This window comes from Muntiacus reevesi, chromosome 2, assembly GCF_963930625.1.
Source record: "Muntiacus reevesi chromosome 2, mMunRee1.1, whole genome shotgun sequence".
Classification (NCBI taxonomy): Eukaryota; Metazoa; Chordata; class Mammalia; order Artiodactyla; family Cervidae; genus Muntiacus; species Muntiacus reevesi.
In genome coordinates, this window is record NC_089250.1 from 137,633,192 (window position 1) to 137,777,370 (window position 144,179).

A 144,179-nucleotide genomic window follows, 5' to 3' on the forward strand; every position below is an offset into this window, starting at 1 on the left:
TTACAAGTGGTTGACCAGTTTTCCCAGCACCACTTGTTAAAGAGATTGTCTTTTTTCCATTGTATATCCTTGCCTCCTTTGTCAAAGATGAGGTGTCCATAGGTTCGTGGATTTATCTCTGGGCTTTCTATTCTATTCCATTGATCTATATTTCTGTCTTTGTGCCAGTACCATACTGTCTTGATGACTGTGGCTTTGTAGTAGAGTCTGAAGTCAGGCAGGTTGATTCCTCCAGTTCCATTCTTCTTTCTCAAGATTACTTTGGTTATTCGAGGTTTTTTGTATTTCCATACAAATTGTGAAATTATTTGTTCTAGTTCTGTGAAAAATACCGTTGGTAACTTGATAGGGATTGCATTGAATCTATAGATTGCTTTGGGTAGAATAGCCATTTTGATAATATTGATTCTTCCAATCCATGAGCACGGTATGTTTCTCCATCTGTTTGTGTCCTCTTTGATTTCTTTCATCAGTGTTTTATAGTTTTCTATGTATAGGTCTTTTGTTTCTTTAGGTAGATATACTCCTAAGTATTTTATTCTTTTTGTTGCAATGGTGAATGGTATTGTTTCCTTAATTCCTCTTTCTGTTTTTTCATTGTTAGTGTATAGGAATGCAAGGAATTTCTGTGTGTTAATTTTATATCCTGCAACTTTACTATATTCATTGATTAGCTCTAGTAATTTTCTGGAAGAGTCTTTAGGGTTTTCTATGTAGAGGATCATGTCATCTGCAAACAGCGAGAGTTTCACTTCTTCTTTTCCTATCTGGATTCCTTTTATGTCTTTTTCTGCTCTGATTGCTGTGGCCAAAACTTCCAACACTATGTTGAATAGTAGTGGTGAGAGTGGGCATCCTTGTCTTGTTCCTGATTTCAGAGGAAATGCTTTCAATTTTTCACCATTGAGGGTGATGCTTGCTGTGGGTTTGTCATATATAGCTTTTATTATGTTGAGGTATGTTCCTTCTATTCCTGCTTTCTGGAGAGTTTTAATCATAAATGAGTGTTGAATTTTGTCAAAGGCTTTCTCTGCATCTATTGAGATAATCATATGGTTTTTATCTTTCAATTTGTTAATGTGGTGTATTACGTTGATTGATTTGCGGATATTAAAGAATCCTTGCATTCCTGGGATAAAGCCCACTTGGTCATGGTGTATGATTTTTTTAATATGAACAACCTACTTTTTTAAAAGAAAACACCTAAGGAAGCTATGGGCTCAGACCTACAATTCTGAAATCTAAATCACACAGATGAGTCTGAAAGGTTGAGTCAAGTCTTGAGAAACAAATGAAAAATTCAACCCATGGCAATTTGGGCAGAATCAAATAACATGTTAACTTGCCCAATCTCTCTTTCCATAATCCACGAGTCATTTTGAGGCAAAAACAAAACAAACAAAAACACCTCAGGACTACATTCACTTAGAATATTTGTCAGAAAACTTCCTGTACACGTAAGAGAGGCAGAGCAGTTCCTAGACTCTTCTCAAATGCTTCAGCTAAAAAGTAAAGTAGGCACCAGTGCCAATAATTGGGAATGAGGAGAAAAATTGTGCCAAATACTTGGCACCAGCTGCAGCAATTAAGAAAGCACCTGCTTTATGCTTCATCTGCTGTCACTCCCTCCCTGCTTTATTTAGGCTGGATTCTGGATTTTTTTTTAGAATAAATGCACCTCATTGCACAAGCACATAAACCTCTTTTTTTCCTTCTTATTTTTCTTTCTTTTTGACTGTCACTAACTGGGGCAAACTGGAAGGAAGATCCCAACAAGGACAGGGTAGTAAAGACACTTAAATTTCTAAAATCTAGGGGGCAGATGTAACCAGGGCAATCAGCTCTGGTAGGTGAGGACCAATGTGCATTGCTGTACCGATCACACCCTCCCAGGGAGACCCTGTAAATGAAAATGTGGATTCGATTTCTGAAAGCAAGATTTCTATTGGTTTCATCCTGAACCTTAGCTATGGCAACCAAAGCAAGCTGCTCTGCAGAGATTTAGGCTAAAAAAAAAAAAGATGCCATCAAATAGTTCTCGACCATTATCAGTACAGGATAGCATGAGCATCAGATGACATGTGAACGAGATGACAGTGCTTTGAAAAGTTGAAAGGATTATGCAAATGTGAAGTAGGTATTAATATTAAAAAATTTTATTGAACGCCATCAAATAGAAACCAGACAGTAAGTGTATTCATCCCCTGGAAGTGATTTAGCACTTTCAGAGCCCTGAGTGAACATTTCCTTGTTCCCTTTTATCTTGTCTGAAAACGCTGGCTAATGATGCTACATCAGAGGCAACTGAGAGGCTTACATGAGACTAAATGAGATAATGCATGTGAAGCACCTTGTTCCATGCCACTTTCATAAAAGACACTTAATAAGCATGAATTGATCTCAAGGGGGAAAATCAAGCACATTATCCTGAGAAGTCTTTGTACTATCAGCCCACCAATAGAGGCTTCACATTAAATTACAGTTTTCTGAGACCGAAAAATGGAAAGGGCATCCTCAACAGTACATAATCAGTGAAGTTGACTGCTTCTCACATGTGAAAAATAGATGTGAAACAAAGATAGCCATCCTTCCATTTGTAGGTTTCAAAGTAGCAATTTCCTTCTTTCCCTACTGATTTCTGCTGTTCTGTTCAGGGAGAAATGTTAAACTGCTTTTGAATTCCCTCTAACACAGCCAGATACCCACAAAGGAGAGATTCTGAGACCGGAATAAGAAGAACAAGAGCTCCAGGAGAACAGAATCCAAAGTGCTTAACCTATTAACTGTTAATTAGTTAATGTTGCCTGACAGAAGAAGAAACCAGAAAGTCAGGTCAGCGTACCAAGGGGCTCTGCTGTCTGCACTGCTTTACATTAATGCAGAGGAAGTAAAGGTCAGTTGTCTAGAGCGAGCATCTGTTCCTTTTGGATATTGATACAACACCAAAACAGACAACTACTGACATCCCTAAGAGACGCTTAGGGAGCGTCGAGAGATGGTGCGTCTTTCTCTGGGTCCATGCCCACCCTTGCAACCTCTGCACCAAACAGACCTGTGCTTCTGGTGTTACAGCACGAGTGTGGTACAGAGCTTTCAGTTTACACACACTCATACATACAGAGCAACCTTGTCCCTAAGGCATGTCCACAGTACCTGGTGATTGGATCAGCAGGACCAGCATCAGCTTTATACTTTTTCCAGAATGCTTTCCTGAGTCTCTTCTCCCTGGAGAGCCTAAAATCTCCAAGCTTGAGTTCAAGGAGATAACACTTGAACAGAACCCCAAGGATGGGGAGAAGGAAGTGGAGATGGACATACTAGGAAAACAAATAGTATCACTAAAGATAGACTAGGTTTTTGTCCCCAGGTTTCTGGCATGTTGAATGCACAGGTCTCAAAAAAACAACAGCAAGGGAAAAGTGAATAAAATAAAAATGGGATCAGGGAAGAGGGTTATGGGTACACACAGGGAGGGGCTGATGGATGGTCAGAACCTGGGGCAGGGGTGTGTTCTTCCTTGGGCATCACATCTTATCCAACCCATAGTCCTCCACAGGGAAGTCTCCTTCTGTCATAATGAATGGCTTGACAAAGACGCCATACTTGGCCTGCCATTCAAAGTATTATTTCCCATTCTGTTATCATTTTCCTCTAGTGGCTCCTCATGGTGGACACCAATCCAGCAGCCAGCCCTGAAATCTGTGAGTCCAACATATATGATGATTCCCCAATGAGGGGGCTGCCCAGGCATCTACCCCTCACATTGCTGCCCATTAGCACATCACCAGCCTGAGCCTTCTCCTCTGTGAGATACTGGGTAATCTTGGCCTCAAGAAACCATCATTCAGCTGGACATTTCATGAAGCAAACTTCATTCAACTAAGAAATTTCCATTGAATTTATTCAGGAGCAGGCAGCTGGGGATGTCATAGAAAGGTAAGGCCATTTTGGGTGGGTCTAAAATTGATGAACATAGGGGAATACAGAGGGGTCAACATTTTCAAAAGTAGCCATTCTTTCTTTGGGATATAAAGATACCCTGGAAAGATGATATTTGTACCACGTTTTAGACTTGGGGCAAGAAATCAAAACTTATCACCACCACTTCTGTGGTCTTGCAGAGCAGCAGTCATGTTCTTGGGATCTACCACGAATGTATCATACCCAGAACTTATCCAGGTTCTACCACTCACTTGCTATGTGCTCTTAGGCAAGTTACTTCACTTGTCCAAAACTCAGTTTCATCTATAAAATGGGAGCAATGAATTGTTACAGAAGAGACTATGTGTTCACCAAGCCTTGTTTCCTTTTCCTCTTGGTTGGATGCCTAGGGGACATTTCCTAGCCTCCCTTGCAGTTAGGTAGGGCCATCTGACTGAGCTCTGGTTGATGGAATGCAGACAGAAGTGATACATTCTATATCCAGGCCTTGACCGTAAGAACCTTCCCATGGGATCCTCCCCTTGTACACCCTCTCCCTCTCTCCTCACCTGCTGGAGGATATAGAAGTCCACGTGCAAGTGAGCACGTGATGCAACAAAGTGATGGCAGCACATATACTAACATGGGAATGATACAGAGAAGATTAGCGTGGCCCTGCACAATGATGGTATGCAAATCCAGGAAAAATTCCAAATTTTTAAGAATACAATTTGCTTTCTTGAAGACTGTTCTTTCCTTTTTTTCTTATATAAAAACTGATTTTAAAAAACCCCATCTTGATCGAAATGTGTCTGTCTAAAGAGATCTGCTAATATTTGCTTTTTAAAAGCTGTCCTCTATTTATTTAGGGGGAAAGTGAAGCCAGTAACTGAATTATAAGTAAAAATAAAATTTTAGACCTACGGATTGGGAATTATTTTCAAAAATTAGCTATCAATCTGGTATCAGAAAATGGTGGTTTTTCTCTCAGTATGTTGTTGCTGTTCAGTTGCCAGGTTGTGTCCGACTTTTTGTGATTCCATGGAATGCAGCACACCAGGCTTCTTTGTCCTTCACCATCTCTCTGAGTTTGTTCAAATTCAGGTCCATGGAGTCAGCCATGCTATCTAACCATCTCATCCTCGGCTGCCCTCTTCTCCTTTTGCCGTCTCTTAGTACATAAGTAAATAAAATGCAAAGTAAGAATGTAAGCAGTTGTGATTCATTACAAGCAGTTGGAGATAACTAAATCCTAGGGATAATCATTTGTATCCTATTCCAAAGTCTTATTTTATAGTTTGAAAAGCACTTTGCACACAGTTCTTGTATATACAAGTAAAGATGTAATTATAGGATGTAGTGTTACTGCTTTGTTTAACAAGAACCTCATTTAAAATTGAAGATCGACAGCTATGGTATTTTTTTAATGATTTATTTCTTTTCTGTTTCTTTACTATAAAGCTAAGTTAAAAATAAGAGGTTAACGAGGAAAAAAAAGGACTCCAAGGTCTTGGGGAGGATGAGGACAAGAGTTACCAATTTGCCTTTACCTTATTAAGTCACTGAGATTTGGAGACTATTTGCTGTGGCAGTTAGCCTACCCTGACTAATAGGGCAATTGTGAGGATCAAACTAGATAATTTATTTATAAGCACAGTGTCAGGAACATAGTAATGTTTAGCAAGTAACAGCTATTTATTTTTGTGTGATATCAGTCCCACTTTAGGTACATAGACTTTTCCTTTCCCATCTTTCTGATGGTACTTTTTCCCTTTCATCCAGTGACCAAGGCATCTCTAGATGTCCATCTCTGCTTTTTTTGTCTTTAAGCCTGATCACAGTATTAATGGGCTGCTTCTCTCTGGACCTTGCTCTACTAATAGCATTCCCTTATAAAAAATATGGGGATAAAGGGGATGCTTCTATTGACATGATAATGGTTCTGAAATGAGTCAGAAGTACAAGGCAGTCCAGTTGGCACCATTCATCACAGCTCCATTTTTGCTTTCCCTGTCTTCCTGTACGAAGGCTACAGGGCTGAGAGTTGTTTGTTTGAGAACTGACTCGGATGAGCAGCACAATCTGCTCCACTGGAGGAAACATTTCATAAAAACTGCTCCTGTCGAGTTTTCATGAAACTTCCAAATTTCAATTAGAAACTGGAGAATCAGATGGGTGCAAAAGAAATTTAAGGTAATGAAGAAGAAAGTGCTCATACACTAAAGTTAAAATCAATAACCATATGACTAAGCGGCCACCTATTATAATTAGCATGATTTGAGGAGTTCTAGGCGCTCCTCCTGTGATCCCCAAACATTTCTGTTGCATGTTGGCAATGCTTGAAAAGCTGTTCATAGCAACCCTTCACAATCACACATCACTTTATGTGATCTCTCTTATCACACAATTCTCTTGCAAGGTAGGTTTATAAAAATGAACCTCAAGACTGTGAAATCATCTGTACAAGATTATACAGGTGGTAAAGGGCAAAGCAAAGACTTATCATGTGTCCTGGCTTCAGGACTCTTTCCACAACACCATGATTGCCTCCGCCATTATTAACACTTCATTTCTTTGGATTAAATACATCTCCTAAGAAATTGACCATTCAAACGAAACCTTACCTGAATCTCAGTGTATAAATGGAGTTGTTCTGGCTGAAGGGTGTTTATGGGGAGGAGAAGCAGGGAGAGGCAGGGTTTAGAGAAGTCCATGATAAGCCTAAGAACTACAGTCCAAAATCTACTAGGTTAAAGCTCTATCGCCTATTTCAAAACAATTGGTCTTGGAAGAATCTCTTGCTATCATTCATACTTTGTATCCTATCAGACATTTCCTACCATCTGAAACAAAGAGCTGGAATAATAAATTCAGATTAAAGGGCTCTGTCAGTCAGTTATGACAAGGCGGGAAGGTGAGAAGGAGTAAATAAAAGGTGAAAACCAACCTGACATTTGGCTTCAGGTTTGCTCTGCCCAATGAGGGAATCAAATTCTTCTGTAACCAACAGATTAGTGTGCTTCTTGAACCTTTGTGCTTTAAAACTGCTAATATGGAAACAGATAAAACCTATAAATAAAAAAGCAAATGACAATCCAAGAAGGCCTTATATACCTTAAAGTATGATCTTTATATTCTAGAAATACTAGAATTCTTTGTACTTGTCAAAGTATAGTCTTCTATAAGTGAAAAATATGACTCAAACATAGGATGAACACATGTTGGAGATTTACTAAATTCATTAGTGAAGGGTAGTAAAACTGATTCCAAAAACAATGAGAGGAATTGCAATTATATAGCACTGAGGAAAGACTGCTGACATAAGATGGTTGGATTAGACACAAAATTGCTTGTCCTACAAGCAATAGAATCATAATTTGAGGATTATCCTTTCTACCTTTCAGAATTCATTTATATCTCTGCTGGGTACAACTTTATAGGTCTGTTGTAACTTCAAAGTGGCCTTTGGCTAGTAGTAAACAGAAACTCAAGCAAAGTTCCACTCTTCAGCCTAGATCATTCAATAATTCTTGGTAGGCCTGGCAGAGTGTTTCATTCTGACACTGAGAAGACAGACTGCCCTCCCTTTGCCTTCTTTCCAAGTTTTGAGTCCTAGTGACTCAAGTTGGGCTCAAGTAGGTCAAGCAGGGATGGGAAGAATTAGGAGATTGGGGTTGACACATATACACTATTGATACTCAGTATAAAATAGATGGTATCTATAGGGCTTCCTGGGTAGCTCAAATGGTAAACAATCTGTGGGTCATGCAGGAGATCCTGGTTCGATCCCTGGGTCAGGAAGATCCCCTGGAGAAATGCACGGCAACCCACTCCAGTATTCTTACCTGGAGAATGCTATGGACAGAGGAGCCTGGTGGTCTACAGTCCATGGGGTCACAAAGAGTCAGACATCACTGAGCAACTAACACACACACATAAAATAGATGTCTAATATGAACCTACTGTGTAGTCCAGGAAACTCTACTCAATGTACTGTGATGGCTTGAAGGGGAAGGGAGCCCCAAATGGAGGGGAAGTATGTATATGTGTGGCTGATTCATTTTGCTGTAGAGCAGAAACTAACACAACAGTGTAAAGCAACTATACTCCAATAAAAATTAATTAAAAAAAAACAAACAAAAAACAAAGAGTTCCGTCATTCCCTTCTCATTTTCTGGGGTCAAATTCCAACCTTCTTGGGTCATCATTTCTACTGAAACAAATGAGTATAATATAGGCCACAAGTCACAGGCAGCAATGTAAAGCTCTTAGTTCTTCCAGAATGAGAGTATAAAGCCAAGTAAAACTGAGCCTTTCAAAAGGGATAAGACAAAACCAATAAGCCTGAAACCCAACATCATGAAGTTTAAGTTTCCAGCATGAGCAGCTGAGTTACATGCTTTTTCTCTTAATTTCAGAATCATAAAGCAAAACAAACAAAAAAAGCAGTCAATAGTCTTGAAAGAATGAAAGAGTATCTCTTTTAAGAAAAAAATAACTACTAATAAGTATTTGGGGAATAATTCAGGTATAAAGTAGAAGAAGAAGGAAGAAGAATAATCATATTTTCAACTTTACATTCTAATAAACAAGTCCCTCTTTGGGCAACACCTCTCAGACTCACTGCCTTCTGGCCCAATTATATTCACCTTGCCTGAAACATATAATTAGGCTTGTTTCATGTCCTAACATCCTTTTTTTTTTTTTTTTCATCCTTTTTTTTTTTAAAGCCAGTAGGAAGGGTGCCCTATCACGGTTTTGTATGCACTTTTGTTGTTTGGTTCTGAAAAATTCAAATATATCTCCAGAGAACATGCTAAATAGTTAAAATCATACTTTATCAAAAATCTTCTGGGATCATTTGCTTCTATATACTTTTTTTAATTGAGAAATAATTGACTTATAAAGTTGTATGGTTTCAGGTGTATAACATGATTCCATATTTGTATATACCGCAAAATGACCACCACAAGAAGCCTAGTTAACATCTGTCACTGTACATAGTTACAAAAATGTTTTTCCTGTGATAAGAACTTAAAAGATCTAAACTCTTGGAACCTTCCAAATGCACAACACAGTGTTATTAACTATAGTTGGTACAGTCAATAAAGTATGCAACGGCATATTTCATATTTAAACTTTGCCATATGCATTTCGGTTAATCGCAGTATGGTATCTACCATACACAAAATGAGAAAAACAAAGGTTTTCCAAATCTTGATTTTTACAAGGTGTTTCTCCTTTCTGATGAGAGGAATTAGGAAGTTATAGAAAGTTAGTGCTATAAGGATGGAGAAAATGAGAACCGAGGAAATGAAATGCCTTGTCCAAGGCCAAGCAGCCTCTCCAGAATTCTTACCAGAGGCTATCTATCTGTCAGTTTGTTCTGGATTCTGTGTGAAGAGCATTCAGCTTCCCTGAGTTAATGGATTATTGATTAAGGTTCAGAAAAATGCACAAAGAAGTTTTTTATGTTCCCCACTCTGAGAACTTCTTTTATTCTTCCTCAGTGGGAACGCTCCAAGCATTCTGGCCTGGACAATTCTTCCTTGTGTGTGTGGTGGAGGTCCCAAGAGTTTCAGGATGTTAGTGTTTCCAGTCCAACAACCGCAGCCAGGGTGAGAGCAGAAATGCCCTTCTCCATTTCCAAACACTCCCTAAGAGGGCAGTACCCTCTTTAGTCGATATCCACTGTCGTATTCTGAGACCAAAACAATGGAAAGTCCTCCCTCTTTACCCTGCCCTCCCCAGTGTCTCCTGTAATATTTTTCTCATTAAATACTTATTCCTTTCTTCTTTTCAGGTTTTCTGAGCATCTACGAATAACTGTGAGTGATGTTATCCATTCGCCAGCTTGCAGGCATATGGCGCAACATAAAGCAGGAGGCAACTAAGCACTAGGTTCCTCAGAGCACCCAACTAGGGCTTCCCAAGTGGCCCAGTGTAAAGAATATGCCTGCCAATCCAGGAGACGCAGGAGATGCAGGTTTGATCCTTGGGTCAGGGAGATCCCCTGGCAATCCACTCCAGTATTCTTGCCGGGGAAATCCCATGGACAGAGGAGCCTGGTAGGCTACAGCCCATGTGGTCACAAAGAATCGGACATGACTGAGCCACTGAGCAGGCACGCAGGGCACCCCAACAGCTATTATCTACTCATGTTTGGATGTTCAAGAACCTGCTCAACACTCTCCTTGCCTTTCCAAAAATCTACCCTCCAATAGCATTTCTGGCAGAGGCAGTTGACATGGACGGGATCCTTAAAGATCACCATACCCAAAAGCTTCCTTTGAAAACAAGAAGATGTCAAGAGCTGTGCCCAAGGACACACAACTCACCCATGGCAGACCAGATCTTAGCCCATTTTTCTTCCTTCCATGCCCCAGAGACAAACTTTCCATATGCCACAGTTCTTCCAAGGATCAACCCTGGTTACACACCCAGGCTAGCACAAAGGCTCAATACACATCACCCCACTGGGATTTTGTACTTATGCAGCTCTTGCCTGCAATGGTGTGAATAAGCTGAGATCATCTTTGTTTGAAGAAACCACTCTGAAGGAAGGAGACAGTGCTGTGGAGTTATTAAGAGCATGGAATGCCTCAGTTTAGAGTCAGATTAATCTCTTAATCTTGGAGGTTGGCTGCCTAGCCTCTGTGCTTTAGGTAACTCATTTATAAACTGGGAGTCAATAATAGCCAAACTATGCATGTTAAGATTAAATGGAGTAATGGTTCTAAAGCACCTACAACAGAGACTGGCACATTATAAATGTGTTAAGTCATCATCAATGTTAACTAACATCATCATCATCACCTTCATCATCAATTACACCTTTTTGCCTCCCTTGAAAATTTAACCAGGGAAAGAAAGCATGGCTGGTTCAATTTCTTCCACCAGCATGAGCCAGAAGGGGCTCTTCCTTTGGGGACATAAGCAATGGTCTCCAATCCACAGCTAATTCTGTTTCTACTAAAAACTGAAGACTATTATGAAAATGTGTAAATTCAGTATACTTAACTTTGGGAATAAAAATTAAGCAAAATAAAGTTGTTGTTGTTTTTTTTAAGAAGTAAAGAAAAGTACCAGTCCACAGTTCTCTTTTCTCTTTCATAAGGCCATTTTAGCTGCTTTTCCTTTTGAATGATTATTCAACCAAGGAAATAAAAAAATAAATCGTGGGTCCTGCCTTCAAGGAGGTTTTCATAAGCAGTATAGTTTGCTGCCTTTCATCCTGTTTACTTAGGTTTCACTCTGTGATGGGCTTGAAATCTTGGTAAACTAGGAAGTGCCTGGGCTGAAATTCCACTGGGTTCACTGACCGTCCTCTCTTCCTTGCAGACCACCACTCCTAATGGGGTGGTTACCCAGCAGTTTCCATGCTGCTCCCGGTTCTCTTAGAGCCCAGTCAGTTGCTTCCTATTGAGGAGTGGCTAGAAAGAGGGTATTAAGTATGTCTTTTTATTTTCTTTATTCTGATAGTTTGACATTTGGGCCCTTGATGACTTTGGAGAGACTGTCCCTCCCAGGGTTAGCCAATTCCTAGAGATAGTAAATGACTCACCTGTGAACAAATCTTTCACATGCAAACCAATCAATGCAGAGTCCATATTTCCAACAACCTCCTCTACTGGGCTCTCACATCCCGGCCCACTAATCAACTCAGGGGCAGGTGCCAGATTATTAGAGACAGCTCTGATGCCCCAAAGCCCACTGAGATTATTCAAACTAGTGCAGTAAAGCTCTTGTCCACATTTTTCTTCACCTCCTCTGCCTCCTGACCGACCCGAGTGCTTCCCCATCCAGCCCCTCTGCATGGTGCGCCGTGCCTCCTGTTTTATACTTCAGGAAACTGAGTATCACAACTTCCTTTATGATGGTCATTTCCATGTCTGCATATCTTTTTCTTTTAATTGGAGAATAATTGCTTTCAGTCATAGTTATATATATATATATATCCTTCCATCTTGAGCTTGCCTCCCTCTCCCATGTGCCTGCATGTCTTACCACACCTAATTAAAACAAATTTTGGTTATCCTTACAACAAAGGGAAAGAAAACAGGGAGGAAGAATCAGAGACGAGAGCCAGCTGGGGAGGGAAGGTAGAATTCAACTCAGTAAATAAGATCACAACCCCTCATACTTATTTGATAACTTACTCATCTCAAATGCTTTCATTGACAGAATTTCACCCAGCCTTTGACAAAAGCCTGTGAGGTCAGCATTATTAATCTCATTTTACATAGAAAAAAATTGAGACCCAGAGAAAGTAAGTGATTTGACCAAGACCCACAGCCAGGAGTGGCAATGTTGGGGTTGGAACTCAGATCTATCAGATTCCACAATCCTATGGCAGCCTGCCAAATAAACAGAGAAAGAATAAGAAGGGACTATGGCTGTCTGCGGAGAAGGCAATGGCACCCCACTCCAGTACTCTTGCCTGGAAAATCCCATGGACGGAGGAGCCTGGTAGGCTGCAGTCCATGGGGTCGCTAAGAGTCGGACACGACTGAGCGACTTCACTTTCACTTTTCACTTTCATGTATTGGAGAAGGAAATGGCAATCCACTCCAGTGTTCTTGCCTGGAGAATCCCAGAGACGGGGGAGCCTGGTGGGCTGCCGTCTATGGGGTCGCACAGAGTCAGACACGACTGAAGTGACAGCAGCAGCAGCATCAGTGGCTGTCCGTGATCTTTAATAATTTTTTTAATAACATTTATTTATTTATTTGGCTGCACCAGGTTTTAGTTGTGGCATGCAGAATCTTTGTTGCAGCATGTGGGATCGAGTTCCCTGATCAGGGATCCAATCCAGGCGCCCCACATTGGGAGCACAGAATCTTAGTAAGTCGCTCAGTCGTGTCTGACTCTTCTCGACCCCATGGACTATAGCTTATCAAGCTCCTCTGTCCATGGGATTCTCCAGGCAAGAATACTGGAGTGGGTTGCCATGCCCCACTCCAGGGGATCTTCCTGACCCAGAGATACAACCTGGGTCTCTTATGTCTCCTGCAACGGCAGGCAGATTCTTTACCACTAGTGCCACCTGGGAGGTTCCATAGACAGTGGACCATCAGGGAAGTTCCTGTCTGCGATCTTGTAATCCAAGTATTGATTCCATTTGCTTCTAGTTCATGGGTTTATGGAACTCTCTGAAGACAGAGACTTTGTCTTGTGTTACCTGGCCTTCCCCACTGCATGGTGCATAGTACTGTATTCACAAGTACATGCTGAACTAAGGAATGAATGAAGAGAAATCAAAAGGGGGCAGGTAAATAATTCCAAGCCCCCCACTGACTTCCCCTCCCTTGTACTTGGCTCTGCACCAAGGAAGCATTGGCACATTGAATTGATAAATGAAATTGTGAGATGCTTCCTACACAAGACACTGAAGTTTATGTCAGAACAATTTTAGAAGAAGTGGTCAAAAAAAACCTTTCTGTAGTCTTGAAGAGCTTCAGGCCAGAAAAGCTCTTCTGGTCTGGCTTGCATCTGGCCTGTCTTTTCTTAACTCTGCTTAAGTAGCACACTTCTGGGATTGAGAATTTGGGGCTAAGTTTCTCAGAATGCCTAAGTATCTAACTACTCTTCATTACAGATGGCTAGGCCTAAGATTAACTACTAGTTTCATTTGTTATACCAAGTAGATGTGATCTACCATCACATCTACATTTAGCTGTAATATGCAGTCTATTTTTCCATTGACCTCTATCCTAAAATTGAAGATGCATTCCTGTGCTAAAAAGAGCACATTTTATTTGCAATCAATGGCAGGTAGTAACTCTTCTCTGTTATCACCTTTCAAAACTGAGCTACTCACAGCCTTTCTGAATAGGTTGACCCTACTGTGGGCTTAAAAGCTTAAATTTGGGAATCAGACAAATATGGGTTGAGTCAGAATTAATAGTAGCTATATGACTTTCATTTCCTAATCTGTAAAATGGGATGATAATAATACTTACCATAGAAACTTGTTAAGAAGAAGCAAAATATTATTCAAATACATAATTACATAATACAATATTATATATGTCATTTATATATAACATATATTATTGTTATATATATTAATATGTATTATATATAATATTGTTATATTATATATAATATTGTTAGTGAACACTAAGATAGGGAAAATGCTTTGTCTATATGCCTGGCACATAATCAGTGTTCAATATATGGTAGCTAGAGTTAACAGCTTTGGGAAACCTCTTACATTGTTGGTGGGATTGGTGCAGCACTATAGAGGTTCCTCAAAAAACTAAAAATAGAGTTGCCATATGATCCTGCAATCCCTCTCCTGAGCATATATCCAGAGAAAACTGTAATTTGAAAAGATACATGCATCCCAGTGATCATAGTGGCATTATTCACAACAGCCAAGACGTGGAAACCACCTGAATGTCCGCTGACAGATAAACAGATAAAGAAGACGTGGTTCATACATACGATGTGATATTACTCAGTCATAGAAAGAATGAATGAAATTATGCCATTTATAGCAACATGGATGGACCTAGAGATTATCGTACTAAGTGAAGAAAAGAAAGAAAAGAAAGAGAAAAGCAAACACCATTTGATATCACCTACATATGGAATCTAAAATATGGTGCAAATGAATTTATCTATGAAACAGAAACATACTTACAGACCTAGAGAACAGATTCGTGGTTGCCAGTGGGGAAGAGGCTTGGGGGAATGGATGGATTGGGAGTTTAGGATTAGAAGATCCAAACCATTACATATAGGATGGATAAACAACAAGGTCCTTCTGTATAGCAGAGGGAACTCTATTCAGTATCTTGTGGTAACATAAAATGGCAAAGAATCTGAAAAAGAATATATATTTTTTAAAATTTATGTACGTGGTAACTGAATCACTTTGTTTTACACCTGAAGCTAACACAATATTGTAAATTAATGATACCTCAATAAAATACAATTTTTAAAAGAGAGTGAGTACCTGTAATTGTTCTATTCTTGGCTGGGCATTGTGAACGTTTGCTGTCTGGTCGTGAGGACAGCATCATCGGCATCTGGTCAAAACTCCCTTCTTAGCCACCCTCTTCATCAGCTGGATAGTATATTCCTTCTTTCTCTCCAGCTCCTGTTTTTCCTCCTTTGATAAAGGAGAGCTATGTTCCAGCTCCATCTCCCTATAGCACTTTCACACATTAGTTCAGCAACTATTTACTGAGCAGTGTTTCATTTTTTTTTTTCTGTTGCGGCATTAACAAACCACCCCAGACTTACTGGTTTCAAACAGCAATTATTTTATTTGCTCACAGTTCTTCAATCCGGTCTGAGCTCAGTTGGAAATTTCTTCTGGTCTTGCCAGCGGTCACTCACTCTGTGGCTGCATTCACCTGGTGGATCTATTTGGGGCTGAACTCAGCCCGGAGGCTAAGGAGACAGGATCTCTCTTTACAGACACAGGATTTCTAACTCTATATATGGCCTTTTCACAAGGAGCCCGACATCTTACATCGCACCTCAGGGTTCCTAAAACCCCCCAAAGCAGGAGCTGTTGTGTCTTCTTAGAACTCTGGCCTGGCACTGGAACAGTGTCACTTCTGCCACATTTCGTTGGTTGAGGAGAACCAGCCTGGCTTCCAGGGGAGGGGGCACAGCGCATGAACACTGGGAGGTGTAGTTCATTGAGCGCCATTAACCTAACAGACTGGAAAAGCGCATCCTAACACTTTGCTAGACTTGCTGGTGAGCATGTCAAACCAGGTTCCGGCCTGGAGTCTACCTAAGGCAGGGGTTCTCAAAACTTGAAAGTGTATCAGAATCACCCAGAAGCCTTGTGAAAACACAGATTGCTGGGCCCCACCCCAGAAACCCAAGAATTTGTATCTCTAACCAGTTTCTGGGTGATGCTGGTGCTGCCGATCTGAGAACATACTTTGAGAACCACTGTTCTGGGGCTGCTTCAGCACTACAATAAATCCCCAGAGATTTTAATTCAATTGGTCTGGGGTTAGATATCTGTATTAAAAAACAAAAAACAACCATTTCCTAAGTGATCCTAATATACAGCCAGGGCTGAGAACCACCGCTTTTAGAGTCTAGTCTGTCTCCTTCATTTTTCTTAAAGCTTCCTTGAGCTAGTCACAATTTGATTCATCTTTATGACCACATCTGAATATTTCCCTTTGAAAACAGTTCTCAAACTTTGCTGTACTTTAGAATTTAATGCGATTTTTAAGGTCCAGGCTACACTTCAGACTAATCATATCAGAACCTCTAGGAATGTAACCTAAGCCTTAAGTATCTTTTTTAACTCTCTAGGTGATTCCAAAGTGCAGCCGAGTTTGAGAATGGGTGCTTTAAACACCCTTATTGCCATTTTCCCGGTACACATTTCTAAATTAAAAACAGCTCTTCCCATGATAATCTCCAATGTTTTCCTTCAAACACTAAAAACTGTAGAGGATATTTTAACCTAGAATCTTACCCTCTCCTCTATCAACTCCCACTGATTTCTGCATTCATGCTTCCATTGCATAATCATGATTTAGGGAAACCTGATTTCACCACATTTGCCATTAAAAAACTTTTTACCCAAGACTGTGAGGAACTTTCAGTGAGGAAAGGGTTAAGAAGGTAGACCTGTTGCATGCTGGGAACTGTAGTTCAATAGCACTGCCCATCAGTGAGGCAGCTGTGGGCTCAAGTGCTTAGTCCCTTCAGTGGTGTCCGACTCTTTGCGACCCCATGGACTGTTGACCACCAGGCTCCTCTGTCCATGGGATTCTCCAGGCAAGAATATTGGAGTGGGTTGCCATGCCTTTCTCCAGGTGATCTTCCTGACCCAGGGATCGAATCCGTGTCTCTTATGTCTCCTGCATGGGCAGGCAGGTTCTTTACCACTGGCGCCACCAGTGAGGTGCTAGAATTTGCTAAAGCAACACCCAGTAACCCACATGTCCTTTAGAGAGGCAGTGTCCAGAAGTGACCAATACCTTGGGCATCAGAGTCAGAAGGCCTGGGTTAGATTCTATTGCCACTCCTCACCACCGCTAGTGGTAAAGAACTCACCTGCCAATGCAGGAAATGTAAACGAAGTGGTTTCGATCCCTGGGTTGGGAAGATCCCCTGGAGGAGAGCATGGAAACCCGCACCAGTCTTCTTGCCTGGAGAATCCCATGGACAGAGGAGCCTGGTGGGTTATAGTCCAGAGTCGAAAAGAGTTCGACACAACTGAAGTGGCTTAGCACACATGCACGCAGAGGAAATAGATCCCACAGGACTTGTGGCATGGACAAAAAAATAAAATAAAACAGATAAGCAACACAAATTTACTGCAAAAAAAAAAAAGTCTTACTTCCATTTTACCAGTGTGGAAAATGAGGCACAGAGAAGTTAAACAACTTGCCCAAGGTCACACAGCTAGTAAATAACAGAGATGATGATGCAATAGGCCTGATTGCTGCCCTCAGTAAGTGAAATTTACTGGAATTGAGATCAACCTTTCTCTGCCATTTCACAGACTCCTGGAATGGGTGAAGATCTTTAACATCCTGTATGGTAGTATTTTCTTTTTATCTCTTCTGTTTTTTTAGACAGGGAGGTCATAAACCAAGTGTAAGAAATATCTTTTACATTACAGCCTTATACACACACACACACACACACACACACACACACACACACATCCATACCCAAAGAATGGAAACTAAAACTTCACAAGGTAATAGCTACTCTTTTTTTTTTTTTTTTTTAATTGATGTGCGCCAGGTCTTAGTTGCAGAATGGGGATCTAGTTCCCTAACCAGGGATCGAATCCAGGCCCCCTGCATTGGAAGCACAGACTCTCAGCCCACTGAACCACCAGCGAAATCCCAACAGCTACTCTTATAGGTGTAATAAAGTCTAATTTTAGATTCAAAACTATTTTATTCTTTAAAGTTCTGTTTTCACCTACTCGACTGATTTTGCAACCCACTAATGCAGCTGATTGCAGCTTCAAAAACCCTGCTCTATTGAGAAAGCCGCTTAAACTGACACCAGTTTGCAAGTCTGAGTGTAAAAGGAAGCAGGGCCAAGCTGGATCTTTTAAGGCTCATAATAATGATTTGTTTACTTGCACAATGTGTGTTTCCTAGGTCACACCAGCCTGAGGGGAAAACTGGGATCAGAACCACGGCACAGGCTGTTCTCGCTCTCTCTGCTTTCATCAGCTCTCTCAGAATTGCCAGCCCCTCCTCAAAGACCCTTTCCAGTTTCTGAGGATGCCAGGGAACATTGCACATGCGCTCTCAAACATCCTCATTTCCCTTTCTTTTGCTGAGGCTCCTTGCTGGGACCATTTGCCACTTCCTATGTCTGTGGGCCTCTCAGTACTGTGGGACGCTACGTAGGAGTTGCTCCTGGTGGAAAATCCAATGATTTGGGTGATGTCTGAGCCATGGGCCTGGATGGGGACACGGTTGGTCTCATTTCTCTATAGCAGCTCTGGGTGCCAGAACACAGTGTTTAGTCTCATAGCGCCCATAAGCAATGCCATGATACCCACCAAACTAGAGAAAACGCCCTCTGTTACAGGGATCCCAGGGTAGGTTCTTCTTGTACATGTATGCTCAGGCGTGTCTGACTCTTTGTGACCCCATGGACTGTAGTCCATGGAATTTTCCAGGCAAGAATACTGGAGTGGGTTGCTATTTCCTACTCCAGGGGATCTTCCTCGAACACATATCTCTTGTGCCTCCTGCACTGGCAGGTGAATTCTTTACCACTGCTCCACCTGGGAAGCCCAGATTCTTCTTACACCCTCAAAATTACACATGTTCAAGGGCAATGGGTTAAAGAAAAAAAAAAAACAAACTCCATCCAATGTTCATTCATAACCACCTTCTTTTTGTCCAGCCCTGGCTCTTACCCTTGGACCAAGCTTGATGCTCCCTAGATGGAAGAGAGTTCTTTCTTCCCAAGGAGGCTTCTTGGTTCTCTCATGTGTAGAAGCTCTTGGCAAGACCACAGTCTGTCATCCTGCCCGGAAGTGCCTGCTTCCTAGAGTGAACATATACTTAAGATAAACTCATTTCATTTGAGAGCTTGGCTTTCCACATATCGGAAGTCACAGGTTCAGAATTCAAGTCCCACTGCAACGATGACAGTGATGATGGCGATGACAGATCATCCCCATGTATCAGACCCCATGCTGAGCACTTTAAATACATTATTGTCTCTCATTCTCTCCACAACTTTACCTGTGGGACTTCCCTGGTGGTCTAGAGGCTCTACGCTCCCAGTGCAGAGGACCTGGGTTCCATCACTGGTCAGGCAACTAGATCCTGCATGCTACAACTAAAGATCCCGAGGGCCACAACTAAGACCTGGTGCAGCCAAATAAATAAATTAAACATATAATTTAAAAAACCAACTTTATATGATATGTAGTATTAAATATACCCCCCCTCATTTTGCCGGGGAGTAAAACTGGCCTAGAAAGCTGAAATAGCTAGCCCACGTGGCTGGCCAAGTGCAGAGCCAGCCCTGGAGTCCCTCAGCTACTGCTCCCGAGCTGGGACTGGGCAGGGAGCCGGCCTTGGCCAGGCCTCCCCCACCTTCCTGGGCCTCCTTCCAGCTCTGCTTTCATCCTTTCTAGGCACCTCTCCCAAGGCGCCCCCGTCATGCACAGGTGGGCTGCCAAAACTTATATAAACTTCCAAGCTGGAGGAAACCCCTCTTGGGGAGGGAGGCATCTACCCTCCCACTTCCCATCCCCTGTGAGTGTCCTACCAAGGCTTCCCGGAGGAGGGCAGGGAAGCTTGGTCAGCATTAGGAGCTCCCCCCCAGGCCCCTCAAGAAATCACTCTTGCAACAACCTCCCCTCCTCTCACTAGTTCCCTCTAAGGCGGGAACCAATTCTGGCGCCTGGAATGGTTCCTCCTCCCTAAAAGAATACCAGTTATCTGTATTACAGAGTTCAATTGGTTCCTCATCTCGGTGGGTGTTTTAATTGAATGGGGAATTCAAGTCTGAGCTTTAAATGCCATACAAAAAGAAAAAGTTACTGTCTTTTCAGAATGCCCATTGTCATTTGTCCTTAGAACACCCCCCTCACCCCCCGCTATGGTCTTTTTTCCACTTGAATTGACAAACTGAACTGCCAGATAAATACAGCTGTGAAGTGAAGTTATGGCAATGCCTTCTTTCCCTCATTCATTTGCCCTCCCAGCTTAACCAAGTCAGACATGAAAGACTGCTCATCCTTTCACATCTACAGAGTACAGAGCCAGGGACTGATCAAGCCATCTTGATAGTTTGATACATTTGAAAGTGAAACGGAGGGAGGGAAGGATCCTGTTTCGCCACAAAAAAAAGAAAAAGTGTAGTCGTTCAATCGTGTCTGACTCTTTGTGACCCTATGGACTTAGCCTGCCAGGCTCCTTTATCCATGGAATTCTCCAGGCAAGAATACTGGAGTGGTTTCCCATTTCCTTCTCCAGGGGATTTCTCCCAACCCAGGGATTGAACCTGGGTCTCCCGCATTGCAGGCAGATTCTTTACCATCTGAGCCATGCCTCCAGGGATCAGTTTAACTAAATATCTGCCAGAGGGTCACCCCACACAGAGTGGTGGCCCTGCCACTCATCGTCCTTGTGACCCCTCAGGACCTCAGTCTCCCCAGGCAGGGATTGGAGCTGAGAACTCTGAGGTCCCGGAAAGTTCTCAGGGTCTTTACTTTATTGCTACCAAATGCATCACTTACAAGTCAGAGAACTTAGGGTGTAGGTGATTGTTTGACTAAAAACCATCTTCTCTAACAATTGTTGCCACATAATTATTCCACGGAGCAAGTTTCCACTGTGCACTTGAAGCAGGATTCAGTCTACAAAAATCTGACTTGCAGCCAACTTTTCAGTGACACTTTTACTGTTTCAAGTGGGGCTTGTCCCCTGGGTCACCGTTTTTAAAATTACTGTGATAAACTCCCCCTCTCCATGGAGCCTGGATAGGGAAGCAAGAGTAAGATGCATTCCAAAATCATTACTTCTAATTGACTTGGTTCTTTCTTTTTTTGTTTTGTGGAAAGAAAAAAACCAAAAAACCATATTTACATGTGCCCCTCCACCACCCCCACCCCCCATCCCAAACTGGTTTAATGAAAGCAACCTACAGGTCCTTTAGAAACACAAACCAGATTCTATCCCTTGTCTGCCTAGAACTCTGCAGAGGCATCCGGGGTCCTCTGGGTGGTGGCCAGGCCTTCACAGATGCTGCCTGCTCACCTGGGATGCTCCTGCCAACCCTCTCCATTATCCCCCTTACCCTGCAACTCAGCTACATCATTGCCTTGGGAATTGTCCCTGACCTCCTTCATGATATCTCTGAGGAGCCGTTTGGAATTTCTTGGAATGAGCATGTCTCAACCATGGGGAACCTCCATGCTCTCTGGCTGTTCATGAGGGAACGCTGGTTGTACATGGCGGTGTGCACGGATTCCCTCCTGAATCTCTCCCTTCATGGAGCCTGCAGTCTTCTGGGTAAACAGACAGCAGTCAAATAGGGGAATGACCATGACTGCCACCACCCTCCCTTCACAGAGCTTACAGAGAAGTAAATGAGGGATTTGTGCTCTCTACGATGAGAAGGAAAGGATGGACTGTCAATGACTCAAGCTCTGTGGAGGATGAGTTGAGGTCATGATTGCACCTTAGCTTACACAGTCCATGTACTCCTTTCGGTCTGAAAAGCTGAGAAAAAAATGATGGTGGACCGACATCCCTGACCAGCTATGCCAGCTTAAGGGATGATTGCCCACCATGTGGAAAGAGGCCCAAGCATCTATTCCTTACCCTAAGCGCCTCCCCGGGCACATAGATAATACCTCCCTGCCCTAGAGCCTTGGCTCTTGTTTAAATGAATTTTCTTCTCCAAGGGTGCATCCTCTTTCCCATTACGTGGGACAGTGGCATCCTATCATTTGGATTTAATGTTTGCAATATATATGGAACATCTGTACTGTCACGCCCATTGTACAGATCCAGAGACACCATCAGCTAGTTCACAGCAGAATTGGACCCTCAAAAGCCGGGTCTTTGACTGGTCGGCTGGCATTTTCCCCACCCTGTCTCAGCCTCCCAGGCTCAGTCAGACCTTTTCCAGAGCCCTGAAAGCCCAAGTTGGCTGCCTCCTGCTGGCAGGGACTTCCTTCCAGGCTTCTGGTTCTAGTGCTGAAGAAGGGGGGGTGTGAAAGGTGAGGAGGGGGTGTTAGACACAGAGGCAGTCAGTGCTTCCATCTCCCTCCTTCACACGGGAGGAGGGAATGGCTCACACGTGGGGGAGGGTGGATTATGAAAATCAATAATTTATGACAGTGAAGTGTCAGAAAAGTATTTACTCACATTCATTCCCTGAAAGTCACATTCTCCATGTGTTGTTTGTCTTTCAGCGATGGCATCAGTCAGGTGGACTCAGCAAGAAATACCAAGGTTTTTAGCCAAAGGTTGCAGAGGGAGAGTTTCATTTCACTTCATTTTTCCAGCCAGGGCTGGCTCCGAAGCTAGTTTTTCTTACTAGGTTGTTTGCCACACGGAAAAGCAAATTCCCAGAGGTTTCCGAGATTGCTGAGATCCCAGGCAAGATGACTGCTCCCACCCACCCGCCCACCCACCCACTAATAAGACATAATGCCGTCCTATTTTTGGTAACAATTAAAGGGCCTCCCGGTGCAAGCAGAAAGCTGTTTATTCTCTGTTACATCACTTCACTTTGCCTTCGAAGGCTGGTCTGTGCTCTGTGTTTTCGTGGTGATGCAAGTCTGCTCTCTCCTCCAGCCGTTGGGTCCCTCCCATCTCGCAGCACCTCACAGGTCTCTTCCCCAGCATTGCCTCGCTGGAGCCAGGAGCGGCTCACGAATCAGCTGCAGGTCCCTGTTTTGAAAAGCAGAGAGACAGAGGCAAAGGAAAAGGGTGGACTCTTATGTGACCTGATCTTAGAGCAAGACAATCACCATCTGAATTCCAGAAGCCCTGTTCATGTTTGGGGATATTTTTTCGACTGCATGGAATCAGAGAGAAGCCAAAGGATGGGAAATGCCTGCATCCCCCTGAAAAGAATTGCTTATTGCCTATGTCTCTTATCTGCGCTTCTGCTGACTGAGGGGAAGAAACCAGCAAAGCCAAAATGCCCTGCCGTGTGTACTTGTACCAAAGATAATGCCTTATGTGAGAATGCCAGATCCATTCCACGCACCGTTCCTCCTGACGTTATCTCACTGTAAGGCCCGTAAGCATTTTGATATCTAATTTACGATTTAAAAATTCCAGCCGATGTATTTGGGGCTTTGTATGTATTGGTAAAAGGGCATGGGGAGAGAGATTCCTCTTGCACGCCTGGCCGTTTGACAGAGCTAACATTTTGCTGCATTTAGAAATTTTGATTCTTATTAACGGCTACAGAACATGCTTAGATATCTTCCACTCCCCGAACATTATTATGAGAAACCTGCAGCAGATTCATGTCTCCTACTTCAGCTGGCAAGGCATAGTATCATACTTCATAAAATAGTGTCCAATAGTGACTGTTTTGCTAAACCGGATTAACATAAGGTTTGTTCTGTGTTCTGTGTGTGTCTCTTTGTGTGTGTCTGTTTGCTGTTTTGTTTTCTTTCAGATCCTTTGTGAGATCTGGTTTTACTGAAATCTCTGAAGGGAGTTTTTTATTCACACCATCGCTGCAGCTCTTGTGAGAAATATTTATATCATGACTATTTTTAATATAGCATATATTTAGATAAGCCCTCTAGTGAAATGATCTCAATATTAATTTTGTCAAATGTGATTAAATTTCTGGAGAGGAAAAAAATTATCAGTAAAGTGAGAGGTAGATGGGCTTGTTTGCGACCTGACACCAACGGTGCAGGTTGATGCTTGCAATGGTAAATTTGCTAACCTGTAATGCCGGCTACTTTCATGGCTATTTGTGAAGTTGTTGGAATGTTGTAACAGTGATCCTCACTTCATTCTCCCCTTTTACTTTCATTTTTGACTTGGGAACTTTGGTTATTTTACCCTGGAGTTTCTGAATTAGCCAATACAGAACCCAGCATAACATATGCGCTCAAGATGTTGTCCTGGGGGACCTGGGGCAGGCTGCTACTCTGTATGATTTACCATGTGGGGAAGAAAAATCTCAGTTCTTTCTAGATAATTCCTTAAAATATTCATTCTTGAGTGACTGCTTTCTAATCTCACCTGATTTATAACTCATCTCCTTATAAGGAGGGAAAGAAAATATTAATATAGGATAGTGCAAAGAATTAGTCTTTGCTGTGTGTTTTGAGATAGCCATGAGGGAACCACATATTCAATCTATGTCTGAAAAGAGTCAAAAAATAATATTTGACTAAGAAATCAGATCTTTCCACAGGCATAATGTAACATGGATAACTTGTTCTCATATGTAATGTTTGGCAGTTGGAGTACTAGTTCTCAGTGCAGGACCGCACAGAGGACAAGAGGTCCCCTGGTGCTCAGGTGTCAGGCCACAGAATGGCTTGTCATTACCAGTTCCAGGGGGGGAATCAGCCAATTGTCCATCAACTGAGTTGTGGTTATCTTAACTGTATGATCCAGGACTCAAGTTTTTTTGCTTGTTTGTTTTAGGGTTTTTGTTTTCTTACCTTACTTGGCCATTTTGGCTATTTGAAGTTTTACATACAGAGAGGCAAATAGCATGGATTTGAAATGAGAGAGACCTGTATGTAAATCTCACTCCACCACTCCCTAGAAGCTAGACATGTAATTGTGTGCAAATGACTAAATCTCTCTGAGCCTCAGTCTTCTCATCTGTAAAATGGAGGTGATGACACTTTGAAAGGTTGTTATCAGAAATAAATGAAATTTCAGTAGATAAAATGCTTGGCGTAGGATATGACAAGTGGTTACACATTTTATAAATGGTAGGGTTTTAACTTTTTACATGAAACTAAAAAAGTTAGAAAAATCACTTAATTTATTGTTTTGTCTATATGAAATCCCCAAACTGATTTGATTATTCAAGTGTTTTGACATTATGTAATAATGTTGACTAATGTCCTTCTTCTAGCTAATGTCTTTGAATGATTAACAATTGAGTAGAATATTCCTAAGTGATTTATCTGTTTGACTGACAGCTAATAGTTGATTAGGGCAACGAACAAATTAGTTTGTTTAGCACACCAAACAAATTCAAAAAAGAGGCAAAGACGTCAATGCTGGGATCCTTTCATAGGATAAGAACTGGTTGTATGTGAGAAACTGATCAATTGTGACTATGTTATTATTTGTCAAATACATATACGGCTCATTTTAAAAGCATCCTTTTGATGGACTAAGGCACTTCTTTCTCCCTAGGATAATTAAATAGATCAGTCCTTAAAATTCAAGAAGTGTCATTTGACACACACTACTAACAACATTGGGCACTTGTTAGTTGTGACACAGAACACCTGGATTGATCAGCCTCATCAGTTAGCATCTCTCCACTTTGTTTCCACTGGGTGGACCCAGCCTCAGCAAGCACAGATGCTGGACAAGGTTATAGAAATAGTTACCGGCTGCTGCAGGGTAATGTGATGACACGTATTTAGAATCACAGAGGGAAGCCAGGGAACTGGTTTTTAAATAGCCCGCACCGAGTGTGTGTGCCATGCCCCTGCGTTCCATGCTTCGAGTTCCTATGGAACATTCCAACCCTTATTTCTAAAAGCAGTTCAGGTTTCAGAAATAACAAAAGGGCGAGTAATTCTTGCCCTGGATGTCCTTACCTAACTCACATTGGCTAAACTCAACATGGCAGGGGTCAAAGTTTGTCTCTAATCGCCAGGACTCTGTTTCCTAGAGATTTTGCTCCCCATTCTTCCTGTCCAATGTTCTCTGTTTCCTCCTGTCCTTGGGAAAGGGCCTAATAAGTGCATTTTCACTGAGGAGGAAATAAATGAAAAGGCGCCAAGTATGAATAATACCATAATCATAACAGTGGTGGGAATGCAATGCTTCACAGACATAAAGAGTTCTTTTGTGGGATGGTGCCATCCAGTGCCCTGAAAACTCCCCACTGGAACATGAATACCCAGGAGTCTGATTTGCCTTTGCATGACCTTTGCCATCAGACCAGACCTGGGTCACACCAGCCATTGCTTGGGGTTTGCAGTGGATTCTAATAGCACTTGCGACCGCGGATTACAAAACAGACCTGTCATAGTTTGCGAAAAGATAAGCTTCTGAATCAATTCTTCTCCATTGATGTCCAAAGGCAGTTGGTTTCTTGCTCAGTTGTGGAAAAAGAAAAAGAAAAGACCCATTCCCATCTCCCACCCTAAAAATCTGATAATTTCATTATGGCCTCAGATGCTTTTTCAGACCTTCTGCAGAAGTCATGATGAAAAGTACTTTGTGAAATGTCAGCCTGGGGTACTGAGGGAAACAGACGCAATGCCTCCTTAAGTTACATGTTCTGGGGGAGAAGATCCTGGTAGGCCGTGGCTGGCAATGTGTGTCAGAGAACAAGAAAAACAAAAGCCCACACTCTGTAGAGAGGAGAGAAAGAATAAAATTATCCAATGAAATTTCGTCAGATTAATTATATGAGCCTATTTTTAAAAACACCTATGGTTTTAAACAACAGCAAAAAAAAAAAGAAGAAAAATATTTCCCCATAAAATGTAATTTCATTCATGTTTTCCATAGGCCTGCTGTGGAACTTAACCAATGGGAATGATTATTCATTCTAGTTTGCTTTCAGTGAGAGGGAGTGGTACTTGTAGTGAATGGAATTTACAGAAATGTGTTTTCACACTGGACAGCCCTGTTCTTCTCAAACACAGACGAAAATCCCCAATGATATGGGCTCATTACAGAAGTAAAATTCAAATTTAAAAGTATAAAATGTGGACACATTGCCATTTGTTCATAAAATTTTTAATAAACTAAAGCTATCTAGTAGAACTCTTCAGAGAGTTCTAGTTGCAGGAAGTAACAGGGTTCGGTTAGTATCATGCACACACACAAAATCTTAATATAAGAATTCAGGGTAGCTGGAAAATTTTCTGTTTACTCCAATGAGGTCTGATCTTGTTTGAAGCAATAGAACTGATCCCTCGGCAGGGGTGGGGTGGGGGAGGATATCATCATTTCTTTTATTAATCCACAATCAACACATAAATATATAGTTCATAAGAAATCAAAAACCAAAAAACCGAGAAGTAAACAGCATGAACAAGACAGATAATAAGTCCATCCTTGCTATAATTTTATCAGTTAGTTCTTCAAAATATTATTTGTCCAGGGGAAAATATCCATAGCCTATATCACCTTCACAGTGATTGGCCTCTTTATCTATTCCATGACAAGTGTTAAGAAACATTTCGTGACCTTCAGTGACTACTCAAGCCAAACCTATCAGCTAAGACAGCTTTTAGAGGAATTACTTACTGCTTGTGGATGAGTATGTTTTGGTTTGTGCCAGGTGATGGCCTACAATGGACCAAGAAGTAAAAATTTCAATCATCTGGGCTGTTTTGTCTATAGTCTGACCAGTGACCCATAGCTCTGATTTTTAACTTCTTAATGAATTGTGACTGTGCACACAGCCCTGTATAACAAATGTTTTCTCTGAAAGTGTATTTCATCCTCTCAATTATTCAACCAGGAAAGTTAGGAGTTACCACTTCAGGTCCACTTTCAACAGGAAAAGCCCCCCCACATCAAACCGCATAAGAATCTGCCATCTCCTCTTGACCCCAGGGCCATGATCCTAACTGAGGCTGCAGTCACTGTTCCACAGGCTGCTGGGGGAGGTTTTACAGTGGTCCCCCTGCTTCTGGATTCCATTCCTCCCCACCTCCATTAGCATTACCTTCCTGAAGCGCAGATCTCATCCTGATACCCTCAAGCTTGGAAGCCTTTAATGGTTCCCTAGAAACAGAGAAACATCTGAACATCTGAGTTGGTATTAATAGAATTTGGCTATTTGTCTAGGGTCATCTCTCATGGTAGCAATAGCACACACACACATGTGCACACACACACACACACACACCACAAGCTGCATCCATGCCAGCCTGAAGTACCTCATTCCCTGACCTCTATTTTCTCAAGTTCTATAGACTTTTCTGATGTTTCTAATTCTTCCCATCATTTTTAGAGCTATTTGTATCTGCCCTTGTCTCTAACAGAGGGTTCTCAATAGCCATGGTCCTAGAAAGGATATTATAAGCTTAGATTAAGATTTTGCTTACTATATATTTGTTGAATTCAATCCATATTTTCATAGATTTTATACTAGAGACTTCTGTCTTCCTATCAGTAGTTTCAGTCATGCTCACACTTCCTTTTGTTTGATATACGCTGTCTGATTTCACACGAGCCAATAGTGTGGAGGTCTGGAATGTGCGCTGAACCAAAAGAAAGTGTGAAGAGGTATTTGCTCATGACCTTATGACGTCAAACTTCTTCAATAGATGTTTCCAGTGTACCAGAGTTTAAAAGGCAAAGCATCCAGAATCTTTCTTTAGACCCACTGCCTGGATCCCTTTTGTCTCCCTCTGATTTCCTCTAGGTCTTTGACAAGCACAAACTCTTATTTGCCACCCCGGTTGTCTCTCCTGTGAAAGGTCAAACTCCCCCTTTATCCAGTCTGACAGGACATCCAAAGAAAGATGCTGATTAAGCATTATTAAGATGGAAACCAAATTTGTGAACACAAGATAGTTTCTTTTTTATTTATAGTGGCTTAGCTAAAACAAGTATTTATTCATTGTGTAGCTGCAAGCAGTAACAAAATGAAAGCACAAGCCTCCCATTTCAGCAAAAACTTTTGGGATTCTACTGCGCAGCAGGCTCAGCCCTGGGCTTTGTGGGAGACACACAGATGAGTGACAGCTCTCCCTCCCTGCTTTGACATGGCAGCTCCAAGTTGGAGGTGAGCCCTAAAAAGGTAAACTCTGTTTTGCCTGTATTCTAAGGTATGAGACAGTAGTCTTGATAAGCTCTCTCATTTTGTTCAAAATGGTACTCAGTTGATTGGTGATGATGGTGACTCTTGCCCACTGTTGAGCTTATGGCTAACAGAGGCTACATTACCTGCATCTATTAATACAAAGTGGGCAATAACCACCGTACCTGTTATACAGGATTATAGTCAGGATTAAATGAAATAATACATGTAAAGCACTTGGAACAGTTCCTATAACTCAATAAACATTAGCTTTAACTATTTGTTCTTGAAAGTCACTTTAATTTGAATGACCATAACATCAGATTAGCTGATTGTATAGGCTGGGTTTACCTACGATGCTAGCTTTAAGATGTCATTGTTCTACACATAGGTCTGCATCAGAACTTGCTAAGAAATCGTTCTTCAAATACTTCTCACAAGAAAGGTGAACTATTTACCTTTCCGAGAGTGGGAGGGGAAAGAGGAAGCAGAGCCCTCTCATTCATGAAAAAAACAACTGGCACCATATTTTGTAAACATGTCAGGTTTTATTAAAATTAATTAACACTGGCCAGTCTTAAGATGAGTAGTTCTGTGATAAGATGGAGAGAAGCCTGAAGTAGAGATCAGGAGACATGGTTTTGAAATCCAGTTCAGACAGTAATGGACTGTGTGACCAAGTATCCCTGGATTTCAGATTTTATATGCATAAAATACCAGAGATAGATTAAAACATGGTTCTTAAACTCAAATGCCCATTGGGGGTTGGGATGATAAGGTCAATGAAAGAAACAGTTGAGTATAAGACAATAGGGAGTGGTAGTGACTGGGGTAAACCAGAGAAGACATGTCTTACCTAAAAATGAATCTTCAGTTCCAACTGATTATTGCTGATGAGAATGTGCTACATGAAGATGGATCATATTTTTTTAATTTTTAGAAGAAGGCAGAAATCTGGAGGCAGATTTTTAAACAGAATAAAGGCCAAACAAAACACACATAACTGGCATTTTTGAGACCTTCATGTTCAATTAACTTAGGTTTCTTTCTGCTTAAAAATGCTATTGTATTCTGTTCTACAAACAGGGTACTTTAATACAGAAAATGGCCTTGTTAAGGAAATGGACAAAATTTATTGTATCAGTTCTAATAAACCAGTAAATTAGATTGTTTAATGAAAGAGCCTCACATTATGAAATTGGCTATTATAAAGTTATTATTAGAATAATAATGTAGTTCCCAATTTCCCAAGCAGGTCCATTGGGACTTTATCAGAACCTCCCATGGTGGCTGTGACAGTGTTTCAATATCCCTCCCACAGGGCAAGGACTGGAAAGGAATTGTTGAGGCCATTTAAATGGCAAGATGACAGGTGTTTACCTGTGTAAAATGTGATTAAAAAGCAATGAACCTTTATGGGGGACTTCCCTGGCAGTCCAGTGATTAAAACTTCACCTTCCAATGCAGGGGGTGTAGGTTCTATCCCTGGTGGGGGAGCTAAGATCCCACGTGCATCTTATGGGATAAAACCAAAACATAAAACAGAAGCAAATTGTAACAAATTCAGTAAAGACGTTAAAAAAGGTCCACATAAAAGAAAATCTTAAAAAAAAAACTGAGCCTTTAAAAAATAAACAGACTAGAATTTAAATATACAAGTAACGCTTGACTTTCAGAGAATTCCTTATGGGAGATCAGAGATTCTTCCTAACTTTGCTTCTATAGCTAAACATTTCTAGATCTTTGAGAATTGTCTTCATTGCCAGTTTACAAGTCATACAATAAAATCAGGCAAAGTTTTGTTAGGGGACAGTTGTCACTTATATTGCTTGGTGCTAAGCACTTTATCTGTCTCATTTTTCAATCATTATCACGGTAAGCCTGTGAGGAAGTATGATTATGTCCATTTTGCAGATGAAGCACTGAGTCCTAGAAGAGTTAGGTAACCTCTGTGATGTCACACCCCTCATAAGAGGTAAAGTCGGAGTTTAAACCCACATCCTCACTTTTAACTACATCTGTCTGTTTCCTTTTGAACATGAATAACTGGACTTAACTTTGCACAGTTTTGTTCCCCAAATCAAACCCCCTCTCAGAGGGTCAACCTTTGCCACTAACGAGGATATTCGGAGGACTGTGTCCTGATCCCTGGAGACAATCACTGAAAAAGAATTTCAAAAGCCCTTTGAAAGGGTGGCAGCGTTGCTGGCAAGAACATCGAGTAGCCCTAGGATTCAGCTCTCATTGGTATGTGTAGACTCTAGTCTCCCAGCTTTAGAAAAGAGAGGGACAGAGACACAGAAAAGGGCAAATGGCAAAGAACTTATATACTTTAAAGTTATACCTTAGACCAATGTTTTCTCATCTTGTGTCCTGTGGAACACGTGTCCTAAAAAAAGAAAAAAAAAGTTCTGTGCTCAAATAAATTTGGGAAACTGCCCATTCTATTCATGCTTGCCTACTTACAATGCACCTTGGCTTAGAAAACCTCTGGAATTTCTTTTTGTTGTTTTCCTTTTCTTAACCTCCAATAGGATACTAGGAATCTACACCTTTGGTGTTCATTTTATTTACTAGCTTAATTATGAATACCTTCCCTTGCTCTTGAGAGGCTTGCCAGCAGAGTTTACACAGGTAGAAAGAATTTCATCTTAAAGGATACATTAAACATCTGTCTCCATATAGGAGTGACTTAGGCAGCTTTGTTAGTGTGGACTCATTGAGTGTGATTATCTTTGAACGTGCCTCACGGCCAAGCTCTCCACCTGACCGAGCAGTGTGTGTGGCACACGCGGCTTCTTTGGGGATGTCCAATGGATGTTCCATCTTTCAGAGTAAGTGCATTGTTACTTGAAGTCCGTTCAACAGGAAAAAAGCCCCGTAAGCTTGAATTTATGCTCTCACTATTTTTGTTTTAAGAGGGCTTCCTCAAATTATTTCTCAGATGGCTAGTCCAGCATTTTCCTGGGTATATTCATTGTACGTAAAACGCAATGATAAAAGGGTCCCATTATCAATAAGATAGGGAAACTGTATTTAAATCCCTTTTGAAGAGACTCAGTTTACTTACAGATAGGAAGATTCCTGTAATTAGGAGCTTCAGTTAACTTCACTTACCCAATTTACATGAATTTGATCTTTCCTCTCGTTGTTCATGTAAAACCTCCCAATCGCATGAAGGCCTTGTGTTCCCTGAACTCTGGGAACTACAAGGCAAGGCTAACCTAGATTTGTAGCAGATCTGGGATCTGCTGGGACTAAAAAGAGGAAGCAAAGCCTTGCCCCTGACCATTACCAGTGAGGGGAGATGATGACTGAGCACAGAATCCCAGCTCTGCCAGTTACAAGCTTCAAAGTACTTTACCGCTCGCACCTCGGGTTTCTTTGTATTTTAGATGGAGACTATAAAGCCTACATTATAGTGTTCACTGGAGGATTTAAATGAGTTCCTAGATAGCAATCTGATAAAGATGAGGTTTGGCATATAATAGCTTTAAATAAAATTGAAGTCCCTTCTTCTTTGTTTTTTAGGAGCAGGGAAATACAGACCAAATATATAAACCGCATCAGGAGGGTGGTCTGTGACTAGTTTTGCCATCTCCTAGAAAGGAGAACTTTTGATTATTCTGGGATGAAAGGTAATGAACTATAAAACCAGGGAGGTGGGTCTATGCTCAAATCAAATCCATGCTCAAATGTGCAGGCTAAGAATATTCCCCCAGGGAATCCTTGCAAATCTAAAATCTACATTTTAAACCTGTCTGCTGCTGTCAAAAGTTGTGACTTTGAGTAAGTCACTCACTTTGCGGTCCTTGCTTTCCTCACCTGTAAACCAAAGAATTGAATTGCATATCTCTCTAGGCTGCCTCCCATCCTTCAGATTTACATGGAGCAAAATTAAGGTTATTTTCCATCAATCCAGATAGAAGAGGTCTACCTAAGGGTCCTCTGAGTTACATTGAAAGTGTTTTCCAAGGATGAGAGTCAAAAAGAACATAACAAACTCATATGTGATGCTTCCCATTTTAATGCTTTCCTATTTAAGAGCCTATTTTAATATATTCAAATATAAAATTATTCACGTGGCACATGCACTTAGAATGTGTGCATTCAACTGAAGTGAATCATCAGCCTGTTATTAATTATCATTCAACCAGCCCTGTTCTTTTGAATAAAGGAGAATGTTAGTAACAACTAGAAGGTATGACTCATTTAAGCAGAGGCAGTTCTAAAAAGTTGGCCAGCCCTTCCAGCTGTGCCCTCAAATCTCTAACAACTGTAACGTCTGCATCTTGCTCTCTCTCATTTCACGTATATGCACATATAAACATCAGGCACACATATGTACACAAAATGTGCTTGCACACACTGCCCATGGCTGCCTAATTCCCTAGATGAGGTTCATAACAGTTCTCTTAGGCAGATGGCAGTCTCACTGGACCTCAGTTTCCCTCTCCGCATAACTAATGTTCTTCACTAGATCTAACAGTTCTTCCAGCTCTGCTATTTTATGTCTGGGCTGTTTGCTGAGATACTCTTTGGCAGAAGCATTGATGAGATACTCTTATATATTATCTCACATAATTCTCAGAATCTTCCAGCAAGTCTTTGTTATTACCATTCCTCTTTTAATGGATGAAGAAATAGATTTACCTGCTTGATGTATCATGTACATAATAAAAGTAGCAGCTACAAGCTTATAAACCAGATTCTCTATTCTATATCTAATCGATACCATCTCTAAACAATAGCCTGAGGCTGGCTGCTCACTCTTCTTCATCCAGAGTAGCCCTTACAGAGTGGGGATTGTATGGGAAAGCCCCCTCCACAGTCGAAAAACTCTGCTTTGAGCTGTAAGACAAGATGCGGACCACTTGTGGCCAATGTCAGTTCTGATGGGAGTTAAGATCTCACAGGTGACTGAAGGGAGTCTGAAGAAGTGTCATTAGAGCCAGGGGGCCAGTCTGGCTTGAGACAAGGGGAGAAGTTCCCAGCAAGGTTACTCCTCCCATTCAACCATCTGTAGACCTGCCTACCCAATACTCCCACTCTTCATGCAGAGCCCATGCCTATTCCTCCATGAATGAAGCCTGCAGCTCTACAAGCCCAGTCTCACACATCTTTCTAGTTATCTAGTTCAGATCCCTCATTTGACAACATAGAGAGCAGAAGTGATGTGCTCAAGGCCACATGGAGGATTTATGGCCAAGTGGGAATTAAGACTCAGGCTTTGTGAATCCCTCTTCAGGGTGCTCCTTCCTGGTCCCTAGAAGAGGTGTGAAGCCAGGGCAGGAACCTGCTTTGGCAGCCCTTCAGTCTTGGCATCGACACATGTCCCTGTCCAATCATTTCACTCTTGCAGACCCCCAGTTAGACATTGGGCAGCCTCAGCCTTGACCTCCTTCTAATGTAGTTAGATCCTCATTCTGTGACCCTCTGCTTCTTCCTTTTCTCCTCTTTTGCTGACCTCAGCACACCAAGTTCCATGCTAACCCTATCACACACTTCTCTGCTTCTTTTGAATTAAGTGCTTTTGATCCTAGCTTTTCAACCAAGAACCTCCTAATAACCTGATGGCCTTGGTGTTCATTTATTGCTTATAGAGAGATGTGACCCACACCTACAGACAGGTGAATGCGAGTAGTCAGAAGAGAAACTGGAGCTCAGGGTTAGCAGGCATTTTACAGATCTCATCCTTCTTGGTCCCAGGGCAATGTTAATTTTAACTCATGAAAACATTTTTAAAATATCATCAACAGGGAATTTTAAGAATATTATTCTAAATATTTGCTGAAATCAAACATGCAATTTTAAGAGATGACTTGTTAAAACTTACTGGATGCTTTACATAGAGATAGTCATATTTCTAAATACTTTCATTTTAAATCAGAAGGAATAAAAATATATGAATTGAACATGAAACAATACATCTTCTAAGGAACTCAAGAGAAAATAAATAATTAGCATATAAAATAATAAATTAGGAAACAGTAGGAATAGCAAGTAAATTCAAGCTTTCCTGTTTGGAAAAACCCTATAAAATAGCAGATTTTTGAAGGAAGTAATATGTACACTCTGTCAGATCTAGTCCCTTAAATCTATTTCTCACTTCCACTGTGTGGATCACATTAACTGTAGAAAATTCTGAAAGAGATGGGAATACCAAACCACCTGACCTACCTCTTGAGAAATCTATATGCAGCTTCCCCGGTCCCTAGAAGCAACAGTTAGAACTGGACATGGAACAATAGGTTGGTTCCAAATAGGGAAAGGAGTACATCAAGGCTGTATATTGTCACCCTGCTTATTTAACTCATATGCAGAATACATCATGAGAAACGCTGGAATGGATGAAGCACAAACTGGAATCAAGATTGCAGGGAGAAATACCAATAACCTCAGATATGCAGATGAAACCACCCTTATGGGCAGAAAGTGAAGAGGAACTAAAAAGCCTCTTGAAAAAAAAAGAAAAGCCTCTTGATGAAAGTGAAAGAGGAGAGTGAAAAAGTTGGCTTAAAGCTCAACATTCAGAAAACTAAGATTATGGCATCTGGTCCCATCACTTCATGGCAAATAGATGGGGAAACAGTGTCTGACTTTATTTTTGGGGGCTCCAAAATCACTGCAGATGGTGATTGCAGCCATGAATTTAAAAGATGTTTACTCCTTGGAAGGAAAGTTATAACCAACCTAGACAGCATATTAAAAAGCAGAGACATTACTTTGCCAACAAAGTTCCATCTCGTCAAGGCTATGGTTTTTCCAGTAGTCATGTATGGATGTGAGAGTTTGACTATAAAGAAAGCTGAGCACCGAAGAATTGATGCTTTTGAACTGTAGTGTTGGAGAAGACTCTTGAGAGTCCCTTGGACTGCAGGGAGATCCAACCAGTCCATCCTAAAGAAGGTCAGTCCTGAGTGTTCATTGGAAGGACTGATGTTGAAGCTGAAACTCCAATACTTTGGCCACCTGATGGGAAAAACTGACTCATTTGAAAAGACGCTGATGTTGGGAAAGATTGAAGGCAGGAAGAGAAGGGGATGATAGAGGATGAGATGGTTGGATGGCATCACTGACTCAATGGAGATGAATTTGAGTAAACTCCGGGAGATGGTGATGGACAGGGAGGCCTGGCATGCTATGGTCCATAGGGTCGCAAAGAGTTGGACACGATTGAGTGACTGAACTGACTGAACTGATTATGTACACACAAGTGGGAAGGGCATTAATTATTCAATGACAGGCTTTGGCAAATTTGAGTAAATATCTAGGAAGGAATCAAGGCAGTGTCTCACCTCACATCATAGATAAAAGCAAGTTCCAAATAAATTAGAGTAAAAAAAGAAAAGTTATAGAGTGAGGGGTAAGTAATATTTCATTAATATCAAGGTAGGAAGAAACATTTTAAGAATTACAGCAAAGAAAGAATATGTAATAGATGTTGATATATTCTGTTAGAAACGTAAAATGTCTATATGCTAAAAATCATGATTCAAAAGGCAAATCATAATCAGTAGGGAAACATTCAGCATCAGATAAGAAAGGAAAAGAATAGGTAATATCCTTAATAAATTAAAGGTGCTTAAAATGCAACAAAAATGGTCAAAGGACATGATTTCGTAGAAAAAGAAACAAAAGTGATAATACTAACTATTGGTAAGGATGTGATAAATAGGCATTTCTATATTCAGAATTGAATATGTAGTGTGATACAAGTTAGTAATAAATAGAGACATAAAAACCATGTACAATCCAATAATGCTACCTTAAAAAATCTACCCTAAGTCTACTCAAAGGAAAGAATTAGGGATATGGAAAAATACTTGCATGTGAGAGTAGTCATGGTAGTGTTTATAACAGTGAAAATTGGAATCAACAATTAAAAAGTTAAATTCTGAAATATTTATAATACAAGGCTTACTCATCTATCAAACTTTTATATTGAATTTTTGTCATAAGAAATTGTTCTTGAAAAAATAAGTACATGAAAAGGAGGACACAGAACAATACAAATTATTATTCTAATTTTATAAATTTTATAAATATATACATGCATATATCATACAGATATTATATACACATATATTCATATCTTTGTAGTATGGTGACAGTCATTTTTATTGTCTTCTTTAAGCTTTTCTGAGTTTTCCAGAATTTTTACACTGAGCCGATAGTATCTTAAACAGAATACACCAAACTGCATTCTTATTTTTTAAATTCTTTTTTTAAACTTGGAGTATAATTGCTTGACAATGTTGTGATAGTTTAGTTTTTTTTAATTCTTGACTTAAAAAACATAAGTTGACATGATCTTAATGTGACTTTTAGGGTACTTACTTTGATTAATTAATTCCTTTTAAAAATGGAATTATAATTTAAAGAGATTTCTTAAATCTGCATAAGCTGAGTAGTGTTACAGTTGTCTGTCAGAAGTGAATGTTGTGTCATTATGTGATCGGACTCCTATACTGAGAGACCACCCAAGGCGTGGAAAGGGGAGTAGACCAGGACTCTTGGGTCTTATGACCTTGGTCAAAGCTTTTAGCAGCCCTCTGGGCCACAGTTTCCTCCTGTCAAACAGCTATTAACACCTACTCTACCACTTTCACAGACTTTGTTTCAAAGCCCCAATAAGAAAATGCAGCAGCATTTTATGAAATACAGGTTATTGTGGAGGCAACAATGATGATTTAAAGAATGAGCTATTGCCTGCACGGAACTGATAGCTGATGTGTATGGTCTTAAATCTGTTTCTTGGTAAGGAAACATACCAGGTGTCACTAGTGGTAAAGAATAGACCTACCGATGCAGGAGACACAAGATATGCAGGTTTGGTCTCTGGGTCAGGACGATCCCTTAGAGTAGGAAATGGCAACCCACTCCAGTATTCTTTCCTGGAAAATTCCACAGACAGAGGAGCCTGGCAGGTTACAGTCCATGGAGATGCAAAAGAGTCAGACACAACTGAGCAATCGATTGATCTATGTGTGGTCTTAAATCTTTCTTGGTAAGGAAACATACATTCCCTTGGTTGCAGAGGAAAACAATCCTTCCCACCCTTCCTACGCTCCCTTGTTTTCATACTGAATTCATGAGACTGTTGGCTAAGATACAGAAAGGTCAAAGTGCGGCCCTGTGTCCACCTCCACCAACATTCTAGGGAACATGCCTGCCTTTTCCCCTTCCTAAGAAGAAAGTGTCAGAGACCTCAAATGTTCCCAGAGGCCCAGGGGCAGAGGACACATTCTACATTATCCCTGTACAAACCCACAGGATGGCTGTTTGGCAAATCTAGGGGGTGAGGTCTCTGATTTGGAGCTCAGGGTAAGGAGTTTGTTCAGACAATACATTGGTCCCCACTCACCCCTCCATGTGCTGCAATTGTGAGGACAGTCGTCAAATCTGAGTTACGGTATTATGGACTCTTGCTACCTGTAGTTAGGGACATGGGACAATCTACAGCATCTCTGTGTATCAGAGCTCCTGTTCCAGACACACCTGCTACAAGGAGCAGAGGTCCCCTTGGTCGCCATAGGTAGAGGAAGGCTATTGTAACTGACCAGAAATTTACCATATGCAGCCCTGGCTGCGTGTAAGAGACACCTGGGGAGTTTTTAAACATCCCATGCTCAGGCCACATCACAGGTACAAAATTTAACCAGATTAACCAGAATCCTTGAGGGTGAGAACATGGTGGCAGTATTTATAAAGCTCTCCAGGTGATTCCAAGTGAAGCTAAGATTGAGAAGCACAGGTCTAGGATCAAACACAGATCCGGGCATCTCCCTGATCCAGCCTCATACACACAGCCCTTTGTGAGATCTCCTCCACATTCCACTCTCTTCTGAGTCCACCCTGCACACAGTTTTCCTGCCATGGAGCTGACTCAACCCTAAGGCATCTTTCCTCCTTCAGCTCCTCTGCTGGCTGGCTCCATCTCTGTTTGTGATTCCAAATTCTCAAGAAGGGATTCATCTTTAGCCCAACTCACCTTTTTGAACCAGACTAGTTGGACCGTGGGATGCTGACTGACCTTAGGATCAGCTATTCTTCATGAGAAAAGGAGTCCTTCTTGTTCTAATAATTTAAGAAAAGGGATAGAAGTCATGAGGTATAAAGCATGGCCATACTAGTCTGCCCCAGGTCTGTTGTACATCAAGATGAGGTGGGGTGACATAGTTTCCTTTAACAAGGACTACAGGATTCTTTAACATATCTGGCTCAATAACAATTATGATATTGAAATCAAACTTTCTAAAGGAACCTATAAAAATTAAAGATGGGCATTTTACCCTCTTTATAGAACAGGATCTTTTTAAGTCTTAAGTATATCCAGGATCGGAGAAGGCAATGACACCCCACTCTTGCCTGGAAAATCCCATGGACGGAGGAGCCTGGTAGGCTGCAGTCCATGGGGTCGCTAAGAGTCGGACACGACTGAGCGACTTCACTTTCATTTTTCACCTTCATGCGTTGGAGAAGGAAATGGCAAACCACTCCAGTATTCTTGCCTGGAGAATCCCAGGGATGGGGGAGCCTGGTGGGCTGCCGTCTATGGGTTGCACAGAGTCGGACACGACTGAAGTGACTTAGCAGTAGCATACACAGGATAATAAAATGGATAACCTGTTCGATCAACTATGTTTAGAATGTATGTATACATTTACAAATCTTTGCCCATGGAATCCTTGTCCACAGAAAATTACAATTGAATTTAGAATCCAGGGGCTAAGATATTAAATATTATCTTAGCCAGAGGGATTTGTTTTAGCTTTTATAAGAAAACTTTTTATTAAAATAAAATTTACATAAAGAAAAGTGTGCAAATCCTTTTTTTTTTTAAAGTGTGCATATCCTAAGTGTACATCTTGAGAGGTTAAATTAAGACTTAATTTTTTAGAGCAGTTTTAGGTTAACAGCAAAATAGAAGAGAAGGCACAGAATTTCCCATAGACTCCCTACCCTGAAACATGCATAGCCTCCCCTATCCCCCACATCTTCCACCATGGTAGTATCTCTGTTACAACTGATGAACTTACTTGATCAGCCAGAGTCTACATTAGGGTTCAGTCTTGGTAGTGTGCATCCTATGAGTTCAGGAAAATGTAGAGAGACATGTATCCATCATTATGGTATCATACAGAATATATTCATTGCCCTAAAACTCCTCTATGCTCTGCCTATTTATCACCCCTACCCCTTTCCTCATGACTTTTTATAAAGTGAACACTCTTGTAACCAGCACCCAGGTCAAGAAACCAAACATTATCATTACCGCAACGACTTCCTCTGTGCCCTCTTCTCATCTCCAAGATGTAAATGTTATCTTGACTTCTGCCAGCATAGATTAGTTTTGCTGGCTTTTTTTTTTTTTTTATATAAGAGCAATTATAAAGGATGTACTTTATTGCATTTTGGCTTCTTTCCCTGGATTTAGGTTTATGAGATTCACCCATATTTTCGCATATCATTGTACTTTTAGCCAGATGTTTTGTTCTTTAAAAACTAGTTCAGCAAACAGCTTTCAGGCAGAACTGTGCTCAGGACTGAGGACACAAAAATCAATAAGGATACATCCTTGCTATAAGGAACATTAAATCTAGTAATATAGTAATGATCAGAATTTAATGTAAAGTAAATTCCTCTTTAACAAATATTTATTCAGTGTCACAGCAGCAGCACTATGGGAGAGGCACTATTAAAGGTGCTAGGGATAAGCAATGAATGAGCAGATAAAAATTTTAGCAAAAACCCTATTTTATTTCCCTGACATGTGTGGGCTAATTCTGCCTACTTATATGCATATAGTATCCTGTTTTGCATCTTATTCAACTTAAGGAGAATGATTGTTAGAAGTCATTTCTTGCAGTGACTTGAAGTGAGTGATTTTGAAGTCCCTGGGACAGTTTGCAAACCAGTGAACATGGGAGGTATTTCTCTGTATCTATTTCTGCCTTATTTCATCCTCCCCCTTCTTGATGCTGCCTATACAGAATGAATAAAGAAATAAAGAATAAAGAATTTAAAATAAATACATTTTATTAAATTTAATAAATTAAAAAGAATTTAATAAATAAAATTTAAAATTTTTTTAAATTAAAAAATTAAATAAAAAGAATAAAGAATTAAAAAATAAAAGAATAAAGAAAGTTGAACACTGAAGAATTGATGCTTTTGAACTGTGATGTTGTGGAAGACTCTCGAGAGCCCCATGGATTGCAAGGAGATCCAACCAGTCCATCCTAAAGGAAATCAGGCCTGAATATTCATTGGAAAGACTGGTGCTGAAGCAGAAACTTTAACACTTAGGCCGCCTGATGCAAAGAACTGACTCATCTGAAAAGACCCTGATGCTGGGAAAGATTAAAGGTAGGAGTAGAAGGGGATAACAGAGGATGAGATGGTTGGATGGCATCACTGGACTTGATAGACATGAGTTTGAGCAAGCTCCGGAGATGGTGATGGACAGGCAAACCCGGCGTGCTGCAGTCCATGGGGTCGCAGAGTCGGACACAACTGAGCAACTTAACTGAACTGATACAGAATGAAACGAAAATCTGTAACCTAAGGAAGACGTTGGATGGTAGCTTACCTTGGAGTAAGGCTGAGCAATCTTCTTGTTTCCCAGAATCATGACGTAAGAAGAGACAATTGCCAAAGTTGTGACTGAAATCATAAAAATTTGAATTTTTTGAATAACTGGGCATCTAATATGTATGACTTATTCGATAATGTTGACTTCACAGTCTAGTGAATCATTTGAGAGTAAAGCTATAACGTTGGAAGAAGGGATAGAAGAGAATCCAACATCATTCCAGGGATTATAGCTTAAAAAGAAATGCAAGACATCATCTGGTTTTATTTGGTTTACTTTCTCTCCCTCCCCATTTTTACAGAAAATTTCAAACATATATAAAAGTAGAAATAGTAGTAAAAAGCAGCTTCCAGCTTCAAAAGTGACCTCTTCGTGCTCAATTCGTCTCTAACCCACTGTTATCTCTTTCTCTCATTATTTTTAAGCAATCTCCGATGTCAAATAAGTTATTTACAACTGTTCAGAAGGTGAGGTCATAGTTTTAATCCCCTTGGTTAACAGGCTCAGAGAGGGTAAGTCATTAAGTTGGTTAGTGCAGCTATTTTTAACCCCTACACCTCAAAAGTAAAAGTCAAGAAGTTTACTAACAGAGAATACTGGACTTAGCATAGTGCAATTAAACAGTATGTATAAGACATGAATTGTCAAACCTCCCACCTGTCCCATGATCATGGCCACGTTTTGGGTACTAGTTACAAGTGAAAAATGATGTTTCCCCATATAAGAACAGTAACATATAGCCTGAATGTCACTTGAACCCATTATAAGTTGTCATCAGTACATGTAAAACTTTATTTTCAGTTTATGTCAACACTTTATCTGATGAATTCCATAAATTAATACTCATTCTAAAAAGATAACTTTGTATTATTTGGCTTGTAATCACCTCTGTTAAGCCTCTGATTCAGAAAAAAAAAAAAAAAAAAGAAATTCTTCGAGGAATTACGCAGGATGTGGGGACTGCTGATTGATGTTTCTTTTCATCAGTTATTTCAAAACCAAATCCCTGTGGATAATGAAATTGCAAATAAATTTGTCCAAGTAAAAGTGTTCTTTTTCAACTACTTAGTAATAAAATGGGTCTGAGACTCTTCCTAAGCCTCATTGTTTCCCATCTTCAGCCTGCTCTACTTTCAAGGAAGGTTAGTTGATTTTTACTGAACCAGTGTCAATGGCTTACCTACTATGAATAACATGCACAACTAGACATGGAGCTAGTTTCCTAGGTCTGTCAGGTTAGTGACTATGATACCACTATTTGGGCTGGTCAGAATGTTCCAGAAGTTTCAGAGCAGGAGGGAAAGATTCTGCTAGTGTCTTTGGAAACCTGCAACATGTTGATTTGGCTGCTTTGACTGTCATACTTGCCCGATTGTGTCCCAAAATGTTACCCAGGGCATGTGACACTCATCCCTATGAGGAGTGGGGTACAAGGCACCCCCTCATTGAGCGTTTGATGAGATAATTGATGGTTAAAAAAAGCTGCAAAAATTACCTGAATAAATGACACTGTAAAAGGCAGACATCCAGACATTTTTCTGTGCACTACTCCCACTCATTTCTCTGAGAGATAAAAGCAGCAAAGATTGACAATCTGTCAGTTCAACCATTTTCACTGTGTACTTTTTCTGGGCAGGTTATTCACATCGAACTCCTTTGATGTGATCAGTGATGATGCTTTCATTGGTCTCCCACATCTAGAGTATTTGTAAGTAAAATAACCTTTTTTTTTTTTTTTTTTTTTTTTTAACATAATGATACAGGACAAGGGCTCTGAGGTTCCTACAGCTGTTTGACCAAAATTATTATAACCTATTGCAGATTCATAGAAAACAACAACATCAAGTCCATTTCAAGACATACTTTCCGAGGACTAAAGTCTTTAATTCACCTGTAAGTATGAATGTTGCTATTATATTTTAAGCTTGCCAATGGACAATGCAGTTTGATAATCTGTGGTTAATGTTCATCATAGAAAACCTGCTTTATGGGTATCTATGAAAATTTAAGAAACCCAAATGATTTCTCTCCATGCACACTTGCCTTTTCTCCCTGTCTTCAGCTAGTATATCCAGGAAACCCATTCCTATTAATATTAGCCCAACCAACAATAATTAGGAAAATATCCTAGTGCAAGGAAATTATGTGAATGAAATAATGTTTTTATTAACTGCATCATTACTCAACTTCATGAACTGACTATATAGTTTTTGCTGTTTCTCTTTTTCTGTATGAGCCCTGATTTCATATACATTTAAACATGCTAGAACCACAGGCCACATCTACACAGCACCTGAACAACTTTTTTATGAGTAAAATATTTAATTATTTAGTGGGTGATTAGAGCTCAATCAGTTGTTCTGAACAGGAAATAATTTTACCTTCCAGGGAACGGAGACATGTTTGGTCGTCACAACTAGGGATGTAACTGGGGTTTAGTAAGTGGAAAACAGCAGTGCTGCTGAACGTCTTTCAATGCATAGGAGAGCCTCTCACCAGCTTAGAATGGTACAGTGCTGTGCCTGAGAAACCAAATATGAACTGAATGATTCATCTCTCTTACTTTCAACTACACCCTACACACACACACACACACACACACACACACACACACACACATGTATTTTTAATGGAAACAGAAGGACATGGGAAGAAACAGCACCAACATTTGTTGTGTGTCTACTACTACAATGTTCAGTACTCTTTACATGAATTTTCATTTAATTATCTCGACAATCCTGCCAGATAGGCACAATAACCCCCATTTTATTTTTTAACCCCTACTTTAGAAATGAGGAAAGAGAAGCTTGGAGGGGATATATGATAAGTAAACTGACTAGTTAGGGAATTATGATAACATCAACTCCATAGCTGAACTGCTGTGGCTACTCATCCATTCAACAACTATTTCTCAAGTTCCTAATATGTATCTCATTGGTGTTAGATAAAGAGGCAAGCCATCTAAGCATCACAGTCATTCTGTCCATTTTAACCTGTTGCCTCACGGTAGCTCACTTCTAGCTCTGTTCTAGACCCCAGGAGGTACCAGGTAATGAAGCAGGTAAAAATGCCTGCCCTTTGAGCCTTTATTCTAGGGTGTCCACATGGTCTCATGCTGTCTCTACTAGTTCCTATCTCTACTGTTACTCGGATTTGCAGCAACAGGGAACTGATGGCCCTATGTATTTTACAAAATCAGTACACCTTTCAAGGCTTCTGTATATAATCATTATAAAAGGATGAGGAAAATAGTGTCTATAAAATAAACAGCAACACTGCTTTTCACATCAATGTTGTAAGTGCTGCAAAATTGGCTGTGCATGGTGGGAATGCTGTGCTATTTGATTATAGAGCCAAACGCCACCAAGCCTGATATTTCAGACTAAAACAGATAAATGGAAGCTCATGACTTCAACCTGAGATCTACTTGACTCACATAAATCCATTCAACACGGCCTGTGACTAATGGCTGAGCATCACGAGGGGCTGAAGGAAGAGCATAAGACCCCACGGTTCTCTCTGGAAACCTGGACAGAGCCTTGCTATGGACCCTTACTTCACTCAAGTGTGTCTTCTCTCCAGCCTAAAGGCCTACCTCATCTGGAGGGAAGAATGGAAAGAATGGGAGGGAAGGACAAAAGAGAGAAAAAGGAAGGGAAAAGGAGAGGAAGGTTAAGGAAGGCAGGAAAGGGAGGAAGAAAAAAATTTATACAACACTCTGGTGAAGAACATCCATTTTGTTTGACTAGAGCTCACTATGTCCATCAAATGAAATGGAAATATAAATTTGGGTCATTATGAGGCCCCTTCTTTAGAAGTGTGAAGAATATAAGAAGGAGGCATTGGTACAGCATGTACTTATGTCTAGAAATTTTCAGGCTCAAGGGAAAGCATAATGCAGCCCTCAAAGAAAGAGGCATGAATCTTAAGGATCAAACAGACAACGAAAGGGAAGTCCCACTTAAATAATGTGGGACCAGATGCTGGAGGTAGGAGGGAGGTGTTAGGAGGGAACAGGTTAAAGTTGATTGAATACGACCCTTAGATTTCTTACATTTTTATCAAATAGTTAGGTTGATTCAGTGACTGTGCCAATAAGAGACTGTTTTTGAGCTACAAAAATGGCATTGCCATATGGCTCATCCTAAATAGTCTCTAGGATGTGCCACACAAAAATGAAGAAAATCCAGCTCCAACCTGGAAGAGTTCAGTCTAGCAAGAGAAATTAGACAAACAAATATTTTCTCACTGAGTGCCTAGTCCCCACACCATGTCCTCCTTTCTAATTATGCTGTTCTTCCAGGGGTACTTCCTTCCTTTTTTCTTTTCTCCTTACCTTTTTTTTTTCCTTTCAAAGAGATAGGGAAGATTTAAAGCCCTAATGTCCCTCTGACTGTTCAGCACATCAAGTTCATTTTCCATTATTAACCACTTATACATACATTTGACATTTCTTTGAGCCATTAATTTTCTTTTTAAGATTTTAGGTTTCAAAGTGCACTTTTCTCCTCCTCAGATGAATTCTTCTCAATTAAAGGCAATCATTCAAGTAGCAAATAATTATCACCCTGCCCTCTAACCCACAGGAGGAGTTTACAAAGCTTTTCAAATTCTAGACCTCATTACAGTCTCTTGATGACCTTATGAAACAGATAAGGTGGTGGGTTATGGAGAAAGTAGCATAGACATATATACACTAACATGTGTAAAGCAGATAGCCGGTGAGAAGTTGCTATATAACACAGGGATTCCAACCAGGGGCTCTGTAATAATCTAGAAGGGTGAGAAGGCGGGAGGGGAGGGAGGCTTGAGAGGGAGGTGATTTACATATAATTATGGCTGATTTGCATTGTTGTATGGCATAAATCATCACAACATTGTAAAGCAATTTTCCTCCAATTAAAAATAAATTAAAAAAAAAGAAACAGGGCAGACACTATCCCTATTGGTAAATGAGAATTCAGAGGTGTGCCCTGAGTTTAAGCTGCTCCCCAGTTAGTAGTGGTAAAAGCCAGAAGTTTTCCAAGATCTTTAATGAGACCTCTAGTGCCGTCTCCACCATGTCAATTATAGAAGGACCAGAGAGCTTTACGGATGGCTAGGTCCTTCCACAGGACATGATCCAAGAAGCAAACACAAATGGGGAAGGAAGAGAAGATCCTGAAGACAGGAGCCCTACCCTCACTCTTGGTCTCCAAATGCAATTAGTTGGAATTAGACACATACTTTTTTTTGCTGGGTTTTTAAAAAATATATATTTTGTATTGGAGTATAGCTGATTAGCAGTGTTGTGATAGTTCCAGGTGGACACAACAAGTCTCAGCCATACCTATACATATAGCCATTCTTCCCCAAACTCCCATTCCGTCCAGGCTGCCACGTAACATACTCTCAATGGTATGTAGAGTACGTACCTACTTTTGTACTATGTACAATAGTAGCCATACACTTTTAGATCCAACTAGTTTCCACTCTGGCTTAACATTAAAGCTGCTCCAAGGGAACTTGGGAGCACTGATATAAATTCAGTTCATTCCTAAAGAAGCAATGAACTTACCTCACCTTCTTATACATCTATCTCAGTAGACTTGCCTTCTAAAGAGACATTTTTAGATAACTTAAAATTTACTATACAGACTCCCCTCTCCTTCAGACCAACCCCTCCCCAAAAGGGAATTCCTTATATTTAAGTCCTTACAAATCCTGTCAAATTCTGAGAGCCTCTCTTGATTATTCTAAATGACTGTCCTAATAGTATACATGATTAACTTAAGTGTTTGAATAGTTCATATATTTCAGAAAGGCTTGAATTTTCCTGATAACCATGTATTACTTCTGAAATCAGGGGAAAAATGAATTAAAAAATAGTTTATGGTCAATGATGACAAAATTTCTAAACATTTTGTATTGGTTTCTGTTAACACCCACAGTGTTTTAGTAATGATTCCCTTGGGCATCACATAAGTGTCATGGTGGCTAAGGTCCAGTGGAGGCAGGATTGTTTGCATGTATGTATAAAAACATTTGGGGAAAATTATCATCGATCTATACATGTCATGAAGCACCTACTGGTTGTTCTGCAATGCGGAGGTACAAAAGACATATGTGCAGTCCCCAAACTCAGGGCATCCATGTGTCCCCAGTTAATCAGGCAGGATGTCCTCACTTAAGCCTTCACAATGACAAGCATGTATAGAGGGCAGTGGGATATAGTGGCTGAGGAGGTTGTCTCTGCTACCAGACTGTGTGTGTTCAAAGCCAGGCTTTACCCATTAATAGCTCTGGGACATCAGGCAGGTCACTAAGCCTCCCGGTGCTTGCAATTTCTTTTGTGTAAAACAGAAGTGATAACAGTCATCTGTAAAAATAGGGGTGGAAAATAATAAGATACTTAGGAACACCTAGATTCTAAGACTGACAGGAGATTAGGCCAGTTACTCTACGTAAAGTACCTAGAACAGAGCATGGTATGCAGCAAACACCATCATGTAGGAAAAAACAGCCTTGCCGCCTAACCTCTACTGATTCTGGATCAGGACTCCAAATGCTGCAGTGTATTTATCCCCTTTAAACATTTTGTATGAAATTAAAATAACTGCACTTGAAGTACTGCAAATTCAGTGAGACACCAACTCAAGCTGAGAATCTGCACTGCAGGGAGGCTTGGGAGCACCCCAGATGGCCGTGGGCGAAGCTTTCTTAGCAGCAGAGCCCAGTGGCACTGAAACAAACGTGCTGTCTGAGCCAGTCTGGTCTGCCTTAGCAAGAAGACTTTCCAGTAGGTTCCATGCTCCATAATTAGAGGTTTTCTCAGGTAAGCCAAGAAAACACCAAAGTGGAGTGAAAGTGAAAGTCACTTAGTCGTGTGCGACTCTTTGCAACACCATGGGCTATACAGTCCATGGGATTCTCCAGGCCAGAATACTGAAGTGAGTAGCCATTCCCTTCTCCAGGGGATCTTCCTAACCCAGGGATCAAACCCAGGTCTCCTGCATTGCAGGTTTATTCTTTACCAGCTGAACCACCAGGGAAGCCCAAAGTGGAGGGAATGGTCATCACTTCCATTGGGAAAGAAAGCCTGCCTGCCATTAAGAATGCTTGACCCTTCTCAGCCAGTCTCAAGGCAGCTAGGTGTTCAGTTGGACAGTTTCCCAGGCATTTTAAAGGATGTTTCTTAGGTAGATTCTGAATCAGAACCTAGAGAATGGAGCTTAGTTGCAGACACACTTTCAAAAACCCTCCTAGGAGAACTTTCCTGGTGGTCCAGCGGCTAAGAGGCCAAGCTTCCAGTGCAAAGAGTCTGGGTTCAATTCCTGGTTGGGAAACTAGGTCCCACATGTCACAAATAAGTGTTCACATGCTGTAATTAAATGACCCCTGATGGTGCAACTAAGGCCTGGTACAGTCAAGTTAAAAAAAAAAAAATTAAAGAAAGCCTCCTAGGGAATTCCCTGGCGGTCCAGTGGTGAGGACTTGGCCCTTTCACAGCAGGGTTTGAACCCTGGCCAGGAACTAGGATCCCAGGCTCAGAGGAGGGAGGGAACTTTGTGAGCATCAGGAGCACGTGATGTCAGGGTAAGGCAATGGTAATTCACAGGGCTTTGCAGTTTCTCCCTAACTCAGTGTCTTGGTGTACGGGGCCTGAGACGCATTCTCTGCCCTTTCCTCTGTCTCGATTGGTGCCCTTTCTCTTATCCATTCAAGCCTGTCCCATTCATCCACTCATTCATTCAATCATTTATTCATTTAAAAGCAGCTGTTGAGGATTTACATTATGTCAGGCACTGGGGATACAGTGATAAGACAAACATCCTTCCAGTACTCACTGCGGAGTAATCCTAGAAAACAATTAACATCAGTGACATGTCTCACTTCCCTGTCTTCACTCCTCTCCCAACCAATTCTACCCCTCATCAGCTACCCAGATACAGTGCATTCTTACCCCTTAATAAAACCTGTAGTGAAGCACATTGACTCTTTCTTAATTTTGGAATTTTAAAATCTTTTTTTTTTTAGACCAAAACAAACAAAATGCAGTTCACCCATTTCTCCCACCCCTCAACCTCACCTCTGGCAGTCACCAATTTGTTCTCTGTATCTATGAAGTTCATTATTAACACCCTGACTATGTGAGTTCTACAGTTTTATTCTTCAGGCAGATAGTGGAACTCTCAATTCACCGGCTCTTTCAAAGAACTGCGTTGGGCAGCAAGGAAAACAGGTGTCTCTTCCTTGGTAACCTTAATGGCTGCAGCAATTCAGGACTAGACTATTTTATCATTTCCCTCCCACTGTTTTAAAACCCAGCCTACTCCAAGCATGCATTCTGCAGCCAGTTGTACTTTATGCTGGTCTCTGGGAGAGGGACATGCACTTAGGAGAAGTTAGCATAAGGACTGTAGGACACAATTGTGCCAGCAAATATATTGAGATGCATAACTTGAGAGTGACTCTAGACTGGTCCAAGACACCAAGAAATTTCTTCATTCAACCACCAGTCAGTAAAAGGAATTGTGGAGATGTTCTCTTGCAAAATCTTCTTTAGCAGTATTTTCTTAATACTATGTAGGTAGACAGTCACAGCAGTTCACTTGTATGGTCAGTTTTCTAAATGCTGTTTTGGGGCAATGATCACACAAGAGCCCTTCTCCTTCCAGTCCCCTCCTCCCAAATGCCCTTTATTGAAAGCAGTCCACATACCAGCTGCCATCCTGAGTTACTGCATTTTTTTAACACTCTTATAATATGAGGTATTATACCTCCACTTAAAAATGAAAAAACTGAGTTGCAGAGAAGGTACATAACCACAGTCACACAGCCAGTAAATAGTGGAGTCAGGATTCAAACAGCTCAGAATGACTCCAAAGCTATGCCCTTCATCACAAAATGGACTGTCACTGAGACTGAAACCTTCTGATTCACTTCCCTTTCTTCTGTGCCAAAGTTCATTGAAAACGGTTTCTAATCTAGTCTAGTGGTAATTTCCAAAACTCAGAAAAACAACATAATTAACTTAAAAATAGGTTTTAAATGTCTTTAATGCTTGCACTTGAGAAATCCCATACTAATTAGAAGAGGTAGAAACAGAAGACTTTTGAGAATGTTAAGGTGAATTTGAGAGAATTTTCAAGAGCTTTGCAGGCCGACAGCATAGGCTCCTTTGTTTTAATTTTCAATTTTTATTATGAAAATTAAAACCGCTTCTAAGGAAAGTATATAACATGTCTACGTATGTATGCATGCTCAGTCGCTTCAGTTCAACTCTGTGACCCTATAAACTGTAGCCTGCCAGGCTCCTCTGTCCATGGGATTCTTCAGGCAAAAATACTAGAGTGGGTTGCCATGTCCTCCTCCAGGGGATCTTTCCGACCCAGGGATTGAACCTGAGTCTCCTGCACTGGCAGGTGGGTTCTTTACCCACTGAGCCACCTGGGAAATGCAAGTATATGTATAGTGCTGATTAAAGACAAATCACCAGTACCTAGTAACCCTTCCCGGTCATACAGTATCTGCTCCCAGTTACGTGCACAATTCTGCAGTGTGGACACATGACCTTTTCCTTGATGCTATCAGCACTGTTTCCTGCTCATTACTCTTGATTAGAATCAGAATCATTTTAGCAATATGTGGAAGAACAAATAGAGAAGGAGAAAACAATTCCTGTGATAATAGGGCAAGAACTGTAAGAAGGAAAAAAAGATGATTAAACAGGATGAATGGATGATTGGATAGATGGATATTTATGAGGAAGCTATTTTCTAAGGAAGGATGAGTGAATGGAGCTAAAAAGGAAAAACATGTAGAAAAAGAATAGGCAAAAAGAGTGTGCTAGAGTGGGAGTAGTTAGACAGGCCTCCAAGTTTGAGAGCTGTGGGTTCTAAGAGCTGGTGGTTGAGCTACTCCTGGAGCCAGTGAGGGGAAGGAGGGGAAGGGCGGCCTGAGAGTGAGGGAGGAGCGCATGGAGACGACAGACGTGGGAAGACAACCTTTAGTTGTCTGAGAGTGTGATGCTCCATTCGGTGCTAAATAAATAGAAAGACCGATGCCCAGGCATTGTTTTGTTATTGGTATTTTGGAGTGTTTCCTTGTTCATTTTGTTTAATACCATAATACAAAAAGGGCCATAAATGCATGTATTTTGTTTATGACTACAGTTTACGTTACTCTTTTTTTTTTTTTTTCCAGGAGCCTTGCAAACAACAATCTCCAGACTCTCCCAAAAGATATTTTCAAAGGCCTGGATTCTTTAACAAATGTGTAAGAGGACCTAAGAAATCACTGATTAATTAACTAATTTGCAGTAGTTAACAAAGAAGTCTGGTGTTGATTATTAAAATTTTTAATTGGCTTTAAATTAAATGAGAAATTTAAAATTTTAATTTGTCTTAAAATTTGAATTTAGTTGGACTACTGTTTGAGTCTCCTAGGGTTTCCTCCACTATAGTTTGAAAACATAACCCTAAGCTTTCCTTTGATAAAGTGTGTGTCTGTATGGGAGGGACTGATGACAAGTGACTTGGGGGGAGACAGGGGAAGAGGAGAGCTAGATAGAAATTTCAAGAAGCCTTTTTTTTTTTTTTTTCTCAAGGGGTTCAGGAAATGGGGCTACAAAGGAAAAACACAAAGAAGTCTGGGTAACTGACAGAATAAAGATGAAAGGTTACACCCATGGGTTGGTCAGTCAACAGAGAAACGGAGCAGGAAGTGGGGGAAGGGAGAAAAGTTTGCCTTTTCTCTCATTACTCTGAACAACAACCCTAGGCTTAATCCCCAGGAATTTGGCTTAAGCCCCAGGAAGGGAATGAACTTAATTATTTTTGACCCTTTTTCAAACAAAAGAGCTTTCAAACTTTGACTTTTAAGCCTCAGAGTGAAAGATCTTTGGAAGGAATTTGTATATTTTGCAGTAAGCAAAGCAAGTAATGTATGCCTAACCGTCTCAAAAGCAATTTAGCTTCAATAAGTGCCTTCCAAAACATTAGAAAGGTATTTAAATGCCACAAGGTAGAACATAGGAACAAACGAAAGATGTGTGAAAACAACCATATTTATCAGGTCCTTTGCTATAGAATATATATTCAAAACAACTTTTCTGCAACAAAATTTGAGTCAAGTATCCTCGCCTAAACCCAGTATTTAACATCAAATCAGCTAGCTAGTGAAAAACTTTCTTTGTTCCTTGTAGTACTCCCCCAGCCCCTCCTCCATGCCTATTACCCCAATTCCTGAAAGATGGTTTATTTCCAAGAGAGTGTCAGAATCAGGACACTTCCAAAGAGTCTTGGACAGACCACAGTTATCCACTCCGATTTGCAATAGATCAGAAAAGCTGACACTCATTATTTCTGGGTCAGAGTAGTCTTGGGATATGAAGTCTGTCCTACGAATGTCTTGCAAGTTAGATAACTCCATAGCAGACTTGGGGATATAGCTTGTTTGGAGACCCTCTGGCCCAACATTATGTCAGTCTAAACTGCACACTAGCAAAAGAAAAGTCACTTGAAAAGGGCTCAGTTTCTCCAAGGAATCGTATCATGGGTTTGGCCTACCTTGATACGCCCAAATCAAGAATTATTTAAGAAGTGCAAGGATCCATGCCAATATGCCTTTTAGTAGATTTCTTGGTTTTCTTTATCCCTTAAAACACATTTTTAAGTGCTCCAACACTTAAAAATTATTCTTGTGCTGTGTGAAAAGTAGACAATACCTATCTTAGGAATTCTATGGGACAGAGACGAGTTTTAGGAAAGAGATTGGATTTCTGAGCAGAAACAATGCAAATAAACAGAACTGATGAGTTGGGATCATATGTGGAAATTTAAACTATCTGTGCTGTGCAGTTTATTATGGGCATGAGCTATTGTATGTCTGCATTAACTCGGCTGTATCGAAGTCATTTCCTATTAAAATTGAATTTGAAGACCATGGAATAGGATCAGGGTTAATTACATCTGTGAGGAAGAAGAAAAGGAAATAGCTCACTTGATTTAATTAAATATGGTTCAACAGTCACTACATTCTGTGTTTTAGAACCCGTGTTGCCCAATATGGTAGCCGCACATGTGATCACGGAACACTTAAAATGTGTTCCTAGTGTGACTGAGAAACTGAATTTTAAATTTTACTTAGTTTTTTTTTAATCAAATAAAAAACTAAATTTAATAACTGATTTTTCTGTTCAATTATTGGAAAAGTTTTAGGTATGCTTGGAACAAATCGGGTGTATGAATTTTTTTTTTTTAACTGTGAATTTTATTGAATCTAAACACAAATCAGGAACTTCTGCTGAAATTTTATTATCCAAATTGAGATATACTGTAAGCATAAAATACACATTGGACTCCACAGAGACTTAGTATAGAAAAAGCATGCAAAATATCTCATAAGTAACTTTCATATTACTATATGTCAAAATGATAAAATTCTGTATGTTTTGGGTTACATAACATATGATATTAAAAATAATTTCATCTGTTTCTTTTTACTTTTTTAATGTGTCTATAGAAAAATTTTAAACTACATATATGGTTCACATTGTATTTCTATGGACAGCACAGCTCTAGACTGAACTACCTTTGAATCCAAGAGGGAGTAAGTTATGAGGTTCCATTGACTGGGGTGGCTTGCAAGGGTGCACTGTGGTCCTCTCTGAGCCCAAAGTGAACGATCAGACAGGTTCAAGGTAGATTATGAGGCATGATATAAAACCAGGTGAGGGCATCCTGCTCATGTAATTGCTATGGTAAGAGTCATGCCTGTGAAGGAAGGACCCTTGTATATCAAAAGCAGCTGAAGTTTGTCTTTCAGTGACCTGAGAGGTAATTCATTTAATTGTGACTGTAAACTGAAGTGGCTGGTGGAATGGCTAAGCCACACCAATGCAACTGTCGAAGACATCTATTGTGAAGGCCCTCCGGAATACAAGAAGCGCAAAATCAATAGTCTTTCCTCTAAGGATTTTGATTGCATCATTACAGGTAATGTATTCCAAATTATTCCATCTCATAAAATTAAACTAAGGGTTACATTTTTTTAAACATATGCAGGAACTGATATTTTTTATACATTAAAAACCAACTGAGCAATTTAAAGATATTATGAACCATTAAAATTTCATGTGTTTAAAAGCAAAGTAAAATTACCATTTTACTGTTTCTCTAGAATAAATGTATTTCTTATGGACATTTTAGATCTAGCCAACAATTGAGGCATTAGCACAGCTACTAATCATCATTTTCAATTTTTGCAGAGTTTGCAAAGTCTCAAGACCTGCCTTATCAATCACTGTCCATAGATACTTTTTCTTATATGAACGATGAGTATGTCGTCATCGCTCAGCCTTTTACTGGAAAGTGCATTTTCCTTGAATGGGACCATGTAGAAAAGACCTTCCGGAATTATGACAACATCACAGGTATGAAAAGGCTAACTGTATTTTGAATGGAAAGTTAAACTCCTTGGGTCAAGGGCAAAAAGAAAAGATGAATGATATCAGGGAATGCTTTTGGCAGGTTTGTAGTTTAGTCGCTAAATCGTGTCCAACTCCTGGGACCCTATGGACTGTAGCCCACCAGGCTCCTCTGTCCATAGGATTTTCCAAGCAAGAATATTGGTGTGGGTTGTCATTTACTTCTGCAGGAGATCTTCCCAATCTAGGGATCAAACCTGGGTCTCTAGAACAGTAGGCAGTACTTTACCAATTGAGCTACCAGGTTTAGAATCATTTGAATCCTAAATCTACCATTTGAGATTGTTCCCTAAAGCTTAATTTCCTCAGTTGTAATGGTAATACTAATATCTAACTTGCAAGGTTCTTATGAAATAATGAGAGCACATGTTCAAGAAACTTAGCATAGGACCTATCTTAGTAAATACACAATAAAAAGTGGGTTATTTTTCTTGAAAGAAAAAGTACTGGACTAAGAATTATGAGTTCTATCTAGGTTCTGCCACAAACAAACTAGTTAAGTCACACTCTCACTGGGTCCATTTTTTAAACTACAGAATTGAGTTTATTTTAGATCGATGAATCTCAAATTTTATTGCAAAAACATTACTTCTGCAAAATGTTCATGTATGACTTGTGACATAAGGGTTTTATGGTCCAGTAAATTTGGGACCCATATCTCCCTCTTGGAGATTCATAATAACACACATTAGAGGCTCTGAGAAATCCTGCAGTGAGGACACAAACCTCTTTCTAGTATTTTTTGCATTTGATGATGGAAATCTTTTTTTTTTTCCCATGAAAGCTTTTACTTAGGTCACCTCTTAAGTTTCTTCCTCATTTCAAAAACTTTTAAGTGTTAAGTCATAAATTAGAACATGAGGCTCCCTCTGAAATCACCTTCACATCAGCGTTAGCTTCTAACACCCTTAAACTTGCTTCTGAGAGCACTCCCACATTCCCATAGAAGGTCACCCACTCGACAAGGCTGGGATGGTTATAACTAGATTTTGTTGGCAGTCATCAACCCTATTGCTCAAAGGATCAGGACAGGTTTCGGTCTTACCTAAGACTGAGTTGCCCAGATAACTGAATCCCCTCCAAACCGAGACCCTCCTAGACTCCTCTTTCCTTCTCAAGGAGGAAGGCTATGCTTCCCTTTCTCCTGAAGCCCCCTCAGTTCTCCAGTGGATTGCAGCAGGACTTTGCGCAATCTAAACCAGCTTCTTCTTACATGCGTACAGTCTCCAATTGCTATGAATGAATCTTTAGATGAACACTTGAAAGAAAAATGAATCATATATTTGCAGACTTCCAGATGACATTATCTAGTCCAGGATGATGAATATATGTCATATATGCAGTCACTCTCCCCTCCCTCACCCCATATAGACACTGCTAATCTATCATGATGTTCTTTCTTGCAGAGGACAGAATCCTTCTTAATACAGTTCTCCAGGCTGTCCCAATCAATCAATCAATATTGGTACATGATTGAAAACCAGTAGCCATCTCTAATCTAGTTTCAACTTTCACTGTATAGAAGGGAAAACTGAATCTCAGAGAAGAGATTTTCTTAAGGTCACAGAATCAGCTGAGTCTTGAAAAGGGTCATAAATAGAATAATTTTGCCTATGCATGAAGTCAATTAATAGAAAGAGTCGATGTGGAACTTATTACCTCAAAGCCCTTAGAGCTGCAGGTAGAAAAAGCCTGGGGCTAGATTTGCCTTGCTTTCTTTGGGTTTCAGAGAACCAACCTCACTCTAGAAGGTCAGAATCTATTGATAACTTAAACTCTTAACAAAGGATACTGAGCTAGGCTTCTGACAGACCCCCATATAGTTTTCTGAGATTTCCCAAAGTAACTTTCAGGAGCATCGCCCATGGCTGTACCCCTCTTTCACTTTTCTTAAGGATTCTTCCTTCTTCTCTTTTGCCACTAGTGACCTAAAGCTTCAGAAAAATCCCGAGTGATATCTCTCTTTTCTTAGGGGAAAGTTAGTCGATTCTAGAGCTAGAAACCATTCATTACAGAGAACACAGCAATTGAAGATAGAGCTGTGGGCTGCCCAGGCCACTGCTCAAGACTTGGTGAGGTTGTCCTAGAACCTTGTGGAATCCAAGCCCAAGTTGGAAGCCCCAGTACAGCTAACTCCTTGCCCTGGGTTAAGTTAAAAGCATAGGGACACTGGTAGCCTTGGGCTTGAATCCCAACTCTGCCTTCTAGCAGCATCGAACCTCTCTGACTTTCAGCCTGCTCACCTGCAAAAGGAAGGGTAATAATAATAGTTATCTCTTAAGATTGGTGGGAAATTTAATGAGATGATCTGGCAAAGCATAAAGTAGGTGCTCAATAAATGGCAGTTTCCACTAGAATTACTGTGACTAACTCATTGATACGTCAGGGAAAGCAATGATTCTTTTCTATAAGAAGTGAGAGGAGAGGGAGCTCCTTGACGGTCCAGTAGTTAGTACTCACTGCTTTCCCTGTTCAATCCCTGATTGAGGGAACTAGATCCATATGTGACTTGGCCAAAAAAAAAAAAAAAGACAAAGAAGAGGGACTTCCATCGCCGTCTTCCAGGGTCTTCCACTGGCAATTCAGTGGTTAAGACTCTGCACTTCCAATGAAGGGGGTGCAGGTTCAATCCCTGGTCAGGGAACTAAGCTCCCACATGCCACGTGGTGCAGCCAAAAATTTTAAAAAAAAAATTAAAGACAATGAAGAAGAACAAGAGAGAGGGAAAACTCAGGCTGTAGCCATGTGTCCTGAATGTCTAGTACACATTGGATGTGACAAGACAACTCTACTGTTGGTAACAAGGCTCCATGAGGCAAAAAGGCACAGTCTTGTTGCCACTGGATCTGATTAAAAAACTGGCTTTGCCTAATCAAACAAAGAAATCTCTTATTTCAGGCTGAAACAAGATTTTGATGGCAGCTGCATGGTTTCAGCCTGTGTATTAACATGCTCCAAGAGAAGGATGGCCATCTTCCTAATCTCTCATTTGTCTTTCCCAGGCACGTCCACTGTAGTGTGCAAGCCTATAGTCATTGAAACTCAGCTCTATGTCATTGTGGCCCAGCTGTTTGGTGGCTCTCACATCTATAAGCGAGACAGTTTTGCAAATAAATTCATAAAAATCCAGGATATCGAAATCCTCAAAATCCGAAAACCCAATGACATTGAAACATTCAAGATTGAAAACAACTGGTACTTCGTTGTTGCTGACAGTTCAAAAGCTGGTTTCACTACCATTTATAAGTGGAATGGAAATGGATTCTACTCCCATCAATCTTTACATGCGTGGTACAGGGATACTGATGTGGAATATCTAGAAATAGCCAGAACACCTCAGACTCTCAGAACGCCTCATTTAATACTGTCCAGTAGTTCCCAGCGTCCTGTCATTTACCAGTGGAACAAAGCAATACAATTATTCACTAACCAAACTGACATCCCCAACATGGAGGATGTATATGCCGTTAAGCACTTCTCAGTGAAAGGCGATGTGTACATCTGCTTGACAAGATTCATTGGTGATTCCAAAGTAATGAAATGGGGAGGGTCCTCATTTCAGGATATTCAGAGGATGCCATCACGAGGATCCATGGTGTTCCAGCCTCTTCAGATAAATAACTACCAATATGCAATTCTTGGAAGTGATTATTCCTTTACTCAAGTGTATAACTGGGATGCAGAGAAAGCCAAATTTGTGAAATTTCAGGAATTAAATGTTCAGGCACCAAGATCATTCACGCATGTGTCCATTAATAAACGCAATTTTCTTTTTGCTTCCAGTTTTAAGGGAAACACACAGATTTACAAACATGTCATAGTTGACTTAAGCGCATGACACACCAAATTCTGTGGCTGCCATCAGTAACTTTCTACAGTACATGATCCGGATGAACTCAAATGCATGATGACTCTTCTTTTCACACTTGCAAATGAATGCCTTTCAAACATTGAGACTGCTAGAACCAAGCACTACCCATATCTCCATCTTTACCTGTCCAGTCCAGTGGTGTGGGAAGTTACCTTTTATAAGACAAAACTGAATTGTGTTAACTATTCTTTGCAGTGAAGATGTGTAAATAAGCGTTTAATGGTATCTGTTACTCCGAAAAGAAATATGAATATGTACTTTTCCATTTATTTATTCATGTGTTCAGAAACAACTGCCAAATAAAATGTTTACATTTTCTTTCATATCCCAAAGGTAATTATTTACAGGAGTTATTTTATTCTTGGTAATAGTATGTTGAGTGAAGAGTTTTATACAATGGGGTTATATTTGGATTGAGAATTTATGTAGTAAATAATGAGTGAAGATGAACATTCATATTGATTGCCTATCATTTATTATTAGGTTGATCAGCTGAGTTTGAATATTCAAAGGTGTTTCTAAAGGGCATGGTTTTGGGGAACACTTTGGGGTGAAATAGTGACAAATGGAAGAAGAGTAGAGAAACTTGCCTGTTACAAGATGGCTAATTAGACAGTTAGGCCCATCCATTCCTATGTGATACCTCCAGCTAAAAACATCATTTGGAGAACTTATAGAAGCTAAATTCAAGATCTTGGATTTTTAAAGCCTTCTTCAGGGACTTCTAAATGTCTGACTCTCAAATCATCTGACAGACATTGTAACCTTACAGCACTTGCATCAGATATATCCGATACGAAGGCCTCAATCTGACCAAGGATGCTTTGCTTCTTGACATCAGTTCTGACATGTTACTGACATACTGATGAGTCCTACAAGGCTCAGATCTGACTTTCTAAATCCCTGCTCCTGGATCCCATGGTATGTTAGCACCTAGCACAATGCCTTTGATAGAGTAGGTTCTCAAAAACTACTTTGGAAGATGCACATGTTATAAACTTAAAAATAAACTTCACAAGGCCCTTTGATCTAATCAGTCATATTTACTGAGTACCTACTAATGGGGTATCTTTTCTGTGGTTTGGGGAGGAAAACTGAGGAATAGAGCATAGTCCTTGACCTGTGGGGCCTTAGAAGACTAACAGGGTGACTAGGACACAAAAAGCTACCGAATAAGCTGTGAGTGCCAAATGTCACCTAAACATTCTGATTTTAAGTATCATAGGAGTGTCCAAGATGAGTTCCTGGAAGAAGTGGTCCTTGTTCGAACATAAAGGGAAGAGATGGTTTCAAAAGGGCATCAGGGCAGAGGAGATATCTTGGCATGATTTGGTTCTGTGAGCTGCCTTCATGGAGGGGATCAGAGCTTCCTCAGGCTTACTGCTGCTCAGACTCTTTTGCTGAATGTTAGGGGGGCAGGTGGGACAGACAGCAACTCAGGCAGCATGTATCTGGCAAGCTTGAGGCATTAAAGGTACACATAATAGTTACATAGTCTCTGGGAAGCAACACCTTGGGGAGCTATGCAGAGGAACCAGATTCCTTTACCCCTTGGGGAAGATATAAACTCTGACGTCAGGGTTATGGGGGGATGAAAAGACTCACCCACTCCCAATCCTGCACATAGGGAGATCTGGCCTTCGAATGTCTGACTTTCTTCATTCCTTTGTCCAATAAGTAGCACATGTGTGTTAGAGGGGGGCTTCCCTGGTGGTGCTTGTGGTAAGAACATGCCTGTCAGTGCAGGAGACTTAAGACTTGCAGATTCGATCCCTGAGTCAGGAAGATTCACTGGGGAGGGCCTGCCAACCCACTCCAGTATTTTTGCCTAGAGAATCCCATAGATAGAGGAGCCTGGCAGGCTACAGTCCATGGTGTTGCAAAGAGTTGGACACAACTGAAGCCACTTAGCATGCACCTCTGGTAGAGAACACCTGCTTGGTACAGAGTGGCTTTAAATCCTGTCCTGTCATGTACTGGCTTTGTCCACAGGCAAGCTACATGGCCTTGCTGAGCCTCAGTTTCTTCATCTGTAAGGACAACGATGCCTACTCCAAGGACAACAGGAGGATTAAATGAAACAAGGCACACATGGTGAATTGAATTTTACAAATATGGCCACAACGATATTTCCCATCCTACATGCTCTATGAGAACCTTGCCCTAACCCCATCAAGACACGATGCCTAATTTCTTGATACTTCCATCTGGATGGCCTGGTGACTGACAAAATGTAGTGGAAACGATGCAGTTTGACTTTTGAAGTGAAGTCATAAAAACAATGAAGCTTCTGCCTGTGAAACTGGGAGGATCTCTTTTGGAGGCCTGAGCCGCTGCATACAAAGTGCTATTATTAGCCCAAGCCACCATTCTGAGGAAGCCCAAGCTTTGGTCAACAGCCTCAGATGAGGTCTCAGCCAACCGCCACATCAGCCACCATTTTTGTGAGCAAAGATACCTCCAGATGATTTCAGCTCTCAGCTGTCAAGTCACCACAGACTAGCAAATATTCCCAACTGAAGATCCAGAAATCATGGAGCAGAGACAAGCCATTCCTATGATGCCCTGCCCAAATTCCTGACCCACAGTATCTATGAGCATTAATAAAATCATTATTTTAAAAGGCCAAGTTTTGGGGTGACTTTTTAGCAGCAATAATCAGAATAGTACATGGCGTGCTTAGCAGAGAAGAGCACAAAACGGTAACGAATCCACCTGCAATGCAGGAGACACGGGAGACGAGGGTTCGATCCCTGGGTTGGGAAAATTCCCTGGAACAGGAAATGGCAACCCTTTCCAGTATTCTTGCCTGGGAACTCTCCTGGACAGAGGAACCTGGCAGGCTACAGTCCACAGAGTTGCAAAGAGTCGGACAGGACTGAAGCAACTGAGCATGAAAGTACCAGTTATTACTAGTGGGCCCCACACCCAGAATATTGCATGTTTTGGGGTCATGTTCTACCTTATTGCCTTGATGTAATTCATTGTCATTTCATTTCTAAAGGCTACCTCCTGTTTTCTATATGTTAACGGTATTCAGACTCTGTGCCAGGCACTCTGCTGACTTCAGAGATGCAGAGATTTTGGATCTAGATTCTGGCCATTTGCTTTAATAGAGGCATTGACTATTTAAGTCAGCAAACAAACGGTCTAATTTACCTCGAAACTGAGACCTACAGATGTGAAGCAAGTTACAACCCAGACCTCCTGACGCTCAGCCCAGTCCTTTCTCCATTACACGGTGCTACCTTTCAAAATCGAACCCTCTGATTGGAATCTAGGGTTGCAGATGGGGAGAGAGGTGAGGAATGAGGAGGCTGACTGAGATGATAAATTCAAGAAAGACTGAGAAGGAGGACATGTGGTCACGTCCATTCTTGCAGGAATCGACTTTTCTGAGAGTTGCCCTCTCTCTCTGTAGCCCTCATCTACCCTGTACTATGCAACTGGGTCATTTATACCCAGCCGTAAATGACTGAACACCTAAACCCCAATCTAAGAAGCTGGGCTGGCTCAGCCTGAGCCAATCCTCCTTCCATCCTCCTTCCTGGATATTTGGAACTAGAGCAGCAGAATCTGAGTCAATTGGTCCCAGGCACCATACCTGTAAGGGGATGATCTTAAATCATGTTACCTTGAAGCAGCGGGATTTACTGAAGGAGTGCTCTTAGGTAAGGGACAGGGAGAAGCATGGAGCGGGGAAGATGTAAAGATGTACTTTCAGGAGAAGTCTAGCTTCAGCCTGAATCCAAGGGGATCTCTAAAGCAGGAATGAATTGTACTACAGCATGTGTTCTGCCTTGAAGCAAGGAGGGTGGACATTTATATCCCCCATCTGATGATCAGTGACCAAAGAATGTGGGGCATAACCTCTCAGGCATCTCCAGCTGAGAAGGTTCTAGTTGGCTAAGGGCAACCTTCCAGAGACAGGAACCAATGTGAGCAGCCATGTCACTGGATGAGTTCACCAACCTAGCAAAGGGCATCTGGGTGGATAACCAAAAGCATATGCTACAATGATGGTGTCTGAGGCACCAGTCCAGTTTGGAGCAGCCACGGTGGTCTACAAACCAGAAGAGCAGAGGAGAAGAGAATGAAGCTGAAGCACAGAAAGAAGCAGGGGTGAGAAGCTACATAGTCTGAAGGAGAGAGGGAGGGAGAGGAAAAAGAAGGGAAGAAGAGAGAGAAGGGGTAAGAAAAGGGAAAGGGAAAAGTGGAGAGTAGAAAGGGAGGGAGGGGACTTTCCTAGTGGTCCAGTGGTGAGGAATCTGCCTTGCAATGCAGGCAACACGGGTTCAATCCCTGGTTGGAGAACTAAGATCCCACATGCCACTTTGAGCAACTAAGCCCGTGGGCTGCAATCACCGAGCCCAAGGACTCTGGAGCCCCCGTGCTACAACTAGAGAGTCTGTGTGCCCAATGGAAGGACCTGCAGGATGCAATAAAGATCCCGTATGCTGCATCTAAGACCCAACACAGTCAAATAAATTAAAAGGAAGGGCAGAGAGAGAATGGGAAGAAGACTGGGAGGCTTGGAGCCCAGCTTGGGTCACCTGAGAACCAGACTCTGAGAAGTTAAGTATTAGGTATTACCTTTCAGACCAAAACCTGGAAGGGAGAAGGAATTAGGATTTGGCAAAGAGAGCAGCTGAATTGTGATGCAGTTCTAATAAAAGCAACCCTGTAGGAAGCTCTAGAGCTGAGATGTCCTTTCTCAGTTTTCCCAAGTTGGACCAAGGAGATCAGACCTTTATACCTCTATCAGAGGTGTGCTGTCCCTGGAAGAAAGCATGGCCTTAGTGAGGCTGTTTTTTTCAACCAAGGCAATCCCCAAAGAGGGCAGACAGTAGATACTTGTCTTCTGGGAGTAGTCCCAGAAACTGGGGAAATAAGTTATTTATTCCTGAGTTAGGCAGCACCACACAGCATCCAGCCCAGAGGGAGAAAGATGAGGAAGAAGGCCGTGGGAGAGGGGAGGGGTTGAGTCACCCTTATTTCTAGTGATTGCCCATTTTCCACCCCATCACTCATGTGATCCAATGGTGTTGTTCCCTGCTGTTGAATTCCTTGAGATACTTCTGTAGCCTTCTATTAACATGTCACTACATACATACACACACATACACATTTTGTTTTATATTACTTTGTGTGGCTTTCTGTACTTGTCACAAAATTATTTTCAACTAAGTCAGAACACTTAGGCACAATGTACTATTATGTAGATACGATGGCAAGTACTAGACATTTCTGTCTCCTTTTTTTCTGCTACTCCAACTGTATACCTACACCTATTGACACAGAAAGTTCAATTTCATTGAAAAAGTTTATTGACCACCTACTATGTGCAAAACACTATGGTATACAACTCAAAGCAAAAATGAGCAAGAAATTGTCCCTACACTTAAAAGATTTGCATACCATTAGGGCTTATTTCTAAAAGGCAGCACGCAGAACAATTAAAGAGGCAAAAGTAAGTCCTATATGAGAAGTGAAATGTGACTCATATTTTCCCCTTTTTGCCTGTAGGTCTATCCTGATGGTGCCCATGTCAATTTTCTCTTTAGGGCAGTAGACAGAGTAGTTAACGCCATGTATTTTAGACTCAGATACACCAAGTTTACATCTCAATGTGGCCATTTATTAGTTCCATGACCCTTGGTAAGTTAATCTTGTCTGTAAAATGTGAATAATGATCAAATAAAGTCAGTTTGTTGTGATATGTACTGTTGTTTTTTAAGGTGTACAGTATGTTTTTTCCTAAGATAGAATCGGGTTCAGAGGGGTCTATTGTATTGAGGCTGTGTGATGTTGGCCAAGTTTCCTCAGCTAGCAGGAAGTCATTCTCAACTATTAGTGGTCTAGTGAAGAAAAGTCTAATCCTGTTTCCTGTCTCCAAACCGTGTCCATACTTAATGAGTATTTAAGAATTATAATCTGTGTAAATTCCCAAATACACATGACCATTTTGCAACCCCAGTTTCTGATCCCTGAGGAGACACAGTGGTCAGGATTCTTTTGGTTTTCAGTTGCTGAAATCCGGCTGAATTAGTTTAAACATCAAAATGCATCTAGTTTCAGAAAAACCTGGGCTGGCTATGAAGATGATATTATCATTCATCTGTCTTTCTCTGACTCTCGACTCTATTTTCCTCCATGTTGACTTCTTCCTAAGGCAGTCTCTCCATTCTTGGCAGAAAGACACCTCCAGCAGCTCTGATGTTGCCTCTTGCCAGTTTTGTTGTTGTTGTTCAGTCACTAAGTCATGTCTGACTCTTTTTGACCACATAGACTGCAGCATCCCAGGCTCCCCTGTCCTTCACTATCTCCTGGAGTTTGCTCAGTTTCATGTCCATTGAGTCAGTGATGCTATCTAACCATCTTATCCTCTGCCACCCCCCTCTCCTTCTGCCTTCAATCTTTCCCAGCACCAGGGTCATTTCCAATGAGTCGGCTCTTCGAATTAGGTGGTCAAAGTATTGGAGCTTCAGCTTCAGCATCAATCCTTCCAATGAATATTCAGGATTGATTTCCTTTAGGATTGACTGGTTTGATCTCCTTTCAGTCCAAGGGACTCTCAAGAGTCTTCTCCAGCACCACAATTCGAAAGCATCAATTCTTTGGTGCTCAGCTTTCTTTATGGTCCGATTCTCACATTCATACCTGACTACTGGAAAAATCATAGCTTTGACTATACAGACTTTGTCAGCAAAGTGATGTCTCTGCCTTTTAGTACGTTGTCTAGGTTTGCCATAACTTTGCTTCCAAGGAGCGAACGTCTTTTAATTTCATGGCTGCAGTCACAATCCGCAGTGATTTTGGAGCCCAAGAAAATAAAATCTGTCACTGCTTCCACTTTTTTCCCCTTCTATGGCCAGTTTAGCCATGCCCATATCCTCTTTCTCAGTAGTTCTAGCAAAGGTGGGGGGCTGATACTCATTGGCCAAGTGCCCATCCCTGAAGCAGTTGCTTTGGTTAAGGATAGAGTGCTCTGATTGGCCAAGCTTGGGTCAGGTGCCCACTCCTGGACCCTATGGATGAGAACCATGTGGAATGACAGTAAGGTACAAGCAATTCTCTAAAGTAAAACTGTGTGTGTGTCAGTCGCTCAGTCATGCTGGACTCTTTGTGACCCCATGGACTACAGCCCACCAGGCTCCTCTGTTCATGAGATTTTCCAGGCAAGAATACTGGAGTGGGTTGCCATTTCCTTCTCCAGGGCATCTTCCCAACCCAGGGATCAAATCTGAATCTCCTGCACTGCAGGCAGATTGTTTACCGACTGAGCTATAAGGGAAGGAGGAAAGGATGCTATACAGGTAAAATGGTAAAAGTCATCAGCAAGAGGTGTGATCTCTATTGAGATCCTCTACTTAGAGAAAAACTTACCAGAGGAGAAGCCACACCCTCAGATGTGTTTAGAATCCTTTCACTAAAAGGTTTCAGAGAGCCCTTTCAGCTCTTATTTTGTGAAACTTGACAAAACAGAACCTCCTACCTTTGTCTATTATTCATGATGATTTATTGTTACAATTTCTATAGACATTTAAAAATGGTGTTTGCTCAAATATTCTGTTTTAAAATATTTAAACGGATAACCTTTATTTTAAAAGGATGTTTTCCCAAGAGAAGTCAAGCTGCCAATTCTGATTTAGTGGCCACCCGTGCCTGGGAGATGAGACCGAGTGTTCTAGATCCCTTTCTGTTCTCCTGGATGTGTTTCCATTTCAGATCAATCTCCATCTGGCGAGGGCAGCTTTCTCCTGGCTCTAATTACCTTGAGGTTGGTTTTGCAGATTAAAATCTTAGAGGCTCCTTGGTGGCCCAGGACTTTCCCTGACTAAGCTTTCCCATAGGTATCTCGTCATCAGCTGGAAATGATCATAGGTCAGGCTCAGCAGAAAACAGAACATAAAGCGCTGACTTCTGTTAATAATGGTTCCTCTATCTAGATGTCCCTCAGAATCAGCTAGAAAGCAAACTAACTATACGGATTAACTAACAAACTAACTAACCACACAGATTCTGGGGACCTCACCTCAGATTCACTAAAACTGAATCTTCAAAGACTGGGATCCAGGAATTTTTATTTTTAAACATCACTAAGGTGATTCTAATGTTGATAGCTCATTTCCAGTCCATTAACTGGAATCTTGGGGCCCCTACTCTAAATAACCACATTGGACTGACTAGTGACATATCAAGAGCACCAAACCTGTGATTACAAAAGTTGGCCCAAAACTCTAGAACTTGCTGGCTTCAAGAACTGCCTGGGGTGAAACATTTTAAATTCCTTTTGGCCTCAATTTTCTCTATAACTTATTGGAACTGGATCAGGTCCTTCCAGTTCTGAAAGTTCTGTATCTCTGTGTTATTATGGGGGAAAAATTAACTTGGATGTTTGGAGATCTTGGCCCAGTACTGTCACTTTTATATTTTTGTGACCTTGAGAAGTCATTTTTATCCTTGGGCCACAACTTCCTTTCTTTAAAAGTGAGTTTGGATTGGTGAAGTAATTAGCCTCCAACTAATTAAAAAAAAAAAAAGTGGGTTTGGTGGAGAAGGAAATGGCAACCCTCTCCAGTATTCTTGCCTGGAAAAGCCCATGGACAGAGAAGCCTGGCGGGCTGAAGTCCATGGGATTACATGACTGAGCATGTGTGCACGAGGGTGGAGGGGGATGGATTGGTAGCAATAAAGTGGTAGAACTAAAAAAAAAACAAAATGAGTTTGGGGGTTTCTCTGATGGCTCGGTGGTAAAGAATCTGCCTGCTAACGCAGGAGACATGAGTTTGATCCTGGATTTGGGAAGATTCCACATGCTGCAGAGCAACTAAGCCTGTACACCACAATTACTGAGTCTGGACTCTAGAGCCCAGGAGCCCCAGTTGCTGAAGCCCACACCCCCTAGAGCCCATCCTCTGCAACAAGAGAGCAACCCCTGCTTGCTGCAAGTAGAGAAAAGCCCACATAGCAACAAAGACCCAGGACAGTCAAAAATAAATAAAATTATAAAAGTGAATTTGTTGGAGTACATGAGTTCTTTATTTTTATAATTTAAAAGATTAAGATAACAATTAAGCCTTAGATAATCCTTCAGAATTATCTGCTGAGATGCACAGTATGAAGAAGATGAGGATGAGCACAATATCCTGTTGATTTGAATTTGCTGGGCTGAGGCTCTGCACGCAGCATTTGGTATGTTGGTGTTTAATGGATATGACATTTCACTGCACCAAATGGGAATAGAGTATTTTTAGCACAGAATTCATCAAGGTTTAGTAAAAAAGACTTGTTCTCTGAATGGAGTGTGAAGAAGCAGAGATACTATTTTGAAAGACCAAATATAAAGGCCCCTTCCTCTCCACTATCACAAAATAGTCATATGTGCACTTATTTTCACCACAAAGCTTGAAGAACTTACTCCTTTCTTTATCTCCTAAAAGGCAGTACTCCATCTAATGCAATAGCTCTGCCAGCTCACACACGTTCCTTCTGTATTTATATTACCTGTGAGTGCATGCTCAGTCACTTCAATAGTGTCCGAGTCTGTGACCCAATGGACTGTAGGCCACCAGGCTCCTGTGTCCATGGGATTCTCCAGGCAGGAATACTGGAGTGGGTTGCCATGCCCTCCTCCAGGGGATCTATCCCACTCAGGGATCAAACCTGCATCTCTTATGCCTCTTTCATTGGCAGGTGGTTCTTTACCACTAGCTCCACCCGGGAATCCCCGTATTACCTGTGAACTTGTGTTAAATAGATTAAAAACACTGCTAATCATCAAAAGCTACCACTTACTGATCATTTATTCTGTGCAGAACATGTATTGAATGTTTTACTTTTATTTAGTAATCCAAGCATTGCAAAAATCCCATGATTATCACTATTTTCTAGAGAAGGACATGAAGTTCAGAAAGTTTCAGAAGTCTGTCTAAGGCATATAGCTAGCAGACAGCAGGACCCAGATTCAAATCCAGGTCTGTATTTCACAGACAAAGAAAATGAATTTGTGGTTACCGAAGGGGAGAGGTAAGGGAGGAGGGACAAATGAAGGGTATGGGATTAACAGATACAAGCTACTATACATCAAATAAATAACAGTGATATATTGTATAGTACATAATAACCTATAACGGAATGTAATCTGTAAAAATACTGAATCACAATGCTGTACAACTGAAGCTAATGCAATATTATAAATAAAATATACTTCAATTAAAAAGGACTTCCCTTGTGGCTCAGCTGGTAAAGAATTCACCTGTAATGCAGGAGACCTGGGTTTGATCCCTGAGTTGGGAAGATCCCCTGGAGAAGGGAAAGGCTACCCATTTCAGTATTCTGGCCTGGAGAACTGTATAGTCCATGGGGTCGCAAAGAGTCAGACACGACTGAGTGACTTTCATTTTCTTTCAATTAAAAACAAACAAACAAACAAATCCATCTGAAATCAGAGTCCTAGTGATTGACCATTGTACTTGCATCGATTGTATCAGGCAAAATAGGTTGGGGTATATGGTAGTCCTTTGGAAGAACTCAAATATTACTGGCTTAAAATAATAAAGGCTTCTATCTTCTTCATGCTACTGAGAGCACTGCTCCAGGTCATTATAATCTTCGTAGGCTAATACATGTTTTGATGGAATAACTACTACATGGACATTACTCTGTATCAGAGGTGAAAAGAGCCTTGACAAAGTGTGCACTGGCTGCTACTACTGTTTTTATTGCAAATCGATTTGATTTTTTAGAAATTTATTTTCATATAATACTTAAAAAACTTTTTAAAAGGAAAGTTTCCCAAAAATGGAGATTCAAGGGGACTAAGCTCCCTCACTGCCCCACCCCAGCCGTCTCTTAGAAATGTCACTATTGGTTTGATGAGGATTTTGCTGTCTCATCCCCCTAATCTAAGGTCAATATGCCCTGTAGTCATCAGTGATATGAACCAGATGTTCATGCTTACAATATTTACACTGGTGTGGGGGCAGAGCACAGACCACTTTTAAATGCACTCATCTGCTAAAATGCTCTCTTAGGACAAACAAAAACGGCTATGCTTAGGTGGATCCTCCCAGAAGTTCATCCCAGTTATCTCACTGCCAACCTGCATCAGTGTGCTGGAAAGGATTGGAGGGACCAGCCCAAGACTCTGAAGAAGTCTACATTATAAAATAAGATTTAACATGCATTAATGGTCCCTGATAACCCAGTATGTTGGGGTATCTAAACCTAGTCTCCTTTATTTCCAAGTACCAAATTTACCGCCATTAGTATCTTTCCAAATCTTTTCCCCTTTGCTTTCTGTTTAAAGGGTCAACCTGATGCTGATATCTGAAATTTTTGCAGTGCTCAGATACCACTTCAAGGATGCTGTAGCAGATAAAGCATAACAATAACAACTATTATTATGCAGTAGTGAGTGACTGTGTTTAGAGGCCCCCAAATAGGAACTATCACAAAATGTGGGGGCAAGGTCAAGAGATATTATCGTCTGACAACAAATCGAATGAGAGGCAGGGCAGAGTTGATGAGCTCAGACGTTTTCTGGTCATATTTCAGGGTCCTTCCCAGAAATGACCCGTTATCCTTTATAATGGGAGCCAGAATCACTCACCAATCATGTGAGATAAACTCTACCTGGAAGCTGCAACATGGCTTCCTGCCATGCTCCTTAATAACAAGAGGGCTTGGTATCTGTTAAGGACTGCTGAGGAAGGAGAGTTTGGAGGATAAGAATTGCAGTTTTTGTGATGAGAGGGGGATGCGACCCAACGGTTAACAGGCAGAACAAGCCCACTGTGGTCCGCAGAGGGCAGCAGAACCAGACTCCCCCTGCAGGGGGCCCCAGAGACTGCGTGCAGCTGCTGTGGACATCTGCGTTCCATCCAGATCAGGCCCACAAAGGGGGGTCCCCGGAAAAAGTGCAACTGAAGTGGGAAAGGAGGTTTGGGGAAAGAGATTTCCTTTCCTGAGACTGTTCTGGAAATTCCAAGAACAGAGTCCAGGGGCTACCAGGGTTCAAGAACTAGAATCATAATTAAAATTTTGCTGAATAAATTTTGCCAAGGTCCTGCTTCAGCCTGTTGAAGAAGGCAGGGGCGGGGATGGGTGGGGGTAGTGGGTGGGGCAGAGAAAGAATCTGAAACTGAGGAAAGATATTTAAATAGTATCTTGCTTTAGTATTATAAACATACTTTCTCAGGGGGAAAGCAACACCCCGGAAGGTCTGTCCTTCTTGAAGCCGATGTTCTGAAATCAATCTGCTGGTGCGCCTCCTGAGAGACTGGATAAATCCTCCAAAGCCTGGTCATCCCAAGAGGAACCGTCAGAACAGCAAATTGGATCATGCAGACCTGAAGGCTAGAACATAAACTCCTAATGATTCAGCCAAGATATAAGCAATTAATTAAATTCAGTCTGAAACAGCCATCCATCCTACCCTGTAGGCCTTAGCAGATTTATCTTTGCTTCACCTGGGTCACCAATGTCCACCAGCCTCACAACAAAGAGAGATAAATAACATCTTCCCAATAGATCTCCAACCCTCCATCCTATTCTCCAGAGGGTAGTGTTCTCATTCAGGTGATGCTGAGCACAGTGAGGGTCATACAGTCAGAGAGAGGGTCTACGTGGTTGCCTCCCTTTCTTCTTTGGTTAAGCTAGAGATGACTATATGTAATTGAATTTTACTGCCCTTAAATATAGAGAGAAACATCGAGCCTTGTGTGTGTTGGGTCAGTTACCAAATATCACTCACAGTTATTGCTAGTTGAGATGAGCTTCCTAATGGGTCAGAGCTGCGAAGGAAATTTTAAAAAATATTTATTGATTTACTTGGCTGCCCCAAGTCACAGTTGCAACAGCAATGGGATCTTCGATCTTCATTGTGGCATGCAGAATCTTTAGCTGTGGCATGCAAACTCTTAGTTGCCATATGTGGGATCTAGTTCCCTGACCAGACCCCCTCCATTGGCAGCACAGAGTCTTAGCCACTGGACCACAGGAAAGTCCCAAAGGAAATTATTTTGATGACACTTTGTTACTCTAACTAGGCAAAACTGTTGCTGTCAAGTCCTGGCTCTAAAGTTAAAGAAAATTCTGCCTCCTTCTCCTCAATTTCTTCCTCTCCCAAGTCCTCTCAACAGAGTCCTATTTTGGGGACTCTTCTCTAGCAGAACTGGAGGAGAATAACACAGAAACTGACAGATTAGGCTGAAGGAGCCTGTCCGAATTTGTGTTTTGGAAGAGAGAGACCCAGAAGCAGCTGTGTTAAGGGCAGTGGGTTGGGGGAGGACATGGGAAATCTATGAAGTGTTTCTGTCAGTTACAGCCCTTTCCTGACATTAAAAAACAATGTTGCTTGACTGTGTTCACTTGAAACAAGTCTTCTTTGAGAATGGTCCCTATGAATCATAGTTTCCATAGAATTAGAGGAGAAACTGACATAATTCGGCCTCATCCTTTGAACAAGCATTTGCATAATCAGAGTAGGTTATCCTAAATCTGATGAGGAATGTGGAAAATAATCCAACTTACAGGATCTCAAGTGACCCCCAAATAAAGCAAATGGGAAGCCAAATACTTATCAAAACCCTGCCGTTTCTGATCTCTTCCATGTTATCACACCTAAAGCTTTCTAGAATTATCTTTGCGGCTTTAAAGCTGTTGAAGACATTTCGACTCCATCTCGCTTGGAAAGTTTCTTCTTCCGGGGCCTTTGACTTTGACATCTCCTGGTTGGGCTCTGGCTGCCCTTTAAAACCTCTCACTATGGCCCAGGCTGGCCAGGCTGTGGTTTTCTATTTTGATGTCTTCCCCACAGGACAGGGCAGGAAATTCCTTTTTCCATCCTAAGTGGACCCTTCTAGTTTGCAGAATTGGAGACATTTAAAGAAGAAAACAGTTGTTAACTGTAATTACAGCCACGAGATCCAAAGGCATGTAGTTAACCAAGTGTTAAAAGTGGATTTAGATAGGGATGGGGAATACGTGTAACTATATGGCTGATTCATGTCAATGTATGACAAAACCCACTGAAATGTTGTGAAGTGATTGGCCTCCAACTAATAAAATAATATTTAAATTTAAAAAAAAAAGTGGATTTAGGTTTTACACCTAAATGAAGCATGGGATGGGGAGTGGCTTTTCCTACTAAAGAAGGAAAACAGAAAGCAGAGGTAACATCAGCTAGAGAAAGTCTTCTGGTTACAGATAGGAAAAAAAAATAATATTGGAGATGCTGGGGTTCTTTCTTCCACCATCTCTCTCTCTGTCTGTTTTTCTTCATGGAAGGAGGATTAGGGCAGAGATAACCAGGAAGAGTTGGAATTCACTGGGGAAATTATCTCAGAAGCAGGCTCTGGAAGACAGCACCAGAGAAACAGGTCCCTGTGTAACCATGGTGATGAGCTGAGGCAGGAAGGGGTGCGGAGAGATGGAGCCAAGATCCAGTGCAGACAGAGGCCAGGAGGGTATGCAGGGAGGGGAGGGGCACCCAGGTCACAGGGGAGAATGACAGGAACTGAGTCTTTTCAGCTAAATTCAGGTTTTTAAAAGAAGAAAGAATTCATTTATGATTGTAATTCATTGAGAAGGCAGGATGAATATTATATCATGGGTTCTTTTTACATTTGGAAAGGCTTTTAAATGTTTCTTTGGATGTTAGCTATTGCAACAAAGCAAGATTAGGAGTGAACAGTGAAAAGTTGTAGCTAAGTGGCGGGGGAAGGGGGTGTCAGGAAGGTTGAAGAGGAATGCAGACAAACTCAAAGTGACCTACAAGCCCAGAGACCATATGTCATCTTGCCTGAACACAGCACCCGTCTGCCTCCTAGTGGCAAGAGATCAGCTCCCTGAGGCTGAAGCAGCAAAACCAAAGCCATCAGTGCAGGATGGCCAGGTTTAGCACACACACACACACACAAAAAAAACAGACTGCCCAGTTAATTTTGCAAGGAGGTCAAACCAGTGAATTCCAAAAGAAATCAACCCTGAATATTCATTGGATGGACTGAAACTGATGCCGAAGCTCCAATACTTTGGCCACCTAACATGAAGAGCCGACTCATTGGAAAAGACCCTGATGTTGGGAAAGAATGAGGGTAAAAGGAGAAGAGGGCAGCAGAAGACAGATGATTAGACAGCATCACCAACTCAGTGGACATGGATTTGAGCAAACACTGAAGATAGTGAAGGAGGACAGGGAAGCCTGACGTGCTGCATTCCATGGGGTCACAAAGAGCTAGACACGACTTAGCAACTGAACAACAACAGTTAATTTTGAATGTCAGATAAACGACAAATGATATCTCAGTATTTTTGACAGCCCTAATAAGGGTGGCACACAGTGATTTAATATCTCTTCTTGATCTCTCATCCTTATCTATTTATAGAAGAAAGGAGGAGAGGAAGGAAGGGTAGAAGGAAGGGAGAGAAATTATGAACCTCAAATGGTTAGTTTCTAATTACCTATCCATACTCCATCACTTCTTGTGCCTCTGCCTTTTCAGTATCACAGGATATTTTTTAACCATTCCCCACAATATGTCTTCAAAAAATCAAATCAGAACAAAGCCACACACAATCAAACCAAACCTCTCCAGTTTCTACAACCTCAAATTGTCTTTGGGCGCTAATAGTGTATTTCAACATGCCTTCCAGCCTCCCTCGTGAGCCTCTACACTGACTTGACTTCTTAACTTTCTTGCAGCAGCCATATCTGCACCTGCCAGTTGACCCCACCTCTGAGCTCTCTGTACTTCTCTCAGACCTTTATTAGGGCACAGTTCTTAAGGTGTCCACTAATTAAGTGACAGGTGTCAATAAGTCCTGTCACAGTAACTTTTCAAAGAGGTGTTTCATAAAACAGATCAGTGCCTATGGTTCAGGACATGGTGGGCGGTCATGATGCTCTTTGATGGATTTTTTTCTCACACATCCCACCTCAGCTCCTAGCTCCCGTGCCCTGTTGCCAGCCCTAAACTTACACCACCATAGAAAACTCCCGAAACAAGACAAGAAATTGGCTCACAAATCATCTTAAAACCTCAGCCAGATCATGTATCTCTAAAACCCTCCATTGCTCTCTCATTACACTGAGAATAAAACAGAAAATGTTCACAGTGGCCTGTAAATTCTGTAGGACTTTCCTTCCGCCCACACATCTTGTTCTATTCCAAGCCCCCTGCCGGCCAGTCACATGGAAACACTTGCTGTTCCTGGAAAATGCCAGGTCTTTCCCTGCCGCGGGATCTTGCATTTCTTTCCCTTTTGCCTGGAATGCTTCCCTCTGCCCAGTTCTTTGGTGGGATAAATCATTCTGATCCTTTAGGATGCCGTTTTGGGGTGCTAAGGACATTCTGTGTGTGTCTCCAGATTTGTATGCTTTGCTGTATGGACATTAGGCCTCAGTAAAGGGTAAAATATAAAGTGGACCACCTAGAATAGTTCACTTCCACAGCACGCTCTTTATTTACTTGTCAATGATCACAATCTGATATTCATGTTGATGTGTTTGCTTACTGTCTGTCTTCCCCCTAGATCAGGCGTTGGCTAAATGATGGCCCACGACCAAATCCAGTCACCATCTGTTTTTGTAAATTAAGTTTTATTGGAACCCAGCCATTCCCATTCATTTCATGTCATCTACGATGGCTTTCGCATTACAGCAGCAGAGCTGAGTAGTCCTGACAAAGACTGCATGGCCCCACGAAACCTAAAATGTTTACTATTGGTGCTTTCCTCCTAAAAGTTTGACAATTCCTGCTCTAGACTGTAGATTTCATGAAGGCAAGATCTATATCAGCTTTCTCTATCTGTATTTTCATTGTCCAAACAGTGCCTGGAACAAACTCAACAGACGTCGGCTCCTGCTATGCCTCCTTCCAGCTGACCCCCAGTGTCAGCTCCTCGTTTGCCCTCTTCCTTATTGGAGCCTGGCTCCTGGCCAGGTGCCCACAGGTCATAGGTTCCTGCCATCTGCCATCCCCTCCTAGTCCTACCTCCTTGCTCTGTATCTCCAATCTGATGCTACATGTGCTTATGCTGAAAAGGGATCTGATCATAACAAATAATCCCATAACCCAAAAGCTTCCTCAGCTGTTTGGGGCCCATCAGACCATGTTTTGTTATCAGCCACTTTGTGGTGTTCCAATCCATTCTCTATAATCACAGAAAGCATGCCTATTTAAAATTTCACTCTTTTATTATTCACCTTTTGGAGCAACATATTTACTTAGGTCTTTTTCTATTATAAAAATGATCCATCTACAAAACAAAAAATTTGGAAATATAGAAAATAAAAGGAGAAAAATCACCAAGAGACAACCATTTTTAACACTTTAGTAGCATTTCTTCCCATTCTCCTTTCTATCTTTTTATGTTTTTTTTTTTTTAGCACACTTGTATGAAACAATAAAAAAGGCTAAAGGCAATTTTCCCTCTTGTATTATAACAAGCATTTTTTACATTATATATTCTTTGTAAATTACTATTTTTAGAAGCTGCACAGAACTATATTGAGTATATATTTATGAAATATTTTCCTATTGTTGGGAAATACTTATAATATATCCAGATTTTTATAACCAAAAATAATTATGAACATCTTTGTGCATGAAGCTTTTTCTTTCCTTTTGGATAAGTTCCTCAAGTAAATTTCCAGAAGCAGAAATACTGGATCAAAGGACATATATATTTTTTGAGTTCAGATACATGTTGTCCTTCTCATTTTTTAAAAAGGCATGAAAATCTCTGGATAAATGTCTCAAAGTAAATACACTCATGATCCTATGTCCTGTGCTCCAAATCCATAAGAATAAGAGGTAAGAGGTCAAAATATATGCTTATATGCTTCTCCCAAAATGTTGATACAAGAGGAAAATTTCAGCAGCTCAATACTGAAGTAAATCTTAAACAATAAGCAACATGTAAAACCACAGGTGTAAGTAAGCAACTGGAGCTAGGCAAGCCAGACTGGAGTTGAACACCTCCCCAGAAAGGTCTAAACACACCTCTGCAATAGGAATCTGAGCTGGGCTTGCCACCTGAGAACAGTGGGTGATATAGGTCCACTCAGGCATGGAGAATTATAGTAGAAATACACTACTTGCTTAGGGCCAGTATCCACAGCGGAGTCCCCTCTGTTCTGTGCCATATGAACTGCAGAGAGCTGTCACTCCGGAAATGGGGAGCTCTGAGCTGGGTTGAGTTTGGCTAACTCATGAGACCAAGGCTAAGGCAGCTAAGAAACTGCCTCACAGACAAGGGCCACGCGGGAGAAAATTCCCTTGCAAAATGTGCTTTCTGGGAAAAGGTACAAAACACATTCAGCACAATGAGAGGTAGTCACAAAGGAGAGATTTATACTCTGAGGTGACAGAGATACAAGAAGAATCTGAAAAGAACTTTGAAATGAATCTGTCTAAAATCTTCAAAAACAATAAAAGATAACATCAGTAAAATCAGAATAGGAGAGTGTGAAACTGGAATAGGTAACTAATTTAAAAGAACATTTAAAAATTATCCACACCTCAACTTAAAAATAAAACCACCCCTTAAAGGAACTGTACTTCACGACATTGACAGAAGAGGGTGATCTTGAACCAAGAATGGCAAATTACTCCAAATCCATAATGAAGCAGCCTAAGCCCACACAAAGCTACTGTAAGGGGTTAAAAATGATATTAAAAAAAAAATCCCAACTGGAGAAAATTCTTACCAAAAAGACACAAAATTCCAGATGGATTAACATCTTTTTTTTTTTTTAATTGTAGTGGTCTTGCCATACATTGACATGAATCAGCCATGGTGGATTAACATCTTTAAACAAGCATTTGGAAATATGAAAAGCCACTTTAAATAAAAAATTAAAAGATTTCACACCGCAACTAGAAAGAGCCTTTGTGTCACAGTGAAGACCCAGGGCAGCCAAAGAAAAAAAATTCAAATTCAAGAACAGAAACAGACAAAATGATAGATAGATAGGTAGATAAAGTGACTGAATCAGTTGACTGAACTTGGGAAAGAAAAGGCAAAATTATGTTAAGCATGAAGGCTAGGTTATAAGTATCCAACAGAGAATAGTTTCAAATGCAATTTTAATGAAGAGTATTGAGGAGAGGCAGAAAAAAAACAACAACAAGAGAATAGAAATGATATAAAGAAGTGAAAGGATTCGGACAGAAAGTAGTTGAAACAAGACAAAATTAAGGATACAAATGTTTGGGACTCCTGAAGAATACATGCAAAACAATGGAATGCAATTTATATTTAATCCTATCATCCGAAATGGAGATTTCTATCCTGTTCACATACTGGAAGACTCAATATTGTGAAGATGTTATTTCTCCCCAGACTGAACTATAGACTTGTCTGTGGAAAACCCCGAGTCTCCTTTACTCTCACACTGCACTTCCGCCATAGGATGTGCGGGCTTATCTCACAACCACCAGTTTTCCATTACCAGCTGGGTGTCCTACAGTTCAGTTCATTTCAGACACTAGAGTGCGTGTCAGATCCCCTAAGTTAACGGCTCAGTTCCCCATGTGCCCACTTTAGATGCCAATCGCAAGGCTCAGGTGGTGCCTGGTACTTCTGACTAAGCAGCAATAAATCAAAGTTCCCACAACCAACTCTGCAGGTTTGCTAGACCACATCACAGAACTCAGGGAATCACTATGCTTACTAGTTTATTATATAGTACAGGACATGATAAAGGATACAGATGAACAGCCTGGTAAAGAGAAACATATGGCAAGTTCTGGAAGCATCCCAAGCACAGGAGCTGGGTGCACATTCTTCCTGGCACAGGGATGTGTTCACTGACCCAGAAGCTCTCTGAATCCTACACTTTGGGGATTTTTATGAGGACTGTAGCCACCTGATGCGAAGAGCTGACTCATTGGAAAAGACCCTGATGCTGGGAAAGATTGAGGGCAGGAAGAGAAGGGGACAACAGAGGATGAGATGGTTGGATGGCATCACTGACTCAATGGACATGGGTTTGGGTGGACTCTGGGAGTTGGTGATGGACAGGGAGGACAGGCGTGCTGCGGTTCATGGGGTTGCAAAGAGTTGGACACAACTAAGCCACTGAATTGAACTGATTGAATATGCATGGTTGATTATTAACTCCATCTCCAGCCCCTCTCCCTAGCATGGTGAGTCCCTACCTCTCTCAGGGAATTCTGCCACATTCCTACACAGTACTAAGAGAATAGAGTGCAGAAAAACCCATGTCACACCATCAGCCAACTCTATGTGCGTGTGTTTACTCTCATATACTGTTTAGCTTTTAAATGTTTGAAGCTTTTTTTTTTTTTTTTTTTTTTTTTAATTTGGAAGACCTGGTGATTCTATCACAAACAGTTTTCTGGAGATTCTTCTGGCCTAGATGAGCTGTTAATCTTTGAAGTTGCTATGGGGACTAGTGTATTTTTTTTTTCTTAATTATTGGTGTAGAGGAAAGAAAAGCTGTGATGATTATCTCAAGGGAAAACAAATGAAGCACTGCAAAATATGAAAAAAATAAAAAACCTAAACATAACCAAGTAAAAATAGCGCTTCCACCTTTACTCATATTGTACCAATAGAAAGTTCTCAGAAATTCTGCCATTTGGGAAATAACAGCCTTATCTATGGATAAGGTCAACTGGTACTTGTTGAATGGATGAATGAATGATTGAATGAATGGAGAATGGGAGACAAGGTAACCCTGGGATGGTGTTGGGTAAATAGGTCATGCTTCACTGTTCCTGTGGATTCTAGGAATTAAAGAGGTTTATCATCCAATGATTAGCCACTGATTCCAGTTTTTCATCATCTCTGTTTCTTAAACCTTGAGAAATTTCACTATGAATCTCTCATTCATTTCTCAGAACTCTATTTTCTGGACTGAGGAAATTTGAAAGCTAGGCTCCTGTAGTGGACACAGGGATGGTGAAGTCACAGGTCCCCATTCAGGGAAGGACTTGCCTGGCTGCTGGGAGTGCTATCCCCAGAGAACCTCCATCTCTCAGCTCCTTGGGTCAGCCTTGCCTACCGAAAGCTCCTTTGCCTAAGGTTACACCCTTCCGGAGACAGCTTATACCCAATGATGGATGGAAGCAGGGCTATGTAGTCCCAGCCATTTCAGCCCAACGTGGGACAACTCAGATGCTTTTGGTTGCCTGTAGGGTTGGTGGAGGCTGTCAGGCCTACATCTTAGTTCTCCTTCTCTCTCAGCTCTGTCCAGCTTCCTTCTCATCCCTTCCACATGTATTGATCTCAAGGGTGATTCCTGTAAACATCTGCACACTGAACTTCATCTCGGCGTGTGCCTGTGGAAGACACAAGCTGCAACAACTCCTACTGCCCCTGCCACCTAGCATGGCCAGATAAAACACAGAACACCCAGTTAAATGTGAATTTCAGATAAACAATGAATAACTTTTCAGTACAATCTTCCTCAACTTAAAATGGAGTTACATCTAGATAAACCTATCAGAAGGTGAAAATGTCATAAGTCAAAAATACATTTAACACACCTAACTTACCAAACATCATAGACTTAGCTTAGTCTATCTTAAATGTGCTCAGAACACTTACATTAGCTGAAAGTTGAGCAAAATCATTTAACACACAGCCTATTTTATAACAAAGTGTTGAATAGCTTGGGACTTCCCTGGCAGTCTAACCGTTGAGACTCTGCACTTCCACTGTAGAGGGTGCGGTTCTGACGCCTGGCTGGAGAACTAATATCATGCCATGCAGCCAAAAATTAAAAACAAACAGACAAACTTTAAATGTTGAATATCTCATGCAATTTATTGAAAACTGTACTGAAAGTGAAAAACAGAATGATTGTAAGTGTATTGACGGTTCACCCTCATGGCTGCCTGGGAGCTGTCACTAGCAAGCATCACTAGATGTGAGCAATAATGCTTATTGCGAGTACAAGAAAAAGTCAAAATTCTAAGTACAGTTTTTACTGAATGCAAATTGCTTTCTCACCATTGTAAAGACAAAACATCATAAGTTGAGCCATTTTTAATCAGGGACCTTCTGTGTGAGTATATCTCAAATATTGTTATAGCTCAACTCCCTACACCTAATACGGTGCTTGGCTTAGGTAAATGCTTGTAGGATGAATGAGAATGTTAGGATCTTATAATAGAGTACCATATTACACAAAGAAGGTAGAGGTGGACATTGGTTTCCTACTTTCCATTATGCAAATGTTTCTCAAAATGTCCTCAGATAAGCAACATTCCAGTTATCTGAGGATGCTGGTTGCAAATGCAGATTCCCAGGCCTCAGCAGCTTTCGTGAACAAGGACCACTGGAGCCTATCCTTAGAAATCTGCATTTGTAATAAGCTACCTGGGAGTTTCTCCTGCTCCCTAAGGTTTGAGAGTTTTCTACACTGATAACAGTGGCCTTGAACTAAAGAAGCCAGTTTTACCCAAATGGAGAGGGCCTCTCTGTGTGGTCACCAAAGAAGTCTAGAGAGTGGGGGACAAGCCCTGTCTCTTTCCTTTTCCTCTTGAGTCTCCTTTGGATGGAAAGCATGTTCTTAGATCAGGCTGATTGTTGTAATCTTTGGAAGAAGAGTTGTGTAAGAATTCAGATGTACTAAGTCAGAGGCTCTGAGTGTAATATGATGAGCACGGCAGGGTCTCAGAGTAGCCAGAGTGGCTGGGAACGATATTAGGGAAGAGATACTTTGAATTAGGCAGGGTTGCATGGGCAGATTGGAAAGTTCTGAGTATTCCAGAATTAGAGACTCTACAGGCTTAGCCGAGGAAGCATGGTGTAGGGGGTATGGGGGGAGGCACTCTCTGTTGGATGGATCCTGAATTTCAGTGACACGTTGCTTCAGGGTCTGGGTGGCAGCTTCAGGAACATTCCTCACTAGCTCCAAAACATGTCGCTTTTTATTTTTTTAACCTGTTTTCTATCTTTGCCCTCATGATAGTACAAAGTCCATGAGAACTGGGTCTATGTCAGTTTTGTTCACAGCTGCAATCCCTCACATAGCATTATTCCTAACATTCCTTAAGTACGCTATACAATGGTTGGTAAAGGAATAAGTGAACTTTCATTTTTTTTTCATTGAATATCAAGAACATTGTTAATCCATAAGAGAAACATAAACACAAACGCTATGATGATAGAAGCACCTAAGCCACCGGGGCCTTTAGTGTTCTCTGTTCCTTGAAATTCGTGTGGACCATTTTGTGAATTCTGAACTGCATTTGAAAAGCCACGGACAAGTTCTGTGGAGGAAAAGACAAAAGTTGAGCATGTGCAAAAAAATTTTAAAAATTGAGCATTCGCAAAATCTTTATCAAATTGTTGCACAGGGTTTTATGATTTGACATTTAGGGGAAAATCAGCAAGTCAGTCTATATCCAACATAAATTCAAGATGTGACAGGTAATAATTATTCATGAACATTACATTTGAAATGTTCAAATGAAAAAATCTTTAGACAGATGTATTTCTCTTGTATTTTTATCTCAGAAAAAATAGACTTAAATGAATCTTTCTAATAAATAAAAACTCATTTTTAAAACTAAATAAAACTTGCCACAATCTGTATGTTCAATGAAGCATTTGTTAAAATTTATGTGGAAAAGAATTCAAATTCAATTAATCACTAAGTCAAGAGTTTAGTCAAGGATAAAAGACCTGGAAAATAGGATGTTAAAAGCTCCCACATGTCAATACCACTTCATAACATTTAAGATTATAATATTTAAAATTTTGGTTATCTGCATCTCTAGGTTTAATTCTCCTATGTTTTGAATATCACAAAAGGTCATTTCTTTGAATCTGCAAAGAGGAGAATTTTTCTAAAAATAGGCAAATAGGACCTGTATATCCTTTACTCTTACGAAGTCTACGCATCTATAATTAGGCCTTGCTTTTTAAAAAAAAAATTAGGCTTTGCTTTTAAGAAAAAGGAAGCTAAATTATCTGTGCCTTTTAAAGAAATGTTTAGGAATTTGGTTAAGGTTGTCAAACTTATAAGATGATTAACAAGCTTAAAACAGGCTCTATTATTGATGTTGAAATGTCTGCCTTTGTTCTTTTATTTTTCATCCCTTTCCTCTAACCTTATGAGTTATGGGTTTGTTCATCACTAGATAATGCCTCAGTTTCAGAGCCACTGAGTTACTTACAAAACTCAGCACAACTCATTCATTCAACAAATATTTTTAACTGCCTGCTATGATCTAAAATTTACTCCAGAAATAGCACTAAACAAAGATACCTGGCTTCTTGGAGCTTGTATTTTAGTGACAAAAACAGACAATGAATAAAATAAATAAGTAAAATATGTCCTCTTGCTAGAACGTGATGGTTGCTAAGGAGAAGAGTAAGCAGGGAACGGTACATAGGAAATCTGTGCATTGAGGGATTAAGGCTGGAAAAGGTCTCAAGGAGAGATGCCATCTGAGTAAAAGTGAGAAGTAGGTCGCAGAGTCGGCCACAATTGAGCAACTGATCACACACTCACGAGAAGTAGATAGGGGCAGGCCAGGAAGATAGAAAGCACTCATACATATTGAGTAACTGTACCATGGTCTATGAGTTTCTCAGCTCTCATTGTGTTTGGGATATCTCTTCCATTTGGGGGGATGATGTGTTTACTCTGTAAAAGTCTTGTCCCTTCACATAACTCTTGAATGATGCTCTTATTCACAGCCCAAAATAGCAATCCCAAATCAGCTGATGTACATATTTACGTCCCCAAGAATAAATGACTCTGCACTGTAAAAAAAATGGCTGGATATGCAGCCTGTATTGGTGGAAGGGAAGCATCACCACCTGCAGCTGCATGGATGTGGCACAGTATGAAATGGAAGGAATCACAGAATTCCTAAGAAAGAGCAGAAGACAGAGGTCTTGCTATTGGGAGTTAAGGGTTTACACACAAAAATAAAGTCAGGGAGGGAGAAATCTCCCCCTCAATCCCTCTTGAGTTTTCCTGGCTGAGCTAATAAAATTGATACAGACAGATGAGCAGGAAAAAAAACAAAACAAACCAGACTTTAACCTTATGCCGAAGGCCTCATAGAAATGAACCTAAGGGGACTTCCCTGGTGGTCCAGTGGCTAAGACTCCATGCTCCCAATGTAGGGGGCCCAGGTTTGATTACTAGTCAGGGAACTAGATCCCACATGCTACAAGTGAGACCTAGAGCAAACAAATAAAATAATTTAAAAAGGAAAAGAAATGGACCTAAGAAGTACCCAAGGCAGGCAGCTTTTATAGTTTTTAGACAAAGAAACAAATTTATGAGGAATTGACAAGACAAAGAAATTTGGGTCTTGGGTGCTCAAACAGTGAAGAATCTAAACAGAGTTTGGGCTTGGGGTAATGAATTAAAGTAACACAGTTTGTTTATCTGGCCTTCTCAGCCCCAAATTCCTTCAAGGTGTCCTTCTACCTCCACAGGCAGGAAGTGCACCTTTCACATGAGGGATTTATTTCCTGCATTTAGGGCAACAGAGTGGGAGGAGCAGAGTGTCCTTTTGGCATGGGCCATTTCTTAAATAACTTTCCTTCGAAATAATCAATATGCCATTGAGGCACATTTTGGGGTGGCTGACCTGGGTCCCCACAATACCAATAAAATCCTGAACTGTAAACTAGCATTCAGCTCTGGCACGTACATCTGTGGACTTTTCTCCAACATTATCCCGTGTGCATACCCCAGCAGCACACTGTTCTTGGCACAAACTATCGTCACAAGGACTGAATGTTCTTCTAGCTCTTTGCGCCTTTGCATGTGCTCTGTGCTTCTGACCTTGTGCATCCTATTTGTTCTTCCAAGACTCAACTCAAAATTTCACCTTCTCTATCAAAACCCGTTGAACTATAACTCTCAAACTTGGTGCACATCACACTGTAGGTGAATTATATCTCAAAAAAATAAAAGCGAAAGAAAGAACTTCACCTCCTCCAAGAAGCTTTCCTGGCACAGCCTCCCCTCCCCCCCTCCCATCCTCCCCTAGAGGGTTTGGCCGTGGAGCCTGGCAGTTCCAGAGTCTGGGAGTGAGCTTCCCATGAGCCCAGGAGCCAAAGGGAGGGCTGTTAGTGCCTCTGGTTATAATCCAGATGGATTATTCCCTTCTTCGCCTACTCCACATTCCTCCTCCTGTATTCTTTCATGCAGACAGATAATTTCAGCCTCCTGGGGTCTTGTTCATTATAGAATTACTATGAGTAAGGAGGCATTTTTAATATTTCTCCCATTTTTGCTAACTTCTAGGAACACTAATTCAAACTTTGCATTATAATTCAGACATGTCCCAACCATTCACCCATCCACTCAACCACCCATCCACTCAGCCATCCATCCCTCTCTTATCAGTAAATAGCACAAGCTGTGAGTCCCACAGACTAGGTTGAAATTATGGCTTTTTCACTTAACTGAGTAACTTTGAACAAGTTACTTAATTTTTCTGAGCCTCCGATACTCCTCAATAAAGTGGGATAGTAATAGTCTTTATTTCTGAGAGTTACTGAAAGAATTAAATGGGTTAATGCATTAAATGAGTTAGTACATATAAATGTCCAGCACATAGTGAGAACTCAGCAATTCATGGTAAATGTTCATTCACTAATCATTCCCTGTATATCATGTCAGAATTGAATTTGACACTATGGAAAAAACAAACAAACAATAAATGACAGGGATCCTGACCTCAAGAGCCAAGTTTACAAGTTAAGATTCACAGAGAGACAGACAAATACAAGAGTGGATTGATGCTGTGATGGGGCAAGCCCCCAAAGCATCTCCACCTCTCATGGGAAGATGAGTCAGTGAGACCTCCCAGAGGTGGAGATAGCTGAACCAAGTCCTATAATTCTGGCCTCTTCTATTTGTTCCCTCAATTTCAGCATCACATTGATCTCCATACTTGACATTCTTATTCCTGGTTAGTGTCCTGAATACCCTATGCCAGAATACCCAAGTCTTTGCCCCCAAGATTAGGCAAATAAGAACACCAATAGTCATAACAATACGGTGATGACAAATGTTCTAGTTCCTATTTCATTTCAAAGTAAAAGCAAAAGTCTTTGTAAAGCCTTCTAAATCCCCTACCATCTGGTCCTCATAATTTCTCTGACCTCTCCTATCATGTCCTTCCATCTGTTGACAAAAAATTAGTCAGTTGATCTAAGAAAGGAATGGAAAATTGTATTCAAACCAAATTAAAGATTATAACCCAGGAACAGCCTCTCAGAAAGTTTCAAGAACTGTTCGTCCTGTCAGACGTCAAAGCATAGTTTTACAGATTTTTGAAACAGAGAGCTGTATGTTAAATGACAGAGATAGTTTGCACAACTCAGATCTGTAAGTACAAAATGGTGGGACATTTATAAGATCAGTTCAATTCAGTTCAGTTGCTCAGTCGTGTCCGACTCTTTGAGACTCCATGGACTGCAGCATGCCAAGCTTCCCTGTCCATCACCAACTCCCAGAGCTTGCTGAAACTCATGTCCATCAAGTCAGTGATGCCATCCAACCATCTCATCCTCTGTCGTCCCCTTCTCCTCCTGCCTTCAATCTTTCCCAGCATCAGGGTCTTTACCAATGAGTCAGTTCTTCACATCAGGTGGCCAAAGATTGGAGTTTCAGCTTCAGCATCAGTCCTTCCAATAAATATTCAGGCCTGATTTCCTTTAGGATTGACTGGTTTGATCTCCTTGCTGTCCAAGGAACTCATGGATTCCTTACCAGCTGAGCTACGAGGGAAGTCCTCAATGGCGTTTAGCTCAAAACAATCCATACCCTAAAGAGACATTTTGGAATGGCATGTTCTGTTACCCTTTATTGCAGGGCTTGATCCCCCATCAAATAGTAATTCTCTGAAAGTGCAGTACTTGAAGAATTATTCAAAGTACCCTATGTCTGCCCAGGTTAAAACATTTTAAACTGATTTAAATCTTCACCCATTTCCCTTTTGCTTTCATTTTATTAGGATAAAGACAGCTCCAGAGATGTTTTAAAATAGAACTCATTTAAAATTCCTTCTGTATATTTGAGCCTAACTACCTGGAGTCCTAACTACTGTAACTAGCAAGGAGTACTTCAGAAATTCGGACATCAAACATAGTTATACCTCTGCACTTTTCTAATGATTTTTCGGGGGCCCCTTCTGCCTTACTAGCAAGAAGCACAGTATCTAGTGCCTGAAATTATCTAAGAACCGTGAGGGGACAGTAGTGAGTAGGGGTTAGGGCATCTCACTTTAGCCTAAAAGGAACTCAGTGCAGCTTCCACACTCCTGCTGTAGGAAGGAGTGTGTATGTGTTAGTCGCTCAGTCATGTCCAACTCTTCGTGACCTCATGGACTGTAGCCTGCCAGGCTCCTCTGACCATGGAATTCTCCAGTCAAGAATACTGAAGTGGGTTGCCATTCCCTTCTTCAGGGGATCTTCCCGACCCAGGGATCGAACCTGGGTCTCCTGCATTTCAGGCAGATTCTTTACCACCTGAGTCAGCCATACAAGGAGTACTTGTACGAATCATGCATTTTAAATTTTCTTCCTTTTCAATGCTTTGACATCTTGGAACCTTTCTGACCCTGGACGACTGCCCCTCCAAGGGTTAGCAAATTCCTAGAGATAGTAAAGACTAGGGGTATTAGTACTTTTCATATGCAAACTAATCAATCCAGAGCCCACTCCTCTATCAGGCTCTCACACTTAAGGCCTCTATTCCTCTGCCTTAATCACTCCAGGGTCAGTACTAGACAACTAGAGACAGTTCCTACACCCAGAGGCCATTGAAATTATTCAACTAGCCAATCCTTGCCTATTTCTTCCAGCACAAACCACAATAAACTACATTTTTCTTGAGTTCCTTTTGCTTCTAACCAACATTGGTACTTCCCCACTGCTATGGTAAGCCATTCCCCACTTCTCTTGGGAACTGTAACAGTCAAATCTTTTCATCAAAAATCATCTCCTCATCAATTGGACTCCTTGTTCCTGAACAACAATAAAATTTATATTTTAAAATCCCACAATCTGGTGAGTCCAGCAAGCTATGGCTTTTCACTGTCCAGGACATCAGGGTTAAAAATGGGTCTTAGAAAGTCCAAGAGGTCATGCTGGTCTCCCACTGACAAGACGTCAGTGTGTTCCAGATCTCAACTAAGATGTCAAAGAGTCCTGGAGCAGAGCCCAACTGAGCCAGGATGCCCCACACCTGGGCTTCTAAGAGGGCAATGCTCAGTGCTTTCAGCTCACAGATCCAGGTACCTCCTGGGGGCAAGTCCAACCTGTGAAAACCTGGGATCTGGCATCAGACATTCTGGGGACCCATAGCTATCTTGTGAAAATGCTGCATTCAGATGATACACTGATACAATCCAGTGATTTATCTGGAGGAGAGTAGGAAAGTGAAGTCGCTCAGTTGTGTCCGACTCTTTGCGACCCCATGGATGGCATAGCCTACCAGGCTCTGCCGTCCATGGGATTTTCCAGGCAAGAATACTGGAGTTGGCTGCCATTTCCTTCTCCAGGGGATCTTCCCAACCCAGGGATCGAACCCGGGTCTCCTGCATTGCAGACAGACGCTTTACCATCTGAGACACCAGGGAAGCCCAGGAGAGTAGGAAAGTTCCTGTCATCTCTTTTGCTGTAAAAAAAGAGACCCCCCCCCACCCCCCACAAAACACTATGCCAATTTTATGTAGGCATTTCACAACTTCTCAGATCACCTAATTTATGAAGGAATAACTTGTAATAGAATAACCTTTGTTCCTCCTCCAACACTGGTTTCCTGTGGACTCATCACTGGACTCTTCCCATCCTTGAGAACTCCCCTTCATTGTACCCGCCATCCATAGTGGCCAAAGTGCCCCAATTGACCTCTTCTCTTCTAGTCTTCCCCTAAGCCTCCTATTGATGCCCCAATCTTGGCTCCTCCATCAGCCTCCTTCTCCTTTCCTACACCCTGGCTCATTTGAAGTTCCCTAAGACCTTGAGGCTTAGCTTTCAGAAAGTCTTTGGAACCAGGGTCAGACCCAACACTCAAGTTTTAGGGTCCTGGGCTGCTTCAAGGACTGTGTTGGGGAGAGAAAAAAATTTCCTTCCACCCTTTCTAGGTTCTTCTGGCTGGTCTAAGAATTACCACAAGATAGAATAACAAGGGAAAATAAAATTCCATCACACACGTATGAGGGCCTCCACACACAAAAAATGAGACCAAGGACATGTTAGGCAATTGAGGTCTATATGCCATAGTGAAGAGAAAATCAGAGTGGAGTTGGTATCATTAAGAGCTCTCTACAACCGAGCAGGGAGCTACTGCAGTTCAACCTGTGCACATGTCTCAGTCTGGGAGGAATCTGAACTTTTGACCACTTATTATCCCAACGAAAGTATCCAGAATGTCTCCCAGAAACTCAAGATACCTATGAGACCCTTATCCTAAAATAACTGTGACAGTTTATTTACTTATCTGACCCCTACCATTAAACGACTTGTGATTACCGAAGGATAGATATTTTCTGAGTTATAATTCTCACCAGGCAAATTTGACAGTCTCGTGGCTTTTTGTCTTTTTAAGCCCCATGCTCATTCTCTTCCCGACTCTTTTTTTTGTGATAGGGAAGAACAAATCTGACTCTATATTGGATTTGTGAAATCCAATATAGATCTCTTTTACTTTAACCTTTTACTTTTATTTACTTTTCTATTCTATTGCTTTTGCTACAAGTCAGTCACTAAAGGGATGTTGCCTATAGCTTAAAGTATACACAAATGCTCCATCTTCAAGAATCCTGCTCCCCATGCCTGAGTTTAAGTTAAATAAAATAGCTTCGTTTAGTTTACAGAAAACATCCTAACCAGGCCTCCTGTGAATGGCTGAAAGAAAGAATTTAACACATCCTTTCCTGAGGCTGGTTGGAAACCAGGAAACATTTCCAGCAACTTATTGCCTTTTTACTTTACCTCCTGATCTCCCACTCTTTGTTCCATAAAAGAAGCTAGCATCCAAACCTGGGCATCCAAACTGACATCCCAGAGGACCGTCTAGTTTTGCCATCTTCTCGGTCTGTTGGTTTTCTCGATAACGTCGCTATTCCTCACTCCACTAGCTTGTCTCTCAGTTGACTGGCATGTTGTTGGGCCAGCAGTACAAGCTTGGACTCACTCGGTAACATTTGGGGGGTTACCTGGATCTGTGTTTCCTGAATTGCAATCCTTCAGACCCTAAATAAACTCTTTTCTTATTTGTAGCCTCCTGCATTAGTTTTTGATTGACACCATCTGAAAGAAGCAGTGGGTAAGATTTGGGGACTTCAAAGGTGAGGAAGGCAATTAACATAGAGCTGGAAAAACAATGTTTGGTAAACAAAGGACTGCTCTGCCATGCAGAGAATGGATACAGGGAGAATTTTTGTCTGTAAGTCCTCCAAGATTTCCCACCAGACCCGGCCCACATTCTTTGCAGATATCTCTAATGATAGTGCTCTTCCTAGACCAAGTTTATCTAAATTAATTTAGACAGCTAACAGGGAGGTAAAAGAATGGACTTCTTGAACCTTCTTTTGCTTAAAAATAACCAGCCTAAAATAATCCTCATGCTAAAGAGACACATATTGGGGTGGCGAATTTTGCTCTCCTGCAATATTAACAGTGACACGGGTTTTTAATGGGCCCGAGAACCGAGTCAACATTTAAACAAGGAGAAAACGTGTCCCAGGGTCCAAACAGGGACACACAAATGACGTTTCAGAGCATCCCAACTCTGACACTCATCTCTTCCATAAAGACTGAGATAGCTCATCAATAGAGTGGGCATACCACCTCTATGATCTTCCTTGGCAGACTTGAGGAGAATGGACCAGGCTGTGTCTTACAGTTTCAACAATGATACAGGATTAAAGCTGAACTCAAGAGAGGTTCATCTCCTGCAGTGAAGAATTTCTCATTGAATGATTTATGCAAAGTTTTGAGAGTAGGGGTGGTTTGACACTGATTTAAAGGATCCTTGCTAACTTAAGAGTCACAGTAGAGCGGAGAATTTGGAGAGGGAGGTTGGCCAAGGGCTTGGTTGGACTGGAGAACCCGAGGAACACAAAGGAATCACGTGGTGACTAATTTATTTCTTCCTTCAGCATTTCCTTTTTCTCAAATCCAGACCCTACTGCATCTCAATAGTCTCAAAGTAACCAAATACCTTCTTCCCAAGAGCTGTGGCTTGCCACCTGCTGGTTTGTACTAACATAAACTATGCAGCCAGTTTCTTGTTTAAAGCCTCTCTGTAGGGTTCAGCTTAAGAAAGGAGGAATTAATTAACTGAATTAGCTGACTTTCTGCTCCAAGTACTGTTAAAGGGAACTAATCTTGAAGGGGTCTGTAAACAGTTCATTTACACAATTTTTTTTTTTTCCTATTGCGCAGCTTGTAGGATTTTACTTCTCTGATTAGAGACTGAACCCAAACCCTCAGCAGTGAAAGCAGTCTTAATCACTGAACAACCAGGAAATTTCTAATTTTTGTCATCTTAAAGGATTCAGTGAGCTTTTAAAATCCAAAGGCCTTAGTTTAGTACAGTTTGCACTGAGTGAAATGTTAAACACTGACACCAATACACAGCTCCTTCTCCCCTGCTTATTACAAACATTCAACCAGCCACACTCATTATTCTTTAGGGACATTAAATGACTAAATGCCAAGTCTTATTTTCACATTTCTGTTTTCATTTTGCTAATTATCTCTTCATAGCTTTTGTAACTAGCCTTTATCAACCAGTGGGCAATGAAGCAGATTTTAAAAATAAATTTTGTTTCTACAAATCGTTGGACTGGAGTCCACTCAGTGGCCTTGGCAAAGGAATGGCAGTGGGAGAGGCAGTGACTGGGGAGCCTGGAATTAACAAAACCCGGTAAACAGAGCGGTGCTCATGAAACTCAGATGTTATCTGTTCAAGACCCAGCTGGGTGGGATAATATAGCCAGATGATTTATTGTTCAAACCAGGGCACATATGAGAGTAAAGGGGACTGCTAGCTGCATGGGATGTCAGGACAAAAGAACTGAGACAGTCTTAGGAAAATCAGGATGCATAGTCACCATGCTGTTACCTGAAAAACAGTGCTTGTCTCTTGGTGAGTGTGGAACCAAGGCAATCAAGTCAAAGAGCCAGAGAAGGGAGGACTTGGTACTTGGCAGCTAGTAAGGAGAGCACTGGAGATCTTTCCCAAATCAGTGGCTTCCTGAATAGCAAAACTGGGGAAGCTTCAAGCTTAGAGTACATCATATTAATAAAGGGACTCCGGTGGTCGACAGAGTCCAAACTTTCAGTTCAGTTCAGTTCAGTCGCTCAGTTGTGTCTGACTCTTTGCGACCCCATGGACTGCAGCTTCCATGGCTGCAGGTTTCCAAAGCACTCCAGGCTTCCTTGTCCATCATCAACTCCTGGAGCTTGCTGAAACTCATGTCCATCAAGTCAGTGATGCCATCCAACCATCTCATCCTCTGTCACCCCCTTCTCCTCCCACCTTCAATCCTTCCCAGCATCAGGGTCTTTTCAAATGAGTCAGTTCTTCACATCAAGTGGTCAAAGGATTGGAGTTTCAGCTTCAGCATCAGTTCAGTTCAGCTCAGTCGTTCAGTTGTGTCCGACTCTTTGCAACCCCATAGACCGCAGCATGCCAGGCCTTCCTGTCCATCACCAGCTCCCGGAGTTTACTCAAACTCATGCCCATTGAGTCAATGATGCCATCCAACCATCTAATCCTCTGTCGTCCCCTTCTCCTCCTGCCCCCAATCCCTCCCAGCATCTGGGTCTTTTCCAATGAGTCGACTCTTCGCATGAGGTGGCCAACGTATTGGAGTTTCAGCTTCAGCATCAGTCCTTCCAATGAACACCCAGGACTGATCTCCTTTAGGATGGACTGGTTGGATCTACTTGCAGCCCAAGGGACTCTCAAGAGTCTTCTCCAACACCACAGTTCAAAAGCATCAATTTTTTGGCACTCAGCCGTCTTCACAGTCCAACTCTCACATCCATACATGACCACTGGAAAAACCATAGCCTTGACCAGATGGACCTTTCTTGGCAATGTAATGTCTCTGCTTCTTAAGATGCCATCTAGGTTGGTCATAACTTTTCTTCCAAGGAGCAAGCATCTTTTAATTTCATGGCTGCAGTCACCATCTGCAGTGATTTTGGAGCCCCAAAAAATAAAGTCTGACACTGTTTCCACTGCCTCCCCATCTATCTCCCATGAAGTGTTGGGACCAGATGCCATGATCTGCCAGGGTCCAGCCTTGGCAGGATCCAGGGGGTACCCTCGGGATGAACGGCATCGGCAAGAGAAGACATGTGAGACCAGCCTTGATATGGCCAAGTCTCAGGATGAACGGCGAGGGAGAGAGAGAGAAAGAGAGAGAGAGAGTAACCAGACGGGGGTATTTGCAGGGTGTGGCAATGCTTTATTTTTTACCGTGGCTTTTATACCCTAAATTAGTACATTTCTAAGGGGAAGGTAGTTTAACATTACATCAGCTTGTTCTTCATGAAACCAGGGTGTTTTCTGCATACTTCTTTGTTTATGAGGGTCTTGTACATTATCTTCTGGCCTTGGGGCCTATTAACATTTTATGCAAGTCAGGTGAATGTAAACCTATTTTCTGTTTCTCTGGTGACCTTAACTGAAAGGTAGCAGTCTCATAGGGCAACAGTACAGAGTAAAAGCATAACCTTGTTAACACAAAAATTAATCCTTCTGCAGAAGTTGTCAGTTGCGTTTATCTAAGAAGTTTACCCCACACAGACTCTGCGGCTTCAGTGAGGTAGCCTCTGCCTAGTACACCTGGCTAACAGTTAACAACTGTCTTATTGTTACCACACTAGGGCTAAGCTCTTATTTTTCTAGATCTATAACTATATTAACAATGGTTTCCACTCCATAACCTTAGCACATTAAGAGTAAAAACACAGCAAGCAAAACATAGCAAGCAAACGTCAACCCAATAACCACCTATAGAATAATTTTTCTTATGTTTTCTAATAGGACTCCTTCACCCCCCAAAAAGGCTCTATGTCTATTAGGGCCTTTATATGATCAGGTTCTTTATGCTGTTTTATGATTAGGGTATTATGAGCAGTCATGCATATTAGTACCAAGGGCATAGACGTATTTGCCAAACAAACTAAAATACCAGCAAAGAAGTTTAAATTAAAACACTCCTTTCACCCTGGATAATCTCATAAAATACCACCACCTGGGAAACTTATTGATTAAAGTTCTAAATTGATTCTTATTTGGAAAGAGATCAGGGAAGGCCTTCTGCCTGTGTCACAGAAATTAGGGAGTAGTCTATTGAAGCAAGCATCAGAAAGACAGATATCATCTTTAAGGTGATCACTGGGGGCAGCTTTTCAGAATCCCTGAAAACCTGATCTGCCTTGCCTGTCAGGTTTTCTCCTCATGACCTTGTCATCCATGGGATCTCGTGAGCTGGCCTTTTCGAAATCCCTGAAAACATGATCCACCTTGCCTGTCAGGTTTTCTCCTCATGACCTTGTCCTGGGTGGGATCTCGTGTGCCGGCTCCCGGCAATGATCTTAGTTTTCTTAATGCTAAGCTTCAAGCCAACTTTTTCACTCTCCTCTCTCATCAAGAGGTTTTTAGTTCCTCTTCACTTTCTGCCATAAGGGTGGTGTCATCTGCATATCTAAGGTTATTGATATTTCTCCCGGAAATCTTGATTCCAGCTTGTGCTTCTCCCAGCCCAGCGTTTCTCATGATGTACCCTGCATATAAGTTAAATAAGCAGGGTGACGATATACAGCCTTGATGTACTCCTTTTCCTATTTGGAACCAGTCTGTTGTTCCATGTCCAGTTCTAACTGTTGCTTCCTGACCTGCATACAGGTTTCTTAAGAGGCAGGTCAGGTAGTCTGGTATTCCCATCTTTTTCAGAATTTTCCACAGTTTATTGTGATCCACACAGTCGAAGGCTTTGGCGTAGTCAATAAAGCAGAAGTAGATGTTTTTCTGGAACTCTCTTGCTTTTTTGATGATCCAGTGGATATTGGCAATTTGATCTCTGGTTCCTCTGCCTTTTCTAAAACCAGCTTGAACATCTGGAAGTTCTCGGTTCACATATTGCTGAAGCCTGGCTTGGAGAATTTTAAGCATCACTTCACTAGCGTGTGAGATGAGTGCAATTGTATGGTAGTTTGAACATTCTTTGGCATTGCCTTTCTTTAGGACTGGAATGAACACTGACCTTTTCCAGTCCTGTGGCCACTGCTGAGTTTTCCAAATTTGCTGACATATTGAGTGCAGCACTTTAACAGCATCATCTTTTAGGATTTGAAATAGCTCAACTGGAATTCCATCACATCCACTAGCTTTGTTGGTAGTGATGCTTTCTAAGGCACACTTGACTTCACATTCCAGGATGTCTAGCTTAGGCCAAAAATGGCTTCTCTTATGTCATGAAAAATGGGCACAATAAAGGATAAAAATGTAGAGATCTAGTAGATGCTGAAGAGATCAAGAAGAGATGGAAAGAATGTATGCAAGAACTGTAAAAAAAGATCTCAATGAACTGGATTACTATGATGATATAGTTAGTCACTCAGAGCCAGAGATTCTGGAGTGCAAAGTCAAGCAGGACTTAAGAAGCACCGCCATTAATAAAGCTAGTGGATGCAATGAAATTCCAGCAGAACTATCAAATCCCTAAGAGGGGGATGCCATCAAGGTTTTGCATTCATCATGTCAGCAAATCTGGAAGACCCAGCAGTGGCCACAGGACTGGAAAAGGTCAATCTTCATTCCAGTTCACAAGAAGGGTAGTACCAAAGAATGTGCTAACCATCGGACAATTGCCAAATGGAACTCATTGCCCAAATTGGACTCAATGGACTCAGTTGACAAATGGGACTCATTTCCCATGCTAGTAAGGTCATGTTTAAAATCTTGCATGCTAGGCTTCGGCATTATGTGAACCAAGAACTTCCAGATGTCCAAGTTGGGTTTAGAAAAGGAAGAGGAACTAGAGATCAAGTTGCCAATATTCTCTGGGTTATAGAGAAAGCAAGGGAATTTCAGAAAAACATCTATCTCTGTTTCATCAACTACACTAAAGCCTTTGACTGTGTGGATCATGACAAACTATGGAAAGCTCTTAGAGAGATGGGAATACCAGACTACCTTACCTGTCTCCTGAGAAACCTGTATGAGGGTCAAGAAGCAACAGTTGGAACCCTGTAAGGAACAACTGATTCGTTCAAGATTGAGAAAGTGCCGGGGTTCAGCCTCGGTAGGATCCAGGGGTACCCTCAGGATGAACGGCGTCGGCGAGAGAAGACATGTGAGACCAGCCTTGATAGGGCCAAGTCTGCGAGGGAGAGAGAGAGAAAGAGAGAGAGAAAGAGAGAGAGAAAGAGAGAGAGAGAGAGAGTGACCAGACGGGGGGGTGCAGCAGAGTCTGGCAAATCTTTATTTTTTACCGTAGCTTTTATATTCTAAGTTAGTACATTTTTAAGGGGAAGATAGTTTAATATTACATCAGCTTGTCCTACACGAAACCAGGGTGTTTTCTGCATACTTCTTTGTGAGAGTCTTGTACATTATCTTCTGGCCTTGGGGCCTATTGACATTTTATGACCTAAGTGAATGCATAGCTGTTTTCCTGTAATCTATTCTTTAATAAACACTAGGTCAGTCCTTTTGCAGAAGTTATCAGTTAAATTTATCTAAAAGGTTTACCACACAAAGACACTGCAGCTCCGGTGAGGCAGCCCCTGTTTAGCATTCCTGGTTAAAATTAACAATTCTAAACTCTTATTTTTCTAAATCTTTAACTATAACCACTATTAGAGTAAATTTTAATATTCTCTAATAGGGCTTCCTCACCTCACGAAGGGCTTTGTACCTATTAGGGCCTTTTGTGTGATCAGGTTCTTTATGCTGTTTACGATTAAGGTGTTGTGAGCAGTCATGTGCATTAGTACGCATTTGCCAAGCAGGCTAGAATGCCAGCAAAGGGGTCTAAATTGAAATACTCCTTTCATCCTGGATAATCTTATAGGATACCACCATCCAGGGGACATATTGATTAAAGTTCTAAGTTGATTCTGTTTGGAAAGAGATCAGGGAAGGCCTTCTGCCTGTGTCACAGAAATTAGAGAGTAGTCTAATACAGCAAGCATCAGAAGGACAGAGATCAACTTTAAGGTGAGTGCCGGGGCAGCTTTTCGAAATCCCTGAAGTCCTGATCCGCCTTGCCTGTCGGGTCTTCTCCTCATGACCTTGTCATGGGTGGGATCTCGTGTGCTGGCTCCCGGCAAGAAAGAAGTATGACAGGGTTGTCTGCTGTCACCCTGTTTGTTTAACTTATATGCGGAGCACATCATGAGAAATGTGCTGGATGAGTTACAATCTGGAATTAACATAGGTGGGAGAAACATCAACTGCAGATATATAGATGACACCACTCTAATGGCAGAAAGCAAAGAGGAACTAAAGAGCCTCTAGATGAGGGTGAAGGAAGAGAGTGAAAGAGTTGGCTCAAGATTAAATATTAAAAAAACAATGGTCACAGCATCCAGCTCCATTACTCAATGGTAAATAGAAGGGGAAAAGGTGGAAGTAGTGATAGATTTCCTCTTCTTGGGCTCCAATTTTAGTATATGTGCTGCTGAAGTGAGCACCTCTTCTTGGGCTCCAAAATCACTGCAGATGGTGACTGCAGCCATGAAACCAGAAGATGATTGCTTCTTGGTAGGAAAGTGATGACAAACCAAGACAGTGTGTTGAAAAGTAGAGACATCACTCTGCTGACAAAGGTCTGTAGAGTCAAGGCTATTGTCTTCCCTAGTGGCTCAGATGGTAAAGAATCTGCCTGTATTGTGGGAGACTTGGGTTCGATCCCTGGTTGGGAAGATCCCCTGGAGGAGGGCACGGCAACCCACTCCAGTATTCTTGCCTGGAGAGTCCCCATGGATAGAGGAGCTTGGCCAGCTACAGTCCATGTGGTCACAAAGAGACGGACACAACTGAGCAACTAAGCACAAACAGTCTTCCCAGTGGTCATGTATGGTTGTGAGAGCTGGACCATTAAGAAGGCAGAATGCCAAAGAAGTGATACCTTCGAACTGAGGTGCCAGAGAAGACTCCTGAGAGTAACCTGGACAGCAAGGAGATCAAACCTGTCAGTCTTAAGGGAGATCAACCTTGAATATTCCCTGGACAGACTGATGCTGAAGCTGAAGCTCCAGTATTTTGGTCCTCTAATGCAAACAGACGGCTCATTGGAAAAGTCCCTGATGCAGGGAAAGATTGAGGGCAGAAGGAGAAGAGGACGCCAGAGGATGAGATGGCTGGATGGCATCACTGATGCAATGGACATGAACTTGGGCAAACTCCACGAGATGGTGAGAGAGAGGAAGGCCTGGGTGCTGCAGTCCAGGGGATGGCAAAGAGTAGGACACAACTGAGCGACTGAACAACAACATGTCAAGAAAGCCACGCCTGGTTTTCTTTCTGGGAACTCTATACTGTCTACTGACAGTGCTACTAGTCTCTTTAGCAGCAGCTTTGTGATTGTGGAAAGTCATCTGACATTTCTGAGCCCATTTCTCAACTTTACAATGAAGATAACTTTGTCCTACAGACCTTTCACACGCATTAGTCTTGGAGATACACAGTAACAAACTTTAAAATGTGCAAAAACATGATATAAATATGAGGTACTACCATATTTGATAAAGCCAAAACAAGTTTACTGCTTGCTACTGAGGAGCCAAATATACAGACAGCAGCCTGACCACGTATAAAAATAGAACAATTTGTGGCAATCTGCTCAGGAAACCAACTCCTTATCTACAATAAGCAATGTAAGAGGCCAGTCTGTTATAAGGCAGACTCGTAAGAAGTCAGCTTGCTTTCTCTAATGAGAATTCAGGAAATTAAAGAATAACCTCTGTCATAATCAGCCCCAAATAGCCAGAACTTGATTTTAATAACTGCAGCTTTCCTAATTTTTAACAAATTAGATAGATTCCAATTTAGGATCTATCAGAGAAAACAAGTACCTACCCTGACCTAGTCACACAGGATGTTCTGCTTAGGTTTAGGAAGTCTACAGCTCCCTCATGTCAACATCCTTCAACTGGCATATATATGAAGTCTTCCTTTTTTTCCTCCTAAAAAGCCTTGGCACTCCTCTGCCTGTCTTTGACTCTCTGCCAAAATACAAGTGACAACGGTTGACTCCCTTAATACAGCAAGTTCTGCCTAAAGAGCCTTTGTTTTTCTCATGAGGTTGGTCTTTATTTCCACATCTGATATTTGCATATGGGACCTCAGGTCACAGGATATTGAATGGAACACTCCGTGTAGTCTTGAAATTGTCAAAAAAGCCCTAAAGCTGAGGGAAACAGGAAATATTCCCAGAGTATTAGAATTACCCTACAGGAGGGATGCTGCAGCTTCTCAAGCAAGGGTATTTGCATTTCCTGTAAGGCATTTGATTCCACAAATTTAGCAGAGCTTAAACCTTCTCAGTAGTACTCTTAGTAGGCAGCTGCCTGCCAGTGAGAGGACCCACAGCCTGAGGGTAAAGGTCAGAAAATGTGATGCTGGAAAACATCATCTAACCTTGGGTGCATGGTCATTCGGAATAGAGATTGCATTTTCCACACTCCCCTGCACCTAGAAGGGCTACGTTCTGGTGGCTATGATGTGCAGCATCTATGCAGTATAGAGGCTTTCATTTTTTCTCTGTCGCCCCTCCTCTGCCTTTTCCAGTTCTAGTGGATGCAAAGCAGAGTGGGAAGGAGTAAGAGTAGTTTTTCATGGAGAAAGAAATGACTCCCTACCCATTAAGTTTCTTCTGGCTGGTCAGTTTGAGCAAACTCTGGGAGATAGTGAAGGACAGGGAAGCCTGGCATGCTACAGTCCATGGGGTTGCAAAGAGTTGGGCACAACTAAACAACGAACAGGAGATTAACAGGAGAAAATCAAACAAGTTTAATAACTTGTATACATAGGAGAGACCCAGAAAAACTGAGTAACTCACCAAAATGGCTGAGACCTTCGTCTTCAGCTAAAGACAAAAGGGGATATTGTAGGTAGTGGTTTGGGACTTCAAAGGGGAGGAAGGCAATTGACATGAAGATGGAAAAACAAGTGTTCGTTTAAAAAACTGTTTGCTTGAAAAAAAAACTTTTAATTAAAAAAAATGTGGCCATGCAGAGAGAGTGGGACATAGACAGGAATGTTAACAGACTCTGCTATGTTCCTCCCTATCTACCCTATCATACGATAAATATCTCACACCTAGTACATACTGTAATGATCTATAGTAGTGATGGCTACCTCCCTAAAACAGGTCCCTATCTAAATTCTTTGGGCAGTTAGGGGGAAGATCAAAGCATTTGTGTGTGTGTGGTTTTTTGTTTGTTTTTGTTTTGTTTTTAGTTGTTTGGGCCTTGATTGTTTTCAGCTCAAAATAATCTGCCTGCCAAAGAGACACACTTTGGGATGGCAAATTTTCCTTCCCTGCAGTAGACGTGTCCCTCTATCCCGTGCAAGCCCCTTTGGTCATTCAAGCTGGGGAGGAGGGACAGAGCATTGAGTTTATGTGAAACTGAAGCTTCTTATTGAGCTGGACTCAGCTTGGCTTTTTAATACCTAAGTGTGATTAGGAAGCTTTGGGATTCACCCAAGGTGTCATTAAGGAACAGAAAATAGGTGCTTAATGAATATTTTAGTTCACTGGTCCAGATTCTCATATGCTCCATTTTCTTAAAATAGGACACTCTTCTAAGTTGTACAAAATACTTATAGATTGGGGCAGGCGCAAACATCAGAACTAAGGCCAACTTCTACCAAAAAGGGCACAAGTAGCCAAAATACATCATTTTAAACTTCAGTATGCTACAGCTTGCAGGATCCTGGGCTACAAGACTCTTGGTTTCTTCTTTATCATTGAATACACAGATCACAGTAGTCAAATAAATGGCTGATGGACCAATGAATGCATGATCCTATATGACAATTATTTTCTTAATCTTTTCATTAAGCAGGCAGCTTTTCTCTTCAAACTTCTCCCTATATTTTTTAATGTTTAGAAGGCAATTTCTGTACATACTTCCAGCAAAACAGAAGTCTGGAAATGGAATTACAGATTTCTAAGCACTAATAAAGTAGATTAAAAACTGATTTGTTTTACACAATTTAAATCTTTGAGTTTAAATGTAAAGATGACTTAAGCAATCACTCATTTTTTTTGTGATAGATGCTGACACCTACTGGCCAAATTTGATATTAAACGCTTGAAATGTTTTCATCCCCCTCAGCCCCTCCTGGAAATGTCCCCTGTTGAAGAGGGAAGTTTGGTGGAGGAAGTATTACCAAGCCAAACTTGGGTCCACCCTCCTGCGCACAGTAAAGCAAACCTACTGACACCAAGTTGTGAAGGAAAGTACCCTGCACCAAACAAGGAGTCCAGGGCAATTGGTCCTCAAAACCCTCGAACTCCTCAATCAGTTTCAGGAAAGTGTTTTTAAAAGCCCAGTGAGGGAGGGGAGTCATAGGGTTTGTGATCAGCTCATCGACAGTTCTCTGATTGGCTGGAGGTGACTCCTTAGGCTCAAGTGTGCTCATGGTCATCATTTGGTGGGGTTTTTCCCATGTGGCTCAGCTGGTAAAGAATTTGCCTGCAATGAGGGAAACCTGGGTTTGATCCCTGGGTTGGGAAGATTCCCCTGGAGAAGGGAAAGGCTACCCACTCCAGTATTCTGGCCTAGAGAATTCCACGGACTGCATAGTCCATGGGATCACAAAGAGTGGGACACGACTGAGCGATTTTCACTTTCACTTAGCATCTGTAAAACAATTCAGGATGTGTGCATCAGATACTGTTCTCTAGGTACTTCAAAGGGGAGCTAAAGCACAGGAACATGGGGACAGGGGTCTGTCTTGGGAAAACTGCATAGGGTCCTGCTCCCTTACAGAAGGGGAAAAAAGCCGTGGCTCCAAAGAGATGGAAGTACAACCACTGGGAAACAGAAACCCAAGAATGGGAAAAGAATGAAGGAACAGAATCTTGGGGTGGCTTCTGAAATGTCATCCGATTGACCCCACAACTCCTGATCCCCCGTCGTAAACCCTTTTTATCCCTGAGTTTTTCACTTGAGGTTCCAAGTGCACAGTTTCATTTTTAAACTAGACTTTGGAAAAGAACCACCCTGCAAGCCACCAAATAGACATGCCCCTGGATCCTTTTCTGCATATTCCCGTGGCGCCTGATCATTAGCATCCACACTATCGCTGAGACGTTCTGCATGCCTACCCTGTGCTACCTGTACTAACTGCTCTATAAATAGACAGACCCTGGAGTTAGGCTAGCAGGAGTCCAGTACTGGTTCTGCTATTTACAAATTCTGTGACTTTAGTCAGGGGACTTAATCTCTCTCTCCTTGTCTCTAAAATGGGGATAACAGTAGAGCATATAGCATACAGTGCTTGTGAGGCTTTAAAGGGTTTACACATGTAAAGTGCTCAAAACAGTGCCTGGTATGTCCCAAGTGCTATACAAATGTTAATTATTGTTACTTTGCTTTTTCTTTACAATAACAGTCTGAAATAAATACTGTTATTTTCAAAACTAGGAAGATTTTTTTGGGGGGGGGCATGGCAGTGTAAAGAGGTTCGATAGGGAGGGGATATTTGTATGCATATAGTTGATTCAAACCAGTCAATCTTAAGGGAAAATCAACCCTAAAGAACTGATGCTGAAGCTGGAGCTCCAGTATTTTGGTCTTCTGATGTGAACAACTGACTCACTGGAAAAGTCCCTGGGACTTTTGTCACTGGGAAAGATTAAGGGCAGGAGAAGGGGTCATCAGAGGATGAGATGACTGGATGGCATCACTGATGCAATGGACATGAAGTTGAGCAAACTTCAGGAGATGGTGAGGGACAGGGAGTCTTGGCCTGCTGCAGTCCATGGGGTCATAAAGAATCAGAAAACGACTGGGCGACTGAACAACAACAACAACACAGCTGATTCACTTTGTTGTACTGCAGAAATTAACACAACATTGTAAAGCAACAATACTCCAATTTAAAAAAAAAATAAGAAAATTAGAAAACTGAGGCTTAGTTGTATGAGTTAGAAATACTTTCAGCCCCTCTCCTACTGATAACCACTAACATCATTCCTTCCCTCCCATCTTCAGGCTTAAGAGTAGTACTGGCTTTCTACTACCAAGTGTCCCTTCTTGATTTTCTTAACCCTGACATGACAAATTATTATATTCCATCTGTTACTTGCCAGAGCCCTGACAAACACCTTATATTTACATAGTCTCCCATAATATTGTTTTATGTATAGCTTCAGTTCAGTTCAGTCATTCAGTCATATCCAACTCTTCGCGACCCATGGACCATAACATGCCAGGCCTCCCTGTCCATCACCAACTCCCGGAGTCTACTCAAACTCATCTCCATTGAGTCGGTGATGCCATCCAACCATCTCATCCTCTGTCATTCCCATCTCCTCCTGCCTTCAATCTTTCCCAGCATCAGGGTCTTTTCCAATGAGTCAGCTCTTCATATCAGGTGGCCAAAGTATTAAGAGGTCTTATTCTGTGGAGATTTCAACCTATAGCTTTGTCCCCATACATCCTTATGGTACCCCAGTTGCCCATAATAGTGTGTTCCATCAGCATATGCACAGCAACTTTGCTGTAGAATGAGAATGTCTTAGTTCCATGAGGCACACAGGAAAGAATTAGTTACATGCTTCCTTCACTAGTAGTCCAACCAAACATGGTTATAACTTTTATGGCTGTATCTATCCAATCTTGTCCTGCTTAATCTGAGTCCCAGACCTTGTCCTGTCTTCCTAAGGAATTCCGCTTCCCTATGCTATCTTTTATCTTGCATCCTTTGCATCTAAGAATCTTGCCCCAGTATAAATAACTCTTTGTTTCTCTGTCTGGGCTAAATTCCCCTCAGTTCAATTCAGTTCAGTTGCTCAGTCACTTCCAACTCTTTGTGTGGACTGTAGCACGCCATGCTTCCCTGTCTTTCACCATCTCCTGGAGTTTGCCCAAACTCATGTCCATTGAGTCAGTGATACCATCCAATCATCTCATCCTCCATCGTCCCCTTCTCCTCCTGCCTTCAATCTTTCCCAACATCAAGATTTTTTCCAATGAGTCCCATAGCAGCTCCCATTCTTAGCCATTTCACCTCTTCCTTTTTCCTCCTTTCTCTAGTTCAATCTTCTTGCCCTGTTTTCCTGGCTTACATGTGGAATAAGGTACCACTAAAAACCCACTTTCCCAGGTCTAGTATCTCATTGTTTGTCAGTCATTTGCAGACCTTCCCTGGTGGTTCAGTTGTTAAAGAATCCTCCTGCAATGCAGGAGACCTGGGTTTGATCCCTGGATTGGGAAGATCCCCTGGAGAAGGGCATCGCAACCCATTCCAGTATTTGTGCCTGGAGAATCCCATGGACAGATGGAGTCTGGCAGGATACAGTCCATGGGGTCACAAAGAGTTGGACACAACTGAAGCAACTCAGCACACAGCATATGCATATAAAAAACTAGCAAAGAGTTTGATGATGTTTTGTAAAAACGTTCACTCTATCACTCCATAGTTTGAGCAGAATATGAATAAGGCATATATTCTTGGAGGTTTTGGAGCAAATAACAGTCCAAAGCAGTGTTTTCAGACATTCAACTTTATGACTTGATGAAGGATAAATTCATAGCATGTGGTTTCTGGCAAGGCCCTCAGAGGCAAGGAAAAGAAGTCTTGGAGGTTTCACAGCTTGATAATGAACAGTATCGTTAACAGAAATAGAGAAGTCAGGAGAGAAGAAGCAGCTGCTCAGGATTTTGATTGCAAGTGACAGAAATGAAATTTGAACTTCTATGGACAAAAATGGAAACTTTATTGGTTCATGAAACCAAACTGCAGAAAAAGCAGGTGTGACACGGAGTCTCAAAAACATTTGGCAGCAGGAACCAGAAGTTTATCCCATTCTCCATCTGCATCTCTGTTTCTCCTGTCTGGGTTCAGGTCATTCGTGAAGCTGGAATACAACTGCCAGCATTTCCCAGGCTCACATTCTCCCCACTCTCACACCAGAGATGACAGTTTCAATAGAAAAACCCCTGGAACACTCTGATGGATCCGTGGGGTCACATGCCTACTTTAGTCGGAGGGAAGAGGCAGAGCACTCTGCTTAGCAGCACCCCTAAAATCACAAGACTGGTGGGTAGAGCAGTCCCTCAAAACAAAGGGAGGAAACATTTGCAAAAAGAAATGGGAGTACATGCTAGATAAATAAAGCAACTGGTGTTTACCATAGGGGACAGGCAGATAGTGTTGTGTTTGCTTCTTTTGACATTTAAAATTAGGTAAACTAGCATAAACCCCAAGATCACAGAGTCACATAATCTCAGGGTCCCATAAAAGTCATCTGATCCCACATCATCTCTAATGTATTCATCGTTTTGGTAATTTTCTGAACAATCGATCTTCCAGCAGGCACTCAAACAATTCATCCCCTCCTTAAGCCCTCTGGCCATTGTAAGATGCTTCTGGTTGTTACAAAGTTGTTCCTTATAGTCAGATGTAAATCTATTACTTTATTGTCTATTACTCTACCTGGGAGTCAATGGCAACTCCTTCCCTTGGTGGTAACCATAATGAATCACTTCTGTTGTGCAGGTTTGAAGAGAGTTCTCATTTTCCCTAATGAGCCTTTTATTCCCAGGCTAAGTATCAATTTACTCCAATTATTTCTCATGTGGCATGAAGAGTAAGTCCCTTTGGACCTTTGTTCAGTGAACTCTTTCAACATTCAACAAATGATTAATCATGCATTTGCTTGTGTCAGGCAGTAAACTAGACCTTGAGAATAAGGTGATGAGAAAAGCATTACATTCTTCTTCTAAGGAAGTTTACAATCTAGGAGGAGAGAAAAGTATTGTGTATATAGTCACACAAAAAGTGAACAATAAAAGGTATTATAAAGAAAAACTATTATGTTTCAGTGCTCAGAATCATACAAAATGCTTCATGTATGGTCTTGCCAGTGGTGATAGGGAGTGGATTAAATATATCCACAAATTCTTTGCCGCTGTCTTCAAAAGGTTGCCTTGAGTATGAGCTGAACTTGTGACTTGCTTCTAATGAATAGAAAAAAAGCAGAAGTGACAGAATGCCACTCCAGAGATTAGCTCATAAAAGGCATTGTTAGTTTTCTGCTTGCTCTTTTTTGAATCACTCCCTCTGGGGAAAGCCAGCTTCTATGTCTTGAGAAAACCCCAAAAGCCCTAATAAAAAACCTATGGTGAGGAACTGAGGCCTCCAGACAACAGCCAAGTGTGCAATTATAGAAGATTTCTTCCAGCCTCAGACAAGCCTTCAAATGACCACAGCCCAGCCAAAAGTTTCATTGCAACCTTGTGAGAGACACTGAACCAGAAACATCCAGCAAACCAGTCCTAAATTGCTGACCCACAGAAACTGAGATAACAAATACTTGCTTTAAGCTGCTACTTCTGGTAGACAGAGTGCCTGAAGAACTATGGACGGAGGTTCATGACATTATACAGGAGGTAGTGATCAAAACCATCCTCAAGAAGAAGAAATGCAAAAAGGCAAAATGGTTGTCTAAGGAGGCCTTACAAATAGCTGAGAAAAGAAGAGAAGGGAAAAGCAAAGGAGAAAAGGGAAGATATACCCATTTGAATGCAGAGTTCCAGAGAATAGCAAGGAGAGACAAGAAAGCCTTCCTCAGTGATCAGTGCAAAGAAATAGAGGAAAACAATAGAATGGGAGAGATTAGAGATCTCTTCAAGAAAATTAGAGATACTAACAGAACATTTCATGCAAAGATGGGCAACAATAAAGTACAGAAATGGTATGGACCTAACAGAAGCAGATGTTAAGAAGTGGCAAGAATACACAGAAGAACTATACAAAAAAGATCTTCATGACCCAGATAATCATGATGGTGTGATCATTCACCTATTGCCAGACATCCTGAAATAAGAAGTCAAGTGGGCCTTAGGAAGCATCATTATGAACAAAGCTAGTGGAGGTAATGGAATTCCAGTTGAGCTATTTCAAATCCTGAAAGATGATGCTGTTAAAGTGTTGCACTCAATATGCCAGCAAATTTGGAAAACTCAGCAGTGGCCACAGGACTGGAAAAGGTCAGTTTTCATTCCAATTCCAAAGAAAGGCAATGCCAAAGAATGTTCAAAGTACCATATAATTGCACTCATCTCACACACTAGTAACATAGTGCTCAAAATTCTCCAAGCCAGGCTTCAACAGTATATGAACCGTGAACTTCCAGATGTTCAAACTGGATTTAGAAAAGGCAGAAGAACCAGACATCAAATTGCCAACATCCGTTTGATCATTGAAAAAGCAAGAGAGCTCCAGAAAAACATCTAGTTCTGCTTTATTGACTATGCCAATTATCCACACAATTTGACTGTGTGGATAATTCTTCAAGAGATGGAAATACCAGACTACCTGACCTGCCTCTTGAGAAATCTGTATGCAGGTCAGGAAGCAACAGTTAGAACTGGACATGAAACAACAGAAATGCTGGGCTGGATGAAGCACAAACTGGAATCAAGATTGTTGTGAGAAATATCAATAACCTCAGATATGCAGATGATACCACCCTTATGGTAGAAAGTGAAGAAGAACTAAAGAGCTTCTTGATGAAAGTGAAAGAGGAGAGTGAAAAAGTTGACTTAAAACTCAGCGTTCAAAAAAGTAAGATCATGGCATCTGGTCCCATCACTTCATGGCAAATAGATGGGGAAACAATGGAAACAGTGACAGACTTTATTTTGGGGGGTTCCAAAATCACTGCAGATGGTGACTGCAGCCATGAAATTAAAAGATGCTTACTCTTTGGAAGAAAAATTATGACCAACCTAGACAACATATTAAAAAGCAGAGACATTAGTTGGCCAACAAAGGTCCATCTAGTCAAAGCTATGGTTTTTCCAGTAGTCATGTATGGATGTGAGAGTTGGACTATAAAGAAAGCTGAGTGCCGAAGAATTGATGCTTTTGAACTGTGGTGTTGGAGAAGATTCTTGAGAGTCCCTTGGACTGCAGGGAGATCCAACCAGCCCATCCTAAAGAAGGTCAGTCCTGAGAGTTCATTGGAAGGACTGAAGCTGAAGCTGAAACTCCAATACTTTGGCCACCTGATGTGAAGAACTAACTTATTTGAAAAGACCCTGATGCTGGGAAAGATTGAAGGTGGGAGGAGAAGGGGATGACAGAGGATGAGATGGTTGGATGGCATCACCGACTCAACGGACATGAGTTTGAGTAAACTCTGGAAGCTGGTGTTGGACAGGGAGGACTGGCGTGCTGCAGTCCATGGGGTCGCAAAGAGTCAGACACGACTGAGTGACTGAACTGAACTGAACTGAACTGAAGCTGCTACCTCTGGAGCATAATTGATTATGCCCCACTACCGACTGTTAATATAATCAAAGTGTAACAACTGTACATCCACCCCATGAAATAAAATTCGTATTTTATGGAAAGACAAGAAAAACTTAAACATAAAAAGTTCTCTGCCCTTTGGCCTCCGCTCTCTCTGCACTGTGCATTATGCATCCACCAAACCTCTCCCATTGGCAGGAATACCTGCTCAGCCATAAAGAGCACCATTCTCCTAGCATAGGGCTTCCCTAGTGGCTCAGATGGTAAAGAATCTACCTGAAATGTGGGAGACCTGGGTTCGAACCCGGGGCTGGGAAGATCCCATGGAGGAGGGCATGGAAGATCCTTCTTGATCTTGTAAGGGGTCACATGACCTACTAGGATGACACTTAGATCTGGATTATGTAAACTGTCAATAATACATCACTTGATGTACAGCCCTTTGTCTCAAAAAAACTTATACAGCCGTGCCTTGACATCTAGCAGGCAAAATAGTTTTCAGAGCTTTCTGAGATGCTCTTCCCAGGTTATAATCGTCAAATGAATAAAATTCTCCATTTATTTCTTAGGTCAACTGATGAAATTTTCATCGATAATCTCACACTGACCATTTTGACTGTCACACTACCCTATTGATTCATGTTGATTTTACGGTCATAGAATATTTCTGTTATATTTTCTCTCACATTCTGCTACTTAGCACATTGTTCTAGTCTGTCAAAATCCTCTGGGAGTTTAATTTTCTTTCAGGATGACAATTATCCCTACTGCTTTGTGCCACTTTATGGAAGGAGCAGGACAATAACATCTAAATCCAAGAATCAGGTAGTAGGCCCAGAGTTGCCACTAGGCACTTGAGTGACAAGGAGAAAATCTCCCAATGTCCTTCAGCCTCAGTTTCTTCATGTGCAAACTGAGTATAGTAATGCTGGTTTCAGAAGATAGAAGTGGGGAGGGCAAGACAGGGGTAAGAGGTTAAGAGGTACAGCTACTAGGTATAAAATGAATAGGATCTATTGTATAGCACATGGAATACAGTTATAGTTTTTCTACAAGTGGAGCATAATCTTTAAAAATTGTGAATCAGTATGCTATACATCTGAAGCTTGTATAATACTGTAAATCAATTACACCTTAAATGCATACATACATATATATTTAAAGCAAGCTGATTTCATGGGCCTCTGAGGACAAACCTGAGACCTGTTCCTAGATCTAGGACTTATGAGCTAAGATGGACATTTTTCACTGCCAAGCTTTTACTCAAACTTTGTCCCCTTCTTCTGGAAACAGTACTAGAATTTCTGGGGGAATCACCTGTCCTACACTCTCAGTCCATATGGTTTAGCAAGCTTGATACCACCTCCCCAGCCCTAGGAATAGTGTTCAGTTATAATGCAAGGGAAAACTCAATTACAAGTGACTTTCAACTATAGAAATGCTTATGGTATAGTTGTAGAAGGTTTCTACAAACCTAGACAGCGTATTAAAAAGCAGGGACATCAGTTTACCTACAAAGGCGGGTATAGTCAAAGCTATGGTTCTTCCAGTAGTCATGTATGGATGTGAAAGTTGGACTATAAAGAAGGCTGAGTGCCGAAGAATTGATGCTTTCCAACTGTGGTGTTGGAGAAGACTCTTGAGTCCTTTGAACTGCAAGGAGATCAAACCAGTCAATCCTAAAGGAAATCAAACCTGAATATTCATTGGAAGGACTGATGCTGAAATTGAAGCTCCAATTCTTTGGCCACCTGATGTGAAGAGCCGACTCATTGGAAAAAACCCTAATGTGGGGAAAAATTGAAGGCAGGAGGAGAAGGGGACGACAGAGGATGAGATGGTCAGATTCAATGATTCACTGATTCCACTGATTTCACTGATTCCACTGATTCAATCTGATTCAATGGACATGAGTTAGAGCAAGCTCCAGGAGATGCTGAAGGACAGGGAAGCCTGGCATGCTGCAGTCCATGGGGTCTCAAAGAGTTGGGACACGACTGAGCTACTGAACAACAAAACAAGGTTTCTGATTAGTTGAACAATGCCAGACTCTAGGCCTGCATCTCTGAGATTCTCTTGGCCTTCTCCTCATTGTCATGCTCCAGCCTTTTTATCATCACAAATTAATGTCAAAGTAGGAAGTTGCTGGGTGGGGTGTGGTTTATACACAAAGGAAGACTAGTTTCTCATTTAATCAGGGAAGAAGATTGTTATGACTTTGTTAAATTGATATTTATTAAGTAGACCCCCGGAATGCTGGACAAAAGAGCACAAGAAGAATTGAAATAGAGGTCAAATTCATATATAAATAAGTAGAGGTTTATTCCCTCCACAAGTACTGGAGGAAGTACACTGCACTCTTTGATTCACCACACAGGGAAGTTAAGGCAGGGTGCAAGCAGAAAGAGAGACAGGACCTGGGGTCCATGCTCTGTGGGTGGAGTGCTATGGAGTACTCAGGCTAAGGCTGAAATGGTCCATTCAAAAGAGCAGGGCTTATTTTTAAAATGGATAATCAACAAGGGCCTACTGTATAGCATACGGAACTCTGCTCAATGTTATGTGGCAGCCTGGATGGGAGGGGAGTTTGGGAGAGAATATCGGATACATGTATATGTATGGCTGAGTCCTTTTGCTATTCACCTGAAACTATCACACAATACTGTTAACTGACTATACCCCAATACAAAATAAAAAGTAAAAAATAAAAAATAAAAAGATCAGGGCTTCGGAAAGTATCAACAGGGGTCTTATCTAAGAGGCGAGGGGCACAGTGGGAAGACCCTGCAAGGTAGGAGGGACTATTTATCACAGAGGCTATTGGGGAAGTCATATCAGTTACTGACATTTACTTGTGACTCTGCAGGCTATTTATGATTTAGACTATGAGCTTGCATGACGGGGCTAGTGATAGTTTAAATCTCCCATAGGTCACTTTGCCAAACAAAGGAGATGCTGAGGCAGCAGCACCATGGAGTAGCTAAACTCTCAGTAAAAATTTTCCCTGGAAGTCTGAAAGATCACCTCAATGGCCAGACTCAATCACATGAACATCCTTAGCTGTAAGGGAAGCAGAGAAATTGAGTATTTGGCTTTTTCAGACTCTCACTAAATGGAGAAGAAGGCTGGGAAATGCTACTGGGTAGGCAGTTAATCAACAACATATGCCATAGGTAAGCACATGACCCAGACAAGCCAATCAGCACATTCCATCCTCCCAGTCACAGGACAGGTGCTTGGATGTTTGGATACACGGTTCTCCATGGATCTTGCAAGTCAGAAGTACTGTGGCTATCTTGCTACCAGCATCAAGGAGTCTGCCTGAGACTGGTGCCAACACAGAGGGAACAGAGGTGAGCGGCAAAGAGAAGCATATTCATGTTGACCTAATCTGAGTGCTTTGTTACTGGCATTCCTGAGTTAGCCACACTTCTCGAACCTGATGCAAATGTGAGCCAGTAAATCCCAAGCCCAATGTGCTACTTTAGTAACCGCAATGAACTGTGTTTCCCAGTATTCATACCTTGTATGGTCTCTCACCTTGAATCTGTGCCAGCCTTCTGCCTTACTTTAACCAATAAATTATGGTAAAAGTGACATTGTGTAAGTTCTGGCCCTAAAGCCTTGAGATTACAGCTATTACACTCTTGGAAACCGGCCACTGTAAAACAAGTCTACCCTGTGCTGTGAAGAAGCCTAAGCTAATCACGAGGAAGAGCTATATGGAATAGAACTGAGGAGTCTAGCTGTATTAATTAGCCAGGGTTCTCCAGAGAAACAGAACTAATAGGATAAACAAATATATATAGATTTAAAAAGTATTTATTTACCTGTTTATTTGGCTGTGTCATGTCTTAGTTGTGGCATGTGGGATCTAGTTCCCTAACTGGGGATCAAACCCAGTGTCCCTGCACTGAGAGCATGGAGTCCCAATCTCTGGCCCACGAGGGACATCCCTAGAGATTTATTATAAGGGATTGGCTCACATGACTGTCGAGGCTCAGAAGTCCCATGATTTGCCATCTATAAGCTGGAGGCCCAGGAAAGCTGATGTTTTGTTCCAGCTCAAGCCCAAAGGCTTGAGAACAAACAAAGCCAACGTCATAAGTTCCAGCTAGAGTCTAGTGCCCCAAGAACCAGGAGTGTCAATATCCAAGGAGAGCAGACGGATATCACAATTCAAACATAAAGAGCAAACTTACCTTTCCTCTGCCTTTTGTTCTGTTTAGGCCTTCAGGGGATTGCATGAAGCCCACACACACTGGTGAGGTTGATCTTTACTCAGTCAACCAATTCGAATGCTAATCTCTTCCAGACACTCCCCTCACAGACACACCCAGAAATAATATTTTACCACTTATCTGAGAGCATGCCTTAGCCCAGTCATGTTGTCATAGAAAATTAACCGTCCTTCTAGCTGAGAGCAAGAACTGAGGCTCCCAACTGACAGTCAGCACAGACTCACGGACCAAGTAAAAGAGCCATTGTGGAACCGGATGTTCTACCCCCAACTGATAAACTTTCCCCCTGAGCCCCGTCCACACTGCGAATAAACAAAATGGTTGTTGTTTTAAGTTATTAAGTTGTGGAGTAGTATATGACATAGCACTAGACAATTGACACTTGATATATGCTTTTCTTCCACTCATTGAGTTATTTTTAGGATTAAATGAAATATCATATATAAAAGTACCTATTAATGCTAAAGATTCTTACCAACTCCCAGTGACCACTGCTTTCCCACCTGCCTTGCAGAAATCTGGGAACACCACCTCCAGCATAGCCTTGATTTTGAAGCTTTGCAAATCATCAAAAAATAAAAATAAGGTTAACTTAACTAGTAAATTCTTATTGACTCTCAGTGATCACTGCTTTCCTAAATGGGTAAAGGATTCATTAAGTGGAGCTTTCTATAATCTTGCCACGGATAAAGAAAGGCACAGAAAGCCATTTTGTCCATTCCTACATTTGTTTCTTGTTTATTTCCCTTCCCTTCTTTCTCCTATCCCACTCCTCCTCTACATGCCATCTCCAGATTAGACAAAATTTCTCTGACCTTGGCTTGGGAGTAGACTGGTTCTACTTGGCTCTAAGAGAGGAACATTTACCAGTGCTTCTCCCGTGGGCTGCCTAGGCATGGAGGAGTTTCCCCTCCAGGACTGAGATTCTGGATAGGTTTTGAAGTTTTAAATGTGAAGGGAACCTAAACGGCCTCTCTTCAGTAAAGTTCCAATGGGACAAAACAGCAGACACTGTAAATAAGATTGGGGTTCTGAGCTGAGTGGGGAGAGGACAGGAGGCAAGACCTCAGACTAAAAATGGCTGTAGTGGTGTGGGCAAGTGGGCCCAAGAAATGTTTCCTGAGGACCTCAACACCCATGTATGTATGGGGACAGAAATGATTTCCCTAAATTCAATGCAGGCATAGTAAAGGGCAGCAACAATGCTATGGGGTTCATGTGGGCCTGGTATGATGTTGGAAACCAGGAGCTCAGTGCTCCTGAGAAGGCACCCAGTGAGCCAAGGTGGGGATGATGACTAGGACTTTTGTGGATTAACAACTAAAGACCAGGTGAAAATGAGGACTTCCTAGCACATGCCAGCAAACAGAAACCAGGCATTTGACTTGGCCCCATCCCCACCATTCTCTCCAGTAGTTAAACACTCAATACTAGTGTTCAGTGTAACACTGGGAAAGTGGTCTGACAATCACTCAAATCCAGACAAGGGCTTATAACAGAAATCAAGTTCATTCGTGGAAAGCTAAGTGTTCATATCTTCCATACCTGAGTTTGTTAATCAAACATATTCTCCAGGATTCTGGTAAAATAGTTTGCAGGTATGCTGCCGGTATTCAGATCTGACCTCTGCAGGTGCTATCACCCCATGCCACCACGACATGGGCACTTGGCATGGCCCAATTGATTCAGATCATGAAGGTGGAAGAGCTCACAGCCAGCAAAGTGGCACTGACTGGTAGTCAAGCAGCTTCCCAAGTCCAAGATCAAGTTCCCACTGGCCCCTTGGGTCCTGCCCAGCACAAGCCACACTTATCAAGAAGCCCAACACCTCCTTTTAGATGCAAGGCCCTCCCCATCCCTGATCAAGCCAAATAAATTCCTTGGGGGGAAAAAAACAAAACATGCTCTTCACCTGGGGAATATGTAAAAGACAGATCTGAAAGGGGGGTAGGGTCTAGTTGAATGTATAAGCAGGGATGAAAGTTCCAGGCAAAGCGGGAAGCATGTGTTCTCTTGTTTTCAGAGAACTGTGTAGTTCATTTTGAATGATGTCCCATCCAAAAGAAGTTTTATTTGTATGTTCTTCAATGCCATTAAACGGACAATTTTCAAAAGTCACACAAAGGCAGTGGTTTCTGGTTCATTAAGATGTTTTCTTCTCTCTGTAATATTATTGCCTTACCCAATCTTGCAGAATACTGTAGACCACTTTGAATGATATTGTTTTAACAGAAGCCTAATGGAGTACCCACCTATTTCTCAGTGAACCCGTTCAGAGTGAACTGCTCAACCATGAAAGTAGACTCCTGGCAACCTGGTTTGTGATAGATGATCCTGGGCAACTATAAACCAGATCCAGTGAGACAGCTGGCTCAATTTGAACCAATCAGATTCTCTCCTGAAAATTAAGTTTGGCAGCTAAGGAGCTGCTCGTTATTCTCAGGGTACAGCTAGAACGGAGGGACACTTAACCACAGAAGCTGAGAGACTTTTCTTGCACTAAACAGAGAAATGAAGAAAGAGAAGAAGAAGCAGAGGGGCAAGGAGGTCCAGGGTCAAGGAAGCATCTAGCTCCAGAGAGAAAGAGAGAGGTCAAAGGGTGCTTTAGTTCCTGACGGGAGCCGGGCAGGGGACTCAGCCGTGTTCCTGCCCTTGGGTTCTGAGACACAGCAAGGCTATCCTTATATATTCTCTGTTCTCCCACCAGACCATTCTGAAGTTAATTCAAATGAATCTCATTACATGCAAAAAAGGGTTCAAAGACAAGATAATGAATGTGTGTCTTTGTTCCCTAGAGGGTCAGTTGGTAGCTACATCATGCTCAAGCAGCAATGTTACAAGACCTCAAATTAAGATTATTCCCTGCTCAAAATGCATGCTTGCATGCTTATGACTTGGCAAGCTTTCTTCTGAGTCTCTGTAAAGTCCTGGTAAATCTCAGTCAACAGTTGCCTGCTCCTTGCTCCCCAGTAGGTTAGGTCGGCAACTTTTGCATCCTCATACTATCCTGCTCAAAGCACAACAGGTAAGTAAGACCTCCAACACATGTGGATGCAGTGGTGCACAATATGGACCGGGTCTCTACCTACCTAGAGCATTCAGCTACTGGGCATCCACACATGCAATGTTCAGTCAGGTCCGACTCTTTGCAATGCTATGTACTGTAGCTCACCAGACTCCGCTGTCTGTGGGATTTTCCAGGCAAGAATACTGGAGTGGATTGCCATTTCCTCCTCCTGGGGATCTTCCTGACCCCCAGACTGAATCTGCATCTCCTGTGTCTCCTACATTGTAGGCAGATTCTTTACCACTTGAGCCATCAGGGAAGTTTCCAGCTATTGGGGGACACAGGTAATTCAACAGAAAATTTAACTGTAATTCCAATTAAGCGCTGTGTAGCCATCGGAAAGTACAGCTTGCCAGAGAGACGCACAACAGGGGTACCTAATGCAGTCAGGGAGGGGTGGAAGAAAAGTGATTTGTCAAGATAGAACATGATTCCAAAACAATCAAAGGTTTTGCTTACACAGGGCTACTGTGTACCATACATCTTCCTAAACACTGTTACATGTATGAGCTCATTTAATCATCACAAGTCTATGTGGTAAATATTATTATTAGTCCCATTTTATAGGTGATTCAAATACACCATAGAGAGGTTAGTAAGCACACCTAAGGACATACATTTAGTGGTGGAGACAAGATTCAAATCCAGGCAGTTTGAATAATGAATGTTAATTTATTGATTGAACAGCTACAAACTAGACAAAGTTTAACGCTTATCCCCCCATCCCCTCCATTACCGCCCCTGTTGGTCATTCTTATTTTTAAAATGTAAATAGTCTTAGGCTTTGAAATGTGCATCTAGTGTGACCCATCTGTATATGCAGAGTCAACATCAAGATTTTAAAAAAAGAGCATTTCAAGGCAATTCTGCCCCCTTATCACACTCCAGATAATACTGAATAGCAACCACATTGTAACCAGCAGTGACCTCTACACATCAGGGAGCAGGAAAACAAATTGGATCGTTTCAAGGTTGCACCAGCTGCCAGCTGAAACCACCCCATTGGAGGGAACTCTAAAGGGCAGCTGCTGGGTGACAGAAGAAGCTTGTTGACATGCAGTGCTCCTTTTCAGGAAAATCCTCCCATGCGGATTTTTATTTCTACATTTTTTCAGATTGATTTTGTAGCTTCATCAGAAAATGATTGTTCAGTTATTTTATCTAACAAAATGTACTGCTGCAGTTACTTGTGAAGCTGCTGAGGGCTGAACCAACTCCAGTATGAAAGTGAAATTGCCATAGTTTGAGTGATTTCTAGCTACACTATATTGTATTAAAAAGAAGAGGTTTTTTTTTTTTTCAAAGATACAAAATGTGTTTATAATTAATTAACAAAACTAAGAATTCTTTGGAAATTCTTTTATTTGTTTCTGTTCTTCTTTCCTTCTGGCTTTTATTCTCCCCTCCTCTTTTACCTCATTCTATACCACTCTTGGGCCTTTGGTGGCTCAGTCGGTAAAGAATCTGCCTGCAATGTAGGAGCCCCAGGTTTGATCCCTGGGTGGGGAAGATCCCCTGGAGAAGGAAATGGCAACCCACTCCAGTATTCCTGCCTGGGAAATCCCATGGATAGAGGACTGTGGCAAGCTACAGTCCATGGGGTCACAAAGAGTCAGACACGGCTGAGCAACTAAACCACCACCACACCGCTCTCAGCAATTCTCTGTTCATCTTCCTTCTGGAAACTTTATAATATTTAAGTTAACAGATACTGGCCTGATTTGTGCATATGAACTTACAGAGAAATGATGGGTCTGTTTTGAGCTAATCTCTCATTTCCCTTGGTATTAACTCTGTGACATCATTAGGAATATTCACAAACATCTCAGTGCTCCCATTTCTTGAACATGGTAGGACTGCACCTCCGTCCATGGAATTTTCCTGGCAAGAACACTGGCAAGAACACAGGGGATCTTCCCAACTCAGGGATTGAACCCAAGTCTCCTACATTAGCAGGCAGATTCTTTACCACTGAGCCACCAGGGAAACCCATAATGGTATTATTCAGTCATAAACAGGAATGAAGCACTGATACATGTTACAACATAAATGAAAATTGAAACCAGTGTGCTAAACGAAAGAAACCAGACAAAAAAGGCCACATATTATATGATTCCGAATATATGAAACACACAAAATAGGCAAATAAAGAAAGATTATGATTGCAAGGTGCTGCAGTGAGAGTTGATACAGTAGGGAATGAAGAGTGACTGCTAAATGGATGTGCGATTTCCATTTGGGTTAAAGAAATTTCTGGAATTAGATAGTAGTGATGGTTTCACAACATTGTAAATATACTTAAGGCCACTACATTGTACACTCTGATTAAAATGCTGAATTTTATGTTATGTGCATTACATCATAATTTAAATATACATATGTTATATATATTTATAAATTATACACACATAGGAGTTTACATATGGAACATCCATCAACCTGAATGATTACAAAAAGAGAGAAAAATAAACATTTGTTGTGTTAAGTCATTTGTTTTAGCAGCATAACCTAGCCCATCCTGACTGATGTAAACTAGTTCATTGCATTTGGTTCACCTAATCTTTTCTTAAGCCTCCTGTCTGTCAAGCACTAGGGAAGCAAAGATGAAAAGTCTCAGATCAGCAAGGGAGATAAACATACTAACCAAAGATGCTCTTCAGTATGATAATCCCATAATAGAGGTGGATTAGGAATTACAGTGGAAGCACAAAGGCTGAAATGGCAATTTCATCCTGGAAACTCAGAGAAGACTACCCACGAAGGAGAAGTTTGAATCACATTTTAAAAGATGTATAGATATTTGCCAGATAGAGACAGGGGGAGGTTCATCCCAAGTTTGATGGATGAATTTACCTTCTGTACAATGATACAGTTATGAAACAGCTTTGCACATGGCAGGAAATGTCACTGATTAGAAAATAAGATATGAAGCAGTGAGTACTAGAGATGAGAGTGAGAACTTGGCAAGTGGCTGGAGTTTGAACCTAATATTATAGCCAGTCCTTCCTTACCATACCACTCATGACGTACATGGAAAATGAATACACATATGGATACCAGGGTAAAAGATTGAGGCTGCTTGTGGCTGGCTGGCCACATACATAGCCATGTTTGGCATGTCTTAATTCATTGTAGCACACATCTTTTAGGAAGCTCTACTATGGGCAATGGAGTCTCACTGAAGATTTTTTAGCTAGGAAGCAATATGATAAGATTTGCATTCTGAATCATTGCCGGGAGCCGTTATGGGAGGTCCCACCCTTGACGAGGTCATGAAGAAAATACCGGGCAGGCAAGGCTGTCCAGGACCCCATCCATGATGAAGTCACGAGGAAAAAACCTGACAGGCAAGGCCGTCTAGGATAAGGGACCCTCCAGGTTGGCCTCGGCCTCTACCCCACCCTGTATCCTCCCCCCTTTTCTGCTGTTGTTCTTGTTTACCCTGCTGCGGATTCTTGTGTTGCCTGCCGAGAGCTCTCCTGCTCCTCTTTCACTGGATAAAGACCAACTTAAAACCCTAATTAATAAATTTTCTGGACGCTGGTACCCTAAGTAGGGGCCAGAGATGAAGGAAATGCTTCCATTCAAACATTTTGCTGGCATTCTGACTTGTTTGATAAATGTGTGATCTCATTGCACAAAATGCTCTTGATTGTTCTAAACATCCTAAGCACAGTACGCTGACAAAAGAAACTATTAAGCATAGGCCCCTCCGCAGGGTGAGAAAAGCTCCACAAATATGATAGCCACAAATGTGCCTACTAGAAAATACTTTAGGTAGAGATTAGCTGGCGACTTCTTGCAGGTAGTTAACTTTTAGACTAAGAGCCTGTTTTGTGCCATATCTGCTGTTTTTGCAGTCCTTCGCATTTCTGTTCTGTAAAAATGTAATCCTATCTAGTTCCCATAGAGATGACGCTTATTAGAAAGAAAATAGATTAATTATAAGAAAAACAGGGTCGGCTACTGAAGTTGCTTAAGTCACACCAGGTGCAAGCCATAAAATGTTAGCAGGCCTGAAGGCCAAATGATAAGAAAGACTCCTGTGAACAAAAAAGTATGTGGGTGACATCCAGTTTCTGTTGAAGGTCAAGTTGCTGTAATGTTTTTAGATGCCCTGTGTGTAAGCAACATGCACTTCCCCCAAAGATTGTTGTTAAGAGTATAAAGGGGCCGTGCAAAAATAAACTTCAGACTTAGCCCCGAGCTTTGTCTCGCTCTCTCTCTCATTCACCGACACTCTTCATCCTGAGGGTTCCCCTGGATCCTGCTGGGGCTGGACCCCGGCAAATCATGACATGGAAGATGGGTTAATATGAAGAATAAGACCGAAGTCAGGGCCAGTGTGCAGTAAGAGGTAACCTGACTAGTGGAAGAGGCGCTCCTCTGGTTCTGTGGCTTATGCTTTGGTACTAGAGATCGAGACTGTTCTGGTGACGGGGACCTCTGCGGCGATGGCTGAGATTCTTGCAAGAGTAGCAGAGGACGGTCTGGAGGAGAGGATTCTAGTTAACCCAGGCAGCTGGAAGGTGAACGCAACAGACACAGAATATACTGTAGGGGGAGCTTTTCAAGATCAAGCTCTGAGCCTTAGGTGTGGGAGCACTGACTCCAAGACCCTAGACTACCAGAGAACTAACCCTCAGTTCAGTTCAGTTCAGTTCAGTCACTCAGTCGTGTCCGACTCTTTACGACCCCATGAATCCCAGCACGCCAGGCCTCCCTGTCCATCACCAACTCCCGGAGTTTACTCAAACTCATGTCCATCGAGTCAGTGATGCCATCCAGTCATCTCATCTTCTGTCGTCCCCTTCTCCTGTCCCCAATCCCTCCCAGCATCTGAGTCTTTTCCAATGAGTCAATTCTTCGCATGAGGTAGCCAAAGTTTTGGAGTTTCAGCTTCAGCTTCAGTCCTTCCAATGAACACCCAGGACTGATCTCCTTTAGGATGGACTGACTGATCTCCTTGCAGTCCAAGGGACTCTCAAGAGTCTTCTCCAACACCACAGTTCAAAAGCATCAATTCTTCGGCATTCAGCTTTCTTCACAGTCCAACTCTCACATCCATACATGACCACTGGAAAAACCATAGCCTTGGCTAGACAGACCTTTGTTGGCAATGTAATGTCTCTGCTTTTTAATATGCTATCTAGGTTGGTCATAACTTGCCTTCCAAGGAGTAAGCATCTTTTAATTTCATGGCTGCTATCACTGTCAGGAAGCATTTAACAAGAGGCTTCCTGTGTGTTGTTTTGGATCTGTCAGGAACCCTCTGGCCCTTATTGATTCCTGAATATTCAGGAATTAAGAGGAGAGGCACGCCTTTCCCGGGGCTGAGGAATCCAGACATTTCTCATTACAGTGATAAGTACCCTCTTCCTTTTTATGAGCCAAATGGTAAAAGGTGATTGTTTGCAACTCTCTCTCTTTGATAGGGATCATCTTATGCTTTGTAAGTCTGGAATTTTAATCTTTGTCTTTGCTGAGAATAACCACCTTGTAAGACAGTATATATGCCCTCGCCATGTTGATTAAAACACCTTTGCTCCATCAGAGCTTTGGTCCCCGTGTCTTTCTTTCTTTCTTTCTCTCTTTCTCTCTGTCTCTCTCTCTATTTCTGGCTAATTCCTTGGAGCGCAGAGGCCCGCTGAGCTCACTTTCTTGCCCGGGCTTCTAAGACCCTCTAGAGAAGGCGCACTGTGCCTTCACCCACACGAGAGGGCGCCTGGTGCCTATGTGCAGCAGTGTGAGCCCTAAGAACAGGACTCTAATGGCTTTCCGTGTAAACCAAGGGATATCAGCCTCTTTCTCTCTCTCTTACTCTCCGGGCCACCAGGTTCCAGTCCATTAAAGGACCAACAAGCGCTATCAGCCTCTTTCTCTCTCTTACTTTCTTATCGTCGACTCCAGACCACCAGGTTCCGGTCCATTAAAGGACCAACAAGTGGCGCCTGAACAGGGACTCTGGTACATGTAGCTTCGGACGGAGTGACCCCCAGGGCCTATTGAGGCCGGTAAGTATTAAGACATGGGTCAATCGGCTGGAAGGTCCCCTCACTTCTCTACTTTACCCCCTGCACATCAGAGGCTCTCTGAATTGCTGGCTTTGCATTCGCAAGTCTCTGAAGCTGAAGGTTTCTCTGCCTTTCCAGTTTTAAGAAATGCTGACGCTCAAGGGCAGATAATACCTCAATATGAAGGTATTAACTTTTTTCACATGCAACAAATGAGAAAGGCTGTAACTATGCATGGCCCACATTCGCCTTTTACTAGAGAGATTCTAAATGCTCTGGCATCTAATATTGGAAACTTCATTCCCTATGATTGGCAAATTTTAATAAAAGCTCTCCTTAAACCAGGAGAGTATCTTCAATGGACAATGTGGTTTCAAGATATAGCCGAGATCATGCTAACAGAAATGCTCGTGCTGGCGCTCCCCAAAACCAAATTACTTTTGAAATGTTAACTGGCACCGGACAATTTGACGCTATAGAAGCTCAAATACAATGCCCTCCTTTGTTGCATGATCAATTAAAAACAGTGGCCCTTGAAGCTTGGGATCGAATTACTCCTCAAGGGGAACCTACAGGTAGCTACACTAAAATATTGCATGGACCTAATGAAAAGTATGCTGATTTCTTAGCTAGATTAGAAATTGCTATCTCCCGTACAGTAATTTGAGAAGAAGCTAAAAAGCAACTAGAGAAATTACTTGCTTATGATAATGCAAATCAGGAATGTCAAAGGGCTATAGCCCCAATTTGTGATACAGTGACTATTTTTGATTATTTGAAGACTTGTTGCAATATAGAATCAGAAACTCAAAAGATGCAAATGCTAGCTGAAACAATGGTTGCTGCCTTAAAAATAGAAAAATAATAGATGTTTTACATCTAGAGATAAGTACCATTTAAAAAGAGGCTGCCCTAAAAAACTTAAAAAACCTCCAACAATCTGGCCTTGCTGCCATAGAGAAATGCATTGGGCCAAAGAGTATAAATCTAAATTTGATATTAAAGAAAAAACTATTCCGAGAAACTCCAAGCAGGAGACCTCCCAGGTCCCCTTCAACAAAAACCAGGGGCAAATTCCATCTTTTCCCTCAAATCCTCAACATCCGGCAGTGTTGTCCTCGATATACCAGACCTAAACTCCTTTACCCTCAAGAAGTCCCCTCCAGAATACCTACTGGACTTTTTGGGCCCCTGCCCCCAAACCTTCAGTCTTTAATTTGGCCCATCTAGTTTGACTTAACAGGCAGGAAGGCCAGGGCTCTCCAAATGGAAGAAATAGGCTGCAAGTGCCAGACATTTTTCTCTCTCTTAAGTGGCAGGAGGAAACAAACCAGCGATATTTTTTCTTCTCTATAAAAATTTAAAAGGAGGTTTCTCTTAAAATGCTGTGTTGCCATGACACCTGGTTTCACCTGAAGCTAACTATTCTCAAACTCGAGTTAACCAATACATTTCTTTTTCTTATGGAAATGTTGTCTTAAGCTATGTTAATGTGCTATACATTTACCCCAGACTCTGTCTTCAAGTTGGTTCTGCCTACGACTCAGAACAGACTTGACAAACTGGTATGTTTTACTCATGCAAATGTTCTCTTAAGCTATGTTAATGAAACTGTATTTGCTTAGAAACCTGCCTTTCTTCAAGATTCATGTCAATCATTTTGTGGCCTGAGACAACTCACCTGGTGTTAAGGTTATCTCAAAGTGCATGTTGTGGGTGAGGGGCCTGGTGCTATTCTCTCCAGTTTTGAGACATTTCCTTTCTCTAATTAGCAGACTGCTGGTAGTTATATGACACCTGGCTAGAGACTATCAGGGAGATGTTCTTTCTGCCCCCTTCTGATGCCTATGTCAGAGGCTTTCTCTATCTCCATTATACTTTAATAAAACTTTTATTACAAATAAATCTCAATTTGAGAACACATTACAAACTTATACTGATTTCCAATTAGCTTTTCTAAAATATTTTTTAAAAATATCATTTCATTATCCTTCTGGTAAGCTGTGAAATTTCTTCAAAAACACTGAATTTATTATTTCTCGCATTTCTTTAATATAGATGGGACTAAAAGCACCAAAGCTTCTTTCTAGTCTCTAAGGAATACAAAGTCTTTTACACTAAATTTCATTCTGCTCAACAAAACAAATTATATGCTCTTATTCAAGTTATTTGCCTATATCCTAACCCCATTAATATAGTCTCTGATTCTAAATATTCAGTTTTTGTATTGAAAGATATAAAAACCTCCACCATAAACTCCTAGTTCTATTAAAACAGACACTGGCCCTGCCTATATTTCTAGATACTTTAAACAATTTTTACCATCTTTTTTTATTAAACATATTATAGGTATTCCTTATAATCCACAAGCACAAGGCATAGTCAAGCGAGCACATCACACACTAAAGTTACAAATAAAAAAATTAAAGAAGGGGGAATACACAGGTACAATACTGTCTTCCTTATCTAAAGCAGACTTTACTAGATTCCAATAGAAGATGTTTTCTAAACTCATAATTATTGTTAATACAGCTCTATATGTTTTACATTTTTTAAACCTACCACAGGGAAATATTTTAACAAGAGAAGAAAGACATTTCGAGGAATTGAAGGACACTTCTCTTCCTTTGCCCATTTGGGACCAAGACGGGTTCATCTTATGTTTTGTAAGTCTGGAATTTTAATCTTTGTCTTTGCTGAGAATAACCACCTTGTAAGACAATATATATGCCCTCGCCATGTTGATTAAAACACCTTTGCTCCATCAGAGCTTTGGTCCCCGTGTCTTTCTTTCTTTACTTCTATTCCTTCTTTCTGTCTTTCTCTCTCTCTCTATTTCTGGCTAATTCCTTGGAGCGCAGAGGCCTGCTGAGCTCACTTTCTTGCCCGGGCTTCTAAGACCCTCTAGAGAAGGCACACTGTGCCTTCACCCACTCGAGAGGGCGCCTGGTGCCTATGTGCAGCAGCGCGAGCCCTAAGAACAGGACTCTATTGGCTTTCCACGTAAACCAGGGGATACCAGCCTCTTTCTCTCTCTCTTACTCTCCGGGCCACCAGGTTCCAGTCCATTAAAGGATCAACCAAAGGCCATATATGATAAGCTTATAGCAAACATTATTCTCAATGGTGAAAAACTGAAAGCATTCCCTCAAAGAGCAGGAACAAGACAAGGGTGTCCACTTCTGCCACTATTCAACATAGTTCTGGAAGTCTTAGCTACAGCAATCAGAGAAGAAAAAGAAATAAAAAGAATCCAGATTGAAAAAGAAGTAAAGCTCTCATCGTTTGCAGGTGACATGATACTGTACATAGAAAACCTTAGAGATAGTATCAGAAAATTACTAGAGCTAGTCAGTAAATTTAGCAGTTGTAGGATACAAAATCAATACACAGAAATCACTTGCACTTTGATATACTAACAATGAAAAATCACAAAGAGAAATTAAGAAATCAATCCCATTCACCATTGCAAAAAAAGAATTAAATATCTACAAATAAACTTACCTAAGGAGACAAAAGAACTGTACACAGAAAATTATAAGACACTAATGAAAGAAATGACTGAATGAAAATGACTGTACTACCAAATGCAATCTACAGATTCAATGCAATCCCTATCAAATTACCAATGGCATGTTTCACAGAAGTAGAACAAAAAATTTCACAATTCATTTGGAAACACAAAAGACCCCGAATAGCCAAAGCAGTCTTGAGAAAGAATAATGGAGCTGGAGAAATCAACCTTCCTGACTTCCGATTATACTACAAAGCTACAGTCATCAAGACAGTATGGTACTGACAAAGAAAGAAACCTCAGAAATATAGACCAATGGAACAAGATAGAAAGCCCAGAAATAAACCCATGTACCCATGGTTACCTTATTTTTGACAAAGGAGGCAAGAATATACAATGGGGCAAAGACAGGCTCTTCAATAAATGGTGCTGGGAAAACTGGACAGAAATATGTAAAAGAATGAAGTTAGAATGCTTCCTAACACCATACACAAAGATAAACTCAAAATGGAATAAAAACCTAAATGTAAGACCAGAAACTATAAAACTCTTAGAGGTAAATATAGGCAGAACACTCGATGACATAAATCAAAGCAAGATCCTCTATGACCCACCTCCTAGAGTAATGGAAATAAAAACAAAAGTAAACAAGTGGGACCTGATTAAACTTAAAAGCTTTTGCACAGCAAAGAAAACTATAAACAAGGTGAAAAGACAACCCTCAGGATGGGAGAAAACCATAGCAAATGAAACAACTGACAAAGGATTAATTTCCAAAATATACAAGTGGCTCATACAACTCAATGCCAGAGAAAGAAACAACCCAATGAAGAAGTGGGAAAAAGACCTAAACAGACATTTCTCTAAAAAAGACATACAAATGGCTAACAAACACACGAAAAGATGCTCAACATCACTCATTATTAGAGAAATGCAAATCAAAACTACAATGAGATATCACCTCACACTGGTCAGAATGGCCATCAAAAAGTCTAGAAACAATGGATGCTGTAGAGGGTGTGGAGAAAAGGGAATGCTCTTGCACTGTTGGTGGGAATGTAAATTGATGAAGCCACTATGGAAGACGGTATGAAGATTCCTTAAAAAACTAGGAATAAAACCACCATATGACCCTGCAATCCCACCTCTAGGCATATACCCTGAGGAAACCAAAATTGGAAAAGGCACATGTATCCCATTGTTCATTGCATCACTATTTACAATAGCTAGAACAAGGAAGCAACCTCAATGTCCATGGACAGATGAATGGATAAAGAAGTTGTGGTACATATACACAATGGAATATTACTCAGCCATGAAAAGGAATGCCTTTGAGTCAGTTCTAATGAGGTGGACAAACCTAGAAGCTATTATACAGAGTGAAGTAAGTCAGAAAGAGAAAGATAAATATCACATTCTGACACATACATACGGAATCTAGAAAAATGGTACTGAAGAATTTATTTACAGGGCAACAATAGAGAAACAGCCATAGACAGTAGACTTATGGACATGGGGAGAGGAGAGGAGAGGGTAAGATGTATGGAAAGAGTAACATGGAAATTTACATTACCATATGTAAAATAGATAGCCAACGGAAATTTGTTTTATGGCTCAGGAAACTCAAACAGGGGCTATGTATCAACCTAGAGGGGTGGGATGGGGAGGCAGATGGGAGGGAGGTTCAAAAAGGAGAGAATATATGAATATCTATGGCTGATTCATGTTGAGGTTTGACAGAAAACAGCAAAATTCTGTAAAGCAATTATCCTTCAATAAAAAATAAACTAATTAAAAAAAAAGACTGAAGTCAGGATGATCTTGGAGGAGGCAATGCAATAATCCTGAAAAAGATGGCAAGAGCTTAAGTCAGCATAGTGGCAATGGGGATAATGATAGTGGACAAATTTAAGACATAGAATTAACAAGCATTACTGATTGATAGGATGTGGAGGGTAGAGGAGGAGAAAGAGTCTCAAATGGCTCCCAGACTAAGTGAATAACTGTGCCTCCACTGGATTGGGAAAGAGAGGTAGGGGAGACCTGTGAAGATTGGAACTTGTAGAGCTGATATGCCAGCAGAAGTACTGGAAAGGTAGTTAAATACTAGGGTAGTTAATTATGGGCTCAGAGAGAAGACTGGAGTAGGGCTAAAGATATAGTGGTCATGGACAGGTACATGTGTTAATTAAAGCCAGGGGATAGATAAACTGGTTGAAACAGGACATAAGTGAAAAATGAAAAGGGCAGAGGTCATTAAAGCAGAACATAGAGAAAGGAAAGCCTATGTGAATGAAACTGGCATTTCTTTGATGCATAATAGGATCATTTCAATTGACTGAACACTGAAACCCTTTGAAAAGGATGACTCTCTTTAATCTTTCTAAATCTGTCTAAATTAAATGTAAAGGTGCCTCTGGGAATTTCAGAAGAGGTCCACTAATAAAGGCTGAAGACTTTTGTGAAAATTGAATGTCTAAAAAATATATATCATATAAAGTAATTTTAATTAAGTCATAGTTATGGCTCTCTCATATTACAACATTATGTTGTGCTTTTGTTGTTGTTGTTTAGTGGCCAAGTCAGGTCCAACTCTTTGTAGGCCCAAGGACTGCAGCCTGCCATGCTCCTCTGTCCATGGAATTTTTCAGGCAAGAATACTGGAATGGGTTGCCATTTCCTTCTTCAGTGTGTGTGTGTGTGTGGGGGGGTGACTAGGGAGGTAGGGCTTGGTCATTTGGTGCCAAAATAAGTCCTGAGACTAAGACGTGCAATGACCTTATGACATGGCTATTTGAAGCGTGGCCTAAGCAGGGGCGGTATTACCAACACCTGCTAGATTCAGACAGGCAGAATCTCAGGCCCCACTCCAAAGCTGCTGGACCAGAATCTGCATTTTAACAAGGTCCCCAGGGATGCACATGCACATTGACTTTTAAGAAACACTGCCTTGAAGCACATACACACACTCACCAATACAAATCTAGTGCCTCAGCCGATCTGCACTTTCATCAAATCATCAAGAGGTGTTATAATTCTTCACCACAAAGGCTGCCCTCAATTTTGGCTGCCTCCAAACCTTTTCAGAGAATAGAGCTCACAGGGAACAGACCCAGAATATGTGCCCCAGTCTTCACCTTCACTCTGCATAGGCAGGTGGGATAAAACATTAATTATTTGGGGCATATCACTGGTTATGGACTCAGAAGCAACCAAAAAGACCACACAAGGGAGAAAATATACTTAAAATGTGGTTTGGCCAAGTATCAGTTCAGTTCAGTTGCTCAGTCGTGTCCGACTCTTTGCGACCCCATGAATCCCAGCACGCCAGGCCTCCCTGTCCATCACCAACTCCCGGAGTTTACTCAAACTCATGTCCATCGAGTCGGTGATGCCATCCACTTATTTCATCTTCTGTCGTCCCCTTCTCCTCCTGCCCCCAATCCCTCCCAGCATCAGGGTCTTTTCCAATGAGTCAATTCTTCGCATGAGGTAGCCAAAGTATTGGAGTTTCAGCTTCAGCATCAGTCCTTCCAATGAACACCCAGGACTGATCTCCTTTAGGATGGACTGGCTGGATCTCCTTGCAGTCCAAGGGACTCTCAAGAGTCTTCTCCACCACCACAGCTCAAAAGCATCTATTCTTCGGCATTCAGCTTTCTTCACAGTCCAACTCTCACATCCATACATGACCACTGGAAAAACCATAGCCTTGGCTAGACAGACCTTTGTTGGCAAAGTAATGTCTCTGCTTTTTAATATGCTATCTAGGTTGGTCATAACTTGCCTTCCAAGGAGTAAGCATCTTTTAATTTCATAGCTGCAATCACCACTTGCAGTGATTTTGGAGCCCCCCAAAAATAAAGTCTGACACTGTTTCCCCATCTATCTCCCATGAAGTGATGAGACCAGACGCCATGATCTTAGTTTTCTGAATGTTGAGCTTTAAGCCAACTTTTTCACTCTCTTCTTTCACTTTCATCAAGAGGCTTTTTAGTTTCTCTTCACTTTCTGCCATAAGGGTTGTGTCATCTGCATATCTGAGGTTATTGATATTTCTCCCCGCAATCTTGATTCCAGCTTGTGCTTCTTTCAGTCCAGCGTTTCTCATGATGTACTCTTCATGTAAGTTAAATAAGCAGGGTGACAGTATACAGCCTTGACATACTCCTTTTCCTATTTGGAACAAGTCTGTTGTTCCATGTCCAGTTCTAACTGTTGCTTCCTGACCTGCATACAGGTTTCTCAAGAGGCAGGTCAGGTGTTCTGGTATTCCCATCCCTTTCAGAATGTTCCACAGTTTATTGTGATCCACACAGTCAAAGGCTTTGGCATAGTCAATAAAGCAGAAATAGATGTTTTTCTGGAACTCTCTTGCTTTTTTGATGATCCAGCGGATGTTGGCAATTTGATCTCTGGTTCCTCTGCCTTTTCTAAAACCAGTTTGAACATCTGGAAGTTCACGGTTCACATATTGTTGAAGCCTGGCTTGGAGAATTTTGAGCATTACTTCACTAGCGTGTGAGATGAGTGCAATTGTGCGGTAGTTTGAGCATTCTTTGGGATCGCCTTTCTTTGGGATTGGAATGAAAACTGACCTTTTTGGCCAAATATAAGCAAGACCAATCACTGCCATTTGTAAAAACTATTTACCAAATGTGCCCAATGACCTTGCAAGACAAACTTTGAATTTCTGCCTTCAAATCTCCAGGACGAAAATGTAAATAGGTTCCCTACTTAGAACTTAGAAAAAGTGGAAAAAGCTTTTTACTCTTAAATCTAACCTGTAGTTTGGTAAAAGAGAGAGAACTGGTCTTTAAACACCGAGGGACTTGGAAGGCGCTTACTGTGGGCTCCAGACTCTACTTATCTTTCTAGGTTTGACTGAAGTGTCCCATCCTTTGAGAAGTTTTCCCCCAAAATCACCTTGCCGGGGTTCAGCCTCAGCAGGATCCAGGGGGTACCCTCAGGATGAACGGCGTCAGTGAGAGAAGACATGTGAGACCAGCCTTGATAGGGCCAAGTCTGCGAGGGAGAGAGAGGGAAAGAGAGTGACCAGACGGGGGGGTGCAGCAGAGTCTGGCAGGGTCTGGCAATGCTTTATTTTTTACCGTAGCCTTTATACCCTGAGTTAGTACATTTCTAAGGGGAAGATAGTTTAACATTACATCAGGTTGTTCTTCACGAAACCAGGGTATTTTCTGCATACTTCTTTGTTTATGAGGGTCTTGTACATTATCTTCTGTCCTTGGGGCCTATTAACATTTTATGCAAGTCAGGTGAATGTAAACCTATTTTCTGTTTCTCTGGTGACCTTAACTGAAAGGTAGCAGTCTCATAGGGCAACAGTACAGAGTAGAAGCATAACCTTGTTAACATAAAAATTAATCCTTCTGCAGAAGTTGTCAGTTGCGTTTATCTAAGAAGTTTACCCCACACTGACTCTGCGACTTTGGTGAGGCAGCCCCTGCCTAGCACTCCTGGGTGATAATTAATGACCGTTTCATTGTTACCACACTAGGGCTAAGCTCTTATTTTTCTAGATCTATAGCTATATTAACAATGGTTTCTATAACACAACCTTAGCACATTAAGAGCAAAAACACAGCAAGCAAATGTTAACCCAATAACCACCTATAGAATAATTTTTCTTATGTTTTCTAATAGGACTCCTTCACCCCCCAAAAGGCTCTATGTCTGTTAGGGCCTTTATATGATCAGGTTCTTTATGCTGTTTTATGATTAGGGTATTATGAGCAGTCATGCATATTAGTACCAAGGGCATAGACGTATTTGCCAAACAAACTAAAATACCAGCAAAGGAGTTTAAATTAAAACACTCCTTTCACCCTGGATAATCTCATAAAATACCACCACCCGGGAAACTTTATTGATTAAAGTTCTAAATTGATTCTTACTTGGAAAGAGATCGGGGAAGGCCTTCTGCCTGTGTCACAGAAATTAGGGAGTAGTCTATTGAAGGAAGCATCAGAAAGACAGATATCATCTTTAAGGTGATCACTGGGGGCAGCTTTTCAGAATCCCTGAAAACCTGATCTGCCTTGCCCGTCAGGTTTTCTCCTCGTGACCTTGCCATGGGAGGGATCTCGTGATCTGGCCTTTTCGAAATCCCTGAAAACCTGATCCTCCTTGCTTGTCAGGTTTTCTCCCTCATGACCTTGTCATGGGTGGGAACTCATGTGCCGGCTACCAGCAGACTGAAGTGTCCCATCCTTTGAGATGTTTTTCCCCAAAATCACCACTCCTTATTCTGGTTCTCATGGGATTTTCCTTAGACTTCCAGAATGGTAGGATAACTTATTTATTAGGAAGCCAGGCTTTGCTGCCTGACTATATGACTCTAAATTCCCTCCTTTGTCTATTAATATTACTAGCTGGGTGACCTTGGCCGGGTAACTTCCCTCCACAGCTGTCAGATGGAGAAATCTGTATCATAGGAGGTTTTTGTGACGATTACATGAGACAATGTGTATAAAAATGACAGTGCCTGGCATATAACAAATAGCCAATGTTAGCTATGATTATTTGCAGAGTCTGACTTCAGTTAGAGTTGGTTGTATGTATGTCTGCCTTCTTCACTAGACTGTGAGCAAACTCTTTACACCCCACATCTGGCATAGGGACTTACAAATGGAAGATACAATGTTTGTCAAATGGGTTTGAAGGTATGCCAGGAAGAGGAAAGGGAGGGTGCTGGAAACAAGTTTAAAGTACTTTATGATTTTATCCAGTTCAGGGGTTAATAGTCAGTCACCTGTTGCTCTGGCTAAGCCATGAGAAAATCACTATGGGAAAAGAATAAAAGCAAAATACAGCAATACAGCATAACCCAAATAAAAGTACATTGGGTTCATCAGTTGAGGTTGTCATGCCCTACTAAGCTAAGAATAAACATAGTGTGGACCTTGGAATGCCAGATCAGTGCAAATTCAGAACACTGCTTGTGCACACACTAAGATGTTTTCCCAAGGCGTATGCAGGTCTATGACCTCTAGCTAGGTGATAGCCCTTGCACAAGAAAATAACAAAGATAGTCTAAAGTAATCAATAAAATGGGAGATGTGACAGGGGACACAGGAGGCTGACTTCGTCATAACACAACAGATACTTTCTGCTTGCCAAGACACTAAATAAAAGTGATGTGGCTCCGAGGAGCAGGGCTCTTGACCCAAGAGGTCTTGAGTCCCCTGACACCATCTTTAAAACTTTAATTCTGTCTCTAGTTTCTTTTTCCCAAACTGTGTGTAGACCACCTTCGATCCCTACCTTCTGTGCTGGCTGCAGCAAGTGGCACCCAATGTGGGGCTCTTGAAAGTTAAGGATCACCGCGAGCCAAACTGAAGCTGAAATATCAGTGCACGGTCCTGAAGAAGAGTGGGGTGAGGCCTCTGAAAATCCCCCTTTGCGGTAAATAACACTCTCAGTCATTAAAACCGGGGTTAAATATAGGAAATTCAGAAAACTCAGAACAATATCGGCTGTATTGTTAGGGGGCCAGGGCCCAGGCGGGGCAGTGAATGACAAAAAATTTAGTGAGGGCCGGCTATTGGAGCTTTTAAAAACCATTGAGAAACATTGCCCATGGTTCCCTTCTCTCTGTACTTTAGATTTAGGAACTTGGGAGTAGGTAGGTAGTAAATTAGAGAAGCTTTTTGCAAGGGAGAGCCCTTGCCTGTATCTATCTGGTCAATTTGGACACTGATAAAATCAATTTTAGAACCTCTTTAGACTCCAGAAAGCTCAGAAGGGAGTGAGGATGAAGGTAAACTCACTCAAAGGGGGAACCTGAATACACAAAGCCCGAGGGCGTAGAACAAAAAATGCAGGACACTCTTAAAGCTACAGTCCCTTCTGTACCTTCCTTTGGGGAGGACGAATTTTCTTTATCTCCTCTTCCTCCCGCTCCTATCCTAACAGCTGGAGTGACTCAAGCTTTTCTTTCCTTGTCATGGACAGCAGTTCTGTCACCCCTCCAGAAAGGTATTTTTCAGACTCGACAGGAGGGTGACTTGGAGGCTATGACCATGACTTGTCCAAGGACAATACATGAACGAGTAGCTCCCGGGAAAGATCCTAATAATCCTAATGGGGTGTATGAGGCTGTACACAAACAGATTCCCTTCAAAATACTAAAGAAACTTAAGCAAGCTGTTCAAAATTATGGAGTAAATTCTCCTTTTACCTTAGAAATAGTGCAGGGACTAGCTGAGGGTTCCCATTTGATTATAGTGGCTCATGACCAACCCAGACAGATCCCCATCTCTTTAGATCACTTGGTAGGCAATGGAAATTGGGGGAGAACTCAGGATCAAGTGCTTATGGAAGATCAGCTATAGAACAGGTGAGGGGATACTGCATAAGAGCCTGGGAGAAAATAGAGGTTAAAGGACAGGTTTTCTTTAAGCGAAGACCTCACCTGCCCAGAGAGATAATCTCTGCTGGGACAATTTCTTATCAGTCTGTCCACCCCTGTCATCAGAGCCAATTTGAACATTTACTGGATTAATTTTTAACTATGAAACTATTACTATGAAAAGAGAGATGACATTTTTGATACTGAATGGCCATGATATTCTTTAGACTCCAGAGAAAACTGATTAAAATTAAGTCTTTTTGAAATTGCAAAACCGGTTCTTTTCGCACGTGCAATTAAGATAAAGCTAGCTTGTTAAAATACTTCTTTGGAGCTCCAATTCTGTCCAAGAAACAAAAACAGGCCGGGGAAAAAAACCTAAGTTAACTCTTATCGTGTCCTTGGGATACACAGCCCACTCTATCTGGGACTCCAGCCATGAACAAATTGGTAGAACTCAAACCAAGAAAAAAGAAGGGGCAAAGAGACATTTTAAATATCAAGCAGAAAAAAAGAGACATTTTAAATATCAAGCAGAAAACTATGAGATCTCTGTCTACATGTCTGTCTAAATTTATGTGTGTCTCAGTGTGTGTCTTTGTCCTTGGACAAAATTGCTAAAGGCTGATTGGTCAATGAGCTCTATTTAATTGACCTAAAGAGAAGTAAGTGCTTATGAATCAAACAATTCTAAATTCAAAAAAATTAAAATGAATTTCAGGGTTGTGTGAACTGGGAAATATTCATTATTGAATTGATACCTGGTATTAATGTTTATTTATTGACTTTGTGAAGATACTTTTGCAAATGACATAGCTTTGAGTGATTTATATTTACCAATCTACAGAATGATGTTATAAAGTACAGTTCACAGTTGCTAAAGGAAAGTAAGGTGTGTTTTTAATAAAAAGGTATAAGGAATGGAATTACATTCTCTTAAGGAAAAAGGAAATATATCTGAACTTACAGGTGGCTGTTCTCTGAATGGGAAAATAGAGTGATGAATATAAAAGTGTAAAAAAGGTTTGTGGCAAGTAGAAGAGAGTTTTGTGCATGACACAAGTTTCTTAAGACATGAAACTGCCTTTGAAATCTTTTATTGTTACTTTGACTAAGTGAATAACTATTGTTTCAAAATGAATATAAGCTGGTACCAATCTGGAATTTGATTTTCTCTTCCTGTTGAAAAAGACAAAGTCTTCCTGGCATGTGACTTTTGATAACAGACTATGTAAATTTCTTGGTCCTTAAGTGATTCATACTTGTTTTTAAAATCTTTTGTTACTTTGATTAAATGAATGAGTGTTATTTCACAATGATCTATGAAGACGATGACACACATGGACAAAGCACATTCTGCTTCTACAAAATTAACTCCTCATCAGGAAACTTAAAATGGAAACATGGCTATAAACCAAACAGCTGGGGCTATGGGAAATTCAAGATGGCCACTTGGCTTTTCCTGGCTCCCTGACAAACCTCACTTTTATTTGATAGGGTAAGCCTTTCCTGGCTGTAGGGTTAATATCTCACAATGGAAAAAAAAAATGGTTGAAATACATTTTCTGCAATTTCCAGTGATCAGGGCACCTACTTTGCTGGGTCGTACAGACACTGGCAAAAATTTCATGAGCTTTCTGGAGACTATCACGTTCACTGACGTCCTTTGTTGTCAGGCAAGGGCCACAAAACAAAAGGATTGGTTACATGAGATTGAATAGCTAAATATGACTACAATTTTCATGACTTTTTGTCTGACATATTACTGGCTTCTAATCTTTGTTTTCAGATATTAAAAAACTCTTCTCCTCAGGTCACTGATGGTTTAAAATAATTTAGTTATTTATACCTGTGGGTAAAATTAAAACATTTTTCTTTTCTCTCTGTCGCATCCCTCCAGAAACTGGAGATGTTTGGGTTCTGAACAGTCTCATCAAGGTACAAAAAAGACTGTCTCCAGACATACACAAAAATCTCAGAGTATACTGGGGAGCCCAAACTCATATAGATGAGGAGATTAACAACAGGTTGGTGGATTTAGAAAATGCAGTGCTACTCTTAGGAGAAGAAGTACAAAATCTTAAATTACAAATACATTTAAAGTGTGACTGGGACATTACTACTTTTTGTGTGACCCCCCCCCAGGAATATAACCAATCTAAACACTCCTGGGAAAAGGTTAGACAGCACTTGCAGGGCCATACGGCTGACAACTTTACTCTAGATATTAAAAAGCTACAAGCAAAAATCATTGGCATGCAGCATGCTTGTCTTAGACCATTACCAGGTACAGATAGACTTCAAGGAATACAGAGGGCCTTAACTCATTGAGTCCTCTCGACTGGATCAAAGACATCGGAGGTGATCTCACTGAACACTAGCTATGTTTTGCTGTTTCACTATAATCTTCTGTTTAGTCCTCAGATGTACACGAAAAACCCTCCGAGAACTAATGAAGAAAGAAGTTGCGAGATCAACATATCTCCTGCTACAAAAACAAAAGGGGGATATGCAGGGGTTAATAGTCAGTTGTCTGTTGCTCTGGCTAAGCCATGAAAAAAAATCACCATGGGAAAAGAATAAAAGCAAAATATAGCAATACAGCATAACCCAAATAAAAGTACATCAGGTTGATCAGTTGGGGCTGTCATGTCCTGCTAAGCTAAGGAAAAACATAGTGTGGACCTTGGAACGCCAGATCAGCACAGATTCAGAACACTGCTTGTGCACAAGCTAAGATGTTTTCCCAAGGCGTATGCAGGTCTATGACCTCCAGCTAGGTGACAGCCCTTGCACAGCAAAGATAGTCTAAAGTAATCAATAAAATGGGAGATGTGACCAGAGACACAGGAGGCTGACTTCATCGTAACACAACAGATACTTTCTGCTCACCAAGACACTAAATAAAAGTGATGTGGCTCCGAGGAGCAGGGCTCTTGACCCAAGAGGTCTTGAGTCCCCTGACCCCATCTTTAAAACTTTAGTTCTGTCTCTTGTTTCTTTTCCCCAAACTGTACATCAATCACTTTCGATTCTTACCTGCTTTGCTGGCCGCAACAATCCAGGACCAACCTCTGTGGTGCTTGTTTTTCTTCCATTTCCAGAGCACATTGTCTCATATGAGGTTGGTTGCTGTGAAATGGGGCTGGCAGGACATTATTTCTTCAACCAGATGTTCTGTTCAGCAATATGAGGTTGTGCTATGAGGCATCTGAAATCTCCAGTTTGGTCCTGGGCTGGAAGGGGAGTGGAGGGCTGAAGTTCAGCCAGAGCTGGACTGGCTAAACTTGGCACCCTAGCTAGCATAGGGTCACATCAGCTCTGAGCATCTCAGCGTATTCACTTAGAGGGAGGTCTTTACATACTGCACAAAAGAGCTGTTTGTACCAGCAGGACTCCCCTGGAAACTCAGAGGTCCCCTTGGAAACCAGACTACTTACACTTGGATGAAATCAACTAAAATAATGTTGGTTTGCTTACTAAATATTTATTGAGCACCCATTATGTGCTAAACACTGTGCCTGACACTGCAGAGCCAGAAGTGAAAAAAGAAATTACAGTCGGGGAAGGTCGGGAAGTGATGCAAAAAGCAGGAATGTGGACAGGTATGACAAGTGCCATCTTGGGTGTGAGGGCGAAGGTGGTAGAAACATCCAACAGATGGCTACTATAAGGCTCAAAGGGTTGGAGGAGGCTTGGACGAGGGACTCACCACCAAGATGATGGAGTGATCATCACTGAAGGAGTGATCACAACAGCTAACATTTATTAAGCACATACTGTATACATCCATCCAGCCCTGTTCAGAGAGCCCTGCATGAGAACCCTCATTTAGTTCTTACAACACCCTATGAAGTAGATAACATTATTCTCTCCATTTTACAGATGAGGAAACATAGGCTCACAGTAAATGGTGGAGCTGGATTCAAATCAGAGCAGCTTGGTTCCAGACTAAAGGGGGAGGAAAGAGCCAAATCAGCCTTCAAGGCAAGGGCAAGTGCTGTGCAACAGCATAGAGGGAGGAAAGATGCTACCCAAGTCCTTTGAGGAACTCAAAGTGTCTGGAGGTGGGCACAGGAGTTCTGAGATAACACAGCTCCATCTGCAGGTTAGAAGGGAAACCAGAGGCAGGGGACAGTCTGCTGTGGACTGTCGATAATTAACTGTGTGACTCCGGTCATCTAACCCCTCCTGGCTTCAGTCTCTCCCTTTTGTAGAAGACAGTAATAACAATACCTGGGCTCTACCATAGAGAATGGCTATGGGTGTCAAATGGGAAAAATGCATGTAAACTTGATAGGAAAATGCAAATTCCTTCCCAGACTTGAGATTTCATCAGTATCATTTCCCCAGTAGCTTCAAAGATTTGCAAACCCTAATCAACAGCGTCAGGGCAGTAGCAAGAGACTTTGAAGCAGAGCAACAGGGTGGGGAAATAGACCCTCGTCCTGTGTCCATCACTTGCATCCAAATTCACCACTTACTGTGTGATGCCAAGGCAAGCTACTCTCTCACCATCTCAACTCCATCATCTGGGCAATCGGGTTGATGATAGCATTCACCTTATAAGTTGCTGGGAGGAATAAATAGCACTTGTAATATGCTTAGGACAGCTCCCAGCACAGAGGAAAGACAAAAACGTTAACAGCTATCATTTTTAACATCATTAAGAACTCTATTGGCTACTCACCTCATTCCTCCACATTCTATGTGATGAAAACACATGCAGATATTAGAAACCAGAGCTGATGAAGGTTTGCAATCCTACACAAGTGCACTGCTCTGGACATTCTTCCTGGCTCCCATAGGCTGGCAAGCAGCTGGCTCTCCATGCTGTCTGTCCTGGAAGAAAATGCCCCAAAGAGGTAAAACACAGAGATCAAACACCATTTGTGCAAACCAGGCTGTTCTCCTCATTTTTAGACAGAATCTAAACATCTACTTTTGTATCTATTCCTCATTAGATGGTGAAATTCTCAAAGGTATCCTGGTGTCTAGCCTGGTACCGGCACGTAGTACACAGTTGATAGATGCATATGAATTCATCTGAATTTGAGCTTTAAAGCTCAGTATATAGAGAGTATGATAACATTTTTTGAAACTCCAGTCTAATAATATCTCCAGGGTTTTGCAATGGAAATATATTAAATGGGCAAAGGATACTATAGTTCTAAATGTGGCAGTGTTCCCTTGTAATAGTCAATATTGATAATTATACATCATATATTCATATAATGTTATACAAAGAACGAAATGAGCCAATAAAACTACATACGCTAACAAGGATGAATTTCACAAACATGATACTGAATGAGAAGTCACACAAAAACAAGTGCATACTGTATAATTCCAATCATATGAAGTTTAAAAACAAGCAAAACTAATGTATAGCTTTAAAAGACTGGGTATTGATAATCTTTGGAAGGGGTGTACTGATGGGGAGGAGGCACAAGAGAGACTTTTGAAGAACTGGTTACATTTCTTTCTTTTTAAAAATAAAAGTGCTTTTTAATTTTGTCAAGTACATTTTTCTTTTTCCTTTTATTATTTATTTATTTTGGCTGTGCCTCATGGCATGTGGGATCTTAGTTCCCTGACCAGCAATAAAATCCATACCCTCTGAAGTGGAAGCACAGAGTCTCAGCCATTGAACCATTAGGGAAGTCTCACATTTCTTGACCTGAGTGTTATTTTCATGAGCACATTAAATTTGTGATCATTCTTTGAGCCATACACTTATGATTTGTGCATTTTTTCCTGTATGATAGTTATACTTCAATAAAATATGACTTTACAAAAATAATTATGGCACATGGTAACTAATCACATTAAAAAAATCATCTCCCCAAGTAAGAACAGGGTATTCAAAAAGTAGCTGAACCCACACTAATCAACCAATAAGAAATGACAGTGAAAGGTAAAACCTGATGGATTTCAGAAGGTGTATAGACTTGGTTGGTATATTGGCTGAAGATTCAAGGTGTTGTTAACTATATATCTGCATGGGAACAAAACACAAAGTGGCCGTGCAGTTTGATAAGACTATCTCAATTTCTAAGCTTTCAGTATAACCATCACCAAATGGACCTTCATTTTATTAGATCAAAACTCTGAGGATAGAGGACTTCAACTTCAGCCTGTGATGCACTAACTGATATTATCCTCTGCCATAAATAAAATACTGATAAATACAGACAAATCAATAACCTCAGATATGCAAATGACACCACCCTTATGGCAGAAAGTGAAGAAGAACAAAAGAACCTCTTGATGAAAGTGAAAGAGGAGAGTGAAAAAGTTGGCTTAAAGCTCAATATTCAGAAAACTAAGATCATGGCAACCGGTCCCATCACTTCATGGCAACTAGATGGGGAAATAGTGGACACAGTGGCTGACTTTATTTTTCTGGGCTCCAAAATCACTGCAGATGGTGATTGTAGCCATGAAATTAAAACACACTTGCTCCTTGGCAGGAAAGTTATGACCAACCTAGACAGGATATTAAAAAGCAGAGACATTACTTTGCCAACAAAGGTCTGTCTAGTTAAGGCTATGGTTTTTCCAGTGGTCATGTATGGATGTGAGAGTTGGACTATAAAGAAAGCTGAGTGCAGAAGAATTGATGCTTTTGAACTGTGGTGTTGGAGAAGACTCTTGACAGTCCCTTGGACTGAAGGAAGATCCAACCAGCCCATCCTAAAGGATGGGTGTTCATTGGAGGGTCTGATGTTGAAGTTGAAACTCCAATACTTTGGCCACCTGATGCGAAGAGCTGACTCATTTGAAAAGACCCTGATGCTGGGAAAGATTGAAGGCAGGAGGAGAAGGGGACGACAGAGGATGAGATGGTTACATGGCATCATTGACTCAACAGACATGGGTTTGGGTGGACTCAAGGAGTTGGTGATAGACAGGAAGGCCTGGCGTGCTGCGGTCCATGGGATCGCAAAGAGTCGGACACGACTGAGCAACTGAAATGACAGACAAATATTTAAAACATCTATTTTTAGATACTGAACAGCAAGCTTCACAAGACTGTAATCTCTGAAGGAGGGAAACAAATGAGGTAAGTCCTGCAAATGCCCCAGCTTTAAAGGCATTTAGATCCTGGCATAGAGGAGGAGAATCCAAAACAGAAACAGACTTACAGATGTAGAATATAAAATTATGGTTGCCAAAGGGGAAAGGGAAGTGGGAGGAACTATATTATAAGATTAACCGATACAAAATGCTATACACAAAAGAGATAAGTAACAAGGATTTACTGTATAACTCAGAGCACTATATTCAATAACTTATAATAATTTATAATGGAAAATAACCTGAACACACACACACACACATACACACACATATATATAACTGGATCACTTTGCTGTACACCAAAATCTAACACAATATAGTAAATCAGTTCAGTTCAGTTCAGTTGCTCAGTCATGTCTGACTCTTTGCGGCCCCATGAACTGCAGCACGCCAGGCCTTCCTGTCTATCACCAACTCCCAGAGTTTACTTAAACTCATGTCCATTGAGTCGGTGATGCCATGTAACCATCTCATCCTCTGTCGTCCCCTTCTCCTCCTGCCTTCAATCTTTCCCAGCATCAGGGTCTTTTCAAATGAGTCAGCTCTTCGCATCAGATGGCCAAAGTATTGGAGTTTCAGCTTCAACATCAGTCCTTCCAATGAACACCCAGGACTGATCTCCTTTAGGATGGACTGGTTAGATCTACTTGCAGTCCAAGGGACTGTCAAGTCTTCTCCAACACCACAGTTCAAAAGCATCAATTCTTTGGCGCTCAGCTTTCTTTATAGTCCAACTTCTCACATTCATACATGACTACTGGAAAAACCATAACCTATATTTCAATTTAAAAAATGAATAGGGAAACAGTGATTTGTGAAACAAAATGAAGCAGTCTAACATTTGCATAAATCTAGTCTCAAAGATTAGGGAGGTAGTGTAGTGGTAGGGAGAAGGGTCTGAGAAAATATTTGAAAAAATAATGGTTGCTAATTTTTCTATATTTGAAGAAAATATCAACCTAAAGATCCAAGAAACTTAATGATCCTCAAGCAGGATAAATACAGAGAAAACTACAAATTACACAAACGAATACTGATGAAAATCAATAATAAAAAGTTGACAGGGAAAACAAGGGCACAGAAATAAGAAAATCACTGATGTCTCATCAAAGAAAATACAAACCAAAAGAAAACAGAATAAGATCTTCAAAGGGTGCAAAGAAAAAAAAGCAGCCAACATATAATTATATATTTAACAAAAAGACCCCTTAAAAGACATGTTGCAAACAAAGAATTAGAGACTTAGTTGCCAGCAGATATGTTCCTCATTTTTTTACAATTGATGTATAGTTGATTTACAATATCATATTAGTTTCAGGTGTACATAGAGTGATTCAAAATATTATAGATTATACTCTATTTAAGGTTATTATAAAATATTGGTTATATTTCTGTGCTGTAAATATATCCCTGTAGCTTATTTTACACATAGTAGTTTATATTGGAGAAAGGAATGGCAACCCACTCCAGTATTCCTGCCTGGAGAATTCCATGGACAGAGGAGCCCAGCAGGCTACCGTCCATGGGGTCAGAAAGAGTCGGACACTACTGAGTAACTAACACTACACTACGCTAATAGTTTGTATCTCTTAATCATCTACCTCTATCTTGCCCCTCCCCTTTCCCTCTCTCCACTGGTAACCACTCAGTTCAGTTCAGTCGCTCAGTCGTGTCCAACTCTTTGTGACCCCATGAATTTTGCGACCCCAACTCCCGGGGCTTACCCAAACTCATGTCCATCGAGTTGGTGATGCCATCCAGCCATCTCATCCTCTGTCATCCCCTTCTCCTCCTGCCCCCAACCTCTCCCAGCATCAGGGTCTTTTCCAATGAGTCAACTCTTCGCATGAGGTGGCCAAAGTATTGTAACACTAGTTTGTTCTTTATATCTATGAGTCTGTTCCTGTTTTGTTATGTTCATTCATTTGCTTTATTTTTAAAATACACATATAAGTGATATCATACAGTATTTACGCTTCTCTGCTTGACTTGTTTTACTAAGTGACAGAGGATGAGATCGTTGGATGGCATCATCGACTCAGTGGTCATGGTTTGAACAAAGTCCTGGGGGTAAGTGAAGGACAGGAAAGCCTGGCGTGCTGTAGTCCATGGGGTCTCAAAGAGTTGGACACAACTGAGTGACTGAACAACAACAACAAGATTCATAAAGTCTGATTCAATCAACCCACTATTATGTCAATCATTTCCAATACCTTCATGTCCATCTATGTTGTTGCAAATGCCAAAATTTCATTTTTTTAAGGCTGAGTATCATATCTCTCTTTCTATATATATGGAGGGTTATATCTATCTATCTATCTATAGATAGATAGATAGATAGGATTACTATATAGATATATCAGTATACTATGAACACTGGGGTATATATATCTATATATATCTTCTACTTAGTATTTTCATTTTCTTTTGATAGATACCCAGGAGTGGAATTGTTAGACCATATAGTAGCTCTGTTTTTAGTTTTTTGAAGAACTTCCGTACTGTTTTCCACAGTGGCTGCACCAATTGACATTCCCACCAACAGTGTACAAGGGTTCCTTTTTCTAAACATATTGCAAACATTTGTTATTTGTGTTCTTTTTGATGACAGCCACTCTGACAGATGTGAGGTGATACTTCATTGTGGTTCTGATTTGTATTTTTCATGATTAGCTATGCTGCACATTTCATGTATCTGTTGACCATCTCTATATCTTCTTTGGAGAAATGCCTATTCAGATGTTCACTCCATTTTTGAATTGAGCTGCCGTTTTTTTCTTTTTTTCTTTTTTTTTGAGTTGTATGAGTTGGTTTTGTATTTTGGATATTAACCTCTTACTAGTCACATCATTTGCAAATATTTTCTCCCATTCTGTAGGGTATTTTTTTTTTTTTTTCATGTTTTGTTGATGGTTTTCTTTGCTGTGCAAAAGATTTAAGTTTAATTAGGTTCCATATGGAGAAGGAAATGGCAATCCACTCCAGTATTCTTGCTTGGAGAATCCCGTGGACAGGGGAGCCTGGTGGGCTGCTGTCCATGGGGTCGCACAGAGTCGGACACGACTGAAGCAACTTAGCATGCATGTATTGGAGAAGGAAATGGCAACCCACTCCAGTGTTCTTGCCTGGAGAATCCCAGGGACACAGGAGCCTGGATGGGCCGCCATTTGTAGGGTCGCACAGAGTTGGACATGACTGATGTGACTTAGCAGCAGCAGCAGCAGGAGCAGCAGCAGGCTCCATATTTTTGCTTTCATTTATTTTGCCTTAGGAGATAGATCCAATAATATAGTGCTATGATTTATGTCAAAGAGGGTGGGCTTATCATATATGATCTCTAGTATGCTGAAGTATGTTTCCTTTATACCCACTTCATTGATTCAACATCATATATGGATGTCAAATTTTGTCAAAAGATTTTTTTCTGTATTTATTAACACGATCATATGATTTTTATTATTCAATTTGTTAACATGTGGATGTAGACCTATCCTGGCATACTGACCTATTTAGGAATCCTTGGGATAAATTCCACTTGATTACAGTGAATGATCTTTCTAACGTATTTTTGAATTCCATTTGCTAATATTTTGTTGAGGATTTTTA

General features: G+C 41.2%; 1 protein-coding gene and 1 pseudogene across 3 annotated transcripts; both read left to right on the top strand.

Annotated features, from left to right (window-relative positions):
* The first annotated feature begins 4,541 nt into the window (after positions 1–4,541).
* LOC136162141 (U6 spliceosomal RNA) lies at positions 4,542–4,641 on the top strand (annotated as a pseudogene).
* Positions 4,642–22,719: 18,078 nt separating this feature from the next.
* LGI1 (leucine rich glioma inactivated 1) lies at positions 22,720–61,232 on the top strand. 3 transcript variants are annotated; one of them, XM_065920012.1, is made up of 8 exons: positions 22,720–23,151; positions 23,548–23,619; positions 43,086–43,157; positions 43,271–43,342; positions 51,635–51,706; positions 54,257–54,426; positions 54,699–54,863; positions 60,781–61,232. In XM_065920012.1, the coding sequence occupies exons 1-8, from the start codon at positions 22,937–22,939 to the stop codon at positions 60,822–60,824; spliced, it is 882 nt and encodes a 293-aa protein (XP_065776084.1). In that variant the 5' UTR covers positions 22,720–22,936; the 3' UTR covers positions 60,825–61,232. The 3 variants fall into 3 exon arrangements, with proteins under 3 accessions (XP_065776084.1, XP_065776082.1, XP_065776083.1); XM_065920010.1 differs by lacking the exon at positions 60,781–61,232 and adding an exon at positions 57,920–59,017; XM_065920011.1 differs by lacking the exons at positions 23,548–23,619; positions 60,781–61,232 and adding an exon at positions 57,920–59,017.
* The last annotated feature ends 82,947 nt before the right edge of the window (positions 61,233–144,179 follow it).

Excerpts from the sequence above, each read along its gene's own strand:
- LGI1 (XM_065920010.1), top strand. The coding sequence starts at position 22,937 with ATGGAATCAGAGAGAAGCCAAAGGATGGGAAATGCCTGCATCCCCCTG. Across the intron at positions 51,707-54,256 it reads CTGGATTCTTTAACAAATGT|TGACCTGAGAGGTAATTCAT; the intron begins GTAAGAGGACCT and ends TTTGTCTTTCAG. Across the intron at positions 54,864-57,919 it reads GAATTATGACAACATCACAG|GCACGTCCACTGTAGTGTGC; the intron begins GTATGAAAAGGC and ends TGTCTTTCCCAG.